Genomic DNA, 144,179 nt, shown 5'->3' with positions numbered 1-144,179 from the left:
TTAATGAAGGATTAATGACTAGTTATGATATGTTGTATCTTTCACATGTGTTTAGACAATTTATTCCTCTCCCAATAGATATTTTGTACCTCTCACATGATGTTTAGATAATGCATGTTTAACTAAATCATCCTCATAGATTGCTTGGACTATGAGCTTAATGAAAGGTTCAATGACTTGAATTGTTATTTTGTTATCTTCACATGATATTTAGACAATATATTCCTCTACCAATAGATGTATTGTGGCCTCACACATATTGATTGAGACAATTTGCACTTGTTGAGTCACCCTTACCAATTGAATGTCTTTTACACACACAACATTGTTGTAACACATTCATTTCCCTCATTAGTCACTTGATTATGGTTTGGAATAGTATTGCTTGGTGGTGATCTCTACACCCCAAGACCTCTATCTCTCTTGTTTACTTCATATTATTTTATTTAGTTGAATTCAATTTAGCTTAATCAACCAACCCAACTTTCTTTTGCAATCATTTGGTACGCTAGAGTTGAAGTTGAAATTCCAACACGTATAATCCCTTGGGACGATCCCTACTCACTCTTGCTACGTTAGTAGTGGTGTTGGTAGTGGTTTTTATAAATTTAAATTTGACATAAAAGGCTTTTCTTGAACCACACATTCACTACATTTAGTTTGGCGTATTGGAACGGCCGTCGTCAAGCATGCTCCTATGTTGTTGCTTTGTGTAAGCATGAACCTATGTTGCTAAAATTGCATGAATGAGGTGATTGATGCTAGAAATGATCTTAGGTAGTTAGGATGCTCCTTGAGTCTCACCTTTGACATAGACATTAGGTGGAATGAACCACAATGATTAAATCATGAAACTTGTAAAACGTAGGTCGATGCATGCTCATTTCCTACGAATAGCTTTATGTTACTCACCCCTACGAAACTGGGGCATATTTCAGGTGCAAGAATCAAAGTTGAGGTCTTCATTATGCTTGGATGGTTTGTGCACTTGGAGACTTCCACTTTTGTGAAGGTTGGCTTGGAATGCCAATTGTATTCTTATATGTCAACATGTGTATATTTGATTCCTTATATGTAATGTGTACATGAGTACACTCTTTACGATGTATTTGACATGTATGAGATGAGGCCGAAGGCTAATGACATGTAAATTGTATCCTATGTAAATTTTGACTTCATGGAATATTATGAAAGTATTGTAAAATATTGAGTTTTTGATTCACCATGTTTGCATTGGGTGTGGGAATTCCATTTTGATTCTTCCATTAGTATTCATTAATCATGTATGAAGTGTGGCCAAGGGCCAAGCGGCATTTTGAAACCATTTCATAGTTTTGAATTCCAAGTTTTCGTTCCAAACTTCATTTTTGGCATTTTGGCCGTTGGGGGGTCATATTTTGCATCGGCCATATTTTTGGGCCATGGACCATTGTAGCACATCTTACTAGGTAAGTTACGTTTGTGTGCATGGTCGTTTCCGGGCAAAGCTTCTTCTTTGGTGAAATGAGCCTCCTACGGACTCACTTTACACTTTTGTTGCATTTTCTGACCTAAGGGTATTTTGGGAATTTTATTTGGGAAATAAATTTTGTTCTTCACATGGTTGAATAGAAAATATGATTTTAGGGGGGGTTTCTTTTTCGTGTTTTTTCATAAAATGCTATCTTGGCATCGGAAATCGCATCCGAAGTTCAGCTCTCAGTTTTTAAATTTAGCAGCTTTTTGTACCCTCTGGACCAGTTTTCTTGGGAGGGCATTTTGAGCATTTCACATTGTGTATTTTTCAATTTTTCTCGTGAGTCACGTAGAAACTCAATTTTGAGGGGTGTTTCTTCTTTGAGTTTTTCCAGAAAATGTCATCTTGGTCCTCAAATTTCCATTTTTCCCGGAAAAACCCCTGCTGCCAGGTTTTTGGGCTGCCCATTCTGCCTCCTTCACATGTATATGGTTACGAGGGGTTTCGTAACCGGTTACATGTGCATGGGCAGTGTTTTTGGGTAGATTTTTGGCTTCCTAATCGGTTAGGAAGGTCTCCTAACCGGTTAGATGTTCTTGGTTGCCATCTTTTTGACCATTTTGCCCCTTCTTTTTCCGTTAACCATATCTTCTTCATCCGGACTCCGAATCAAGTGATTTTTGAGTCTAAGTTCATTGATTTTTCATTGTCTTTCCAATGGTGTGCTCGGTGGCACCCACTTTTAGTCTGAAAATGACGATTCTTCCCCTAGGTGCATTCTTGTCCGTTTTTGAAATGTTGTTTCCGCATTTGATTCCTTTGGGTCCCGTGACCTCGTTGAAGGTCACAATGGTGTCTTAGACTCATGTTGTATCTCTAGAGACCATTGTTTGTCTTTTGCTTCCGCATTTCGGATCCGTTATCGGATCAACTTTCGGTTCATCACTAACGCACCGGGTTGAAAAACTTGGGCCGTCACATCTTTCCTCTAAAGTGAATGTTCTCACTTATTGTAGATCCCTTAGCAAGATGCCTTCTCCTTGGATCTCCATCTTCTTGGTAATTGTTTTGCCTTTAGGAATCAATCATAAGCGTCCATGAATGACCTTGGAAAACTAGGCTTGTGGTAGCCTCCATTAGATGAGAATATAAACCCTAATTTTCTAGAGAGAGAAAATAAATTCATTTTTCCTTCTTCTAAAAATCACACCTAAAATATACATAGACCATGTATATTTATAGGCAACATAAAGGTAAAGAAAAGGAAACAACTAATCTTTCTCAATCTCTAATTCACATGTCTCAAATCTAATATGATTCCAATATCAAGTTGGGTTATGAGTGAGAATCATTTGGGCTTATTATTTTATTGGCTACAATGAATTAATAATTGGCCCGATCCATGGACCCAATTCAATCAATTCATAAATTAATTTCTACTTCACTAAAAGAAATTAATTGAACTCCAATTAAATAATAAATAACCTTTAAGTTAATATTGCACTTTGACCCCTCTATGCATAATTAGTTATCAGATAAATAAAGCCATCAATCCAATTACTTAATTAATATATTTATTTTGATACCATTGATTATTTCTGGCTGGATCATAATAAAACATTTGTTTGACAAAAATAATAATTTAAATAAATAAATATATAATTGAGGAGGCCGGAGATGACATGGGCCATATATGACTTGCAAATGCGACATCCGGTCCGTATAGATGGGTCAGGCCCATAGAGAGACACTGCCATATGGGCCGAACGCGAATAAGCCCATCAAAGATGACCAGAACTCATGGAGGAACGGGCCTAGATCCAGTAGTCCATCAGCATTTGTAAATATCTATAAATAGGAGAAGTAATGGAAATGATGGGGGGGATATTTTTTGAGTTGAAATGCAAGAATTTTAGAGAGAGAAAGGGAGGAGGGATTTCTTGTATCTTCAATTGGCGCCGTCTGTGGGAATCGTGGAAGATTGGTTGATTAATGATTAATATCGCGTGGATTCAGACCAATCCGGGGGATCGAGACTCGATCTTTGGGAGTTGGATCCAGATCTGAGCGATTGTGACCTACTCTGGAGGAATTTTAGTTCCTGTTGCTTTGGCAGAAGTGGCTTCAGATCTACGCAACAATGAGTTGTTCGATTGTGGCAGGATCTGACGGATTTAGAATTCGGACAATTCAGATCTCGTCAATCGTGAGCATAATTCGGAGAATTCGAAACCAGATCTGAAAAATTCCCACTCACGAAGCTCGGATCTACGCACGAACTTGAGATTAATGCCTTTACTCCGTTCAGGAATAATGATAGGTGAAAGCTCTAATCCGATGGAGGTTGTCCAGCAAACGAAGCTTGAGGAGTTGATGAACTTGATCGAGGCTCTCAAAAAAGAGAATGCAGAATTGAAAGCTGGAATGCAACATCAGCAAATGCCTGCGGTTTTGCGTCCACCTCCGGCCGGTGAAGGAGGTGTTCAATCTAATATCGCGCATCAAGGCGAGCAGGACGAGAACAGTCAGTCAGCTCTCCACCGTGGTGAAAGGAGGATGGATGATTTGCCACCAACTGCTCGTCGAGTTGAGGATCATGAAGGATCGACTCACGTTGATCCGCGACATGAGCAGATCAGACAGAACGAAGCCATGACCTTCGATCCGCATCGGGAAAGGTTCAACCGAGAGGAGGTGATAGAGGTTGATCGCCGCCAAGTTGCGTCGCCTTAGCAAAGAGAGCTCATAGAGGAACGGTCGTTCGATCCGTCCTACCGGCCCTCCATGGCTACAATCACTCATCGCGGTTCGGAGAGCAGAACCGTAGCTCACAGAGCTACCACTGGGCGCCAAAGAGAGAATGAAGCACTCTGATCCACGGCTCGAACGGTTGATTCACCATTCACTGACGAGATCCTGAATGCCCCGCATCCAAGGAAGTTTGCTATGCCAGTATTTATTCTGTTTGACGGAACAACCGATCCGATCGATCATGTGTACCATATCCAGTTGAAGATGGCCCTGAATACGGAAAACAACGCTTTAATATGCAAATGTTTCCCTACAAGCCTAGCTGGACCGGAGCTCAGCTGGTTCAAGAACTTGCCTAGGAGCTTCATTGGTAGCTTCCGAGATCTGTGCAATCGGTTCATAAGCCAGTACTATGGGAACAAGCGTCCGCCAAAGGACATCTCAAGCCTATTCACAATGAGACAGCACAAAGATGAACATCTCCAGGCTTTTCTCACCAGGTTTAATCTCACTAAGAGTATGGTGATCGAATGCCACCCTTCTACAGCGGTTCAAGCCTTTAAGTTAGCCATGACACGTGGCACTCCGTTCCATACCAGTTTGGTAGTGAACACGCCGACGACTATGGATGAACTCAATGAAAGAGCCGACGGCTTTGTGCGCCTAGAAGAAGAGGAGGCAGCCAATGCTCGGACAGTGTCGCTCGTGTCGACCGAGGAAAAGTCCAAGGCAAAGATTAGGCAGAAGCAGGCTCAGCCGCAGCGTCAGACCTCCTGGAAGGCAGAAAAGAGGTCCAGGGAGGAAGAGCTGATCACTCCGCTGAAGGTCACTCTGGCGAGGCTATATCAGGAGAACAAAGATAAGTTTCATCCACCACTGCCAATTAGGCAACCCCTCGAACAGAGGGATCAGACTAAACATTGTGCTTTCCATTCCGATTTCGGTCATCAGACTAATGAATGCAGGAATTTGAGAAGGCAAGTGGAGATGTTGATAGCTAGAGGGGAGTTCGCGAGTTATGTTCAAGGCTCGGCGACAGAGCAGAATCGACCGATGGAACAAGTAAAAAGGAGCCACAAGCAAAGCTCCCACAATTCACAACCAGTTCGTATAATCAATGCTATCCACGGTCGACCCGAGCCCAGCGAAGATTCAGATGAGCTGCTCCGAGCGCGCCTACGGCAGGCGCAGATGAAGAAAAGGGTCAGCAGTGTGAATACTCTACACCAGCAGGTCACATCGATACAGATAAAGTTCGACAGGACAGACCTGCAGCGTGTTCAAATCCACCATGAAGACCCGTTGGTAATCAGTTTGACAGTGGCGGACTGCCTGGTGCGCAGAGTTCTGATCGATCCTGGGAGCAGTACGAATGTCATGCCGAGGGACACATTTGATCGGCTCAAGATTAAACCAGAGAGGCTCAAGCCCACTGGAAATCCCCTGTTAGGATTCGATGGCAAGAGGGTGAAGCCCGTCGGAATGGTGGAAGTAGAAGTTCAAGCTGCAGAACGAGTTCTTATGGAAACTTTTGTGGTTGTAGAGATTCACCCCTCGTACAATATCCTGATGGGAAGAGGATGGATTCACAGAGTCCAAGGAGTACCCTCAACTTTGCATCAGGTCATGAGGTGCCTCGGACCCGATGGAAATAAGGTGATAGACATTCGTGGGGATCAGGTTGCAGCCAAAGAGTGTTATTCCGTCACACTAAAGTATGCTGGGAAAGGGAAGGCGCCCGTCCGATCGGCAAGCCCCAGATAGCAATTACAGGAACCTCCGCCCAAGCAGAACAGGGTGGAGGAGTTAGTTGACTTGACCGAAGAGCCCCTTCTGGATGTGCAGATCGATCGGTCCAGGCCAGAACGAACTACCAGAGTAGGAATAAGACTGACCAGGGAAGAGCAGCAAGAGCTAGCTGACTTCTTGTCTCACAATGCCGATGTATTTGCATAGAGTCACCTAGACATGCTCGGAATTAATCCCTCCGTATCCTGTCATTCCTTGAATGTCAATCCCAATTTCAAACCAGTAAAACAGAAGCAATGAAGATTTGCTCCAGAACGCAACCATATCATAGCCGAGGAAGTTGATAGGCTGCTTGATGCGGGATTTATCAGAGAAGTACACTACCCTGATTGGTTGTCCAACGTCATTGTCGTGCAGAAGAAGAATGGGAAATGGCGAGTATGCATTGATTTCACCAATTTGAACAAAGCCTGTCCGAAGGATAGCTTCCCGCTGCCAAAGATTGATCAAATGGTGGACGCTACCACCGGGTATGAACGTTTAACCTTTCTGGATGCTTATTCAGGTTATAATCAGATCCCTATGGACCCGGCAGATGAAGAAAAAACTTCTTTTGTAACTGAGAGAGGGACATACTGCTACAAAGTTATGCCTTTCGGACTAAAGAACACGGGAGCAACTTATCAAAGACTTGTTAGCAAAATTTTCAAGGATCAAATAGGAAAGATTGTGGAAGCCTATATTGATGATATGGTGGTAAAGAGTACGAAGAAGAATGATCATCTGAAACATCTGCAAGATATTTTTGATGTGCTGAGGCGATATGGGATGAGGCTTAATCCAACCAAATGCTCGTTCGGTGTGAGTTCCGGTCAGTTTTTGGGACACGTGGTCAACCGCAGAGGCATCGAAGTTAGCCCCGCTCAAGCAGAGGCTTTGATTAAGAATGCCGAGCCAAAGACGGTCAGAGAGGTGCAAGCCCTCACAGGACGAATAGCTGCATTAAGTCGATTCATTTCAAAATTGTCAGACCGCTGCAAGCCGTTCTTTGACACGATTCAGAATCATGGAAGACAGGTCTGGGGAGATGAGCAACGACAAGCATTGACCCATTTGAAGGAATATATGCAGAATCCACCAGTCCTGTCAGCCCCGGATCCAGAGGAAAAGTTATTTTTGTATCTTGGAGTATCTAGTGTTGCGACAAGTGCCGTTCTGATTCGTTGCAAGGAAGGCGTGCAACACCCGGTATTTTATGTCAGTAAAACAATGACCGAGGCAGAACGAAGATACTCGAAGGCCGAACGGGTGATACTCGCACTTGTAAACGCAAAAAGAAAGTTGAGGCATTATTTCGAATCCCACCCTATAGTTGTTCTAACAACTTTTCCAATCAGAGTGCTTATGCACAAGCCAGAACTCTCGGGCAGAATGACAAAGTGGGCCATAGAGTTAAGTTCATTTGACATAACATACGAGCCGAGAACAGCTGTCAAAGGATAAGCGGTAGCCGATTTCCTGCTAGAGTGTGACTCTGAGGATACGGAAGAAGACCTTAGGTGCGGCTCTTAGAAACTTTATGTGGATGGCTCCTCTAACCAGATGGGGGCTGGAATTGGGGTTAAACTGCAAACCCCAGAGGGTACTTCTTTGAGTCAAGCACTCAGACTTGAGTTTCGAGCCACCAATAACGAAGCAGAATACGAGGCGTTGCTGAATGGGTTAAAGTTGGCCAGAGAGCTACAGGTCAGAAGTTTGACTGTTTATAGTGACTCACAGTTGATTGTTCGGCAGGTAAATGGTGAGTACGCGACCAAAGATGACACGATGGAGGCATATCATTCTGTCGTTCTGCATAAAGCCAAGGACTTTGCAAAGATTGAATTCATACAGTTACCGAGGGAACAGAACGCAGATGCGGACCGGTTAGCATGTAGCGCTTCAAGTTCTGGTGAAACATTGGCGAGGGTGATTCCAATAGGAATATTGACTCAGCCATCTATTTTCGAAGAACCTTTGGACTCTGACCCTTGGCAAGTCAACGTCATACCATATGAACCGAGTTGGATTGACCCCATCATTACTTATATTCGAGATGGCGTTTTGCCTATGCAAAGGGATGAAGCTAGGAAACTCAAAAAGAATGCTGCAAAATACGCCGTCGTGCATAACCAGCTGTACAGAAGATCCTACTCTGGCCCATACTTGAAGTGTGTCACCCCCGCAGGGTCGCAGCAGGTATTGCGAGCTATTCATGAAGGTGTGTTTGGCAATCATTCTGGGGAAGATCGTTAGTGCATAAAGCAATAACACAAGGATATTTCTGGCCAAACATGTCAAGAGATGCAGAAGAGTTCTCTCGAAGGTGCGATAAATGCCAACGATATGGACCATTGATCCACCAACCACCTGAGGAATTGCACGTAATGGCCTTGCCATGGCCTTTCGCGCAATGGGGGATGGATGTGGTCGGTCCTCTGCCAATGGCAAGAGCTCAGAATAAGTATGTGTTACTGGCCACGGATTACTTCACTAAGTGGGTGGAAGCAGAACCATATCCTAGCGTGACTCAGACTCATGTGAGACGATTTATTTGGAACAATATTATCTGCCATTTTGGCGTTCCAAGGTCAATAGTCATGGATAATGGCACGAACCTCGACAGCAAGCAAGTAAGAGAGCTGCTGGAGGAGTATGGAATTAATCAAAAGTTGGCTGTAGTAAGTCATCCTCAGGCCAATGGACAAGCAGAAATTACAAACAGAACAATTTTCGCCTGCATTAAGAAGAAGCTGGAGGACCATAAAGGGAAGTGGTTGGATGAGCTCCCGAACGTCCTATGGGCTTACAGAACCACCCCAAGGCGGCCGACTGGGGAGAGCCCGTTTGCAATGGCATATGGTACCGAGGCGGTTATACCGGTTGAGCACTTGGTCCCAACTATCAGAAGCTTAGCATGGAGTCGAGATCAGAACGACAAGATGTTAAGATTGAACCTCGATATGATAGACGAAAGGAGGGACGCTGCAGCAATAAGGTTAGCATCATACCAGCAAGTATTGGCGAATAGTCACAACAAAAGAGTGAAACACAGAGATTTTGCCCCTGGCGATCTAGTTCTGAAAAGAAAGGTGGGGATAGTCAAAAAAATGATGCCACCCTGGGAAGGCCCATACAGAATTGCAGAAGTCATAGGCAAGGGAGCATATACGTTAGAAACCATGGCGGGAAGGTTGGTCAGCAAGCCCTAGAATGCCATGTCTCTGAAGAGGTACTACCAATAAAAGCTAAGTTTCGGCTTTATTGGGTGCTGTTTGTTGTCAATCAAGTACGTATGAATGTGCAAATTCCTAAAATTTATAAAAATAACTTTCCTCTTCAATGGGTTCCTAAAAATAAAATAAAAATGAAAAGCCAAGTGGCAAGTGGCATTCTAGCCGAGCGCCAGGCACTTAAGCAAGATAAGTGGCAGCTGGCACCATAAGCCGAACGCCAGACACTTGCTAAAAAATGAAAAGCCAAGTGGCAAGTGGCATTCTAGCCGAGCGCCAGGCACTTAAGCAAGATAAGTGGCAGCTGGCACCATAAGCCGAACGCCAGACACTTGCTAAAAAATGAAAAGCCAAGTGGCAAGTGGCATTCTAGCCAAGCGCCAGACACTTAAGCAAGATAAGTGACAGCTGGCACCATAAGCCGAACGCCAGACACTTGCTAAAAAATGAAAAGCCAAGTGGCAAGTGGCATTCTAGCCGAGCGCCAGGCACTTGAGCAAGATAAGTGGTAGCTGGCACCGCAAGCCGAACGCCAAGCACTTGCCATAAACAAGCACACGACAAAGTTAATATAAAAAAAAAAAAGAGAAAAGGTATATATATATTGAAAATGGGTTTGAACAGAGCGCAACACAAAGGAAAAAGAGAAAAAGAGTTCTGTCATCTCATTCATAATAAGCATTGGATTTACAAAAAATGAAATATTCAAGTCACATTGTTACAAAAAAGTATGGAATCAAAGAGTCCGGAGGAGTCCTAGCTAGCTGCCTCAGTACCGACAGCCTCCTGGTTGTGCCGACCCGCCTCCTCGGTCCCATCAGCTATCTCACCCTCACGAGGTGGGGAATCAAGATGAATAACAGAGTCATTCTGCTGGGGGCCAGCGTCAGCAGTGGCTATGGGAGGTACCACAGTTGACGATTGAGGAGCGGTTAGAGGCAGAGCGGTAGGAGGAGCTGTAGTGATCCTAGAGGAAGCAATGTCCTGGCACTCATCAAATATGTGCTCCGCTTCGGTGGGTTCTGGGTCAACATAGACCCCCAAAGGGTCAATCCCTAAATCCTTATCGACCTCATCTGGAGTTGAGCTGGTCTGTCCCTCATCCGGAACTCGGTCAGAGAAACCTTCTCAGAATCCTTGAGCATATCTAAGAGCGCCGACCCTTGAGAACCGAGCATGAAGAGCTAGCATCCCACCGTTCACTCTGCTGATGGTATCAATCAGAGCAGTACGCTCGTCCAGAGCTCTCTTCTCAAAAGCCATCCGAGCAGACTGTTCATCAGCCAGAAGGCGCTGGAGCTCTGCCTTTTCGTCTCTGATTGAATCACGCTCAGTCTGCCAGACACTCTTTTCAAGCTGGAGGGCATCCTTCTCATCCTTAAGAGAGTCATTTTCTTTCTTCAAGACATCTCTTTCTTGTTCGGTTTTTTCAAGCCGAGCCAATACCTCGGTATTCTTGCTGGCGAGAAGGTCGTTTTCCTTATTGGCCACCTCCAGGCTATCAGAGAACTTACGGGCCCTGGCGTTCCCTATTTCCACCTGCTTCTGCATAGCCATCATACCGAACAAAGTCTGCATAGACATACATTAATAATGGTTAAACTGATAGTCTGATCGGACGAAGGTAAGACCAAATAGTATGAGAGGATTCATGAGTTGGAAAATAAAAGTCACCTCCATGGCAGATTGGGGGAAGCGGCTGAACACGTCCTTTTGGGATAGACCTTTAGCCGCCTCAAGGTCTTTCGGAGTCCACATACTCCTGTAATACGCCATGGCAGTCTGGCCATCCTTTAGCATGGTCTCGTTCGGCTTCACGAACGTCCCATCCGTTCGGGTGTACCGAGGAGCCCACGGAGGTAAAGTGGGAAGAGAAGGAGAAGCTAAAGCAGAAGCAGAGGCACCAGCTGCGACAGGCCCGGAGGGGGCAGGAGTTCTGACTGGGCGATGCAAGAGAGCACTCGGCCCAGAGACCCGGGTCCTTCTTATAAGAGGTTCCTCCTCGAGGTCGACTCCGCCGTCAGGATGAGGCCTTTTGCCTCGTTCTTTGTCCCAAACGCCCCCAGCGGCAGCAGGGGCAGTAGTGATTTATGGAGACGCGCTCGGGTTGGTAGCAGGGGTGCTGACAACAGAATCGATAGCCACCGTGCTCGGGATGGTGTTAGAGATGGTGGTTGAGGAAGAGGCTGATGCAGGAGAGGAGGTTGCTCCAGTAGCAGAAGTGGGTGGGGGAGTATTTTTCCTCCTACCAAAGGATAGAATCTGAAGCCTGCTCATGGTATAGCCGAGGGATGAGAGCGCTAGAAGGTTGTCTGAAGTGAGGAGGTCTGAGCAAGAAGGAATATCGTTCAGAACATATTTCTTCAAGTAATTACTCCTATTTCTGCAAACACTGTAGCTCAAGTCATCACAAGGTACGCCTAAGGAGCGAAATAAGAAAGTACAAAAGCGAGGAACGCATGTTTCGTAGGGACAATCGTTTTTATGAGATTTGAATTTCTTATATAAGGAAACAAAACAGACGCCAAAGGCGCTCGGGATTGGGTAATCCTCTACAGCTGGCGAAGACCAGGCCCCACTAATGCCCACAATGTTATCCCTCCAACCCTTTTCAGATTTGATTGTGTCCGTACATATGGACATCTTGTCGATCGGGTAGAGGTGGTAGAAGGGCTCATTAGTTCGGATCTTACTGACCTTATAACACAGAAGAAGATCTATGAGGTCAAGGTCCAGGCTTTTGTCACGAATCAACAGTAGCATAACGGATATGATTCTAAAGAAATTGGGGTTTACCTGCAGGGGGGATATCCCCAGTCTATTGAAGACATAATTAAAGAAGGGATGCAGAGGGAACCTAACGACATTCAGTTGAAGGTTTGAAAATAAAACTTCGCCGGGAAGGAGGCCGGCGCCGGTCATAATATTAACATCCTTAGGGCAAACCCTAACTTGGATGTTGTCAGGAAGTCTAAGTCTCATACGAAGACCATCTAGATCTACAACCATGGTGGAAGTGATTGAAGGATCTAAAAGGGTAAAAAGAAGCCTGCCGAAAGTAAAAAGGAACAAAACTAACCTCTGAGGTAGAAAGCAACAAAGAGCACTGCGAGATCGCTGGAAGAATGACTCTTGAAGGATTTCACCGAAAAACGCTTAGCACTGTTCTAAAGAGAGATAGATTTGACTGATGATGGAGACGATAAAAAGGCATGAAGTGGTAGTCTAGAGCCTTATAAAGGCGAGGGGGACCCGAGGGCCGAAGCGTCAGGAAGGCGAGAAATTCATTGAGCCCCGGAACATTGATTCTGGATCTGACTGTCCGTTCCCCCATGTGGGTTTCTCGAGCCGTCAACGTCATGATGAGACGCATTCAATAATTACCCCCTTATTAAACAAGGGGTAATTATGGGGGCAGTTGAGGAGGCCCGAGATGACATGGGCCAGATATGACTTGTAAACGCGACATCCGGTCCGTACAGATGGGTCAGGCCCATAGAGAGACACTGCCAGATGGGCCGAACGCGAATAAGCCCATCAAAGATGACCAGAACTCATGGAGGAACGGGCCTAGATCCAGCAGTCCATCAACATTTGTAAATGTCTATAAATAGGAGAAGTAATGGAAAGGATGGGGGGGATATTTTTTGAGTTGAAATGCAAGAATTCTAGAGAGAGAAAGGGAGGAGGGATTTCTTGTATCTTCAATAATAAATCATTTTGTCTAAAAACATACGAAGGCCTTCGAATTTACTTTGTGATCAACCATAATCAATACAAAATAAATACAAGTAGCAATGATCCAATTATTGAAAATATAACCCTCTAACTATTAATTATATAACTACCCAAAGTGTCGGTCAAAGGATCCCGAAGAATCCGCCGAACAAATCAAAATAATTATTAATTAATAAAAAAGTCTATAATTTTCTCATACTTAAGAGTCAAATGCCATGACGGTGATAGGGAGCAATTGCATACGACGGCTCTCGCAATATATCTCAACCTAACGCGAATCCAATTCAAGTCTTAATTAATTATGAGTCCATCTATAATTACCGACTATGAACCATTTATGATTACTATTTATATTCATGTATTGATCGCCATCATATACATATATATATAAATATCTCTTGTAATCAAGTGGACACTATCAATTCTATAATAAAAAGAAACATAATACATTGAATTCGCCAATTGTATAAAACATAAATATTTCAGAAACATCAGAAATTTATGTCACTTTAATCCAAATAGGAATTTGCTATGCCAGGGCATATAAATCCCAACACTTATAGCTGTCTGTTTAACTCCATCAAGTGCATCTCAGTGACTTCAGTAAGAGAGAGTACTGCCCAAAATTTTCAGGAACACCCTTATACCTCTCTCTATTTTTAGTTATTATCCCATTTACACTTGCATAGCCACTGTGCACTATTATTATCCCTTTTGTTATCTGATGAGTTTATCCGAGTGCCAAATTTCAGGACCACAGTTCATCCCAAGTTTGGGGGGGCTATGCCACCCACTTTGGATACTTCTGTCCCAGCTATTCTTTGCCTTAATTGTACTGGTATACTCTTTCCTTTTGTTCTCTTTGCACATTGAGGACACTGTGCCATTTAAGTTTGGGGGTAATGGTGCTTTGCAGTGTTTGTTTTTAAATTCAAAATTTTGAGCATGCCTTGTGTATTTGAGATATTTTCTATGATTGGTTTATGATTAGCTATGATTTTGATCTTTTGAGGACTATATTGCTTATAATTTAAAAATTGCTTGACTTGAGAGTCCAATACTCCTTTTATGCCTTGTGGTGCCATTTATAAGTAAATTTTTTGAAAAATTGATATCTTGCTTATACTTGTGGTCCACATCATCTTGATTTTATGATTGTTCTGAAATTCACTTTAGTATTCTACACTAGTATAGGCGCACACTAGCACTCATTTGTGGGGTACATGCTTTGTTGATTATTGAATTGGTTATATCCCAATTGGGCTAGTAATGCATTGAAAGCTTTCATTCTTGATAAAGGTGGATAACAACCCCTTTTCACTAAGTAGCCAGGATTCTAGCCTTATAAAGCACTGAACTTCTCACGCCGAAAGGTGGAGGGCCCAAACTCTAGGTTAATAATTGAATCTAAAATAAATAAATAAGTTACAAAAGTAATAAAAAAAAAAAAAAAAAAAAAGTGAGGACTTCTCCCAAAAGGTGAGAAGTGGGAAATGATTAGATGGAGGTTGTCTTGATTTGTAGCTTAGTTGATTTGAGCTTATAAGTCCATAGGGGTGTTTAAACACCTAATACCCTAAAGCCGTCTAGTTTGGGAGTCATTAACCTAACGCTCGACCTCATGAATCGCTAGAAAGCTTAATAGATCAACACATTACACCATGCTTCCATCTTTGATCATATATAAAAAAATAAAAAAAAAATTTTAAAAATCGAGTGAAAAGAATAAGCGCATCTAGATGAATAAAGCTTTAATAAAGGTCCACTTTTTGTCTTGATAATCGATACTAGATTTGTGTGCTAGTTTGAAGGTAAGGATGTGATCATTTCTTTAGTTGGCTAAGATAGCAACATATTTGATGCCGGTCCATTCAAAAAGGATTCTAGAATTGTTTTGATTTACATGATCATTTTCTGATGTGTGGAGGACCATACTTGCTTGCTTGATGTTGAGATTTTGGGAGATTGGTTAAAAATGTTTGACATATTGCATACTTGAGGTAGTTTTCTCCCAATGCTTGTTTGCAATATTAGTGCCTCTTTTGTGAGAATGAGCTTAATTTTTGTGGGTATCATTTCTAGAAACCCTCACGAGACTTCACTCGTCCACTAGGGGTAACCTAAGGGTTTTAAAAGGCTTGTTGCATACGCTAAGTGCAATCGTGTTCCCTACGAAAGTGGCGTTATCTATTTATTGCTTTCTAGTTCATAGTTGTATAGTTGTTCATTTCATTCCTTTACTTTTTAGTTCATTGCTAGGGACTAGCAATATTTAAGTTTGGGGGTGTGATAAGCGCTAAAAAGTGCGTATTTAAACCCCTTAAGCTTAGATATTCTAGAACCTTTATTTATCTTATTTTACCGTTTTGTATTGATTTTGTGTTATTTCCATTTTCAGGTACTTATCCCCAAAATAAGCTAACTCAGCCAAATAAGAGCATAATTGAAGCAATTTTGGGATGAATCAAAGAAAGGAGCAAAGTAGAGCAAAATGAAGCAAAGGGTGGAATTTCAACAACTTCAATCGATCTCAAGAAAAGTTCGATCTATCCAACTTTCATCGATTTCAGCACTTCAAGATGGATCTAAGCCATGTTTGTCCCTGTTCAAAGATATCAAAAGTTCAATCGATCCAACTTCCTTCTCCGATCGATCGAACATTCTTGTCCTTATCCAAATGATTGATCTTATCCAGTTATACCACTCTACCACCCACTTTTGTCCTTTTCCCAAAAATATCTTCAAAATATCTCAGATTTGTTTTTATCCAAAAAGGTGCCACCATCGTGGATCGATCTAATTTAAATTCGATAGATTTCAGCCATGTTCGATCGATCCAAGTCCAAGGTTCGATCAATCGAATTTCCTCCAGTGCGAAAAAGTTAAATTTCTAGCTTACAAAAAGTTGTCCTTTATATAGGTAGGTCAAATGACACCCAAAATGAGCAGATTTTTTCCACGGCGCTTGCCCTTGAGGGTTGGAGGACATCATCCATGAGTGGCTAGACATCCTCTTGGGGCTAGAGTTAACCTTAAGCATGCTTTTCTACTTCTTGATTTATGTATTTTTGAGGAGATTTGTATTGCGATTCATGTCTTGACACTTTTATATATATAGATTTTGTTTATTCAATGATTTATGTGGTTTAATGCTTCCAATTGATCATTTCATTCTATCCATATGTCTATGTATGCTAGAATAGATGTTCATGTGTTTATCTCTATTTCTTGTGTTATTGATGCGTGTCTATGTGTGTTGATGCTGTAGATCTAGAGATTGTCAAGACATAGTGCTTAATGTCATGTTCTTGTGATTTATTTAATGATTTATACTCATTTCTTGATAGATTGTACATCTCCCTTAGTTTAATTAGCTTAATTTCATGCCATTAGCTTAGTTGTAGTGTAGTTGTTAAATGGGAGGACATCCATGCTTGTTGTTGATGTTCCATACTTATGAAAGCAAGTAACATGTATCTCTAACCTTGTGATGTGTTTGGATTGTGAGCTTAAAGAAATGATTAATGGCTTAACCATATTGTTTAGACAATATATACTTAATTTGTCATCCATGCTTGTTGAAACAACCACACACACACACTTTATTGCAATACATGTTCTTCCCCTCATTAATCATTCATTAAAGGTGCAAAAAAGCTATGCTTAGTGGTGACCTCTAAACCCCAAGGTCTCTCTCTCTCTATTGCATTATTGCTTAGTTTAATTTAATTTGCATCTAGTTTAATTTAACCAACCAACCACTATTTTGATCACTTGACCTACTAACCCAAATTTTGATTCCTCAACCTAGTGCGACCCTCAATCCCTTAGGACGATCCTTACTTGCCCTAGCTATATTTTTAGTGAAAGGTAGTAGTGGCAATTTCTAAATGTAAAACTTGGCCACATTTCATAAACTTCAGGTTTGGTTCGACGACACACCAAATGTAAAAATAGTCATAGGAAGATAGAAATGGTCCCATAAAATCTATTCCCCATACATCAAAGATTTTGACAATTAAAATTGAGTTCAATGGCATCATGTCTCTTTTAGACATGGCCCCAAGCTTTTGGCATCGCTCATAAGGCTTGCAAAAATTATAAGCATCCCTGAATAATAAAGGCCAATAAAATCCACTTTGAAGGACTTTAGATGAAGTCTTTTTAGCAGTGAAGTGTCCTCCATATTCAAGAGTGTGGCAGAATTTCAAAATATTTTGGCCATCATATTCAGGAATGCATCTCCAGATTATTTGATCTGGGCAATACTTGAACAGTTTCGAGTCTTCCCAAAAGAAAATTTTGATTTGAGCAAAGAACCGGTCTTTCTCTTGCTTAAACCATTGGGATGGAATTTTTCCAATTGTAAGATGGTTGATAATGTCAGTAAACCAAGAGGGCGACACATAAGAAATTTGAAATTGTTGCTCATCCAGAAAAGAATCATGAACTGGAGATAAATCAGAAGTGTTCTCAATGAGAAGCCGAGAGAGATGGTCTACTACAACATTGTTAGTGCTTTTCTTGTCGTTAATCTCAAGGTTAAACTCTTAGAGTAAGAGTATCCAAGGAATGAGTCGAGGTTTGGTCTTTTTCTTTGCAAGTAGATGCCTTAACGTGGCATGAATTGTGAAGACAATAACCTTGGATCCAAAAAAATATGAACAAAATTTGTCCAAGGCATAGACAATAGCTAGCAACTCTTTCTCAGTTGTTGTATAATTCAATTGAGCATCTGAGAGGGTCTTGCTACCATAGTAAATGGCATGAGGAGTTTTATCCACACGCTGGCCCAAAACAACACGTAATGCATAATCGGATACATCGCACATGATCTCAAAGAGAAGAGACCAATTAGGTGGTTTCATAATTGGGGTGGAAGAGGGTAGTGAACGGAGCTTCTTAAAAGCTTCCAAACATGCTTCATCAAAGCTAAAAATAGTATCCTTGGTAAGAAGATGGCACAAAGGTCAGGATATCTTGCTAAAGTCTTTGATGAAATGGCGATAAAAGCCAACATGGCCAAGAAAAGATTGAATTTGTCTCACCGAAAAGGGAAGAGAAAGGCTATGAATTAATTCAACTTTTATCTTGTCGACCTCAATCCCTATTTTAGAGATAATGTGTCCCAGGACAATCCCTTCTTGTTCCATGAAGTGACTCTTTTCCCAATTTAAGATCAGCTTTATCTCCTTACATCTTTGAAGCACAAAGGACAGATTATGGAGACAAGAGTCAAAGGAGGATTCAAAGATAGAGAAATCATCCATGAACACTTCAAGAAAATTTTTAACCATATCAGAAAATATGGACATCATGCATCTTTGAAAAGTGGCCAGTGCATTACATAACCCAAAACGCATGCGACAAAAAGCGAAAGTTCTAAAAGGACAAGTGAGGGTGGTTTTCACTTGATCTTGAGGATCTACAGCCACTTGGTTATAGCCAAAATAACCATCAAGAAAACAATAGTAACTTTGGCTGGCTAACCTTTCTAGGATTTGATTAATGAATGGAAGGGCAAAATGATCTTTCCTAGTTACAGAGTTGAGTTTTCAGTAATTTATGCACGCACGCCAACCAGTGGTGTTGCGTTATGGCACAAGTTCTCCTACTAAATTTTCAACAACGGTGAGGCCAAATTTCTTTGGAACAACTTGAGTGGGGCTTTCCTACTTGCTATCTGAGATAGGGTAGATAATCCCCACATCTAATAGCTTGATTACCTCTTTCATGACAACCTCCTTCATGTTAGGATTCAACTGGCGCTGCACCTCTAGGGAAGGTGTCGTGTCTTCCTCCAAAAGAATGCGGTGCATGCAAATGGAGGGGTCAATTCCTTTTAAATCTGCCATCGACCAACCAATAACTTCTTTGTTCTCTTGTAGCACCACTAAAAGGTTATTTTCTTGGTCTTGGAAAGATCCGATGTAATTACGACCAAAAAATTTTTATTTACACTAAGAAATACATACTTGAGATTAGCCAGGAGTGGCTTTAACTCAAGTCGAGTGCTGGAAATTAATGGAACAGGTTCCTTTGGCACTTTCCAAGAAAGAAAGTCTGAGATTGCATTGCATCAAACAAAGAGTTGACTTCACGAATGGACTGATCAAGATCATAATTTTTGAAGTCAAAATGAGCCAAGCAAGTTTCAAGAGGATCTTAACCTAGAATGGATGGGAGGGATTCTTCGACCATTTCATCTATGATGGCAAGAGAGAAGCATTCATATTCCTCCAGTAGCACTAAAGATGTTAAGCTTCACCTTCATGTTTCCAAAAGAAATATCCATCACCCCGGTTCGGCAATTAATATAAGCATTAGCCACGGCTAAGAAGGGCCGACTAAGGATCACGAGAATATTTTTTTTTTTGGATTATGGACCGGTTCAGTATCTAGAACCAAAAAGTCTACTGGGAAGTAGAAGTTGTCCACCTTAATGAATACATCGTCAATGATACCACGAAGTTGTTTATGGATCTATTCGTAAGTTGCAAGACAACCGAAGTGGGTTTGAGTTCTCCTAAGCCAAGTTGCAAGTAAACTGAGTAGGGAATCAGATTTACACTCACTCCTAAGTCAAGGAGGGCCTTCTCTATCTCGTTGTCTTTAATGACACACAAGATTGTTGGGGCACCCGAATCATTAAACTTTGGAGGTGTATTGTGCTGAATGATAACACTTACTTGCTCACTCAACCTCACCTTCTTAGGAATATTGCTCTTAGAAATGCATTTTTAAGTACACAAATCTTTAAGAAATTTAGCATAAGGTGGAATTTTCTTAATGGCATCAAGGAGAGGAATGTTAATCTTTACTTTCTTAAAGACTTCAAACATTTCCTGAATTTTATCTCCCTTGTTCCCAAAGTGTGTGGACTCTTTGAGGCGTTGAGGAACAGGAGCCTTGGGCTCATAAGATGTCTCAACATTTGGGATTGGTGGATTTGGAATTTCTGGACTAACTTTTATATTTTTGGATAAAAAACTTGAATTCTTGGGAGCAAGAGTTTCAGTTTTTCACCAACCTTATTGTCCACAATTCTTCCACTCTGAAGTGTGGTGATTGCTTAGACTTGCTCAAAACTTGATCCACTCGGAGGAGTGATTTCATCAATCATATATTGCCCTTTCGAGTTCACTACAGGTTGAGCTAAAAGTTTTCCCGTGTCCCTCTTGTGAAGCTGATTCACAGAAATAGTCAATTGTCCCAGTTGGGTTTCAATGTTGGCTATTGATTGGGAATGAGTATTAACCAATTGCACAGTTGATTGCATACCACTAAAGGCAGCCATTATCTGCTTATTGGAGTTTACTATCTCACCCAATTAAGATGGTTGAGGAGAAGCAGGATTTTGATTAGAAGAGCTCGCATTATAGGAAGGAGGACAATAGCTTGAAGAAGCTTGAAATGGCCGGTTCATAGGCTAAGAATTAGACTGATTTGATTGCCCATGACCTTGAAATAATTAATTTTGTAGGGCTTGTTGCCTCCATAAGAAATTTGGATGATCTCTCCAACCCGAATTATATGTTAAGGATTATTTCCAGGGCAAGAGAACATGGCATTGGCCTGTTCTAGCATACCTCCAGAAAATTACTCTATTGTGGGGTAATCTTTTGCATTATGAAAAGTATTTGTGCAATATGCATACACAGCACTGGATGAAGAATTTTGAGAAGATGAGAGATATGGTGCCACAAGCTGGAAAACTTATGGGCTATGGCATCCACTTGAGTGGATTCTTCCCTAAGAGTCCGTGGTTGGCACGGATTTAAGGGTTTCCCAACATTAGAAGTAGAAGCTCTACGAGAACTATATTGTATAGAATTTTCACTTATATTCTCAAGTAGAGTCCATGCATCATCTGAATTTTTGGACATGAATATGCCCCCACACGAAGAATCAATTAATTGTATATGTGGTTCTGTTAAACCATCATAGAAGGCTTGCACCAATTACCACTTTGGAATTTGGTGGTGCGGACACTTCCTCAGAAAATCTTAAAGTCTTTCCCATGTCTCATAAAATATTCCCCATTGATTTAGGAAAAACTAAGAATGGATCGACACATTTGGTTGGTCTTACTCACAGGATAGTACTTTTTGAGGAATTCTTGTTGCAATTGGACCCACGAAGTGATGGAATTTGAAACAAGAGAGTTCAACCAATACTTTGCTCTATCTTTAAAAAAGAATGGGAAGAGAAGCATATAAAGTGCATCTTGGGGGAAGTCCCTCATCTTGATGGTGGAGCAGATTTCCAAGAACTCATTAAGATGTTTATAAGGGTCTTCATTATCAAACCCATGATAAGTTGGAAGCATTTGGATTGTGGTAGATTTGATCTCATAATGATGAGCCACAACATTTGGCATGACAATGCATGATGGAAATGTATATATAGAGGGTACAAAGTGATCCCTAAGAGTCATTAAGGCTACATTTTCATTTTTAGCTCTAGGATTTTCAACTCTAGGATTTTTGAGATTAGCATTTTCAAGATTAGCTTGTTCATCAGCCATATTGTCTACTTTAATTTCAAGTTCTCTTATAGTTTTGGGATCCCTAAGGTTCCTTTTTTATTACCTAAGAGTCTTTTCAAGTAATGCAATACCAATTGTTTCCTCAAGATGTGGTAGAGACGATGACCTACGACTTACCATCAACTATTAAACACAATAATCACAACAATCCTTCACCAATATATCCACATACGTTGATCCCTTTCTCCTTAATTCAACAATAATGAAAATAGGTTGAAATGGCCACGACAAGGACCTATGCTCCGAACAAAACACATAATTATAATAGCCTCTGTTACCCAAGAATGGACTCTAGAGGGGGGTGAATAGAGTCCTTGTCTAATAATGGCAGATTTAAAAACTAAGTAGATGAGCAAGATGTAATTTCTATTTTACAATTATGTGCTAAACAAAATCAACACATTAATTGTAATGACCCGGCCTTTTTCCTCCTTTTTCATTTTTGGCGATTTTCTTTTTTCGTCTTTTTCTTATTTTGTCTTTTCCCTATTTCGTCTTTTTCCCGTTTCTTTCATTTTTCCTTGCATAACCTTATTTGTTGTGCTCGGATTTGATTCTGGTTTTGCATGTATTCATGGTATTTGATTTCCATGAGATTAGTATTTTTACTTTTCTTGAAAAGCATGCTAGATTAGTACTTTTCTTGTAAAGGGCATGAATGTGTAATTAACCTAAACTTGAGGGGTTTTAGTGTAATTAAGTAAAGTAATTATTTTTCGTCTTAGGGACCATTTTGCAATTTAATTTGGAAGATATTTTCAAAAAATACTTGTTTGCAATTTTCGGAAAGTGTGACAAGTGTCACACTCTCATTGGTCCACTTGTTGACATTTGTGTGGAAACACTTTGATGCCTTGGATGATGACATGTGGAGGGTGGAGATTCACCCACTTGTTGGCCTAGGATTGGTACACTTGTTGGCATGGATGGTTGACAAATGTAGGTTCAATAATAAGTCTTGGAAGTTTACATAGGATGGTGACAAGTGTTGGCTTGAGATTAAGCCTAGGAATGAACCATAGATTCATGACAAGTGTAGGTTCACCATTTAGTCTTGCATTGTGTGTGTGAGAAAGGTAGTGTAAGAGCACATAGTGAGTGGAGGATTTCTAGCCCTTCCACTCACCATTTTACACTTTATCATTTTCATTTTCACTTATCTTCAAGAACCATAACCTAGCCACCATTGAAGAAAAGTTTGGTTAATAGCTTTCTTCTTCATTTTGGCCTCCTTCCACTCACCTTAGACATAAAACCTTGGAAAACAAAAGCTTCCTCTCACTCCCCTCTTCATTAACCCTAAACTTGTTTTCCATTTTGAGCTTGGTTGCTTGGATCATAGAGATTCAATTCTCTATTGAGGTAGGGGGTGTTATCATTTATCTTCCAAGTGATTTTATTTATTCCTATAGTGATATCTAAGTTATATGTTTGTCTTGTATTAAAATGAGAAATAAATGATTAATTGTGCTTTGTATGTAATTCACTTTAGACTTGATAAATAACATGACCATGGCTTAATTCATAACTTATGTTAATTTGAGGTCATTTAGAGTTGTTTTAAAATCTAGAGGGATTAATGAATTAATTTAATTAATTTTTATTTATATGCTCCCATGACTTAAATCAAGTTTTGAAGTAATTTATATAATAACCATGACATGTACTACAATATATATTAAATTGAGCATGTTTGGATGAGAAGTGAAATCTAGGGAATTTAGTTGTTTTATTTAATTGTTTAAATTATGATTTTAAACTTATATCATACTTGTGAGGCTATGTTCTTGTTGTTGAATGATATTGTTGTAATTAGTGGCAAATTGCATAATGATCATTCAATATTCTTCATGCCATTTTAGTTGAGAACTTAGGGCATATATTGTGTTTCCAAAATTGATTTGTGCATGTTGATGGCTTTACATTGTATATATATGTTATGTTGATACATATATGTAATGTGCACAAAATGTTGATTTTGGAAACTTGGGGATGTCGTTGTTATGACTATGGCTAGGGCATGGTTCTAGTACAGGGGAAAGTCCCTCTACAAGTCTAGTGTGCACATAGGGAGGTTACCCATGGGCTAGTAACCCTTAAGTAACCACATTGTCGGTTTGATCCAGCGTGACGTCCAAGTATCCACTTTGGTTTGATTTTGCATTTAAATTCCAAGTTGTTAACTTTTTAAAATTACATCTCATTGTGTTATGTTGAAAGTTCTATTGTCACTTGATAGCATGAATTAAATGGTATTGGATTATAACTTGGTACAAAGATAAACCCATGCATTCCCTACGAGTAAACTTGTTTACTCACCCCTAAGTTAATGGGTGTTTTGCAGGTAAAGAAGCCTTAGTGTGAGATGCATAGCATTCTTAGACTCACTAGAGTTCTTAAAGTATTTTTGATGACATAGAATATGCATATGTTAGCATATCTTGTCCTACTTTTGCTTACTTTGATAAAACTTGTACTTATTGTCTAAGTTATGTAATGTGCACTTAAGTGCACCTTTTGACACTCTTAGAATGTGGTTGTAATGAGGCCAAGGGCCAAAGACACTTATGTTAAATGTATGCTAACTTTGAACTTCATTGTTGCCTATGGAAGATATGTGGATTAATGCATTGAAGGGTTCTATTTTGCATATGACATGCCATGAGGCCATAGGCCATTGCAACACATCTATTTTATCACATTACATATGCTTGCATGCTCACTTTGACAAACAACACCATCCTTGATGGAACAAAGACTTTAAGTAGCATTTTTAGGGAGTTTTACCCTATTCTGTTCTAGGGGCATTTAGGATATTTCAAAATGTGTTTTTTTTATTTTTCCTTGCGATTCACATAGAAAACTCAATTTTGAGGGGGGTTTCTTCTTTGTGTTTTTCCAGAAAATTCCATCTTGACCCTCAAAAATCTATTTTGTTCCGAAAAATCATTGCTGCCAGGTTTTTGCCGACTTTAGTGCAAATATACTTGTTACTATTCATCGACTTTTTTTCGAAAAGTGTGACGACCGATCCAAAACTTCCGGGGGTCTTGTGGGTATATTTTAAGATTGCATTTTCAATTTAATCAATTTAAAAACCTTCCGAAGCCCCATTTCTTTTCTTTGGGCAGTAGCTTGGAACAATTTTTAACCTCTAGATCTGATTTTCTTGAGGGTATTTTGGACATTTTACAATGCATTATTTTGGTTTCTGTTCGCGTTTCGGGTAGAAAACTTGATTTTAGGGGGGGTTTCTTCTTTGATTTTTTCCAAAAAAGTCCGTTTAGATGCCCGTTTTTACTCTCAGTTGCAGCAGTAATGGGTTGACGGCACTGTAGCTGTCACGGCCTTCATCGGGCCGCCGCGACGTCGATTTTGTTTTTGACCTTTCTCCCTCATCCGGACTCCAAATCAAGTGAGTTTTTTTTTTTAAAATTGATTAATTTTTCATTTTCTATCCAACAGTGTGCTCGGTTGCACCCAAATATTTCTGAATAATTACCAGTTTACCCTTTTAGCTTTATTGCTCGTTTTTCTTTGTTTTGTCGTTTCTCCTTCGTCCGGAATCCGGATAATGAAATTCTTGAGTCCATCATCACTAGTTTTTCATTGTCTTCCTAGTGGTGTGCTCAATAGCACTTGAATCTATTTTTTTGTAAAATGACCATTTTGCCCCTAGGTTCCTTTTTGTCCGTTTTTTAAACGATACTTCCGCATTTGTTTTCCTTTGGGTTCCATGACCTCATTGAGGGTCACATTAGTGTCTTAGAGACGCATTGTATCTCTAAAGACCGTTGTTTCACCTTTCGCTTCCACATTTCGGATCTGTTATCGGGTCATCTTTTGGTCATCACTAACGCACCGGGTTTATAAAACTTGGGCCGTCACATTAATATAGTGCAAGCAGTGGTTGATTTTTAGTTTATACAATTCCAATTTTCAGTAAGTAACTTATAGCAATTGTGCAATAATGAAGATATGAATGCAGTAATTAAATAACACAATTATAAGAGAGATGAGGAAGAGAAATTACAAACATAGACACAATGATTTTAACGAGGTTCGGAAACTCCTACAACTTGGCTCAAGACCCCTCTTGAGACTTCCCAATCCACTATAGCTCCTCCTTACGGGTGGAGAGCAAACCTTGTCTTGAAGCAACACCTTGTTTCTCCTTGCTAAGAGACAACCTCTCTTAGTCTTCCTGTGGGCCAAACCAGCCCTTACAATAGCTTTGCTAAAAGAACTCCTTCTCTTAGGCTTACAATAGATTTGTTGGAAATATAGAAGTGTTACAAATCACACACTCTCTCTCTGATTTACAGATTATAACTCACTCTAGAGAATCAATGAATACAAGTGAAGCTCACTCTCTAAGTATGATGTATATGAGAGAAATAATTACAGAACAACAGCTCTATATCTAAGTGTAAATCTCAGAACAAAAGCTCTAAATGAATGTCTAAAATTGCTCAAGAAATTCACAGCTTCTCTCTCTTTGTTTTGGCTATGCAAGCTTGTGTAAGAGAAGATGATTAATTGTTCAGAACAAGAGCTCTCTTAAATAGTAATACTAGAACAAAAGCTCTCTTGTATTTACAAACATGGCTCCCTCGGCTTTGTCTTTTTGAGGCTCAAGCACACCCTTTGTAGACAACATATATCAGTATATATAGACTCTTCCTTGATCAAGAGCCGTTGTAAAACCTCCTCCTAATTAAGACATGACATAACAACATTTGGCAAAGAAGCTTCTTATGACAGAGATACCTTGTTTAACAGAGGTGCTCTTTTATAGATAGTTGTTGACCTCAAGATAAGAACATTAACACGGCTAGAAGACAGTCAACATGTCAGTATACACATGTAAATCAAACTACAAAATAAAAAAGTGAAGCACGGGTTGAAAGATGAAGGATTTCTATAACAGAACTGTTTGACCAACAAAAGAAGTCGACTTAGTTGAGAACTGAGTCGGCTCAGTTCAAGAACAAGACGGCTCGATTAATAACTGAGTCGGCTGAGTTGTGTATTTTCAAGGTTCTGAAAGTGATAAGCCTCGGCCTGATTGAGTCGGCTGGATTGTTTAAGTGAGTGGGTTCAGTTGTGAACCGAGTCGGCTGGATTGTCAATTGAGTCGGCCAAGTTGAGGTTTTTATTTATGTAACTCTCAGCCAACATGAGTCGACTGAGTTCAGAGAATAAGTCGGCTTAGTTACATTTTACCAGAAAATCAAGACTGTTTATGGTGTGCAACAGGCTTCCACACAGGACTTCTGCACACAGCTTATTTCCATTGAAAATATTTAAGTAAATGTCTTTATATGTCCATTTACTTTAAGTTTACAATGTAAATAAGGAAGTACCCCCCATTTGGATTCAATAAAAAATATAAAAAAAATTGAAATCCAATTAAATCAAAATGTAAAAATTCAGTTTTAGTACAAATTTAGATTTCTAACAGTTTTGGTAAAAATAAATCCTTATGTAGACCAATGTAAACTTGGTCATAAAATCAGTTTTGGCTATTTGAAGTGTAAGAAGTAATTACCGAGAAAAATTATCTTGGAAAAATGTTTTCTTCAAAAATCTATTTTTCATACTTAACCAAAAACACAGTTTTCATGATGCGCATACAAGGGTCTTAAAGTCCGTTACCAATTCATGGTAATAAATGCTTTGTATGCCTTAATCATTGACCAATATGAATCATGTGATTGATGTGTATGGTCTTAGCATTTTTAGCACAAGTGATGAGTTCTTTATAAGCTTATGCAAGCTTGAACTAACTCATTCTTTTAGCAAAGACTTTATGTGTCAATTATATGAATGAAGTGCATAATCTATTGCTAATGGATAAAGGAGCATATGAATAATGTATGATATGTATGGTCCTATAGAGATGAGCTTCAAATGGATTCATAAATACCTTGACAATGAATCCTAAACACTCACCAACCTATCCACCCCTTTCTTCATGCTTTGTCTATGATCGTGTAGGCTTTCAGGTAGACTTACTTCCTTCCTTTCTTTGAGTTGCTTTCTTGCTCATTATAGTCCAAGATATCTTTGGATGGACTTTGCATTTGCTTCCTTGCAACTTCATTTTCCTTTGTTTTCCATAAATGTGATCTTGAGTAATGGAATACTTGGAATGGTCTTTATGATCTTCATTGAGGTTCTTTTTTGAATGTAAATCATCTATAACACTCAATATAAACATTAGTCCTTAAACACCATTAATGGTTTGTTATCATTAAAACACCTAGATTGTCCTTGGATGGCATCCTTATGGTCAACAACCTCGACAAGGGCCAACCAACAAATAAACTAGAAACTTTAAAAACTTACCCAGAATCCTTAAGACTTCAAATTTTATAATCAAATCACCTAGAAATTCTTTAGTTCCTAGTAACACAAAAACACACTAAAAACATAAAACACACCAAAATAAAATAATATATATATATATATATATATATATATATATATATATATATATACAATCAAACACAAAGCAATTTTTAAACTTTGATTACAAAACCGTATGCAATCCCCGACAATGGTGCCAAAAGTTGATGGCAATAATTTGTTACCACTTAAAATTACTTCTTGCAATAGCACACATAGCAATGTAAAAAAGGGTTATTGTAAGGGTTTGTTGAACCACAAGGATTGCTAGTTTATGGCAACCAAAGTTGTAAAATCACTTTTTAGTTTGATAAAAGAGATGATAGTTCAATTGAGTTGTCACTTTAAACTACGAATTGAAATTGCATAAAAACAGTAAATAAAATAGATTTAAATAAATTAAAACTTATAGAGATAAAGGCTAGGGAATTGACTTCAACAAAACCTTATAAACATGCTAACTTGCATTCAACTTGGGGATAAACAACTATGCATATAAAATGATGTATAGAAGTATAAAACAACCACAACATCTTTCAGAAATTCATACATTTCAGAACAAAGCATAAACCATCTTTGGTTGGCATGGTTCATCCACTTAAACTAAGTTGTGGTATGAACCATCTTCCCTAGGCATGGCCTATCAAGGTCCTTTAATTGTATGTTGAAACACATGTGATGAGCGCTGAATATTTGCATATTCGAGCCCCTAAATATACGTATGTTAAGAACTAAAATGATACTTTTATCCATAGTTAGACTGATTTACGTTTAATGTGTGTTTACAAGTACTTTCCCAGAGATATGGTTAAAACCGGGACTTTATGATGATATTGAAGCTTACAGAGTCGTTGTCGGTCATCCAGAGCAAGCCGAGAGCTTAAATGGTGAAATTTAGAAGAATTCAAGAACTAGAGCTCGAGCTCAAGTCTTAAGGATCGAGCCTTGCAAGAAGAAAAGAAAAAAAGTCAACAAAGCATTGAAGTTTGAGCCTTGTACCTTAGAGCTCGAGCCCTAACAGAGGATACTTAAGCCTTACCTAAGGGTGCTCGAGCCTTGGCCCTTAAGCTCGAGCACAAGGCATCGGAAGTTAAAGAGTTTATTTTAATTGAAGAACTAAGCTCCCAAGTCTCGTGCCTAACCTCAAGGATCGAGCACCATCAATTAAGGCTTGAGCCTTGAGTACTTGAAGCTCGAGCCTGGTACCTAGTGCTCGAGCCCATGAAGCTTAGATCGTGCAATGTTAAAGATTTCAATCCCAAAAATATTCTAAGTGTTGAAGAAAAAGACGCTTCAAAAAATAGTTGAAGAAATTGGCTAAGTGTCAAAGTGAAGATCGAGCACCATTCTTTGAAGCTCGAGCATGAATGCAGAGAAGCTCAAGCCTTGTTACCAAAGCTCGAGCCTGAACCTCAAAGCTCAAGCCTGACTTCTTAAAGCTTGAGCTTTCCATGGCAGATTAGATTTCAAATTACAGGATTATTCCTTTTTGAGGCGTATTTCACCCCAGATGGGCCAGAAGACCTAAAAACCTATCAGATCCTTATTTTCTTCTATAAATGAAGGCGTAAGCCTTGATAGAAGAGGTCCAAAATTCCAAGTCCTTTTTACAATGTTATTCAGAAGGCTAATAGTGTGGTGGCTTTTAGGGTTTCCATAACCTTAGAAGGTGAAGATCCTGAGAAGAAAAATGTCGTCCGTGACGATGGAGACGACTACAGTACAGATGATATCCATCCTCGTCATGAGTAACTAATTCCTCTATTAGGGCACTGATGTAACGCAATCTAGTATTATGGTTTGATTGTTATTAACTTTGGGATATTTTAATGTATATTATGTTTTTTTTATTATATGACTATGAGCGATTGAGACAACTCAATCGGATTTAATGTTTTAAATACATTACAAATTGTTATTACCTTATCTTAGATATAACTGTTTGTTTTCTATTCTCAACCTATCTTATTGGACGGTATCTGGCGGAGCCCTGCCGGACATGAGAATAGAGGTCATATAATGGTGCTCCAACGTTTTTATAAAAGAATGTTTTCATAGTCTATGATTAGGAAAGATGGATTATTTGTAAAGTAGTTAGAATAGGTAGGTGGATAGTCCATGCTAACCGCAGATAGGTTATAGTTAACTGAACTTTATAAAACATCTTTCTTTAAAACCCGACTTGAACGAATGTTATTTAGTTCAATTCATTTAAGATATAATTTGTTAAATCCCCAGAGTGAAAACAATTAACCATAATATGATGACTGTAGTGAAGTCAAAGCGCTAAGACCTCTATTTCTCTAATCATTTTAGTTTAATTTCAGTATTAATTTTAGTTTAATTTCATTTGATAATCGTGATAACCAAATCAATCAATTCAATTAGTTACCTGTGGGCAATAGGAATTAATTAAAGGATAAACATAAATTCTTATCTCCCTGTGGGTTTGACACATTCTCCATAGTACTATCCTATAAGGATTCGTCCTATTGCGAGTGGTTGAATTTTAATCGGTACACAAACCAACACAACAAATTTTTGGCACCATTGCTGGGGAGATTTGTTATTAGTTTAGTTTTTAATTAGTTTATTTTGGTTTACCAATCTTCGGACTTTCTGATATCTCATCTAATTTTTTTTTTCTTTTCAGGTACAGGAAATTAGCAGTGAGGATAAAGACGCTTAAGGGATAAAAAATTTCAGTTTATTAAACCTTCTGTGAGTTTTTACTGTTATCTTTTACTTGGAAAATTTTATTTTTGTTACTATTAGGATTAGTGGGATTAATGCATGTTAACTCACCAAACTCAGTCAAAACCTTTAGTGCATGATCCTAAGATAGAGAGAACTCTTAGTTAATTAAGAAAACTTTAAAAACATTTGAATTCTATAGGAAGTTCCTCTGATAACATGGTTGATAATCGTGATGCACTGGGTAATGGCAATGGTAATGGAGGACGGGTTCCATTTATTCCTCTACAACCACAATTGAGGGACCATTTCATTCCTACCGCATACACTTCTCCTTCCTGCTTTGTATTTCCGGATGCTGATGCAACCCATTTTGAGATCAAGCCTGCTATGATCCAAATGCTTCCCACCTTCCAAGGGTTTGCAATAGAGGATCCTTATAAGCACTTGGATGTATTCTTGGAATTGTGTTTCACTACCAAGTTGACCACTCTTACCAATGATTCATTCAAGATGCGAATTTTCCAATTCTCTCTCAAGAACTTGGTTACATTCCCTTCCACCAAATTCCATATCTACCTAGGAGATGTTGCGACAAGAGTTCTTGAAAAAGTACTACACTGTAGGTAAAACCACACAAATGAGAAGAGAAATCATGGCATTTTCCCAAATCCCGGGAGAACAGTTCCATAATGCATGGGAAAGATATAATGATCTTCTAAGAAAATGTCCACACCATGATATTGCTAAATGGCACTTAATACAGATTTTTTATGATAGTCTTTCTAATTCTTATAGGAACATGGTTAATGCATCCAGTAATAGAGCTTTTCTGCGTAAGAGTTCGGCTGACACTTGGGAACTGTTTGAGGCCCTAAGTGAAAATTCATTGTAGCATGCTTCTTCCTCTAGGTCTAGGTCTACACCTAGAATCCATAAGGTTGAAAATCTTTATGAAGTAGAGAAATCTAGAGAGCTGTCCACTCAAATAGAGGTGTTGAATCAAAAGTTTGACAAAGTCTTATCAGCTGTCAGTGCTCTTAGTTCTATTCAGCACTCCTCTTTGCCAAAGGAGATGTGTTCAATCTGTACAAATCCATCACACCTTGCTGATACTTATTCATTCAGGGGACAACTTTCTAAAACTCACTAAGAGCAAGCCAATGCAGCATTCTCCAGTCAAGGGCACAATCCATATTCCAATACCTATAACCCTGATTGGAGATATAATCCCAATCTATCATGGCGGAATCAGAGCCAAGGTAATATTGTTCCCCAATCTCAGGGACAGTACCAAAATTCATCCAATCATTTGCCCCAAAATAATCCTTTCAATCAATCTCCTATATATTTTCTACCACAACTTAGGAATCAAGCTAATCTAGCTCTTCTACCTACTCCTCCTGAGTATTCGTCTATTTTTGAAGAACAAGTACTAAGTACTCTTGCTAAAGTTAAAGCAAACACCAAACTTCTGCATACTCATTCTCAAGCCATAGCCAAGCTAGAGGCTCAAGGTGGGCAAATTAGAAGTACTATATCTCGTAAAGAGGAAGGAAAGCTGCCTAGTCAGTCAGTGGCTAACCCTAAAGGGCAAACTTACATGATTAATGACACTAATCCTTCAAGTAGTCATTATGAGCAAGTTCAGGCCATCACCACTTTGAGTAGTGGAAAAATCATTGATAATTAAGTTGAAAAAGGACAGGAAGAAAAAGAGAGGCTTAGGGTTCCCATTGTTCCAATCATTCCAAATCCACATTCTATAGATGATTCCACAAATCCTAATCCATTAAGTTCCAAAGGAGTTGAAGGTAGAGTCACTTCTTCATCTGCTCCTAACCTTGAGACAGCTTATGAGCCAAAAATGCCTTATCCTAAATGTCTCAAGGACCCCTCCTACTTTGGTAAGCAAGGGGAGAAAATTCAAGACATGATGGAGGTCTTCAAATAAGTTAAAGTTAATATTCCCTTCCTTGAAGCCATCAAACAAATCCCAACCTATGCCAAATTTCTAAAAAACTTATGCACCCAAAAAAGAAAATCAAAAAGCTAAGTCTCTAAAAAAATCTATCTCACTGAACAAGTCAGTGCAATCATTTAGCACAACACTCCTTTTAAGTTTAAAGATCCTGGTGCTCCTACCATTTCGTGCACCATTGGAAATAATGTGATAGACAGATTACTTCTTGATCTTAGAGCGAGTGTTAATCTTCTTCCTTACTCTATGTATGAGCAATTAGGCTTGGGAGAGCTTAAACCTACGTCAATGGTGTTGCAACTTGCTGATCGATTTATGAAGCAACCACGTGGGGTCATTAAAGATGTTCTTATTAAAGTGAATAAGTTCTATTTTCTGATTGACTTTCTTGTCCTGGATACAGAACATTTCCATGATCGCAATCGATGTACTCCTGTGATCCTTGGTTATCCATTTTTAGCTACAGCAAATGCCAACATTAACTATAGAACTGGGGCTATGGATGTTTCTTTTGGGAACATGAAGCTCAAATTAAACATCTTCAATGCCACTCCATATTCCTCTAAGAAAGATGAGTGCTTCTTTCTTGATGTCATTGATGAGGATTCAGTTACCATCTTTTCAACAAAAGATTCTCCTCCTTTGATTTCGAGTCCTCCTTGTCCTTCTTATGAGTCATCTCACAAACTTGAGCCTAAGCCACCACTGGATAAGCTTGAGTATTCTTTCTTGGGTCTTGATAGAACCACATTGGTTTCTCCTATTTTGAATTTCATAATCACTCATACGACTGATTTTGGGATGAGGGAGGTAGTTGAATTGTTAGATGCAGGCTAGGGAGTGGTGTATTGTCAAGCTAACGACGTTAAACTTAGCATGTTGTCGAGCTATCGACGTTAAACTTAGCACTTGTAGATTTGTATTTTAGTTTGATTTGATTTATTTTCTTTTTCTTTAGTTTATTGTGTTTTCTAGGTTTTTAGTTTATTTTATTTTTAAATTAGGTTAGTTTAGGAAAAAAAAAAAAAAAAAAGAAGAAAAAGATTGACTTGTGCATGATATATATCTGTTTTACTCAATATGTTTCATACTCTGATGTGTGTACTGTGGAGTGTGATTGTTTTGTCAGGTGCAAAGGATTAAGTTTGGGGGTGAGGTGACAATTTCATCCTTTGTAATATAATTCATGATCTTGTTAATTCTGCATATTTGGTAATATTTTTCTATCTCTACATCTGTATTCACACATTAAGAACAATGTGCATCTTATGTTTGGGGGTAAGGTAATGCCTTTTTAAATTTTGTTGTTGATATATTGTGCACAAGAGGATGCAATTTAACTGTTTAAGCATAATTTTGAGTCTGTTGATTATTGTGATGTCCATATGCAGTCTGATATTGGTTAAAGATGGCTTGTATGCCAAATTCATGTTAAAAGGGAATTTTTGAAATTTTTTGAAATTTTTTGGTGGTCTGTGGTCCACTTTGTCAGGATAATTATTGTTTGATGATTGAGATTTCTAAAATACTTCACTTTGCACATATTCATACTTACATGAATTCTGTGGGGTATAAACTGGAAGTCTTGTTTTGTTTTGTGATAGACTAAGATGAACAGGTGAATTTGATGATTTTGATAACCAAGGTATAATATATATATATATATATATATATATATATATATATATATATAAAGGAAAGAAAGAATTGGTATGCATGCAATAAATGAAAATATTCTTCACCAATGAAAAAAAAATTTTGAAAAAAAAAAAAAAAAAAAAAGTGAAGAAAAGAAGTAGAAAAGGGTCAAGTTCAGGTCTATACCTAATACCCTAAACCATCTAGTTTAGGAGTCATTGGCTCAATACTTGTTACATAAGGGGTTTACGTTGCCTAAATTACTTGAACAATTAGGTTCGGAGGGGTTCTTTATCACTTAATGCCCTAAAACCGTCTGGTTTGGGAGTCATTGGCTGAAAGTTTGTTACATGGGTGATTTAGAAAGCTTAATAGACCTGAGCATTGCACAGTATCCTTTTTGAAAAATGCATGCCTAAAGAAAATAGAAAAAAATAAATGCTTTGGGAGTTGGAGTTTCAAAAGTTTGCCTGTGTATTAAGGAATAGCAAGGAATAAATGCAAGTATGGACAGTAAGATACACGTTGAATTATAGGATCACTTTTAAAAAGTGTTTTGGAGATTAAGATTATTGAATGAATGATTAAACTGATATATGGGGACTATGACTGCTAAATTGAAATTGGAAGTTGAAAGTTTTTATGATTACATGATTGGCTATACTTGCTGTATTTGACTGATTACTGAACTGTAGGTATAATATGATTTGAAAATAGGCTTAAATGAGCTTGCTATGCAATTAAGGCACTGATTTAAGAAGTTTATGGGTATCTTCACTAAAAACCTTCATGAGACTACAATTCGTCCACTAGGGGTAACCTAGGGGTTCAAAGGCTTGCTGCATAGGCTAAATGTAACCATGATTCCCACAAAAGCGGCTTTTTAGTTCTGTATTGCTAAGGGACTAGCAATATGTAAGTTTACGGGTGTGATGAGTGCTGAATATTTGCATATTCGAGCCCCTAAATATACGTATGTTAAGAACTAAAATGATACTTCTATCTATAGTTAGACTAATTTATATTTAATATGTGTTTACAGGTACTTTCCTAGAGAAATGGTTAAAACTGGGACTTTATGATGATATCGAAGCTTATAGAGTCATTGCCAATCATGCAGAGCAAGCCAAGAGCTTACATGGTGAAGTTTGGAAGAATTCAAGAACTAGAGCTCAAGCCCAAGTCTTAAGGCTCGAGCCTTGCAAGAAAAAAATAAGAAAACTCAACAAGGCATTGAAGCTCGAGCCTTGTACCTTAGAGCTCGAGCCCTAATAGAAGGTGCTCGAGCCTTACCTAAGGGTGCTAGAGCCTTGGCCCTCAAGCTTGAGCACAAGGCGTCGGAAGTTGAAAAGTTGATTTTAATTGAACAACTAAGTTCCCAAGTCTCATGCCTAACCTCAAGGATCGAGCACCATTACTTAAGGCTTAAGCCTTAAGTACCTAAAGCTCGAGCCTGGTACCTAGTGCTCGAGCCCATGAAGCTTGGATCTCGTAATGTTAAAAGATTTCAATCCCAAAAATATTCTAAGTGTTGAAGGAAAAGACGCTTCGGAAAATAGTTGAAGAAAATTGGCTAAGTGTCAAAGTGAAGATCGAGCACTATTCTTTAAAGCTTGAGCATGAATGCAGAAAAGCTCGAGCCTTGTTCCCAAAGCTCTAGCCTGAACCTCAAAGCTCGAGCCTGACTTCTTAAAGCTCGAGCTTTCTATGGCAGGTTAGATTTCAAGTTATAGGATTATTCCTTTTTGAGACGTACTTCACCCCAGATGGGCCAAATGACCTAAAAGCCCACCAGATCCTTATTTTCTTCTATGAAAGAAGGCGTAAGCCTTGATAGAAGAGGTTCGAAATTCCAAGTCCCTTTTACGGTGTTATTCTGAAAGCTGATAGTGTGGTGGCTTTCAGGGTTTCCATAACCTTAGAAGGTGAAGATCTTAAGAAAAGAAGTGTCGTTCGTGACGATGGAGACGACTACAGTACAAATAATATCTGACCTCATCATGAGTAGCTAATTCCTCTCTTAGGGCACTGATGTAACCCAATTGTTATTACCTTATCTTAGATATAACTGTTTATTTTCTATTCTCAACCTATCTTATTGGACGGTATCTGGCGGAGCCCTGCCGGACATGATAATAGAGGTCATATAATGGTGTTTCAACGTTTTTATAAAAGAATGTTTTCATAGTCTATGCTTAGGAAAGATGGATTATTTGGATTATAGTTAACTTAACTTTATAAAACATCTTTCTTTTAAACCTGACTTGAACGAATGTTATTGAGTTTAATTCATTTAAGATATAATTTGTTAAAACCCCAGAGTTGAAACAATTAACCATAATATGATGATTGTGGTGAAGTTAAAGCCCTAAGACCTCTCTTTCTCTGATCATTTTAGTTTAATTTTTTCTCTGATCATTTTAGTTTAATTTTAGTATTAATTTAAATTTAATTTCAATTGATAATCGTGACAACCAAATCAATCAATTCAATCAGTTACCTGTGGACCAATAGGAATTAATTAATGGCTAAACGTAAATTCTCATCTCCCTGTGGATTTGACACCTTCTCTATAGTATTATCCTATAAGGATTCGTCCTATTGCAAGTGGTTTAATTTTAATCGGTACACAAACCGACAACATGAAATTTAATTATCTATCATAAATTATCTTTAGTTGGTATAGACCATCTACCTAACATAAATTAACCTAAAGGTGTAGTATGGTCATCTTCCTTAAGTATAATCTATACAAATTCCCAATTAATATGCCAATATAACCATTTCATAAATTCATTCCCATTGTCACTATAGGAATATCAAGTGCATAATTGTGCCACTATGATTTCTAAGATAAGATGAGCATATCAACATAATTATGTATTCAAATGAAGATCACACACATTAATTCAATGTAAAAACACATCAATTCAATGTAATCAACTTCTAATTTATGAAATCAAATATACATAACATGAATCCCCAAATTAAAAAGATAATTACAATATGTTTACTTAGTCTAGGTTACATCAACTCCCTAGGAAGGGAGTTAGTTCCTCATGGACATGGCAGCAGCTTCAAGGATTGAAGAAAAAGAGGATTAATTCCACTCCAGCCCCATGAATAAAGAATAACACATGAACCCTAAGAAAATCCCCTCTCTCTGCAATATATTTTTTCAATGATAATAATGATAGCTAATACAAGCCTTTTGGCCCCTCAAAATCCCAAAATGGGTTGCCAAATAACCCCAACCCGTAGAAATTCAAATTCCCTAGTAAAAGGGAACAAACTTTGACTAAATCACAGTGGGCACCCGTAGGCTGGCGTCCGAACGCAAGGTGAACTGCATGGCGTCCGGACGTAGGATCTGGCATCTGGACGCCAAGTGATTAAATGCCTTAGCCCAAATGACTATATTGCATTTCGTCAGTTTTGGACCATTGAGTCCTTCTTCATCTAAATGTGTTGCTGAGAGTTTCTATAGGTACATTGGAACCTCTTTTCTTGACTAGCCCTAGATGTTGAAACGCATACTGCATTTGATCTTCAAAAACTCTTAAAGTCTTCTTTTTATTTCTTTTTGGAAAGTACACCTGAAAATAGACAAGAACACAAAAATGAACATAATCTATATACAAAGACCAAATAATGGACTTAACTTATGTAATTAAGGGCGCTTGAATATACAATATTTGGCGTTTATCATCTGTCTGTTGGGGTGGGCTGTCGACGGGGGGTAGGTAAGACGACAACGCCATCCTTAACCCATTGGGCAATTTTATTCTTGACCTCTTTAATTCAAATAAGGAAAGGTGGTGGCTCTTCGCCCGTAGGCTTGGACTGTGGAGTTTTGTCAAATCGCTTTCGAAGGCGGTCGTCAATGGCAGCTCTGGGCGCAGTTCAGCGATTGGACACCTTTGGAGCTTCAAATTTTGGGGCTCCGTACATAGGAATCGTATACTTAGCAGCGATGGGCTTGAGGTCCTTAAGATTTCTAGCTACAATCTTAAGTTCACTGAAGCTCGCGATTTTGAGATTGACTAGATGGAACTTATAGATTTGCCGTATGTACGGGATAATTTATTTAGCAGGTTCCATCTCTACGTGTAAGCATTTAACTAATTGATGATAAATCGTCATCAATACTCCAACAACATTAATTATTTCTCAAAAATGTCGTTATAAAATCAGGGAAGTAATTAAAATCATGAAGCAAAATTAATTTTCAAAAACGTATTAACACCATTCAAAAAGGTCAAGAATTGTACGGGATCGTCGGAGACAAATTGCACTGTACGATAACAATGTTGTGAATGTTTCGGGAGGCAAACTATATTGTACAAGAAGCAGGAATATGTGGTTTGGGAAGTCGTCGGAATGAAAATATGGGTTTGGTAGCTAAAGATGAAGGCAACACAGCTCCACCCCAGAGGTTAATTTATATATATGTTTAGGGTTTTATGAGTTTGTTTTTAAGAATAATTGATTTTTTTTCGTTGAGAAAACAATTTGCTTTTTCTGGATCATATTGAGAAACAATTACAATTTATTTTTAATTATTGTGGATGTGATAAAGCCACATCACCTAGTGTCAAATCCGGGTGGCCCCACAACATTATTACCCCGAGTAGGAAAGACAAAATGACAGTCTAGATTATAAAAGTTGGTCGAGGAGAACTTCAAACTGACTCGACCACGAATCGTCGATCGACGGGCCCAGAACCTCGAACTTACCCGACCAAAAATCGTCGATCGATGGGCCCAGAACCTCAAACCTACCTGACCACGAATCGTTGATCGAAGGGCCTAGAACCTCGATCCGACCCGACCACGAATCGTTGATCGACGAGCCTAGAACCTCAATCTGACCCATCCATGAATCATTGATCAATGGACTACGAGCCTTAATCTAGCCCAGCTATAAATCAAAATAAAGAGTAGATGGAAGGATTTTTCATTATTAGGGGAATGCAGAGGGGACTTTGGAATGGAGGATAGAAAACTAGTCAAGTCTTACAAAGACAAGACCCAATTCAAGGACCAGAGTGAGAGATAATCGGAGTAAGTATCGAAACCGTTACGCCTAGTCCTAGCTGGGTCATTTAAGGATAAGCGTTACACTTGATAAATGGGACCTGAAGGATAGGGATTAAGGCAACGTGACCTTTAAAAGAGCATGGGCCCTACCCTATTTAGAAGGAGGCCCAATAAGTGCCTCATAAATGACCTAAGGCTATAAAAGGAAGGAATGAAAAAGATTAAAGGCAGGCTCTTCAGACCATACACTCTAGGCGGCATCTCTCCTACCATCGCTTCAGTCCTTACTTTGGGCTAGTTTTCTCCCCCTTCCTCAGTTCTTCTGTTTTCCTTACATTATTTTAAATGATATATCCCAGGTCCTTTGACTATTCAACTATATTTGAGGAACAGGTATCTACATTTGGCGACTCCGCTGGGGAATATCCTAGTAAGGAGATGAATCCAGAAGAAACCCATCCACCACCGGCACAGGCAAAGTATCCGCCATCGGAGCCACCAGTGCCAGAGCTACCAGTGCCAGATCTCGCTCCTCAAGGTTGAGGCACAGATCTAGCATAAATGCCATCTTAAAGACAATGCAGAGCATCAACCATCAATTGATGACCCGAATGGAGAAGTTCGAGGAAGCCCTCCACGCTCTTGACAAAAGGTTTCCAACTACATTGACTACAGATCGGACAAAATTGACCCCACCTAATCAGATGGCACTTGAAGCCACTACCCCAGCTGGCACACATCTCCCTTCACAGAATGAGCAGCCGGTCATGACACAATCACCAATGGGTCAAGTCGCCAACAGGAATCTACTCTTGTAACCTACTCCGGAACCTTACAACCCTACACTATAGGCAACTCCTGGAGCCTCTCACACTTTCCCTTCTAAGGGAAAAGAATCTATGTTTTACTCCCCACCCACCTACGCACAAGCCAACCCTAAAACACCACTCACTTTCCCTTCTCATTCTTACTCTGCCCCAAAAAAGGTTTTGACGTGTTCCGAAGTTTTTGACTTCTTCAAAAAGAGTACTCCAGCCTCTAGGGCCTTGGATTTTAGCAGTGAACCACCCTACCCTTAAGCCATCGCACAGACCCCTTACCTACAAGGATATTTGGTCCCTAAATTTCCATAGTTCAATGGCAAAACTGGTGATCGATGGGAGCATGTCATGCGTTTTGTTGAAGCCTTAGGGCATTTTAGCGACAATCATATGGTCTGACTACGGGAATTTTCTAAATCCTTAACAGATCGTGCATACCATTGGTATCTCAACCTCGAGCCTGACTCAATCAGCACTTGGGAGCAACTAAAAGACTACTTCCTCACCAAGTTCTTCCAAGCTGAAGAACGTGTCACCACTCTCTCTTTCACCAAAGAAATCCAAGAAGACAATGAGGATGTCCTCACCTTCATCATCCGCTTCAGGGATCGCGCAGGTGATTGTTTTGAAAGCAGTAATGAGATGGATTTAGTTAATATTTGTATCTAGGGCATGCTAATAAGTGCTTAAATGTTGCACATTTCAGCACCTCAGCGAGGGTATTTTAGTCCTTGCATCTATCTTACTTTCATGTTTTAGTTCTAATATATATTTTTGTCAATTTTAGGGCAATAAAGTTTAAACGGATTTAAATTAGTCCATTATGGCAATTTTTGGAGTCAAGCGAAGACAATCGGAAAAAGCTTAGAAAATGGCAAAAAGAGGCCGCAACCCTTTGCTCATATAGTGTGCTTATTCTTCAAAAGTGATCAATCTCGGGCCTTTGATGATGTTCCCAAAGATGAAGAAGCAAACCAATTAGCCCGAGGCCAAAATGGAGTTAAATAAGGCTTAAAGGAAATTTCCAACTCTGGGGGATCGATCCCCCACTATTCACAGAACTAAAAATACCCTTGGGGGATCGATCCCCAAGGCTGTAGGATCGATCCCCCAGCACCTGACAGCATTACGGGATTTTCTTATTTTGGGCTTATTTTTGTAACTTATGGGCTTTAATAGGGTTTATTACTTAAGGCCCAGTGAGCCATTAGTTTAGGGTTAGTTATTATTTTATTTAGGAGAGTTTTATTGGAATTAATTATTAAGTTTTATTTTCTGTACCGAGATATCGATGTTCTCTCTGGAAAAAGCGAAAGAAGGAGAAAGCTAGGGTTGGAAGAACATTTTACGGAGGCTCTGTCTACAATTGAAGGAAGAAGAAGAAGGAGCCAAAAGATGGGGAATGGGCTTGTTGACACCATGATCATCTCCTCCATGAGCTAGTTCTTTATTTAGGGCTTGGATGAGCCCTAAGTTCATGTAACCTAAACCTTTGTATTTCTTTTCTTGGGGAATTAATATGTTGTAATTAACTGTATGGCCTTGTGATTTCTTTATATATACATGCTTGATTTGAAAAATTAGGGCTTGTATTGATAAATTCTTCCATTAAAATCTCTAGTTGATTGTATGTCTATATATGATTAATTAGGTATTTTAGTCTTCATTAGATGATTGAAAATTAATTCTTCCATTGATTCTATATGAAAATTGCATGTCTATGTGTGATTGATTTAGAATTATACTTTACACTAGATACTTCTTTTAGTTGTGTTTAGTGATGGCCATGGCATGATACTTAGTTGATACAATTGTCAATTAATTTGATGGATAAAGGCTTAATCTTGATGGGTTGTTCTACAAATTAGCTCATTGTCATTAGTTAACTGTAGTAAAGTAGGCAATTTGTGCTTGATTATGTTAATTCATACTTCTAATTACAATTAGCATTATCTTCTTGAATGATGTGTGCTCTTATCAGATACATTTGTGAATGCGTATGGTGGGTTATGACGTAGTTTTGAATGGGTTCTACACTTTAGTTTAATTGTAATTAGGTAGATAATTCATTTTTGATGTTGATAATCTATGCTTACAATTGTGATTTGTGATGATAATGTGACCACATCTATAATTACACTAATGAATTCCCCATTAATTGAAAGTATATGGTTAATTGCATGAGCTTAGTGGTGAATCCTAACCCTAAGACTCTCTTCCTATCTCTTTAATTCTTAGTTTAATTTAATTTAATTTACTTGCAATGTCATTTCCATTTCCATGCTTTCAATTGAACTCTAGTTTAATTATTCACCAAAATCTTTTTCTCTCAAACTCTCTCTCTCTCTCTATTTCTCTCTTTCCCAATCTAATTAACTTTAAAACCAAGTTTAATCCCAACACGTGTTCAATCCCTTGGGACGATCCCTACTCGCTTCATACTACATAGTTTAAGTGTCTAGCGGTTTATAAATGTAAACTATGATGCCCGTTTGATATCATTTCAAAAACCAAAGTGTTGTGGATTATTTTGTGCATACGCTAGGGTCGCATCACATGCCACATTGTTTGGCCACAAAAATTCTGTGCATTCCACGTATAAGGTGAAAGGCAGGATTCGCTAAAGCTTTGTTTGGTTAGGTGAAAACAGATAGAAAAGAAAGGAAAGAGAAAATTTTAAAATTTTTTTAAAGTTTGGATAGATAGAAAGAGAAAACTAATGAAAATTTTGTTTCTATACTTGTCTATTTTCTCTCAAAACTTTTCATGGAAATAATTTTTTCGCATGAAATATTTGCCTTTTTATTTGACATTCCTATTTTACCCAATAGTGAAAAAAAAATTTGACGGGTACGGGCGGCCGTTCGTACATGCCAAAATTGATGTGGTGAATGTGCGGTTCAAGAAAAGCCTTTTTGGTCAAATTTAAATTTATAAAAACCACTACCACCACTACTACTAACGTTGCAAGAGTGAGTAGGGATCGTCCCAAGGGATTATGAGGATCGAGCAATGTCGTGGAATCACAATTAGGGCTAGTAGGTCGAGTGATCAAACAATTGGTTGGTTGGTTGATTAAAGAGCAACTAAATTAAACTAAGTAATAGCAAAAGAGTGCAATTAAGAGTAAGTAAGAAAGAGAGAGAGATCTTGGGGTTTAGAGATCACCACCAAGTAATGCATTTCTATATTATTTACAAGTGATTAATGAGGGCAAATGGTGTGTTGCAATATTGGTGTGTGTGAATTTGGTTGATTCAACAAGCAAGGATGACTAGTTAAGCATGTATTGTCTAAACATCGTGTGAAAGGCACAATATATCTAAGCAATGAAGCATATATTGTCTAAACAACATGTGAAAGGCACAATAAATCAAAACAAGTCATTAATCATTTCATTAAGCTCACAATCCAAATACAACCCAAGGATAGAGACATATGCTAATTGCATTCAAAAGCTTGGATCATTAAACAACAAGCATAGATTATCCTCCCATTTAACACTACACTACAACTACACTACATCTACAGTACTAACATGAAAATAAACTAAGGGAGAGGCACAATCCATCAAGAGATAAGCATGAACCATCAAGAGAATCACAAAAGCATTCTTTTAAGCACAATGTTTTGACAATCTCCAAATCTATAGCATCAATACACATAGACATGTATCAATAACACAAAATCTAGAGACAAGCACATGAATATCTATTCTAGCATACATAGACATATGAATAGAATGAAATGACCAATTGGAAGCATTAAACTACATAAATCATTGAATAAACAAGATTTATATAATCAAAGTGTCAAAACATCAATTACAACACTAATCCCTCAATAATACACAAGATTAAAATATAGAAAGCATGCTTGGGGCTAACTCTAGCCCCAAGAGGATGTCTAGCCACTCATGGTGATGATGCTCCAACCCTCAAGGGCTAATTCCATGGTTGAAATATGCTCCTTGTTGATGAAGAGTCTCCAATGGTGTCTCTAGCCTCCTCCTTCTCTAACATTCCTCTCCAAGAGATGATATGAAAATAATGTTGGCTTTTTTTTTGTAAAAGCAATCTTATCCTTAGATAGGTAGGTCAAAATGACACCCAAAATGAGCTGGGGCCGTGCACACAATATTCCCTAATGATTGGATAAAGGACAACTTTCAATGAGATGGAATTTTAACTTTTTCGTACTGGAGGAAGTTCGATCGATCGAACCTTGAACTTGGATCGATCGAAAGTAAGTGAGATCGATCAAACTTAGGCTGGATCGATCTAACTGGCTGAGCTTTTTGGAAAAAGACAAATCCGAGATGTTTATGAGGGATATTTATGGGAAAGGACAAAAGTGGTTAGTGGGTGGTACAGCTGTGGATAGGATCAATCATTTGTATAAGGACAAAAGTGTTCGATCGATCGAAGGATGGTGTTGGATCGATCGAACTTTTGGAACTTTATGCTTTTGGGTCAAGGCTTGGATCTATTTTGAAGTGCTGAGATTGATCATTGTTCGATCGATCGAACCTTAAACTTGGATCGATCGAACTTTGCTGCTTGCCACCTTTGGCTTCATTTGCTTCTTTCTTTCTCCACTTTGCTCCTTTCTTTGATTAATCCCAGAATTGCTTCAATTAAGCTCTTATTTGGCTGAGTTAGCTTATTTTCGGGATAAGTTCTTGAAAAATGAAATAATACGAAATCAATCTCAAAAGGTAAAGTAAGATAGATAAAGGTACTAGAATGCCTAAGCTTAAGGGGTTTAAATACGCATTTTTCAGTACTCATCACACCCCCAAACTTAAATATTGCTAGTCCCTAGCAATGAACTAGAAAGTAAAGGAATGAAATAAACAACTATACGAGTATGAATCTAGAAAATAATAAATAGATAACGCCACTTTCGTAGGGAACACGATTGCACTTAGCATATGCAACAAGCCTTTTAAACCCCTAGGTTACCCCTAGTGGACGAGTGAAGTCTGGTGAGGGTTTCCAGAAATGGTACCCACAAACATTAAGCTCATTCTTTCAAAAGAGGCACCAATATTGCAAACAAGCATTGGGAGAAAACTACCTCAAGTATGCAATTTTTCAACCCTTTCTAAGCAATCTCCCAAAATTTCAACATCAAGCAAGTAAGTATGGTCTTCCACACATCAAGAAAATGATCATGCAAATCAAAACAACTCTAGAATCCTTTTGAGTGGACCAGCATCAAATGTGTTGCTATCTAAGCCAACTAAAGAATTAATCACATTCTTACCCTCAAACTAGCACACAAATCTAGTACCGATCATCAAGACAAAAAGTTGACCTTTTATTAAAGCTTATTGTTCTAGGTGCACTTATTATTTTCACTCGATTTTTATTTATTTATTTATTTATTTTTATAAAGGATCAAAAATGGAAGCATAGTTTAATGTGTTGATCTATTAAGCTTTCTAGCGATTCATGAGGTCGAGCGTTAGGTCAATGACTCCCAAACCAGACGGCTTTAGGGCATTAGGTATTCAAATACCCCAACAGACTTACAAGCTCAAATTAACTAGGCTACAAATCAAGACAACAACCATCTAATCATTTCCTACTTCTTACCTTTTTGGGAGAACTCCTCACTTTTTTTCTTTTTTTTTTTTAATACAATTATTAACCTAGAGTTTGGGTCCTCCACCTTTCGGCGCGAGAAGTTCAGTGTTTTATGAGGCTAGAATCCCGGCTACTTAGTGAAAAGGGGTTGTTATCCACCTTTATCAAGAATGAAAGCTTTCAATGCACTACTAGCTCAATTGGGATATAACCAATTCAATAATTAACAAAGCATATACCCCACAAATGAATGCTAGTGTGCGTCGGTGCTAGTGTAGAAGATTAGAATGAATCTCAAAAAAATCACAAAATCAAGATGATGTGGACCACAAGTGCAAACAAGATATCAATCTTTCGAAAAATTTACTCCTAAATGGCATTCATAAGGCATACAAGGAGTATTAAACTCTCAAGTCAAGCAATTTTTAAATTTTAACCAATATAGTCCTCAAAAGATCAAAATCATAGCTAGATATGGACCAATCATAGAAATATCCCTCAAATACACAAGTCATGCTAAAAATTTGAATTTAAAACTAACACTGCAGAGCACCATTCCCTCCAAACTTAAATTACACAATGTCCTCAATGTGCAAAGAGAACAAAGGAAAGAGTATACCAGTGCAACTAAGCAAGAATGATCGGGACTGAAGTATCCGAAGTGGGTGGCATGGCCCCGCCAAACTTGGGATGAACTGTGGTCCAGAAAATTGGCACTTGGATAAACTTATCAGATAACAAAATGGGATAATCAGTGCACAGTGGTCATGCAAGTGTTAATGGGATAAACAGATAACGAAATGAGAAAGGTATAAGGGTGGTCCTAGAAATTGGGTAGCACTCTCTCACTGAAGTCATTGTGATGCACCTGATGGAGTCAAACATATAGATATGAGAATACAATCATATGACATCCATAGCAAAAATAGATATATAAAATAGAGAAAGTGTAGGTACAACAAAAATATTAAAGCCGACAGACCGGCTGTAAAAATAATACAGTGATAGTAATAAAGTATCAAAAGGAGAGAGGGATCATAAGATGGAAAGGACTGGGAGCTCAGGAAGATGAGGTAGGACGGGTAAGTCTGGCTCCGCGGATGTCTCTGGATAAATCTCTGAACATGGTCGCGACATCCGTGCGGAAGGCAGCAAACTCAGCTCTGTGGGCTGTGAGGTCAGCTTGGATGGTAACAACAACATCCTCGAGCGTCTGCAGACGTACTCCAAAGCCGGGGGTCATATCTGGAGTCTCAGGTATAGATGAATCAGAAGAAAGCTCCTGAGTCTGCTCCTGCTCATGAATGGGCGACCTGGCTGGAGAGTCCTGCTCTGCATCGTCTGCAGGGCGCTCTAAGTCGATGTCTAAATGCTCGGCAGCTGGATCGACTGGTGCGTCGTCCGCTGTGGGATGTGCTGCTGTTGCCTCTGCCTGTACCTGTGCCTCCTCTAGCTCCAACTCTGCTGCAGCCAGTACCACGTGGTCCTGCAACCTGGTAATAAGGGAGCGGTAGGTTTTGTTCCAGTCCTTCCTGAGGAAGTGACAGGAACCTCTCTCGGGGTGCTCCCGAGGATGGATGGGATAGTGCTGGTCAATAAGAATCTAGGTGATGAGGTGGATGAAAGGAAGAGACTTAGCCCGTCCGGGCATCTCCTTGCTAATGTACTCGTCATACAGCTTCCTCATCACGCTCCAGATGAGCGCGGGAATGGACACCCAGTGCCCGGTGTAGAAAGACTAAAGGGCTGTCAGATAATCGCCCCTCCTCTGAATCTTTTGCCCCGCCATATAAATATTCCGGTAAAGGACGGAATCAGTAAACTATAGGTCGTCTGGAAGGTATGTCCGGGTGATGAAAGTTTCGCCACTGGCATGGTGACCTGTGAGGGAAGCTGCCATGTCGGCATATAAAGGCCTGAATAGCCTCGGATATGTGTCCTGAAGCTCTGGAAGACATCTGTGTGGACAGTGGCAAGAGCGGGCTAAAGTGTCCACTGTAATGGTGATCGGATGGCCATCGATAGAAGTGACCATCTCGGCTGTGGTACGCGGCAATGGTTGGAGGTTCTAGTAGAACAACCAAACCAGCTGTGGGTAGACCGGCTCTGTAACGGGGGCAAGAATAGCGGCTAGGCCCCTCTGAATAATATCCTGGTAGGCGGATCGGGTCAACACCGATCGAGAGAAGAAGGCCGTGTCAAACTCTGACTCATGGTCGAGTGTCATGTGTGCATATCGAGGCGTGGGCCTATCATACCGTAAATGAGCTGGCTGAGTAGGCTGAGCTGTAGAAGTGGATGGTGTGTAGTCATCCTTAGGCTTATGAGATGGTGACTGAGGCGGGGTAACCTATGCTAGCTCCCGCTGTGCAATAGAGGGCTCTGTGGGCTCCTCTGTCCGTGGCCTAGTATGGCGGGTGGGCCCGTGTTGCCTGTTGGCAACGTTCTTCCTCTTTACCATGGCCTGCAAAAAGAAAAACAAAAACTTGCAATGGGAGTTAGTGCCAGAATAAGAAATTTAAAAGCACGAAATAGAATCATATATGTTAAGTAAATTAGACAAAACAACTATGACATGAATCTATGTAAGTGATAGAATATGAAACATGCTAAACAATGTAAGTATGAAATGCATCCAATGTGGAATATCACACGCATTGGGCATAGATATGATAGCATGAACATAGGATATGATGAATAAAGTGTGTGTATGAGATCTGTGAAATTCGATCGATCATAAAAGAAGTGAGATCGATCACAAAAGTTGGATCGATCGAAAGTAAGTGAGATCGATCTCACTACTTCGATCAATCTAAGACATGAGTTCGATCGATCTCTCAAGATCGATCGGAGATACTAGTTCGATGGATCGAACTGTGCGACGATGAAAACCCAAAAGTCATAGATCAGTGACCTTGGAAACATGGGGCCCACACGAATGTGTTCGTGGGCCCTTCAACACAACAATTCAACAATTTCTAACACCCAATCATGGCCCATCCTTCCAAATCGAATCAAAATACAAAAATATATATGCATATATACGAATATATACAAATGTTCTTCAAGCTTTAACCATGGAGGATTTGATCATGAAAATGACATGGATTCGGCATATAAAGCATAGAAACATGATATTGAAGCTTGCAATCAACTATGGTGCTTCGGATCTAACCTCAACCGAAGAGAGAAGTGGATACGAAGAGGGGGTGAGATCCGAAATGCAAGAGAGAGAAAGAGAGTCAAAGCTCACTGTGTTTCGCCGGAAAACACGCCGGAGATGATGAAAATGGTTGAGGCTCACAGCGGCGCAGAGAGGGAGTGAGGGATAGGGTTTGAGAGGGTTGGATCGATCTAAGGTATCGATCTAAAAACCCTCAGTTCTATTTTTAAAAACATTCCCGACAGAGTTCGATTGATCGAACTCAAATGTGATCGATCGAACTTTGATGAACTCTATTCAAAGGTTTTTTTTTTTTTTTTTTTTTTTTGAATAAACACTTAATAATTAAAAATTAATTAAGATATTTTGGGATTTTTGAAAATGTAATAAAATAAAGTGAAACAAAATAAAATAATAAAAAAATAAAAATGAAAATATTTTTGGATTTTTGAAAATTTGAAAAGTCAAAATAAAGTTAAAATAGTGAAATGAAGATTGAGATCGATCGAAACAAGTGTTCGATCGATTAGACAGAGAGCAAAAATATACAGGTTTTTGGTTCAAAAATTTGGCTAAGTGTTGGAACATGAGATCGATTGAATTGGGAAGTTGGATCGATCAAAGAACTTTCAGATCGATCTTGGAATGTTTCGAACGATCAGACAGAGAGCTGAAATATGCAGGTTGATGCAAGCTTAAATTTTTTCTAAGTGTTGACTCATGAGATCGATCGAATTTGGAAGTTGGATCGATCGAAGGTCTCTTGATCGATCTTGGAGTTGGTTCGAACGATGGGACAGAGAGGTGATTTGGATGCAGGTTTCTGCAGGTTAAAAAATTTTCTAAGTGTTGGATGCAGAGAAGAGTTCGATCGATCGAACTCAAGTTTGAGATCGATCGAACTTTACAGAATGCTCAATAATTACATGAAAGCTTATGCAATCCTCACCAAAGTTCCTTGAAATGCATATGAACCAAAAACAAGTATCTAGACTTCGCAAGAAATGAAATGAAAGATAGAAATGGGGAAGGAATAGGGTTTTGACACCCTACGAATGCTTTCGCTAGTCTTTAACGTCTCTAGCAAGACATTGGGCTCTTTTAGCCCGGATCAAAGATCTTATAATGCATCCCCTCCTTGTTGGGGTGATAGATGCTTTGAACTCCATCCAACAAATGGTTCTTTGAAGAACTTGTTGGATTAAGCTCAAAAGAAGTCTTTGGTCCTTTGTCTATGCAATTACGACCTTTGGGCTTCCATGCCCTTTCAAAGCAAGAATTTGAAATAAGACTTTTAAAATGCAAGGTTGAAGATGATCCTTTGGAAGTTTTGGTTTTACACAAAAGCTCATTTCCTTGGCATTGAAGATCATGACATTCATCTACAACATTAACTTCTCCATCATATTTTTCAAATGAATTGGGTGTGGGATTAAAGATATTCAACTTCACTTTCATTTGGCCAAATGAAATCTTCATTATCCCCGTCCTACAATTGATGTTGGCATTAGCGGTTGCCAAGAAAGGACGGCCAAGGATAACGGGAATTTAGCTCTTAGGATTGGGAACCGGTTCCGTGTCTATGACAAGGAAATCAACCGGGAAGAAGAATTTGTCAATCCTTATCAAAACATCCTCAATTATACCCCTAGGCTTCTTAATGGATCGGTTGGCAAGTTGCAAAACTACCGGCGTCGGTTTCAATTCACCTAAGCCCAATTTGACATAAAATGAGTATGGAAGAAGGTTAACACTTGCTCCTAAGTCAAGAAGCGCCCGATTAATGACATGATCACCAATAATGCATGATGTAGTGGGTGAACCGGGGTCCTTAAACTTTGGAAGAGTGTTATGTTGTAAAATTGAACTTACTTGCTCGGTCAAAACCACTTTTCTTGGTGCTTGGCTCTTGTTCTTCCGCTTTTGGGTGCACATGTCTTTCAAGAATTTCGCATAAGCCGAAATTTGCTTGATTACATCCAATAGTGGAAGATTAACTTTCACTTACCTAAACATTTCCATGATTTCATTGGTTTTTGCCTTTTGCTTGTCTTTTGAAATGGATCATTTTAAGGCATCCGGAAATGGAACCTTTGGTTCAAACACTTTTTCAAAATTTTCTTTTGAACTCTCTTCAACACAAGAAATTTTTAAATCATTTTTTAATAAAACCTTTTCAACATCATTTTTCAAAACTTCTTTTTCAAACACATCTTTTAAAACTTTCTCATTTACAAGATCATGTATATGCAATGAAGGAGGAATGGGATATGAAATGGGACAGTTGACAACTTGAAGTTACACCAGTTCACTCTCTTCATTAGACATTCCAACTTAATTGTCCACAATCCTACCACTCCGCAAGGTAGTCACCGCATTAACATGTTCAATGGTGTGGCCTTCTAATGAGGAATGGGTTTCCACAACACATTGTTGCTTAGGTGGGGCATTTATAGGCATCTTTCCCTTCTCTCTTGCATTGAGAGTGCTTGCTATTTGCCCTACTTGGGTTTCTAGCTTCGCAATAGATTGAGAGTGAGAATGAAACAATTGAGTGTTAGCCTCTAAAGTGCCCAAAGCATTCAAAACTTTCTCTTCAAAGGTGGGACTTCTAGTATTTCCTTGGGAATAGGATTGGTTGAGAAAATGAGAATTAGCAAATTGATTCCCTTGTGATTGATAGGGTCTATAACCTTGGGATCCTTGGTTTTGCAGTGGATGTGGAATGTACTTCCCTTGAAAACCGCCTTTGGAAGGGTTTGAGCCCTCTCCTTGGTTTTTCCAAGAGAAATTGAGATGATTCCTCCAACTTGGATTATAATGAGTACCATAAGGATTGTTCCCTTGGTTCACAAAAGCCGCATTGACTTGTTCATTAGGTTCACTTTGCACTTGTCCGTGAGGACAATGAGAAGTAGAATGAAGAACACTAGAACAAGTCATACATGTTTCATTTAATGCACGATGAGAATGGTTAGGGAAGAAAGATACTTGGTTCGCCGAGTTTTGGTTAATCAAAAATTGATCAAACCTTTGAGACAAAGACTTCATTTCGTCGGCTATTTCATTTGAATGTTCGACTTGATGTTAGCCAACACTCTTCCTACCATGTGAATTTTTACTATTCTTGGATGATAGTGTTCTATGCAAAGAATTTTCACTCATGCTTTCATAGAGACGCCACACGTCATCCTCATGCTTATCAATGTATGAGCCACCCATGGAAGCATCAACCATACCTTTATAGTTGTCCGATAAGCTCTCAAAGAAGTATTAAACTAATTGCCATCTAGGCATGTCATGATGTGGACACTTCCTAAGCAATTCACTGAAGCGTTCCCATGCCTCATAAAACGTTTCTCCATCCCCATGTGAAAATTCTCGAATTGAGGTCCTCATGGCATTGGTCTTAGAAACCGGATAGTACTTCTTCAAGAACTCTTGTTGCATTTCTGCCCAAAAAGTGATTGAAAAAGGCCTAAGATTGTTAAACCAATACTTTGCCTTATTTTTTAAGGTGAATGGAAAAAGTTTAAGTCTTAAAACCTCTTCCGGCATGTCCGTATATTTTACGGTGGAACATACTTCAAGAAACTCATCCAAATGCTTGTAAGGTTCTTCACTTGGAAGTCCATGATAGTTAGGAAGCATTTGAATGGTTTGTGGCTTAATTTCATAATGATGTGCTCTAAATGGAGGCAATTTGATGCATGTAGGTGCATTATACTCATTAGGCACATAATGGTCTCTTAAAGCAAGAGGTGGATTAGCTACTTCAGGTGCAACATGAATACCTTGGTTTTGAATTCCTTGATTGTTGATGGGAGGTTGTGGAGCATACATTGGCCTTGGCATTCCATATGGAACTTGGCCTTGTTGTTGTGGTGGTTGGTGAATGAATGGCCTAGGCATGCCTAATAGTACTTGTATGTTCTCATTGTGCACATTGGGATGAAGGATACCTTGTTGGTCTATGTGACCAATGTCCTCAACATAATTATCATTATGGTCATCCATTGAAAGATTGGCTCTATTTGAACTTCCTCTTCCCCTAGAATTTCTAATGATAGATTCAAGATGCAAATCAAGAGGGACAAGAGTTGGTCTCAATGAACGACGCCCATGCATGCACAATACAAAACACAACAAACACAAAGAATGATAAACACTATGCCATTCACAACAATGCAATTAGACTTCTTCCACAAATATTTAATTCATACTCCCATACGTTAACAATAATGATGCAAGACAATTAAAAATAAGCCTTCACGCGGGCCGACGATTTAACTAAGGGATTGAGTAAAGAAAATCTCACAAAGGTCCTTTAGCACTTTAACTCCCAATTTTAAAGCTCGGCTTAGCAATTTTAGAATTTTTAGCTTTTTGCTTTCTTTGCTTGCTTGAATTGAATGCTTGATGGCTCCTTTGCTTGCTTCCTCTCCAACAATGCACCTAATTAAGTAAGAACAACACAATAAGTAACCAAAAAAAAAAAGTAAAAATAAAGTAAAGACATGATCAAAAGAGTACTAATCCTAATAAATTCCATAAATCCGACGTTGCCAAATCTAATCAACAAATCCCCGGCAACGGCGCCAAAATTTGACGGGTGAAGGGGCGGCCGTTCTTACACGCCAAAATTGATGTGGTGAATGTGCGGTTCAAGAAAAGCCTTTTCAGTCAAGTTTAAATTTATAAAAACCACTACCACCACTACTACTAACGTTGCAAGAGTGAGTAGGGATCGTCCCAAGGGATTATGAGGATCGAGCAATGTCGTAGAATCACAATTAGGGCTAGTAGGTCGAGTGATCAAACAATTGGTTGGTTGGTTGATTAAAGTGCAACTAAATTAAACTAAGTAATAGCAAAAGAGTGCAATTAAGAGTAAGTAAGAGAGAGAGAGAGATCTTGGGGTTTAGAGATCACCACCAAGCAATGCATTTCTATATTATTGACAAGTGATTAATGAGGGCAAATGGTGTGTCGTAATATTGGTGTGTGTGAATTTGGTTGATTCAACAAGCAAGGATGACTAGTTAAGCATGTATTGTCTCAACATTATGTGAAAGGCATAATATATCTAAGCAATGAAGCATATATTGTCTAAACAACATGTGAAAGGCACAATAAATCAAAACAAGTCATTAATCATTTCATTAAGCTCACAATCCAAATACAACCCAAGGATAGAGACATATGCTAATTGCATTCAAAAGCTTGGATCATCAAACAACAAGCATAGATTGTCCTCCCATTTAACACTACACTATAACTACACTATATCTACACTACTAGTATGAAAATAAACTAAGGGAGAGGCACAATCCATCAAGAGATAAGCATGAACCATCAAAAGAATCACAAAAGCATTCTTTTAAGTACAATGTTTTGACAATCTCCAAATCTATAGCATCAATACAGATAGACATGCATCAATAACACAAAATCTAGAGACAAGCACATGAACATCTATTCTAGCATACAAAGACATATGGATAGAATGAAATGACCAATTGGAACCATTAAACCACATAAATCATTGAATAAACAAGATTTATATAATCAAAGTATCAAAACATCAATTACAACACTAATCCCTCAATAATACACAAGATTAAGATATAGAAAGCATGTTTGGGGCTAACTCTAGCCCCAAGAGGATGTCTAGCCACTCATGGTGATGATGCTCCAACCCTCAAGGGCTAATTCCATGGTTCAAATCTGCTCCTTGTTGATGAAGAGTCTCCAATGGTGTCTCTAGCCTCCTCCTCCTCTAAGCTTCCTCTCCATGAGATGATATGAAAATAATGTTGGCTTTTTTTTGTAAAAGCAATCCTTATCCTTATATAGGTAGGTCAAAATGACACCCAAAATGAGCTGGGGTCGTGCACACAATATTCCCTAATGATTGGATAAAGGACAACTTTCAATGAGATGGAATTTTAACTTTTTCGCACTGGAGGAAGTTCGATCGATCAAATCTTGAACTTGGATCGATCGAAAGTAAGTGAGATCGATCGAACTTAGGCTGGATCGATCCAACTGGCTGAGCTTTTTGGAAAAAGACAAATCCGAGATGTTTATGGGGGATATTTATAGGAAAAAGACAAAAGTGGTTAGTGGGTGGTACAGCTGTGGATAGGATCAATTATTTGAATAAGGACAAAAGTGTTCGATCGATCGAAGGATGGTGTTGGATCGATCAAACTTTTGGAACTTTATGCTTTTGGGTCAAGGCTTGGATCTATCTTGAAGTGCTGAGATCGATCATTGTTCGATCTATCGAACCTTGAACTTGGATCGATCTAACTTTGCTGCTTGCCACCTTTGGCTTCATTTGCTTCCTTCTTTCTCCACTTTGCTCCTTTCTTTGATTAATTTCAGAATTGTTTCAATTAAGCTCTTATTTGGCTGAGTTAGCTTATTTTCGGGATAAGTGCCTGAAAAAGGAAATAATACGAAATCAATCTAAAATGGTAAAGTAAGATAGATAAAGGTACTAGAATGCCTAAACTTAAGGGGTTTAAATACACACTTTTCAGTGCTCATCAAATTTCTTCCTTTATTTTTGTACTAGATTTCTAAGAGGCAAGTTCTCTGCAAAACAACTTTTTCTTTGTTTTTTATTTTTTTTCACCTTTCTTTGTTTTTCCACAAATTCATGTATAATTGACAACAACAAAATACAATCACTAAAAAAAAATTAGTATTGCCATTAATACATCTCTGTGTTTTTTTTAAGTTTCATTTCTCATACACTAATAATTAGTTCTATTACTGTCTCATAAATTATTATGAAGTCTTATTTTAAATATAAATGATTATATTATTAGATTTAATAATCCATTATTTTACTATTTCTTTGCTAAAAATAGACATCAATGAATAAAAATTCATTTATTTATTAGTATTTAAAATTATAAGGGTAAATTTGATATGTTTAATCGATTTCTTTTCACTTTCATGCTATCCAAAATAACAAATTAATATTTTTTTTTACAGTTTTCTTAAATAAATTTTCATCCTAACCAAATGCATACTAGAAAATATATATATATATTTTTTCCATTCACTTCACTTTTCTTTCATTTTTTATTTCTTTTCTTTTCTTGCTTATTCCCATCTAACCAAACGGAGCCTAAAATTTCAATAGAAATGGAATAATGCCAAACTATATTCTAAATCTGGCCGTAAGAGACTTGCAGATCAGGCGATTGTGGAGAGCTTGGAATGATCACTCTTGCAGGGTTCTTTTTTCCTTTGTGTTAAAGAACTTAAAAAATGTAGAGATGGAATAGAAAATGATGAAATATATTGGTGAGAGTGCTGTTGGAAGAATGAAATGAACTGAAAGTATGAATTTTATTAAATTAGGGAACTGAAATACAAGTGCTAGAAATTAAAGAAAATGAAATACGAATTTTATTAAATTAGGGAACTGAAATACAAGTGCTAGAAATTAAAGAAAATGAAATACGAATTTTATTAAATTAGGGAACTGAAATACAAGTGCGAGAAATTAAGTCGTTTGAAAAGTAAATATTACACTAGGGAAAAATAAAGTGCGTGAATTGAAATGACAAGTAAATGAAAATACGAGTCGTTTGTTTCGCGTGGCTATATCTTTTATTCTACGTTTTCTATTTATAGCCTATGACATGCAGTTCCATCTGCTGTTTAGATGCTTCTAAGCCTATGACATGCAGTTCCATCTGCTGTTGAGATTCTTCTAAGTGAAACGTTTATGTGATGTCTCTTTTAATTTTCTTATAATGTTGACACGTGTAAAAACATGATATCTTATGAATTGCAGCTTTGTTGGAGTGGATTTTAGCCACATTTTGGAACGGTCAAGTGGAATGGACCACTACCTTCTAACTGCAAGTGCTTCCTTCATTAGTTGCCACATGTCCCATTCAATAGGCACTTTTTAACTTGTAGATAATTGCTTGCCTCTTTGCTGACGCTTATCCCTGTACGGCTACTTTTACCAAACAACTTCCTCTTCTGAAGCCACGGTGTTGCTTCATGATTGCAACCCTTATATGCATATCACCCTTGCAACTAGAAGGGTTCACCCTTCTTCATGATTGCAACCCTAATATGCATATCACCCTTTCAATTAGACAGGTTCACCCTTCCAGCTTATATGCATATCACCCTTCCAATTAGAAAGGTTCACCCTTCCAGTAGATATGGCCACGATAACCTTTATAACTAGAATGGCCGATAGTTATGGTGTAAATAATATCACATTTCAAAAACAACAAGTGGTCCATGTGATTCTTGATTTAATGAATGTAACATCAATATAAAGTATATATTGCGTATCCATCAACACGATTAATGTTTCGTCAATACACGAGAAGTCAAGCAAGGGAAAAATCCTAGGTAGAATTGATCAGATGCTCATCTTACATCCACAAGAATAATGAAAAGACTCGATGGAAGTCTTCAGCCGAAGCCTCACACGCTATAATATGCCTTGTAGGACTCAGATCTAGCCATTATCATCATTTATGAGCCCCCACCCCAATGCTCTAAATTGATCTAGATTGAGTTCAACTTTATCTGATGTAGAGCATAGTGTGATGATTTTTTTTATTCCAAATCGTGGAAAAGATCTTGAGCATATATGGATAGAGCACTTTGAAAATTGAACTTCAGAGTTCATAATGAGAACATGTAGGGAAGCTTTTGTTAAGGAAGCTTATGAAAGAATCTTTGTTAACAAGCTTATACAAGAAGCTTCGTAAAGGAAGATTATCGCGTTCATTTCAAAACTTTTTCAAAAAAATAAATATTTAAACAACCAGAAAATAATCATATATCTAAGTAACTACAACTACTATTGGATTATAATTCACACACTAGAAGATGGTTACAACACAGGAAGAGTGAAAAAGAAAAAAAATAAATTGCTGAGATGTTATTGGTAATAATCGGAGTAACACAACTCAAAAAGTCAGTCTTTGACATCACAACACACAGTTCCAGCCGATATTTTATACATAAAAAAAAAAATAATATTAATAAAAAAAAAAAAAAAAAAAAAAAATAGACAAACATATCGAGACCTACCAGTGACCGGACCTTCCAATTTTTCGCTGCGAACGGCACAGCCATAACCACTCTTCATTTACAACTATAGAAGGAAGACCTATTCAGAGTATGATCAGTCACTAGAATCCATACTTCCACTGTGCGAGCTGCTGGCATTGCGACTATGTAACGAGAGGCCCCTCATGTGGCCTGAAACAACAGAATCATTTAACTTGTTCTCTTGGAAGAATTTCTTTCTTTCAACATGTTTTGCAGGTGGGGGTGGAATTGCAACAGCAGGAGGGAGTGTATTGAGCTCTTGTGATGGCTCCAAACTCAGTGGCCGTATATGTGGACGGTTTAGGCTTTCTCCTGGAACAGGAGATCCAGGCAATCCAAAAGGTTTCTCTATTTGACGCTCTTCGTCTTCAGGCCGTGCACAAGCTTTCCCTTTTCTTATCCTGCTGAGTTTTGCAGTGAAATAAAGAAATAATTTAATCCAAGAACTTCAAAGTATGAACTGTCAAACAGTATAAACCATCTCCAGATGAGTGATGCAACACCATCCCCTATACTGAAAGAAAGACTAAAGAAATTACTTGAGCTAACAAAGAATATTGCTTTGATGTGCCCTCCAGGTAATCTCATTCCCAAGGAAGAAAAATATATGGTTCGTTAAGTACACATACCTCCGCAAAAGTTGTTCAGCATCCTCTTCTTCCTCTACTTCAGGGTTAAAATGATTTGAAGTGGAGGTTGACCTACCAAATACAAGTGCATTATGTCTTGAAAGTACTTTGTGGAGCTCCTCATTCAAGTCAATTGCTCGAGAAATCACCTTCTCATCCCTGGGAAATATAAACAAGTATTACAGATGTTAAGGAAATTTTGGGTATTTACAATTTTTTTTAGCAAGGTAATTCTATAAAGAACAATCATATGCAAGGCTTTAAGGAGGCATACTTCCCCTATAAATGTATGCGTGCGTGTGTGTGCGTGTGTGTGTGTGTGTGTGTGTGTGTGTGTATATTACATTAATTATTGTTATATAAGCTTTAAAATCAGGGTATACAAGAAAAGGTATGGAACATGATCCAACAAGAAGAAACAAAGAAAATGAAGGTCATAGAAGAACGGGTCACTCAGGAGTCAGGCCAAACAATAACAGAGAACTCCATAAAAACTACTCCATATCGGTGCAAAGCAGTACATGAATGGAACTAGAGGATGTTATCTTTGCAACAGATAATACCCCAAAGGAACTATACCAGTAAAGAAATGGGCTTGAATGATAGGCTATGAAACCACAACATCTATTTATGCACAATGCTTATGCCGCTATGATCAGATGGTCCAGAATAACTGAATCACTGCGACTGTGGAAGAAGAAAATATTTGACAGCTATACAATGTCATGCAGCGACGTGAATCTTAACAGCCGAGCAATTGCTACGGTCAAGTACCAAATCTAGTGCGATCGCCGATCTTACAGCTATATGATGGCTACCTCACCAACCCCAAAGAATGGTATAAAATCAGACCAAGGATCAACACTCGAGAAAACATCTAACACCTCTCTATTCTATTGGAAGCCTCTGCAAAAATAATTATCTGTTAGCAGATATGATAGCCAAGATTTATGGAATGACTAACCGTATTAGCAGAGATTTATTGGAAGCCTCTGCAAAAATAATTATCTGTTAGCAGATATGATAGTCAAGATTTATGGAATGACTAACCGTACTAGCAAAGATTTTATTATGCTATAGAATATGCCATAGAATATGTCATAGAATATGATGTGATTTGATTTAGATTTCATTTCATTTCATTTATTGTAATATGAACATGTGCTCTTTTTATCTATAAATACTAGAGCTGTGAATGAGTGATTATCTCATTCAAGCCTTTACACAATTCTCTCCTATTTCTTCTTTTTATATTTCTTCTTGGTATCAAAGCCAGGGTGGTCCGACTACAATGAGGGCATTCCGAGTTCAACACCACCCATTCGGGAATGGTCTAAGGTGACATTGTCCATCCGGGAGGTGTTAGGTAAATAAGGTGTTCCGACCTCAATGAGAGTGTTGCGAATTTGGAACCACCTATTCAGAAATGGTCTGAGGAGACATAGTTGTTTCTTTTATGGTCTGAGGTGACATTGTTGATTCTTTCATCTACATTGTTTAAACATATGTATGAAGCGGAAAGGTCTGAGGAGACATTTCTTCCATCTACATGTTTTAAACATGTGTATGAAGGGAAATGGTCCGAAAAGACATTGTTGGTTGTTTATGGTCTGAGGAGACAATGTTAAATGTTTATGATCTGAGGAGACATTTTTGATTTGTTGATCGGCACTTCATCTGAGGGAAAATCATCGTTAGCCAGAGCACAGACATTCTTACAAAGGGTGTCAGCAAGATTGTCCAAGTTGGGCGTTTTAGATATCCACGCAACTACTTGAGTGGGAGTGTTAGCAGATATGATAGCCACGATTTATGGAATGACTTACCGTATTAGCAGATATTTGATTATGCTATAGAATATGCCATAGAATATTCTATAGAATATGATGTGATTTGATTTAGATTTGATTTAATTTCCTTCCTTGTAATATGAGCATGTGTTCTTTTTATCTATAAATACTAGAGCTGTGAATGAGTGATTATCTCATTCAAACCTTTACACAATTCTCTCCTTTTTCTTTTTCTTTTTTTTTTTTTTTTTTTTTTTTTTAAATCTAATCTCTCTCTTTGTTCTATCAAGTAGCGGTCGAGCGGCCAACCACATCATCCTTTTCTCTTTCTCTCACAACATTAATTGTAATTCATCTTATGCTGCTAAAGCATTTCCCATGCTCTTACTGACTTCAGCACCGGAGTGTCTTTTTTGCAGGTTCCTATCCATACCTAAGAGGTGGAGCAGAATCCTAATTTGAGGGTTGTTGGAAAACGATTTTAAAAGCGGAAACAAAAAATCTTTCTCAATTATTTTTGATGAACCATTAAATTGTAGAGAGAAGAATTAATACAACCTTTGGACAATTGGTATATTGTCAACTACGAGAAAAATCTTTAATTCTTCATCAGCCTTGAATTCTTCACCTTCAATTCTCTTCTTTATCTTCACTCCTATGTCTTTCTATGGAATCCACAAGTCACGAAAGAGTGGACTTTAAGTTTACTCTAGAATTACGGTTTTAGGAGAATTAAGGAGATTTGTATGTCTCATGCGTGTTTCCCCAGGTGGCTGCCCCACCCTATGTATAAGGTGGGGTAGGCCTACTCCTTACCTAATCCAAATTCTCCTTTGACTTTGACTTACTCTCCAAGTTAGGATAGGAGTGGGATCTAGATGGGCCTACCATTGTCTTAGCTCCAATGGACCTATTTAAAAATCTTGCCAACTCTTGGCCCATCTAGTAATTCCATTAATTATTTTCAACTCCATTAAATGAAAATAATTGCACTCAAAGACAAAAACCCACTATTACTAAATATTGCAAATTAAACCCTCCATGTTAATTAGTTACTCAGATAAATAAACCCTCCACAATAATTGTCACGTGGCCAAGGATTGTTGGGATTTCATGTTAGAATTGTTTGGAGTTAAGTGGGTTATGTCAAGGTCTTCCAGAGGTTTTGTTGAGGCTTTGGAGAGGATGTATAGTGGGGGCTCAAGTCCTGGACGTTTGGAGGACAACGCCTTTGAGCGTCTGGTGGTGTTTATGGCTTGAAAAGAACAAGAGGTCCTTTAAAGGAAAGGAGACTCCTATTCATGTGCTGAGGTTCTCCATTATTACCACTCTTTTTGTTGGGTTGTGAGGAGAAATTATAAATCTTTAGAGGGAATTGTTGATTTTTTGGACTCTTTGAGAGAGTAGAGGCCCTATTTGGCCTTATGTAGTTCTTGGGGATTCTATCCCCCTTTGATCGTTTTTTTATACAATCTTACTTATAAAAAAAATAAAATATAATAAAAAATAAAAATACCATCAATCCAATATACTAATTAATCCATATTTCGGCCACTGGATTTATAAACCATTTGATCACATAAATTTATTTTCAAAATATTAAATTTAATAAATAAATAAATAAGAAAATTATATATATATATATATTTTGATAAGTAAGAATTTTATAAAAAGCGATCAAAAGGGGAGTGCATCCCAAGAAAATTATATATTAAATAGGGTAAAGTGCAAAAAACCCCCTTGAACTATGCTTGAATTTGCAAATAACCACATTGAACTACACTTTATGCATTATACCCCCTGAACTATCACATTTTGTTACAAAATGTCCCATTGCCTAAACTATATTTCATTAAAAGACCATAATGCCCTTTCTTATTGAATTACACTTAATGTATTCTTCTTATTGAATTTAATTATGAAACAAATTCATACTAATTTAATGACATATTCTCTATTAAATTTGCAAAAAATTACCTTTAATTTTTAAAATCAATTGTTTAAATAAAATTTATAAGTAAAATTTTTCAAACCAATTTAATTAATTTCTTCATTTTTCATGAATATATTACGTGAAAAATAAGGTATTTTTTATTTAAGTAATTTATTAATTTTTTATCAATATATTGTATGAAAAAGAAGGTATTTTTCTACGTAAAAAAGTTTAAACTGGATGTAATAAATTTGATTATAAATAATTAAATTTTAATAATAAGTTAATCTTTTTAGAAAATGGTAGTACAAATCTATTTATTTTTTTCATTTTTATGATAAATTGATATTAATAATAAAATCAAGGTAAATAGTATAATTAATATTTAGAAAAAAGAAACGATAATAAAAATAATTTAATAAGAAAAGACAAATTTATTGAAAAAGGGTAAAATAGTCTTTTGCGATGGGTCTGTAGTAAATAGTAACAAATCAATAGTTCAGGGGGGTTATTTGCAAAAGGGCAATAGTTCAAGAGGGTTTTTTGCATTTTACCCTAATAAATATAACTAGCCAGTTTTATGTAATCAAATAAACCTAACCAACATATAAACACCACATGAATTCCATCTTAAAAAGTATGTTTTAGAGCCCATGACAAATGACTACCCAAAATACAAGGCATATTGAACTTGTAAAAAATCATACCCATAGTAAATTAAAATAACCACCACCATGAACCAAGGTCCATAAATCTCTCAGGATTAAGAGTCAATTTGCTTAAGTAATGATAAGTAAAATTACTCATCATGGCTCAAGTAATTTTCTACTTATCCTAGATCCAGTCCAATGTGTCCAACACACCAACACGTGGTTCTGGGTCTTACACTCAAATGATTGATAGTCACCCTAACATGTAGAAACCAATGTGTTACATTCTTCCTAATAGAAAGCCCAATTCTATTAACGAATGCGAACAAGTCTATAATTATAAACGCCGTTGATTTATATCTCCTATACATGGGCCACTACCCTATGTACATAAATCATTTTCATCTAATTAATGGACATCTTATTCAATACTCTTGAATGAATCAATACAAGCGTTCACCATATATGATGTATGTGTCCTGTAAATAATGAAATAGAAGTGAAGAGAGATTAGACGAGTAGAACACAACTACTACATGGTTCAGCCACTAAAGCCTAAATCCACACCACATAAAGCCCAAAGGGCTACATATATTTTATTATAATCTCACTGTCATACAAAATACAATGGTGGAGGCTCTTTTATATAGGAGAAGAAATTATGAGAATGGAAAAAGATAGAAAATAAGAAATAAGGAGGATTTTTCTCCACTGATTCCTCTAGTAATAGTAAAAAAATTCAGACTTTTGTATCATTAAAAAATTCAGATCTGGTTATGGTACGGAGTACAATTAGGGGGGAGGTAAAACAGTTATGTACAAAATTTAGGATTGAGCATGAGATGTCTAATGTTCAAACCCCTCGACAAAATGGCCATTATACGAGAAAGAATCATCACATCCTTGACTTAGCCAAAGTCATCTGCATTGCGATGAATGTCACCCAGTCGTTTTGACCCGAAAAAAATTTTCGCGTGTTTTTATTTTGTGGGTCTTGGATCCTGTTTATTACTCTCTTATAGACCAACCCAGTATATAAGAGCATTTAAGGTTTGAGGTGAGATAATGAAAGCACACTAAAATTGCAGGGGGGAGAGAGAGAAAACTAGGATTTGGGAGCTGAAACTCGTAATTCCCTGATTTTCACATAGTGAAATCTTTTGTCAGATCTTCACCGTAGACATAGGCTTTGCCAAACCACGTAAACATTTGTGTTCTTTGTGCGTGGCGTGTTTACTTTTCTGTCATGATTTTTGATTTGTTCTTAATTAGAGGCATTCGTCGTAAACAAAACATTGGAACAGAAGCGCATAGGCAGCAAATGAAACTAGGAAAGAAACTCCCAAAGCAATGGAGGGATCGAGAACTCTATATGCCTATCCTTTCTAGTAGGATAATCAGAACCTTGCCCAAAAGCAAGGGTAATGGGTTTCGATCCTCATCCAAGCGCGTAGGAAGAGTAACAAAGTTTGGGATTAGCTTCCCAAACAAGGAAGAAGTAATTTCAACGGTGACAATGACCAAGATACTTATACGTACCCTATAAAGCCTAAAATACAGCAGCAAAACAATTGCTCTCTTTGTAAACCTTCTTTCTCTCACTTGAACAGGGCAACTGCGGGAGAAGACGGTATTTGACAGTTGTACAAGGCCATATGGTGTCAATTCATTTGCAAGACATGTCTTGACATAATAGACATTGTAAATAGTGACAATAATTATGCCTTACAATTAGGGATTATATTAGCTAGCAGTGACTTACCCTAAATAAAGTTGCTGTAATTATGGGATTAGATTAGTTGACTTACCTTTTAGATAGCTGCTGTAATTACTACTCGATTGTAGCCACTTTGTTTGGCAAATCTTGTATTATAAATTGTAATGAAAACCAAAGGGAACGCATCACTTCTTTTTTTTTTTTTTTCTTAGTTGGTACTAACACACACATGCCTCCATGGAGGCTCGAACCCCTGACCTCCGTTTGGGAAGTAAATGCTTGATACCGCTAGGCCACTCCTGTTGGTGGAATGTATCACTTCCACATCCGAAAAATCTGTTGTGGCTCTGATTTATCTTCTTTACTTGGTATCAAAGCAAGGTTAGTCAAAGAATTGTATTTTCATTCTTTGATTACACTTTGGTTTAGAAATCTGTTTTATTTTCTGTTTGATCTGGTTCAACTCTTCATTCTTTGTTGCACTCTGGTTTAGATATTTTGTTCAAATCTCTGTCCAGATCTGTTTGACAACTTTTCATTCTTTGATTACACTCTGGTTCCAATAGTTGTTCAATTTTGTGTCCGAATCTGGTTGACATCATAATCAACCTCCCAGTAAACTCTGTTACCTTTGCTAATTGGTGTCTTTGTTTTATTTTGACTAACAACTCTGTTGAAATCTATTCAAATTCATGTGTCTCTTTGCATCTCTGATCAACTGCTGTTATGGATAAAAGTGACATCATTCCTGTTAGCCTTAGTGGAGGTGTCAACTATGTGGGGTGATCTTTCCATCTTAAGCACTTTGTTCAAGGACAAGGATTGGCTGAATTTTTAGATGGCACAGCGGCTGAACCCATTGATGACAAACCTAGAGTCACATAGATCCAAAACAATTCAAAGGTGGTTACTTGGATCTTGAATTCGTCCTTCAATCACCTTGTCCCTTTAGACCTTTAGTAAAGCCACAGAGATGTGGAAACATCTGAAGAAAGTCTGTCACGAAACTAACAAATCAAGAAAGTACTACATTGACATGGAATTGGCTAAATACAGTCAAGGCGATAAGACTATACAAGAATACTACAACGGCTTCCTTGCACTCTGGCATGAGAAGGATTTTATGATCCTGGATGGTGTTGATGTTGTTGCACATCTACAAGTTCTGAAATTGCAAGAGGAGTCCCATGTTAATTAGTACTTGATGACACTACGCCCAGAATTTGAGTCTGTTCCAGCTGCTTTGATGAATAGAGAAACTGCTTTAGATTTAGATACATGTTTCCAAGAGGTTTTGAGAGAGGAACTTCGCCTTTAGTCGCAGCATGTCGTCATAGATGATTTAAAATCCTTTCATGCATCGGCTTCAAGCGAGACAGCTCTTCTTTCTACAAATAGCAGACGTGTACAATGCTTTGAATGCAAGCAATCTGGCCACATTGCTCGCTATTGGAAAAAAAACTTCTTCTGCAATTACTGCAAGAAATTTAGGCATAAGTGTCAAAGAAGTCAATCAAAGAAAAATGAGGCTTTAGCGCAACATCAAAATCCATCTGCATTCCATGCCCAAGTTGATCCTGCCACTGCAAATGAGTCTTCCTCGCAGGCCATTCTTCTCACACCAGATCATATTCGAGAGATGATTAAGGCTTCTGTTGCATCTGCATTTACCTCTGTTGAAATATCTTCTTTATTATTATTATTATTATTATTTTTATTAGTTGTTTTTAGCCTTTATTAGGTGCTTTATGTAAGATTCCCATAATCATGGGATCCCGTAGATAAGATCCCCATAATCATGGGATCACATAGATTTTGGCATATTTTTTGTCTTACATTGATTTGGTTTCCTTTCCTTGTACCCTATTCTAGTATATAAATATAGATCTTGGCTCTTGGTTTGAGTAAGCCAAAACCCCAAACAATTTCTTTTTGGTACCAGAGCAAAGCAAAAACCTTCACCTCCCCATCTTCCTCCCCAACGCTGCCACCTTCTCTCTCCCTCTCTCCATTTTCCTTAACATCCGGTGCACCTCTATCTCCTCCAAGCCCTTGCGCCGGACCCCTCGGGTAAGACTCCTTTTTTATGATCTAAGGGTCCTTCCGGTGTGTTTTTTTTTCTTTGTGGGCTGCCGGTGTTTGTTCGGCAGCCTTGTTTTTCTCTTTCCTCCATCTTCGACATGTGGACCAGCCTTATTTTGGTGCTATGAGTGATTCTAGTAGACAAAAGGACACTTTATCTTTGGGCCGTGGCCGCACTACCGCATTAGCCAATACTATTGGTGGGTATACTACTCCACAGATTGTTGCCCCTCTGCTTCAACTCCTCCCAGACCATCTTTTCAGGACTTCAAACAGTTACACTCCGAGATTAGTCAGCTTCAAGAGCAGTTCGGAGCCTTATCTACCAGGGCCGGCTCTTCTACTCCCACGACTATTATAGCTACAGGTACTTCTTCTGCTTTTCATGATAAACCGGGAAAACCTACTTGGGTTCTGGATTCCGGAGCCAATGATCACATGACTAGTGAGTTGTCATTATTTTCTACTCCCCTTACCCTTGTTAATCAGGTTGTTAGTCTAGCCGATGGGTCAACCACCATTATTCGTAGCAAAGGAGATGTTCATCTATCTCCTAATATTATTTTGCCATTTATTCTTTATGTTCCTAACCTTGCATTTAATCTTCTATCTGTTAGCAAACTTGCCAAATCACTAAACTATGCAGTGATTTTATTTCCTCGTTACTATGTTTTAAAGGACCTGTGTTCAAAGAGGATTTTTGGTAGGGGATATGAGCAAGATGGCCTCTACTACTTTAGGGATCCTCCACTGACACCTCCACCACTTGCTTCAAGCCTTCAAGCCTCTGTTCTTCAGACTTTAAGCTTATGGCATGCTCACCTTAGGCATGTAAACTTTCAGTATTTATGTCTAGTTTTCCCTTCATTAATAACGGCTTGTAAGGATAATAAGTTTCAATGTGAGATTTGTGAGCTTTCTAAACATACTAAAACCAATTATATTTCTTATATGCATCGTGCATCTAGTACGTTTGATCTCACACATTTTGATGTGTGGGGTCTTTCTCCTGTTACTGCTTTTGCAGGGCATCATTATTATGTCACATTCATTAATGACTATTCCCGTTGCACATGGGTATATTTACTTAAAAAGAAATCTAAAGTTTTTCCCTTGTTCACTCAATTCCTCCAAATGATCAAAACTCAATATATAATTGTTGTTAGTAATATTACGTCTGACAATGGTCGTGAATATGTTTCCAATGAGTTTGGTCTCAACTTAACCAACAGGGTATTCTTCATCAGCTTACTTACCCATATACCCCTGAACAAAATGGTGTTGCAGAGCGTAAAAGTGCCAACTAATGTCAGTTGTTCGATGTCTTTTAAGTGGTATGAATGTGCCAAAGTCATATTGGCACATGTCAGCTCTTACAACTACTTTACTCATTAATCGTACCCCTAGTAGAGTCTTAAATGATAAGGCTCCCTTACAAATGCTTCATCCTGATATTACTCTTTTTTCCATCATGCCTCAGGTGTTTGGATGTACATGTTTTGTTCAGAATCATAGAGCCCTTCTCGTACTAAACTTGATGACAAGACCATTAAATGTATCTTTTTAGGATACTCTTCCATGTCAAAAGGTTACCGGTGTTATGATCTAGTACATAAACACAAATATCACTCTCTTGATGTCACCTTTCATGAGCATACCCCTTTTTATGGTTCTAACACTATCTTGCAGGAAACTTCTACTCTCAATCAAGAGGCTTCTCCTCTTGCTCGTCCTCTTCCTATTTTTAAGGAAGAGTTTTCTCTTGTGGTTTCCTCATCCCTTTGCAGGTCTATTCACGCCGCCCTTTTGCTCCGCCTCCACTGCCTTCATCCTCCTCAGATTCAGATTCAGGTACATCTCCCTCTCCTTTACGTTTCCTGTTCCTGAGTCTCGATATCCCACTCAAGACCGCAAACCCCTTGCTCGATTTGGATTCGCTTGTAGTACTAATCATCTTATTTCGTAGTATATCTCTTTGAATGATATATCGACCAGTGGAAGAACGGTGGACAAAACATGTATGGTCATTCAGGGTCTTACCAAGCCTTTCTAGGAAAACTTGATTCCATTTCCATTCCCTGAAAGTTGTCTGAGGCTCTCCAGAATTTCAATTTGATGTTTGCTATGAAGGTAGAAATGGATGCTTTGTAGCATAATGAAACATGGGAGCTTGTATCTCTTCCTCCTGGTGAGGAGACTGTTGGTTGAAAATGGGTATTTAGTGTTAAATATCTGGTTGATATTTCTATTGATCGATATAAAGCCCATTTGGTGGCAAAAAGGGTTTGCTCAAATTCCTGGTAAAGACTTTAATGATACTTTCGCTCCAGTGGCTAAATTGACCTCAGTTCGTTTGCTTGTCTCCCTAGCTGCCTGTCACAATTGGCCTCTTCATCAGCTTGATGCGAAGAATGCTTCCCTTAACGGTGATCTTCTTGAGACTATTTACATGGATCCTCCACCCGGTTTTCGGGCGCCCCGGGGGGGGGGGTTGGTTATGCTGGAAAGGTCTGTCGATTGCGGAAGTCTTTGTATGGATTAAAACAATCTCCCAGAGCTTGCTTCGACCGCTTCAATGATGTAATTCTATCCATAGAGTTTGTTAGATGCCATTCTGACCATACATGTTTTGTCCACCTTTCCTCCACCGGTCGCTGTATCATTCTGCTGGTCTATGTTGATGATATCATCATTATTGGCAATGACATCCCTGGGATTGCTCAAGTAAGCTTCAATTGGCTAAAGATTTTGATGTGAGAGACGATTTTGAAGTGAAAGACCTTGGGCAACTCAAATATTTCTTGGGAATTGAGGTTTGCTAGATCTAAGCAGGGTATCTCTTTATCACAAAGAAAGTAAGCAGGGTATCTCTTTATCACAAAGAAAGTATGTCTCGGATCTTCTTCGAGAAAGGGTATGCTTGGGTGTAAACCTACTTCCACTTCTATAGATCCTAATCTGAAGATCTCAGCTTAGTCCGGAGATCTCCTTTCTGATCCCTCGCAGTATCAGTGCTTGGTAGGAAGATTGATTTATCTTAACACCACCCGTCCTGATTTGGCTTTTGCGGTTAGTGTTGTGAGCCAATTTATGCATGCTCCTCGTACAGCTCATATAGATGCAGTATATCATATTCTTCGATATCTTAAGTCCTGTCTTGGACTTGGATTATTCTATTCTTCTAGCAAGTAGGTTGGGCTATCCTGCTTCAATGATGCAGACTATGCTGGGTCTAAGACTGACAAACGTTCCACATCTGGCTTTGGTACTTTCTATGGAGACCATCTTATATCTTGGAAAAGTAAGAAACAACCTGTAGTTTCGAGATCTTCAGCACAGGCTGAGTATCGTGCCATGGCTCAGGGTACTTGTGAGATTCTCTAGCTTCGATCTTTCTTGGAGGAGCTAGGGCTAGGTGAAAAACAGTCCTCAAACTTGTTTTGTGATAATAAGTTAGCCATCATGCTTGCTTCAGATTCTGTTCTTCACAAGAGGACTAAACATATAGAGGTGGACATTCATTTTATCAGAGAGAAGGTTCGTTTGGGAATTATCAATCCGTGCTTTGTTCGTTCCTCTAATCAGTTGGCAAATGTATTCACCAAATCTGTTGGTCCATCTTTACTTCATTCCTCGATTACCAAGCTAGGCTTGATTAATATCTTTAACTCCAGCTTGAGAGGGAGTGTTGAAATATCTTTATTATTATTATTCTTATTAGCTGTTTTTAGCCTATTATTAGGTGTTTTATGTAAGATCTCTATAATCATGGGATCACGTAGATAAGATCCACGTAATCATTGGATCCCATAGATAAGATCCCCATAATCATGGAATCACGTAGATTTTGGCATATTTTCTGTCTTTCTTTGATTTGGTTTCCTTTCTTTGTACCCTATTCTTGTATATAAATATAGATCTTGGCTCTCGGTTTGAGTAAGCCAAAACCCAAAACTTCTTCTTTCACCTCCATGGGTATTAATGGTCAATACAACTCAACCTCCTCTTCTACATTATCTTCTCCCTCCTCTTGGGTTATTGACTCAAGAGCGTCTAACCATATGACTTCTGTAGAGCATAGCCTTGATAAATCTAAACCTTATACTAGAACTAAAAATATTCAAATTGCAAATGGCCAAAATATGCCTATTTCTGGTTTTGGTTCTATCACCCTCTCTACTCCCCAAAACCAACTTCTTAACCTTTCTAGTGTTTACTTTGTTCCTAATTTATCTGCTAATTTGTTATATGTGGGACAATTGGTTGATAATGGTTATACAATTTAGTTTACATCTTCTGGTTGTGTGATACAGGACCGGCAAACAGGGAAAGTGATTGGGACGAGGAATAGACGTGGGAGAACATTTTTGTTGGATGTGAGACTTAGAGTATTGCTTGCATCTTCTTTTAGCTCTCAAAATGATTTGTAGACTGTTTGGCATCGTCACCTTGGTCATTTGAATAATGATAAAACTTTATTTTTTATTTAAGCATGGTTATTTGAATTGTCCTTTGAATACCAAGAAGTTTTCCTCCTTGTTACATTCGAAATGTATGTCCTGTTGTTTAAGTAAAAGCCACGTTTCACATTTCCGGTTCATTCCTCCTGACATACTGATCTTTTTGATATTATTCACACAAATGTTTGGGAATAGCACCCAAATTCAGTAGGCTTGGTTATAAATACTATGTCACATTTATTGATGATCACTCACAGTTTACTTGGATTTATTTTCTTCATCATAAATATGAGGTTGTGTCTAAAATTCAAAACATTTAGTAATCTTGTGGAGACTCAATTCAACAGAAAAATCAAGGCCTTCCAAAAGAGTTTTATTCCCTCTTCTCTGATAAAGGGATCCTTCCCCAAGAAAGTTGCACACACACTCCTTAGCAAAATGGGATTGCCGAACGCAAACATCGGCATATTTTGGAGACAACCAGGGCATTACTTTTTGAATCAACAGTCCCTTCCAGTTTTTGGTGTGAGGCAGTGCACACAGCTGTGTATTTGATTAATAGGCTGCCCAATCCTGTGCTTGAGAATATTTCCTCATATGAATCTTTATTTCATTCCCATCCTTCATACACACACTTGCATACATTTGGATGCCTTTGTTTTGTTCGTCTTCCTTCCTTGGAAAGAAACAAATTGTCCCAACAAGTAGCTAAGTGCGTGTTCATTGGCTACAGTGATGAACATAAGGGTTTTTTATGCTATGATTCAGAGGCTCGACGAACACGTATATCCCGCAATGTTGTCTTCCTTAAGCATATTCCTTTTTATTCTCTTCGAAAGGAGTTTCTTATATCAAATGTTTCTTATCTTCCTAGTTTTTCTAACTATACTCCTTTAAATTCTAATAAGAAATTGCAGGTCTATAGTCGAAGGTTGCGGCCTCCTCCTACATCTGCTCCTACTCCCGATCACTCATCTGTGCCACCCCCACCTGCAGGTAACATCACTCCTGAACTCTCCGCACCTCCCCGTCGTTCTTCTCATGTTTCTAAACCTCCAGACTGCTTTGGATTTTCTGTTCTCCTTCCCACTGTAGATTCTATTTCTGTTCCTTCTTCTTATTGACAGGCCAAAGAACTACCATGTTGGCAAGATGCTATGACAGAGGAGTTAATTGCTCTTGAATCAAATCACACTTGGGATTTAGTTCCTTGACCTTCTGGAGTTCAAGTAATTGGAAGTAAATGGATTTACTCTCTTAAGTTGAAATCCGATGGTAGTTTGGAACGATACAAGGCTTGCCTTGTTGCTCAGGGGTATAAGCAAGAATATGGTATTGATTATGAAGAAACATTTGCTCCAGTTGCCAAGATGCCCACTGTTTGAACTCTACTAGCTGTTAGTGCCATTCGTGGATGGCCTCTTTGGCAAATGGATGTTAAAAATGCATTTTTGAATGGGAATCTTCGGGAAACAGTTTTATGAAACCACCACCAGGATATGTCTGTCCTCCCAACCATGTCTGCCACTTGCACAAATCCCTTTGCGGTCTTAAGCAAGCTCTTCGTGCATGGTTTGAAAATTTTCGCAGTGCCATCATCCAAGCTGGCTTTCACCAAAGTCCTAATCCTTGTTTGTTAAGCGCACAACTCGAGGTTCTACATGGTTACTGTTATATGTTGATGATATGATCACTAAAGGAAATGATGAATCAGGAATTACTTCTCCAAAGACCTAGTTAATGTGATCCTTTAAAATGAAGGATTTGGGACCTCTCACATACTTCCTTAGATTGGAAATTTCTCATTCCAAAGCTGGTGTTAGCATTCGACAAACTCTGTATCATTGGCTCATCTACCAGATTCAAAACTCTATGATACACACCATTGGAATTGAATGCTAAGCTACAGAAAGATGATGGACCTCCACTTCCTGATCTTGCTATGTACTGTCGTCTTGTAGGAAGCTTGATCTATCTCACCATGACTCATCCACATATATCTCATGCAGTTCAAATTGTCAGTCAATTTGTCAGTAATCCTCATAAGCCCCATCTAGCTGTAGTTCATCGTATTCTTCGTTATATTCGGGGAACTATGGATCGAGGGCTCCTCTACTCTTCAACCTCTTCCTTGGAACTTCGCTATTTTGCTGATGCTGATTGGGCTGGCTGCCAAGATACACGACGATCTACTACAGGTTGGTGTATGTTTTTAGGGTCATCACTCATCTCTTTCAAGTGCAAAAAACAGCCAACAGTTTCAAAATCATCTGCCGAGGCTGAATACAGGTCTATGTCATCTGCTAGCAGCGAGGTGATACGGCTTCGTAGACTTCTTCTAGAACTTGGAATTCCAATTCTTGGTCCTATTCTCCTCTATGTTGACAACACTAGTGCTATACAGATAGCTCATAATCCCATGTTTCATGAAAGTACCAAGCATATAGAAGTTGACTGTCATTTTATTCGACAACATGCTCTCACAGGTTCTATACAACTTTGTCATGTTTCGTCTGAGAACTAGCTTGCAGATTCATTCACAAAAGCCTTACAATTAGGGATTATATTAGCTAGCATTGACTTACCCTAAATAAAGTTGCCGTAATTATGGGATTAGATTAGTTGACTTACCTTTTAGATAGCTGCTGTAATTACTACTCCTTGATTGTAGCCACTTCGTTTGGCAAATCTTAAATTATAAATTGTAATGAGAGCCAAAGGGGACGTATCACTTCCACATCCGAAAAAATCTGTTGTGGCTCTGTTTTATCTTCTTTACAATCGTTTCAAAATCTTAGCTAAACCGCTATCATCAGTTGATATGGAACAAGCCCCAATTTCATGGCTATAATTGCTACCTCACCAATCCCGAGGACAATAAAATCAGACCAGGACTCAACATTCAAGAAAACAGCTAACACCTCTCTATTCACTTGAAAATTTCCAAAAATCATTATGTTCTCTCTCTTTTTGTTTTATCAAGGAACCCCTATCTGTTCATCATCATCATCTTTTTCTCTTTCTATCACAACATCAATTGTTATTTGTCTTATGCTACCATACACCATTTCCCTTCCTAACTAAAATATCAAACTCAGCACCCTATGTGGCGAAATCTCTCCACAGTAATTATTTCCACCTCAGAGATTACATCAATTTGAAATAGCAATCACTTTTTTTTTTTTGATAAGTAAAGATATATTAGAAAAATGTTCAAAAGGGGAACGCGTCCCTAATACAGAAAAACGAAAAAATAGCAATCACTTAATGCAAAACTATATCCCAATTTCAATTCTCCTTTACTAATATAGCTAATTTTGCTTATTATATACACACATATGGACATACTCTTAAATGTCAAATTATTTGGTATTTCATAATCATACTCCTTAAATGTCTCCCTTTCGAGGAACCTAGCCAATGCTTTCTATGTTGGAGTCTTTTTCTGTCTATTTCATCACTCACAACTGAGAACAAAAGGATCAAAACCTTCTATGCCCTTTTCTTCATATCTTTTTATTTCTATTTCACTTTAGGAAGCCCAACTCAATTGTTCAATTATAAGGGGAGGCAATAGAGCGGCCAAGAGAAAAGAAAAGGCAATTTCCACACATGCAATTATAAACAGGTAAGCAAGCAGTAGACTGGCCCATAATTCATTGATTATTTATGAGTTCTTGTCCTGCTCTCGCCACACTCAGGAACTGGCTTTCAGAAAGACCTGAACTTACTAAAGGAATTTTTGTGTTCTTTTAGGATTTAAATGCACATAACATGACACGTGGAGAAGTAATGACCATTAGGCCAAGTATCTAATATGGCAGAAAATTGATAATAATAAAGAAATAAGAACATACCACATTGCTGAGATGAGAATTTTACGATAGATGATAAGAGTGTCTAGAAGAGATGTGACTAATAAGTTAAGGAGAAATAAGAAGTGGCACATAAGTGATGATAAACAAGATGTGCAGGCATATAAAACGTTAACCAGTAGAAGCAACAACGAAGAAAAGAAAGAAGTGTTAAAGTAGAGAATTTGACAAAGAGGCAAGTCAAATCTAATTGCGACGATGTACAATGAAACCCTAAGAAATTACATATAACAAGAGAAATAGTTTGTGATAAAAAAGTGGAAAGAAGAGAAATTTAACAACTGACTTATTCAATTAACTCAAGGCAGGATGATGATGATGATGATGTAGAAGAATCAAGACAAAAGGACAATTGAAGTTAATAATATTCAGCTAGTGGCGCAAATTTATACATAAGGAAGCCTTACCGAGAAGTCATCACCAGCTGCATTAATTGTTGCTTTTGAAATGAACATTGTTCCACAAGATCAAGTGTGAACTCATCCTTTGCTCCCTAAGAGAGTAATATTACATTTAAAATATTATAATATTTTGCAGACTAAAAATTGAATGACAAAGCAGCATGCTGAATCTTGAATGCAATAATTATTCCAAAAATGGAGACAGGATGTATATGAACTTAGTTACATACAGGCAACAACCTCAAAGACTAAAATCTCTTTGTATGAATGAAATATATAACTAGTGAAAAAAATCTGTCTACAGATAGATTTGTTATTGAGAGAAGAGGAGACTTGTACATTAAGCAAACTGCAGTCTATGATACAAAATTATAAAACCTATGACTCGCATCAAATTAGAAGGTGCTGCTGAGAAGCCTATTTAAAATTAATTCAAGCCAAAAATGCCACTATATCAAACAGAAATATCCCATCATGCCCTGGATACCCAGCCTAAAAATGCACAACCTGAACCATGACCCAACAAATCCAGAGGGCGGGGAAAAAACTGAATCGGCAATCGTTAAGTTGAGTAAGCCTCACTAGTACTAACCAGGGTCCACCAATCACCTGAATAATGATTATTTTTGTTTGCTGTCACAAAAATTCAAAACTTTTTTTCCGATAAGGCATCATTAGAAAGTGTTTAAAAGGGGACTACATCCCACAAAAAGCTACACGACGACATACCCCCTAAACTCTCAATATCAAAATTTTACTCCCTCATGGATTTACAATTTCTCCCAAATACCCAAAAAAAGGTGAACTAAGCAAAGAAATTAAGCACCCCAATAGAAGTCTCCTTGCCGTTGAAGTATTTATTCCACTCCCTCCATAAACACCACCACCACACACAAAGGCGCCACCCTACAAAAGTCACGGGCTTGGGACTGCATTGTACAACCTCTCCAAGCCTCAATCATATCTCTCAAAGACCGAGACATAACCCACTGTACACCAAACATCTCAAAAGCATGACCCAACTGTCCCTGGCCACTGGGCAGTGCAATAGAAGATGATCTACCTACTCCTCATTTCTTTTGCACATGAAACACCAATTCACAATAACCTATATCCTCCTCCTCAGGTTGTCCAGCGCATCAGAATCCTCCCCAAAACTGCCATCCAATAAAAGAAACCCACCATAAGAGGGGCCTTCATGCGCCATACAGCCTTTCATTGGAAGGTGTTCACAGTTATATATATGAGAGAGAGAGAGAAGTTTCAGACTTGTATATATTCATCATACTAAAAACCTAATAAAGTGTACAAGGCTTATATAAAGAGTACAAGTCTTACTTAACTACACAAGGGCCCCTATCAACTTTCTGTAATTACATAATGGCCCAACACTTATATATATATATATATATATATATATAGATAACATTCTAACACTCCCCCTCAAGCTGGAGAATATATATCAAATAATCCCAACTTGGAACAGATAGTTCTTAACCAGTTATGACCCAATGCTTTGGTAAACATATCAACTAATAGATCTTCAGACTTCACAAATGGAGTAGAGATGCTCCCACTTAATTTTTTCTCAAATGAAGTGACAATCAACTTCAATATGCTTGGTCCTCTCTTGAAACACAGGATTTGATGCCATGTGAACTGCTACTTGATTATCACAGAATAATGGAGTAGGAGCCTCAACTATCAACCCAAGTTCTTTTAGAAAATGTTGTATCCATGTCAACTCACTAGTGGTATGGGCTATTGCCCTATATTCAGCTTCAGCACTAGATCGAGCTACCACCGTCTGCTTTTTACTTCGCCATGTAACAAGATTTCCTCCTACAAATGTGCAATAGCCTGTAGTAGATCTCTTATCTGAAAGAGAACCAGCCTAGTCAGCATCTGTAAAACCTTCCACCCAGAGATGACCATTTGATTTATATAGTAAATCTAAACCTGGAGCTTTATATAGTAACCCTAAACCTGGAGCTTTCTTGAGATATCGTATAATCCAAAGAACAGCAATCCATTGTGGCATTCTAGGAACTCCCATGAACTGACTTTCAACACTGACTGCATATGAAATATCAAGCCGAGTGATAGTGAGATAAATTAATTTCCCAACAACGCGACGAAACCTGCCCGGGTCATTAAATAGATCACCCTCATCAGATACCAGTTTTGTATTTGAATCCATAGGAGTATCAACCGGACGACCACCCAACATACCTGTTTCTTCTAATAAATCCAACACATATTTGCGTTGGGATAAACTTATGCCCTTCTTGGATCTAGCAACTTCAATGCCCAAGAAATACCTAAGTTTACCCAAGTCTTTAGTGTGGAATTGATATTGCAGAAACAACTTCAACTTAGCAATGCCTTCAGAATCATCACCTGTGATCACAATATCATCTACATACACCACAAGAAATATGAAGCCAGCTTTAGTGCGCTGGTGAAACACCGAATGGTCGGTCTGACATCTCTTAAGACCAAATTTTAACGCCACCTCAGAGAATTTTCCAAACCAAGCCCGTGGAGATTGTTTTGATGAATAATTCCTTTATCACTAAGATATGTATCAAATGGAGTTGAAGAATATTCCTTAGCATTATCAGAACGTAGAATAAGAATTGGACATCCAAACTGAGTTTTGATTTCTTTGCGAAATTTTTGAAAAATTAAAAATAACTTAGAATGATCTTTCATTAAAAACAACCAAGTCAGGCGAGAATAATCATCCACAAATGTCACAAAATAATGAAATTTATTGATTGAAGAATGTTTTATTGGACCCCATACATCTGAATGAACCAAATGAAAAGGACTAGAGACACGATTATTAACCCTAGACTTGAAAGACACACGATGGTGCTTACTAAGTTGACAAACTTCACATGACAAGAATTTCAAATGACTAAGACTAGGAACTTGACGCTTCAAAACTTGAAGTGACGGGTGACCAAGGCGACAGTGCCACTGGAATGGAAACAGAGAAGACTGAAGAGCCACAGGAGAAGATTAGAAATCAAAATAATATAAGCCACCAGCTTTATGCCCCGTACCAATCGTCTTCTTCGTCTTGAGATCCTGAAACACACAAGAAGTAGGATCAAATGTAACAGAGCACTGGAGAGATTTAGTAAGCTTACTGATAGACATTAAATTAAAAGGAAACTGCGGAACATGTAAAACAGACAAGAGAGACAATGAATCACTAAGTGGAGTTGTCCCCAAACCTGAAACCTAAGTGGATGAACCATTAGCAAGAGTAACACTTTGAGAAGGATGTACAGAATGAAAATAAGATAGAAGAGAAGAACATCCGGTCATATGATCAGATGCTCTAGTGTCTATGATCCAAGGACTGCGAGTGGAAGACAATAGACATGTGTGTGCAGTACCTGACTGGGCAAAAGTAGCCGTGGAAGATGAATTATATGCTTGCTTATAAGACAAAAACTGGGTATACTCATCCTGTGGAACAGGAACTGTATCTGATTCACTACGTTATGTGATCCAGAAGCAACATCATTTGGAGAAGAGGAAACTTGATTGGTATAATTAGATGGTTTCCCATGAAGATCCCAACAAAAGTTCACAGTATGATTAGAAAGACCACAATGGGTACACTTTCTAAATTCCCTGCCACGGCCACGTCCTCCACGTGAATCACGACCACCATGGGTGGAGCGTCCCCCACGACCTCCACGGTAAGTATTATGTTCACCCTTTGAGACCACTAATGCTGAACGCTCACCACTCTGTCCAGTATTCAAATTTGAGGTATCACTTGCAAGTGTAGCACGCTGAAGTCTAGAAAACACCTCAGCAAGAGATGGAAGTGTTGGACTGCTCATAATCTGTGCACGAAAAGGCTCATATGCTGATGATAAACCAGTAAGAAAACGGACAACATTAAAGTCCACACGTTGTTGTTGCATACTGCGAACATCACCTGCAATAGGCTGATACATATTCAGCTCTTCACAGACTCCCATAACTTTAGAATAATACTCTTCTATACTTTGAGTACCTTGTTCAAGATTGAAGTACTGCTTACAGAGCTCATAAACACAAGTGATATTACCTATCCCAGAATACAATTGCTGCAATCTGTCCCATATCTCCTTGACAGTTTCCAAATAAAGTAGAGTTGAACTAAATACTGTTTATCATCATAGAGATGATCTGAGCATCTTCCTTTTCCCATGCATCAAAGGAGGCATCAGCTGCCTTGGGTTTCTCTTTAGTCAAATGAGAACCAAGACCTCTGCCTTGAGGAAAATGGCAACAGATTTAGCCCACAATATGTAATTCTTCCCATTCAGTTTAACTGAAGTCATGGGAGAATGAAGACTGTTCGTGGGTGAAAGTAAATCTGAACTAGATGCCATGTTGAATCCAGCAAAACAGAGAAGAAAAACGCGGGAGAAAAAAAACAGATTCTGTATTTTGGCCGAACCTGGAAAAACGGGTCAGATCTGGAACCGGGTTGGATTTGGTCAACGGACCTGGTCAAACGGGTTGGACTGACCTGGGCTATCCAAGTTTAGCAAACCAGGGTTGAAGTAGCTATAACCATGTAGCCAAACAGAGGTCTTCTTCTTCACACCTTCACGGACGCCGGGGAATAACGCGGCGGCAACGACGGCGACCCAATCACAAATAACGACCGAACCAATAAGAAACGATCGCTGCAACTTCCGGCCAACAGAGATGAACCTCACCTCTACGAATCAAGATTGCAGAGGTCGGTGAGCTCGCTGGCAACCAAAGAGAAGCTGCCGGCGACGACGAACACGGCAGAGACGACGACGAACAACTCCTAGATCTGACGACGCCGCAGATCTGACGACGATGAACAAGCCGCTGCTGATGTCGACAAACAAGGAACCAACGGTAGAGATCACCAACACCGCAACTGCAATTCGAATCTTAGACAAGAAGAACCCAATTACAGATTCTCACACCCATGATCGTACGCTCTGATACCATGTTCACAGTTATATATATGAGAGAGAGAGAGAGAGAGAGAGAGAGAGAGAGAGAGAGAAGTTTCAGACTCGTATATATTCATTATACTAAAAACCTAATAAAGTGTACAAGGCTTATATAAAGAGTACAAGTCTTACTTAACTACATAAGGGCCCCTATTAACTTTCTGTAATTACATAATGGCCCAACACTTATATATATATATATATATATATATATGAGAGAGAGAGAGAGAAGTTTCAAACTTGTATATATTCATTATACTAAAAACCTAATAAAGTGTACAAGGCTTATATAAAGAGTACAAGTCTTACTTAACTACACAAGGGCCCCTATCAACTTTCTGTAATTACATAATGGCCCAACACTTATATATATATAACATTTTAACAGAAGGTAGCCCCCGAAGCATCCACAAGGCTCTCACAGAAGGATCAAACATCGAACCTCCCCTGAGAAAAATGAAACTAGACCCAAGGATTAGAGCCACCCCCGTCCTACAATAAATCCAGAAACTCCAAGACATCCTCCAGCTCCTAGTCCGGAAACTACCTCTCAAAACGCACATAAGTCAATCTCCCGGTATTGAAACAATAATAGTCGGTAACCAAGGCATGTTTGTCCAACACTATCCAGAAGAGGCAGGGAAATGAGCATGCCAAGGAACAATCACAACACCAGATGTCCTCCCAAAAGCCGATGACCTTACCTCCCTGACCCTGAAACTAATATGTTTGGAAAATTCCCCCACCCCTTCCTGATAAATTTCCAAATGCCAACCCCTCCTAGGATCAGCATCACAAAAGGGCACCACTCACCTTTCTCAACCCCAAATCTAGAGGAGATAGCCTCCTCCGGAAACGATGCCTCTGTGTACCATTTCTCCACAGCCACTTCCCCAGAAAAGCTTTGTTGAAAGGCACCAACTTTCTATTGTTGTCGGGGCCTTATTTGTTATTACTTATATAATATTGGGGCTTATGTGTAATTTCTAAAACTTGTTATTATAAATAGAATGTGGTGGAAGGATGAAAGTATTCTTTCATTCTCTCTCTCTTTACCCATCTTTCTCTCTTTTTCTCTCATCCACTTTCTTCTCTTTTTCTTCTTCTTCTTTATCACCTACTCTTGATTTGATTATATCTTAAAGTCAACATGGTATCAAAGCATGGTTTGTAAACCCTAGTGAAAGTTTTTTTTTATCTATTGCAGTCTCGATCGGTGTTTTTTGGTGTTCGCGGGGTTCTGCAACAGCGGCTTTTTCTTCGCTGTCCGCGATTCTGGTATGGTCTACTTTGTTGCTTTCTAAGGTTTGTGTGGTGACTATGTGCTCGCTTTTTATGCATCTCAGAAGATGGTAATCTTTTTAGTTGAAGTTTGTGTGTTAGAGAGGTGGTTCTCTACGCATTTTGTTGCTATTTTTGTTTCTAAGGATTGTATACCCAGAAATTGTTTGATAAAATGTCTGGCTTAGAGGTGACTTCAAAAGAAGATGGGTCTTCTCCTAGTCTGACTCAGGTAGTAGTGATCACCATCCAGGCCTTTGTATTACGACTATTAGGCTGGATGAGACGAACTATATGGAGTGGGCTTAATCTGCTCGTATGCATCTCACTGGTCGTAGGATGATTGACCATATCGAAGGGACTGTCACGTATCCCTCCAAGAGCAATCCTGAATTCCTACACTAGTTATAACGTGGTTGTTGCAGTCAATGCAGCCACAGATCAGCAAAGGGCTGTTTTTGAAAACAGCTAAAGAGCTATGGACAACTGTGGAAGAGGCATATTCCTCAGTTGGTAATTTTGCAAAACTGTATGAACTTCAACAACAGATTTCAAGATTCAAGCAGGAAGACCAAACTCTTGCTACATATTACCACACTCTACGTGGTAAATGAGAAGTCAGATCACTACTAAGACTACATACCTGTGTGTGCAGCTGATGTTAAAGCATTTCATGCTATGGTAGAAAGAAATCAAATCTATGAGTTCTTCGGTTGTCTGCATTCGAGATACGAGCATGCCAGGGTACAAGTGTTAGGCAGATATCCAACCCCTACTTCTGTTAGAGATGTGTTTTCGTATATCAAGGCTGAGGAGAGTAGAATAAAGGTTATGTCTGCACCTGTATACACCAAGCCTGAGCCAGAAGTACCATTGTCTGAGAGGTTGGCTCTTCCCACACAACAATGGAACAAGCCCAATTCTCCAAAAGGAGGGAAACAGAATGACAAAAGCAAGTTGAGGTGTAATCGACGTGGACGTACGCGCCACACTAGGGAAACATGCTAGAATCTACACAGTCGCCTTACTCCAACTCCTGCTAATGCGAATGCTAGGCTAAGGCTTGGTCCATTTAGGGGGTTATTTATGGCACATACTGCAAAGCGTGAGACTGCTTCTATTGGTCATGCCTCCTCAGGGCCACCGAGTTCTTTGTTCGGGGCTGAACTTGATGCTCTCCGACATCTACTAGCACAACATTCCTCCGTTTCCACCTCTAATTTCGCTCAAGTACCTCTCATTCAGCACATCAGGTTTCCACATTATCTGGTGGGCCACCCTAGATCATTGATTCAGGAGTCACTAGTCACATGACCGGTATGACATATGATTTTTCTTCATACACTTAATGTTTTGGTAGGGATAAGGTTCTGATGGCACCTTCACCTCCATTGCAAGGAAGGGCACTGTTTCTACCTGTCCTAATCTTACCTTATCCTCTGTTCTTCATGTCCCAAAGTTTACCAATAACCTCCTTTCTGTCAGTCCTCTTTAACCCTCATGCGAACAGGACTAGCGTCAAGTCTCTCGTCCCCCATCACTCCTTTGAAAACTCCACATTTGTCACGGATAACTTTGAATAGCTCCAAACACCATAAATGAAAAGGGAGCCCGTAAATCAATATCCCCCTCCTCCTTTTTCAAAATCCATGTACAACCAGCCCATTGGGACCAAACATACAACTGCAGTTCAAAATCACCCCCACATCACTGTCCCGTGGCCAAAACCCTCGCTACTTCCACCTGAGATAGACGGAAGGGCAGTAAGGTACTTGATAAGAGAGAAACCGACGTTCCAAGCCTTGCTTGCCCAAAGCTCGATTTGAGTTAGGTTTCGAACTCGTGATCAAACCTACCCACCAGCCAGCTGAGAGTCACATCCCTCCTCCACTTGATCCCTCCCTTCTCCAGAAAAATCCCGGCACCTCTTCTCGTTACCACCATTTCCACCACTCCATTCCTTGGCAATGGAATTCTCGCGATATCTGCATAAGATTTCCAAGAGTTCTAGTGGCCAACATTTTCACATTGATAACTTGTTAACCTTAGCTCCCATTATGACACAATTCTCCAGAAAGTAGATTTACTTGACATTCTAGAGAGAATATAGTTTCACGTAATTTATAATTTTTCTATTCTTAATATCACCTTTAAGTTCATCAACAAGATCATAAAATTAGCATGACAACCCTTCACTTCACGAATTTCTGGGAACAATTTTATTTTTATAAAAAATACATAATTAGAAATGACACTAGAAATACTTGTAAACTGATATTTATTAAATATAAATATATTTCATTTATTTTAACGGTAACACATCAAAGTCGAGTTGATTATTGCAGGAAATTGGAAAAGGCAACACAGGACTACAAAATTACTTCAATTCAGAATCCCAATATGATTAAAGCCAATTTTATTGGAAAATATTAATATGAAAGGGTTACTAAGGCAACCCCCACACCCCAAGAAAAAATAAAAGAAAAAAGAAGATATGGCCCCTCTAATTCCTATAAAGATTTCAATCTAGGCTCTTTTTGGGGTTTCTTTTGGAAGAATACATTCAGAGGGAAATGTCAAATTTTCTGGATTAACAGATGGATTATTATATCACAACTGTCAACTACAGTTTGGGCTCATTTGGCAACCGTTTCCGTTTTGTGTTTTTGTTCTTATCCGAAACAGAAACAACGTTTTTGTTGTGGAGTGTGTTCATTTGTGATTTGAAGCATGTTTGGTAACACAAAATTTGTTGCAAGATTTTTGGAAGCAAAAACATGAAAACATGTTAGGTAAAAAAAAGTGTTGCAAAATTTAGTAACAAAATGGCTAGTAAAAAAGGGCCTCATATGGTGTTTTGGGACACTGTTCACTGCTACAGTGTTTTCCTATTTGAGAATTGGTGTTTCCTACTTGGGCCTCTTTTCGGCAACAAATGCGACACCAGCAGCAATCGTTGTAAGGTCAACGTGACACCACAGAATATTACTCCACCAACATACCTCAGGATGTTGAGCATCAACAGCATCAAGGACTTCTCTTAAAACTTGTAATGCAGTACCAGCCTTCTGAATAACACTGTATGCCAAAATTGATAGAGTCAGCCTTCTGAGTGCATTAGTATTATTTACTGAACATAGCACATATTTAGGTATGATTAAGACATCCAATTTATGCAATATATTTAGAATCAACGATGTATTTTGATACATCAGCCACTGCAATAACATAACAAGTTACATTTCAAAAGAGGGATAGATTACTTGAAATTTTGAAACATCCAAAACTTCGAAAATAGCACAAGTGACTTTCACAACGTAGAATGAAGATTGCAGGTAATGCAAACAAAATAAAGTTCAGATGTGCAGCATCCATTCTTAAAAAGAGGTACTGACTTGATACACAAAATTTTGATATAAATAGGGCAATTGCATAAAACTTGGAGAACTTAATTCATACTTTCCAAGAAAAAGGATTGCACAAAGACTTATGAGACCAGTAACTGTACAATGGATTACAAGCAACATATATATCATGAATGCTACATCTTTTGCTTGAGAAACTAACTGGCCAATGTTAACTGGGTATATTATGGTGACTGACAAAAATTTTGGAAACTAGCTGCCTAAGACATCTTTAAAATATAGATTTGTTGCCTAATAACTCTCCATGAATATAACTGCTACTTACTCAACTTCCACACGTAAAGTATTAGAGTGAAGTAGAGGTGGCTGTAGTCTTTCCAAATTGTTTACAACAGAAATTGTCCAAGTCAACAGCCAGTGTCACACCCAAAATTTTGAAAACCAGAACATCTTGTTCCTTAAAAAAATATGGTGCATGAACTGCAAAATCATATTTTCGTGGTGTAGAAACTAAAGAGAGAGAGAGAGAAAACAATGGAGGCGCAGCCCCTTTTCTTCTTCTTTTTTCAATATCATCTAGCCCTGATACATAAGGGGCATATATATAAGAGTAAGAGTTACAGTAGAAATATAAAAAGAAGAAAAATGAAATAACTATGTAAAGGCTTGAATGAGATAATCACTCATTCACAACTCTAGTATTTATAGATAAAAAAGAGCACATGCTCATATTACAAGAAATGAAATAAAATCAAATCTAAATCAAAGAAAGAAAATCAAATCAAATCTAAATCAAATCACAAAATATTCTATGGCATATTCTATAGCATAATCAGATCTATGCTAATACGGTAAGTCATTCCATAAATCGTGGTTATTATATTTGCTAACACTCCCCCTTAAGTTGGTGTGTGGATATCTGAGACGCCCAACTTGGACAATGCATCTTTAAACACGGTCTTGCTGGCACCCTTCTTCAAAATCTACAAGTTGTAGAGTGCAAATCTGACTAGCGATGATTTTCTCTCAAATGAAGTGCCGATCAACAAATCAAAAATGTCTCCTCAAACCATAAACAACCAATCATGTCTCCTCAAACCATTTTCCTTCATACACATGTTTAAAACATGTGTATGAAAGAATCAACGGCTCCTCAGACCATAAAAAAATAAAATAAATAAAAATGTCTCCTTGGACCATTTCTGAATAGGTGGTGCCTAACGCGCAACTCATTGAGGTCGGACCACCCTGTCTAGCCGACACCTCCCGGATGGGCGATGTCACCCTTGTTCTGATACCAAGTAGAAATATAAAAAGAAGAAAAATGAGAGAATTATGTAAAGGCTTGAATGAGATAATCACTCATTCGCAACTTTAGTATTTATAGATAAAAAAGAGCAAATGCTGATATTACAAGAAAAGAAATAAAATCAAATCTAAATCAAAGAAAGAAAATCAAATCAAATCTAAATCAAATCACAGAATATTCGATCGCATATTCTATAGCATAATCATATCTATGCTAATACGGTAAGTCATTCCATAATTTGTGGTTATCATATTTGCTAATAGTTACCTATTTACACACTAATCTCAGATATTATAGAGAATTACAGAATACCCCCAACTATATATATATAATTACATTCTAACACTCCCCCTCAAGCTAGAGAATATATACCATATAATCCTAGCTTGGTACAAATAATCTTCAATCTGTGATGACCTAGAGCTTTAGTAAACATATCAACTAGTTGGTCTTTAGACTTCACAAATGGAGTAATGATATTCCCAATCAGTATGTTCTCTCGAATGAAGTGACAATCAACTTCAATATGTTTGGTCCTCTCATGGAACACAGGATTGGATGCAATGAATGGCTGCTTGGTTATCATAGAACAATGGAACAAGAAATTTGATTGTCAACCCAAGTTCCTCCAGAAAATGTTGTATCCATGTCAACTCACTAGTGGTATGAGCCATTGCCCTGTACTCAGCTTCAGCACTACACCGAGCTACCACTGTTTGTTTCTTACTTCTCCATGTAACAAGATTCCCTCCTACAAATGTGCAAAAACCTATAGTAAACTTCCTATTTGAGGGAGATCCAGCCCAGTCAGCGTCTTTAAACCTTCAACACTGAGATGACCATTCAATTTGTATAGCAACCCAAATCTTGGAGCTTGCTTAAGGTATCGAATAATTTGTAGGACAGCATTCCAATGTGGCACTCTAGGAGCTTACAACACTAACTGCATATGAAATGTCAGGTCGGGTGATAGTGAGATAAATTAATTTCCCAACTAAACGTCAATATCTACCAGGCTCGTCAAATATATCACCCTCATCAAACAAGAGTTTAGTATTTGGATCCATAAGAGAATCAGCAGGACGACCACCCAACATACCTGTTTCTTCTAATAAGTCCAACTCATATTTTCTTTGAAACAAACTTATACCTTTCTTGGATCTAGCAACTTCAATACCCAAGAAATATCTAAGTTTACCCAAGTCCTTAGTGTGAAACAGATTTCACAGAAACAATTTTAACTTAACAATGCCTTCAAAATCATTGCCTGTAATCACAATATCGTCCACATACACCACAACAAGAATGAAGCCAGCATTGGTGTGCTAGTGAAATACCGAGTGATCTGTCTAGCATCTGTTAAGACCAAATGCTAATGCAGCTTCAGAGAATTTTCCAAACCAAGCCCTTGGAGATTGTTTCAATCCATATAGGGCCTTCCTAGACGACAAACAGTATAGCGATACTCCCCCTGAGCAACAAACCCAGGTGGTTGCTCCATATAAACTTCTTCAGTTAAGTCACCATGTAAGAAGGCATTTTTCACATCTAATTGAAACAACAGCCGGTTACAATTGGCAACAATGGAGATAAGGACTCGGATAGAAGAGATCTTAGCAATAGGAGAAAATGTTTCATCATAATCAATGCAATAGGTCAGAGTGTACCCTTTTGCCACAAGACGAGCCTTTAACCGTTCAATAGACCCATCATGATGGCATTTAACAGTGTAGAACTACTTACAGCCAACCGTTTTGGAGCCCGGAGGTAAGGAAACAAGATCCCATGTCCGATTACGGTGAAGGGCATCCATCTCATCTACCATGGCTTGGCGCCAATCCGAATTAGAGAGAGTAGCTTGCAAAGTCTTGGGAACAAAAGTAGCTGACACTTTAGATAAAAAAACATGAGAAAGAGGATGAAACATTACTGTAAGAGACAAAGTTAGAAATGGGATGTGCAATAACACATGACCATGGAGTCTTACAAAGAGCAATAGGCAAATCATCAGGTATAGGAGGTGGTGTCGGATCTAATGACTCCGAAGAAGATGGAGGGAGCGAAGTAGGCGGTCGGGGGCGCCGAGTATAAACCTGCAATGGGTCAACAGAGCGTGGAGGATCGGGAGTAGGGAATAGAGAGGGAAGAGGTGGCAAAGGAGGCTCAAGAGTAATAGCAAGAGGAGGACTAAAATAAAAATATATATATATGGGGTAGACTCAGAAAAAGTGACATCTGCATTAGTGAAATATCGGTGAAAATGAGAACTGTAGCAACGATAACCCTTCTGAGTGCAAGGATACCCAAGAAAAACACACTTAGTGACACGAGAGTCGAGTTTGTCAAGACCGGGTCCAAGGTTATAGACATAACAAACACACCCAAAGACCCGAGGAGGAAGATTAAACGACGTTGAATCGGGAAATAAGACAGAATAAGGAGATTTCCCTTATAACACCGACGAGGGCATCCGATTAATAAGATGACAGGCCGTAAGAACAGCATCACTCCAAAATCATTTGGGAACATGCGTATGGAATAAAAGGGCACGACACACTTCTAAGAGATGACGATTTTTACGTTCAACAACTCCGTTTTGTTGAGGAGTACAAGTGCAAGATGATTGATGAATGATACTTTAAGATTGAAAATAAGTCGAAAAAGGGTCTGAGAACTATTCTTTGGCATTGTCAGAACGTAAAACTTTAATGGAACACCTAAATTGAGTTTTCATTTCTTTTCGAAATATTTGAAAAATAGAGAATAACTCAGAACGATTTTTCATTAAAAACAACCAAGTCATACAAGAATTATCGTCCACAAATGTCACAAAATAACGAAATCCATTAATAGAAATATGTTTGATTGGTCCCCATACATCAGAATGAACCAATTCAAAAGGACTAGCAACACGATTATGAACTCTAGGTTTGAAGGACACACGACAATGCTTACTAAGTTGACATGCTTCACAAGACAATAACTCAACACGACTAAGACCGGGGACTTAACGCTGAAAAACGGATAATGATGGGTGGCCAAGACGACAGTGCCACTGGAAGGACGACTAGGACGACTGAAGAGCCGTGGGAGATGGGTCAAAATCAAGGTAATACAAGCCACAAACTTCATGTCCCATACCAATCTTCTTCTTCATCGTGAGATCCTGAAAAATACAACATGTGCGATAAAATGTAACGGAGCAATGAAGAGGTTTAGTAATTTTACTAATAGACAGCAAATTGAAAGGAAATTGAGGAACATATAAGACAGAGGAGAAAGACAAAGAAGATGTGAGATGAGTGGTTCCTAAACCCGAAACTTTATTGGATGAGCCATTAGCAAGAGTAAAATTTTGAGATGGAGCAATAGAATGAAAATTAGATAAGAGATGATAGCTACCAGTCATGTGATCAGATGCTCCAGAGTCAAGAATCCAGGGATTCGAACGAGAGGACAAGAGACATGTAGGCGCACTACCGAATTGGGATTGGCAAATGAAACCATGGAAGATGGGGTAGAAGTCCGTTGTTGAGACATAAGCTAAGCATACTCATCGCGGGGAATCGTGACCATGGAAGGCTCAACAGCCAAGTGTGAAACAGTTGGTGTCGCAGAGAAAGAAGAATCCCCTTCAGTAGAGGTCACTTGATGTGCAAAGGTAGAAGGCGGCGGTTTTCCATGAAGAGCCCAACAGTAATTAACGGTGTGATTAGTAAGACCACAGTGACTACAGATTTTGGAGTCTCTACCTCTGCCACGACCACAGCTATGGCAACGACCACGGGTAAAATGACCGCCACCTCCACGAGAAGATTGAAAGTCACTCTGGGAAAAAACCAAAGCAGAACGTTCACTGCTAGGAGGAGCAAGGACATCGCTTGAAGTACCCCCTGAAGCTCCACTGGATAGAGTAGCACGCTGAAGTTTGGAAAACATATCAGGGAGAGAGGGAAGTGTAGAACTACCTAAAATCTGTGCCCCGAACGGGTTCATACTCTGGTGACAATCCTGTGAGAATAGAGACAACATTAAAATCCTCATGTTGTTGTATACTCTTCACATCAGAGGTAATGGGCTGATACAAATTCATTTCTTCAAAAATTCCCATGGCCCGTGAGAAGTATTCCTCAAGACTCAGAGTACCTTGCTGAAGATCAAAGTATTGTCTACACACCTCATAAATTCTGGTGATATTACCAGTACCCGAATATAACTGTTGCAGACGGTTCTAAATCTCCTTGGCAGTGTCCAAATACAATAAGTTGGAGCTAATATAAGGTTCAATACAATTCAACATTAAAGAAATAATCTGAGCATCCATTTGTTCCCATGAAGTGAAATCAGCATCACTATCTTTAGGTTTATCCTTAACTAAATGGGTGCCAAAGCCTTTGGCTTTCAGGAAAATGGCGACTGACTTGGCAATAAGACATAATTCTTGCCATTGAGCTTTACTGAAGTCATGGGAAAATTGAGAGAAGCATAGGAAGAGAGCAAGTCTGCATTGGTGGCCATACCGAACTAGGACCCAGAAGAGAAGAGAAACTGACAAAAAAAAATTACCAAACCTGAAGAAGACAGCCCGAATCTGGATTCGAGTATTCGGGCCGAATCGGGACTCGGGTATACGGGACGAATCTGGGTAACCGGGTCAATCCGGTGTCGTTGGACACTCGGTCAGAATAAGATAAACTAGGTTTGGACAACACAGGCCATTTGCCAAACACCCCACGACGACTTCGTCTTTTTTACCGAGCTCTGCAACTCCCGACCAGAAAAGAAAACCACAGACCAACGAACTAATTCATAAGAAGCGAGCAATTTTGCAACACGACGGGTGACGGCGAAGACTACAAATCGACCGTCGACCACAAATCAGGCATGGACAGCAGCTGTAAAGAAGAGAAGAGAGAGGTCGCGATCCCGACTCGGCTGACGAAGACAAACTGGCGAAATAACTGATGAAATTTCACGGATGGAAGCACTGCAACTCGCCAAGCAAATTCGCAAATGGGAACTCTATAGCCTTTGCAACTCTCCAAGCAATCACACCCACAATAGCAGATCGTCTAATACCATGTAGAAACTAGAGAGAGAGAGAGAGAGAGAGATTTTGTTTTCAATATCATTTAGCCCTAATACATAAGGGGTATATATATAAGAGTAAGAGTTACCTATTTACACACTAACCTCACATATTATAGAGAATTATAGAATACCCCCAACTATTTATATAATTACATTCTAACACGTGGAATTAAACAATCATGTCATAACTCTAATATATCCAATCCATCATTATCTCTGTACTTAGATAACAAAAAATGCATCCATTGCCAAGTATCTTGTTAACGCCAACTACTCAACTTCAATATAGATTTATATACGATCCCCATCACATAATCATTAATTGCAAATAAGAGAATGGTTCAAAACTATATTTAGCATTCTTTAGTCTTCAGTGCCAACTTTCAATAGCAATTAATAACATGAAATTATAGATAAGAGTGAGCTCACAGCTCAACATGTGTCACCCTTATCGTACCTCAACACAAAATTTGTATAAATATAAATATATGATACTATTATAATCACTACAATCACTAAGAACATATATGAACTGCCCATATTATCAAAAATTATTATTCAGTTTCTGTTGTAATCATTATAATCTTCTTGATTAATTATTGTGATGATGTGGCCTTGGCCAAGTCGCGTTGTGACCTGGTTTCAACCCGATGATTGAGCTTTGTGTGTGCCTAAGCCTACCAAAGTTTCTTCATTGCTCCAAAGGAAAAAAATATTTGCCCCTTTTTTGCTTGCGAGTCGTTCACCCTATTTATTACTCTATTGTAGCCCGATATATGAGGGCGTTTAGGGTTTGGAGTGTGTTAACGAGAGCACTGAAAATCGCAGAGAAAGAGAGTGAGAGTGAAAGCTAGGGTTTAGGGCTGAAACTTGTAATCTCCTATTTTTCGCATAATGAAATTTTTTGTTGGATCTCCACCGTGGACGTAGACACAAATTGTGTCGAACCAAGTAAATCTTTGTGTCTTGTGTGGTGCTTGTTTTTTTGTCGTGTTTCGTGATTGGTTCTTGGTTCGTAGTTGTTTGTCACAACAATTATTTATCAAAATGGCTCTCTTTACCAAGAATCAATTTATTATACTTTTAATCATTCAATAATCTATCTTTGTAAAGGTAATCTAACAACCCAATTCTAATTGAAGACTTCATCATCATGACTCCACGCGACTCCAATTCATTAAATACTAAACTTATAATTCATAAGACACTATTATACTCTTAATGCATATAATATATGTGTAGATGATCAATATTAAAAAGCAATTAGCCATCTATTTCAATTACAAATCATGATCCGTAAACATAAATTATAATGCCCACTTTTGAGGTCTATTCTATGCCGTCCTACATGGAGCCTTTAATATTAGTTAAAAATTAACTATTACCATGCAATAAAAATTTACTACTCTCCTTAGAGGTAAACTTAATGTATATATATATAGATATATTTTTTCTGATAAGTAGAGGTAAACTCAATCTTGGAACAAACACAAGTTCCAATACTACCATTAATTAATCCATGACAATCTGTTGATATTAATTCTCTTATGAATAGTAAGGAAGTCTATATAATATCTTCTAATAAGATAACTAAATACTACAGAACATAAACAATATGGTAAATTTTTTTTTTTTCAATCCATTAAAGCTCCACAACAACACTATAGCTAAATTCTTATTCCTATTCTAGCCCTCCAATGCCTATAATCTCAAACCGGGCCTCATTAAATTTGATTAGAGCTTCCAATATATTGCAGAATTTATTATTAGAGACAAAATTCATAATTCAGCGGTTCGAGTCCGCTTATCTTCATTTCATGAACTTAGTCAACACAAAGCTATATGATTTAACCCAAAATTTCTGATTCGGCAATTCAATCTATGAGTATATGTTGAAAAAGAGATATTTGGTCTCAATAAGACCAGATTTTATGGGATATGATAGGTGTGTAAATATAGATAGTCAATGACTAAGAATTAGGAAATTCTGTTAGTCTACAGCCTGTAGTTACAGCCTGTAGTCACAGCCTGTAGTTTCCTTTTTTAACTCCTTGTATTTCCTATTTAACTAAAGCATTGTAAACCATTCTTTGTACGGCAATATACAGATTCTTTTCAATCTTGAAATCGCATATTTGGTATCAGTGCATCTTACCAATTCTTCTGGAAAAAAAAAAAAAAAACCCTAGCCGTCGTTTTTTTCTCTTCCAAACAACCCTAATCACCATGTCTAATGACGTACTTGAGTCCAAGACCAGGATCTCTGAGTCCCAAGTCCAAAACTCTGAGACACACTCGGTCCAGATTACCACAATTAGGCTGAACGGTGAAAACTTCCTTCGCTGGTCCCAATCCGTGCGGATGTACATCCGAGGCAGAGGCAAAATCGGCTACTTGACGGGAGAAAAGAAGGAACCGAAACCTGAAGATCCATCCTACTCTACCTGGGATGCAGAGAATTCGATGGTGATGACCTGGTTGGTGAATTCTATGGAGGAGGACATCAGTTCTAATTATATATGTTACCACATAGCAAAAGAACTTTGGGACAATGTCAACCAGATGTATTCAGACCTGGGTAATCAATCTCAAGTCTATGAACTAACGCTGAAACTCGGAGAGATCCGTAAAGGAGATAACAATGTTACAAATTATTTCAACTCTCTGAAACATTTGTAGCAGGACCTTGATTTGTTCAACGATTATGAGTGGAAATCGTCTGAAGATTGCAACTATTACAAAAAGAAGGTGGAAGACAACCGCATCATCAAGTTTCTCATTGAACTCAATGTCGAGTTTGATGAAGTGAGAGGCAAAATAATTGGACGACAGCCCCTGCCTTTAATCGGTGAAGTCTTCTCTGAGGTTCGAAGAGAGGAAAGTCGCAGGCTGGTCATGCTTGGAAAAAAGTTATCAAATGGTGCTGTTGAGACCTCTGCCCTGGTCGCATCTGAAGCGAATATTGGCAGGAAACATGATGAAAAGCCCCGCCTTTGGTGTGACCACTGCAACAAACCTCGCCATACCCGTGAAACCTATTGGAAAATTCATAGTAAACCAGCGAATTAGAAGAGTAAGCAGGAAGGCAGATTCAACCGAGCCCCATCAGCTCATGAAGCCGAGGCACTTCCCTCCAGCAAAGAAGGGGTGGATCATCTTCTAAAATTGCTGAAATTCAATTCCTCATCTGGTAGTCCTAATACTTCTCTTGCTCAAACAGGTAACAACCCGAAGGCCTTATCTTCGTTCAAATTCCATTGTTACCCCATGGATCATTGATTCAGGGGCTTCTGACCATATGACAAGTTTTTCTCATTTATTTCAAACTTATTCACCCTGTTCTGGCTCTGAAAAAATCAGAATAGCCGATGGTTCTTATTCTCCGATTGCAGGCAAAGGTTTGCTCAAACTTTCAAAAATTATTGATCTGATCTTAAGTCTGACCTTCAAGTCCCTAAGCTTGCTTGTTACCTTTTATCAGTTAGTAAATTGTCCAAAGACTCTAATTGTTGTGTCATCTTTTTTGAATCCTATTGTGAATTTCAGGGCCAGAGCTTGGGGAAGACGATTGGCAGTGCTAAGATGATGGATGGTCTCTACTATTTTGAAAATGATATTTCAAGTAATAAAAAGGCTCAAGGTCTGAGTAGTTTTCGTTCTATCCCTGTTAGAGAACAAATAATGTTATGGCACTTTAGAGTAGGGCATCTAGTTTCCCTTATCTTAAAAAATTATTTCCTACATTGTTTAAAGGATTGGATTGTTCATCTTTTTATTGTGAGAATTGTTTTTTTTATCAAAAAGTCATCGTACTGCGTATTCTCCCAAACCTTACCAAACATCAAAACCATTTTATTTAATCCATAGTGATGTTTGGGGCCCTTCTAGGATAACAACTCTTTCTGGAAAAAAAATGGTTTGTGACTTTTATTGATTATCATACACGTTTGTGTTGGGTGTATTTAATGAATGAAAAATCTGAGGTTGAAAAATTATTCCAAAGATTTTTATATGATGATTGAAAATCAATTTTAAACAAAAATTGGCATTCTTCATACTGATAACGGTACCGAATACTTTAATGAAGTTTTAGGAAGTTTTTTAACAGAAAAAGGAATTTTTCACCAATCCACTTGTGTTGACACGCCCCAACAAAACGGAATTGTTGAAAGAAAGAATAAACATTTACTTGAAGTTTCTCGTGCCATCATGTTTTCAATGAATGTTCCTAAGTATTTGTGGGGTGAAGCCGTTTTAACAGCAACATATTTGATTAACAGGATGCCTACTCGTGTTCTTGACTATTTTACACCCCTTGAAAGCCTTAAAAAATGTTTTCCTGAAACTCGGATTTATTCCAACCTGCCTTTGAAAGTATTTGGGTGCACTATCTTTGTCCATTTACCAAGTAGACTTCGATCTAAATTGGATCCTCGGGCTGAAAAATGTGTATTTGTTGGGTATGCCCAGAATAAAAAGGGGTACAAATGCTTCAATCCGAAAACAAAAAAAAAAATTTATCAGTATGGATGTCTTTTTTCTAGAAAATCATTTTTATTTTCAGAAAACTTTTCTTAGGGGGAGAAAGAGAGTGAAGAAAACTTTTGGGAGATTTCTACTAATATTTCCTTACTTAAAACTATTGTCTCACACTCTATTAGGAACACTGATCTTTTGAAACAGGGAAATGATGTTCTAGAATCAGGAAACCCGGGGCCTCCTAGTCTTCATCTGCCGAGCCTTACTGTATCTCCAACTGGGGGAGAAATCCTACCAACGGTTCCAAAAAAAGGGAATCCTAAGCTTCTGGTCTATAACAGGAAAAAGAATCATCAAAAGAGTAGAGAGCCTACTATTGTACCTGAGGAAGGCCAATCAGAGGTCCCGAGCAATGACTCCCTGAACACTCAAGGTACTCTAAATCCTAACTTGTCTGCAGTTGTCCCTACTATTTCTGATCGTACAGACTCACCTAGCCAAGTTCTTGTAGACCTTGATATCCCTATAGCTGTAAGAAAAGGAACCCGAACCTGTACCAGCATCCCATTGCCAAATACTTGTCTTATGATAAACTTTCTAAACATAGGGCCTTTACTTCAAATATTTCTCACTTGTTTGTTCCAAGAAACATTCAGGAAGCACTAGATGATCCGAATTGGAAATCAGCAGTTTTAGAGGAGATGAATGCTCTTAAAAGGAGTGGAACGCGGGAGATAATTGACTTGCCCAAAGGAAAGAAAACTGTTGGGTGTAAATGGGTTTTCACTATTAAGTGTAAAGCTGATGGTAGTGTGGAAAGGTACAAGGCAAGACTTGTGGCGAAAGGTTTTACACAAACGTACGACATTGATTACCAAGAGACGTTTGCTCCTGTAGCAAAAATAAATTCTATCCGAGTCTTATTGTCGTTCGCAGTCAATTCTAACTGGCCATTACATCAGTTGGACATAAAAAATGCTTTTTTAAATGGAGACTTGGAAGAAGAAGTGTTTATGAGCTTGCCACCTGGGTTCGAAGGAAAACACAGTCACAGCAAAGTCTGTAAACTCAAAAAATCCCTATACGTTTTGAAACAGTCTCCAAGAGCGTCGTTTGAACGCTTTGGAAAGGCTGTGAAGAGTCATGGGTATCATCAGAGTCAGGCAGACCATACCATGTTCTACAAACACGGTGAGGAAGGGAAAATTGCCGTTTTAATTGTGTATGTGGATGATATAATTTTGACAGGTGATGACATTAAAGAGTTGACCAGACTGAAGAAGAAACTTGCTAAAGATTTTGAAGTCAAAGATCTGGGAGCATTAAAATACTTCCTTGGAATGGAATTTGCCAGGTCAAGAGAAGGAATTTTCGTGAATCAACGAAAATATGTACTCGATTTGCTTAATAAGACAGGACTACTCAGGTGTAAAGCTGCTGACACTCCAATTGAAGTCAACCTGAAGTTAGAAGCTACCGAACCCGAGAATATGGTTGATCGTGAAAGATATCAGAGATTGGTGGAAAGACTAATTTACTTATCTCACACACGCCCAGATATAGCATTTGCAGTCAGTATGGTGAGTCAGTTCATGCACTCTCTTGGACAGGAACACTTTTAAGCAGCGTACAGGATTCTGAGGTACTTAAAGGGCTCACCAGGTAAAGACTTATGTTCAAGAAACAAGGTCATTTGCAAGTAGAGGTGTACACAGATGCTGATTCGGCAGGCAGTACAATTCATAGACGATCTACCTCAGGATATTGCACCTTCGTTGGAGGAAACTTAGTCACGTGGCGAAGCAAGAAACAAAATGTAGTAGCAAGGAGTAGTACAGAAGCCGAGTTCAGAGCACTCGCCCATGGGATTTGCGAAGCTATGTGGTTAAAAAGACTCCTTGAAGATTTGAAGGTTACTGTTTCTCCTCCAATGAGAGTTTACTGTGACAACAAGGCTACCATTTCAACTGTTCATAATCCAGTCCTCCACGACAGAACCAAACATGTGGAAGTTGACAAACACTTTTCAGGGAAAAGCTTGACTGTGGTATAATTTGCATTCCTTATGTCTCTACTACTGAACAAGCTGCAGAAACCCTTACCAAAGGACTACACAAGAGACAGTTTGAAGTTTTAAGAAGCAAGCTAGCTATGGAAGACATCTACAAGCCTGCTTGAGGGGGAGCGTTGAAAAAGAGATATTTGGTTTCAATAAGACCAGATTTTAGGGGATATGATAGGCGTGTAAATATAGATAGTCAATGACTAAGAATTAGGAAATTCTGTTGGTGTACAGCCTGTAGTTACAGCCTATAGTCACAACATGTAGTTTCCTTTTTTAGTTCCTTGTATTTCCTATTTAACTAAAATTTTGTAAACCATTCTTTGTACGGCAATATACAGATTCTTTTCAATCTTGAAATCGCCTATTGTATCAACAATGAAGCTTCTAAATACCACTCACCACTCAAATCATATTTCCACTTAGGAATTATTGAATTAATCATATTTAACTTGTGGTAACCCTTTCAGTCATCTCAACTTCTTGTCAAGATTTCACTTCCGATATATCTATTGTTATTAAGCATCAAACAACACCAAGAATCACATTTATGTACTTAAAAGTAATAGAAATCAATAAATTCCATCCATAAATAAGCATTATATCCTCAAGAAACCATTAAACTTCCTACTTATTCTCGATTCGTACTTAATTTCACTTCCAATTCATTTACTGTATTAAGCATCAAACAACACCAAGAATCACATTTATGTACTAAAGATTAAATGACATCAACAAATTCCCTCCATAAATAAGCCCTAATTCATCAAGAAACCACTAAACTTCCTACCTAATTCTGTGCGCATGCTTAATCCTGAGTGACAACTTTATCAAAATTTGCGTTAAACTATAATTTCACAACAACATCAAAATGTCCACTCTAATCTGAATGCATAAAAAACTTGTTCCATACCCAAATACGGTGCATAAACAAAAACATCACATTTGCATGCACTAATTAAACAATTATAGCATTAATTAATTCAACCCATCAATATCTCTATAGTTAGATATTAAAAATAAATAAATAAATAAAAATCCGTTGCTAGCAATTACTAATCTGAAATTATAAATAAATGAGTGAACTCACAGCTCAACAAGTACCATCGCACAAGTGTTGCCCTTGCGCAATTGTATAAATATAAATATTGTTAGCAGATATGATAGCCACGATTTATGGAATGACTTACCATATTAGCAGAGATTTGATTATGCTATAGAATATGCTTTAGAATATGTTGTAATTTGATTTAGATTTAATTTAGTTTCCTTTCTTGTAATATAAGCATGTGCACTCTTTTAATATATAAATACAAGAGCTGTGAATGAGTGATTTATCTCATTCAAGCCTTTACACAATTCTCTCCTTGTTTTTCTATATTGTATTTCTACTTGATATCAAAGCCAGGGTGGTCCGACTGCAATGAGGGCATTACGAGTTCGACACCACCCATTCAGGAATGGTCTAAGGTGACATCGCCCATCTGGGAGGTGTCGGTAGGCAGGGTGGTCCGACCTCAATGAGGGCTTTCCGAGTTTGGCACCACCTATTCATAAATGGTATGAGGAGACATAGTTGTTTCTTTTTACAGTATGAGGAAGGCATTGCGAGTTCGGCACCACTCATTCGGGAATGGTCTAAGGTGACATCGCCCATCCGGGAGGTGTTGGGTAAGCAGGGTGGTCCGACCTCAATGAGGGCGTTCCGAGTTTGGCACCATCTATTCATAAATGGTCTGAGGAGACATAGTTGTTTCTTTTTACAGTATGAGGAGACGACGTTGATTTTTTCATCTACATTGTTTAAGCATATGTATGAAGGGGAATGGTCTGAGGAGATATTGTTATTGTTTATGGTCTGAGGAGACATTATTAATTGTTAATTGTTTATGGTCTAAGGAGACATTTTATTTTATTTTATTTGTTGATCGGCACTTCTTCTGAGAGAAAATCATCGCTACTCAGATTTGCACTCCATTTGTCACAAGCTCTCAGCAGCTTGCAAGTATCCTTACAAAGGGCGTCAACAAGATTGTGTTTGAGAATGTGCATTGTCCAAGTTGGGCGTTTCAGATATCCACGCACCAATTTGAGAGGGAGTGTTAGCAAATATGATAGCTGCGATTTATGGAATGACTTACCATATTAGCAGAGATTTGATTATGCTATAGAATATGCCATGGAATATGCTGTGATTTGATTTAGATTTGATTTAATTTCCTTTCTTGTAATATGAGCATGTACACTCTTTTCATCTATAAATACTAGAGCTGTGAATGAGTGATTTATCTTTTTCAAGCCTTTACACAATTCTCTCCTTTTTCTTCTTCTTATATTTCTACTAATATAATACAACTATAATCACTACTATCAATAGGAACACGCATGGACTAACCATATTATCAAAAATCATTATTCAAATGGATTAATCATATTATCAAAAATCATTATTCAAATCCTAACTTCAAGCACATGGTTATTGAATTGCAATTGCATTACCCAGGTTAAAAAAATATGCAATTGCATTTTATAAGATGTTGTCTTCCATGTATGATATTGAGTTATTAAAACTAAAATTTGTTAAATTAACTAATCACTTCTGTATAGTGCAACTCACAGTTTGAGTACATGGACTTCTCAGCAACATCACTTGGAGGGTACACGAAGGATACCCTCTTTCTTAATTGTGTAAATCCTTTTTATTAACTATTTTTCATTATTCTTAATACAATGTTTTTATGCATTGTTTCTATTCAACATATCTTAGATTTAATAACTCAATATCATATATGGTATCCGATTAATTAATTATTATGCAGAATCGTACTTAACCATCCTCAATGTCAGTGTAGGATCGAACACATCCACAACCATCCTAAAATCTCATTAGACTGCACTCAACCGTCCCTAACTGGTGTGGGATCATACGCAACCATCCCAAAAAAATACAAATGGGGACCATTCTCAACCATTTATAAAATTTCTGTGGGGGATCATACACAACAATCCCGAAATCTCATAAATAGGACCGGACTCAACGATCCATAAATCTCATGTACGGAATCATATGCAACCATCCCAAAATATAATCCTATAAATAGCCTTATACCCAACCGTCCCAAAAATCTCACATGCATTATATATATCTATAAACATTTTTATTGCCGTATACAAATCTATAAACCCAATTCTCAACCATATTTTCTAATAATTTACATATGTGGAGTTTTCATAATCCAAATACAGGCTCAGACACATATAAGTTTACATTTACTATATATATGTGGAATATACCTGGGTTCTCAATCAATTAGGAAAAATAGTAGAATGTCCTTGCAAACCTGTTACATATCTCACAATCTAAATTTTAAAATTTTATCCCTTTATTATTCTTTTTTTATTTTGTGCAGAATATAGGAAAAACAGATTTTTTTTTTTTTTTTTTTGTTAGACTAGCTGAACCTTGGACTCAAATTTGCTACATGGTTACATATTTAATATTTTAATCCATTTTTTTTTATATACCATTATAGCCATTCTAGCATAGGTCACCTGAGAGTCGATGACCGTACAAAAATCCCCTTAGCATTGAAATCCCAAGTTAAAATTATCCCCTTACCTTTTTTCTTTTTCTTTTTTTTTTTTTTTTTTTTTCCCTCTTTTCATCTTTAGGTTGGAAGGCGGGCAACATAGAATGACGAACGTGGGGATTAAAGATTAACTAAGAATGATATTGAAGATTTAATAGAGAAATCAGTGGAGGAAAATCTTTCAATAATTAATGTTGTTTCCTATTATTGAAGATTTGGTGTTCCACCATTGTATTGTCTATGAATTGAGAAAGTATTATAAAAGTGATGTAAAGGGCTCTTTGTGTTGTGGATGTAGGCCCTAATGGCTGAACCATGTAATATTTGTGTGTTCTACTTGTTTTATTTATATCTTCGCTTCTGTTTTATGCTTTACAACATGATATCAGAGCCTAATTTCTCTTCCTAGGTTCAAACCCCTATTTTGGGGTATTCTCTTAGCATCTAAAATGTTGCTAAGGGTTTCTTGGTGCTATTTGTGACTTGTTTGGGCTGCTGGTTTGTTCGGCAGTAATGTTCCTTGCCTTGCCGTGTCTCCGACAGTTTTTATTGACTTGTTTGAACTGCCGATGTGTTCGGTATCATTGTCTTCGTCTTTGCCGTGTCTCCGACAGTTTTTATCGACTTGTTTGGACTGCCGGTGTGTTCGGTAGCATTGTCCTCACCTTTGCTATGTCTCCGATAGTTTTATCGACTTGTTTGGGCTGCCGGTGTGTTCAATAGCATTGTCCTTGCCTTCGCCGTGTCTCCGGCATTTTTTGTTGACTTGTTTGGGCTTTCGATGCGTTCGGTAGTATTGTTCTTCGTCTTCTCTCTTCTCTCTTCATCATTCACACTTATTGTTACTCGTTATCTTAATGGCAAGTTGGGCATATATGCTCCAACTTGAGGAGGAGTATTGAAGATTTAATGTAGGAATCAGTGGATGAAAATCTTTCAGTAATTGGTGTTGTTTCCTATTATTGAAGATTTGGTATTCCACCATTGTATTGTATATGAATTGAGAGAGTATTATAAAAGTGATGTAGCCCTTTGGCCCTTTGGGCTCTTTGTGCTGTGGATGTAGACCCTAGTGGCTGAACCACGTAATATCAGTGTTCTACTTTTTTTATTTATCTCTTCGCTTCTGTTTTATGCTTTACAACAATATTGAAATCTAAAAAACTAACAACGGAAAAGAAGTGGAAGGGACAGTTGGAGATTCTACTATAACACCAAGTGTTCTGGTATTGAAATCTAGAAAACTAACAACGGAAAAGAAGTGGGAGGGACTGTTGGAGATTCTACTGTAACACCAATTGGAAAGAACACTGAAATATGCCAATTTAGCATTTTCTTCTGCCAATACATTATCTTTTAATCAAATTAAGCTGTTGTATACTTGAAAAAGCCCTTAGCCAGCAATCTAAGCCAATTGATTAGGAGCACAAGGTAGGTAAGCAAATAAAACCTGAAATGAATAGCTCCTGGACAACTAGCTATGCGCTGCTTTGTCCTAAATTGAATTACTTTTCTGTGCAATGAAACAACCTTAGGAGGTAGGGGACACGGCATAAACCTTCCAGTAGCAATAAAACAAAAGGGAAAATAGAAGCCTAAGCAGCTCAGAAGTAACTACAAAGATGGATGTGTAAAAGAGAATTCATTTGGCCAACCCCCGGTTCATATGGGATTAAGGTAAAGGATGAAGACGATGATGTGTTTACCTAGATTCAGCAACTACTTTAGACTCTGCTTGTGGCGGAACCCTTTCATGTCCAGAAGAAGCAATTTCCCCACTAGGCGGCTGATTCTTGTTCGAATTTGAAGTAGAATGATTGAATGGAATCACATGAGGTCTCTGAGGAAACTGTACCCCTGCACTCTGAAAATTCAAATATCAAGTTAATAGAGCATCCTAGGTGAAAGGAACATTAGATAAAAATTCTGAAATACCAGAAAGTCACTGATTCCAATATCATCAGAATGATGTATGATGATGCAATGCAGCAATAGGAATGATTCTAGAAGATAATGCAAAAATCATACTAGATACATTGTTGGATATGGACCTAAGATCCATTTCAGGGAGACCTAATGTAGAGTGATTAGTCTCTCAAAATTCTTTCCTCCCCTGTCCAGAATAGGTTGGCTTCACAACGCCCTTACTGTTAATTTTTTAAGCCATCCTATGCCTCCAATCTTCTCCACTACATTTCCTGGAAATTCCATTTCAATGATTAGGAAGTTTGGGAGCTTGCCTCTCTCCTCCTCCAAATTGAGATTTATCTGTCAGACGTTTTATGATAATAGATAATAGTGTTTAGAATCTAAAGGCTCCTTTGAGAAAGCAAGGCCCCATCAGAAGTTGAGGCTCTGATTTGGCCACTTGCTAACAACAGGGATGATAGGAATGATTTGCTCTTATAAAGCATTAAGGTAGAACATTTGTTTCATGTGCAAAATGATTAGCTAGACAAACATCCACCTATTTATACATAGCCCTGTCTCTTAGGGTCTCTGGAAAATACACAGCCTTGTCAGAGATTTCTTCGGTTGTTCCAACATATATTATATCCGAACTTCAGACTTCTTTTCAGGATTTGACTCTATAGAGACTGCCAAAACTCCTTGGAATAGTGTTTTGGCCACCAATATTTGGGTTACTTGTAACAAAAAATACGCCAGGATTTTTTAAGGGATGCTTTCCAATAAATAGTAACTTCTTTTTCTTATTTTCTTCATGGTTTTCTACCTCCATGGATGCCTTGAGTGTCATTTTGAGAGTCTAGATTCCTAGAAGGCTGTTTACCATTTCATCCTCGGAGCGACACAATGTAAAGGGAGGACAGATTTGTTGGCCGTCTACTTGACCTTTTTTTTCGATTCATCAACTAATGCCCAATTTGGCAAGGATCGTGCTTCCTAGTTGGAGAGTGAAAGGACCAGTGTCCTTTTTCATTTTTCTCACATTTATATGTATATGTATATGTATATGTATATGTATATGTATATGCATATATGTATATTATTTTATTTCTTTTTCGTCTTCGGGTCGTGTGGGCCCAAGGCTTGGTCAAGTGCTGGGGAATAGTTCCCAACACTTGATTCATTCCATCAGGCATATTTTATCTACATGACATCGTGGGATTTATTTTGCACTTGTATGCGATTATATTATTTTTGTTGAGAGAGAGAGAGTATATGAAAACGTATATGTTATTAAGTAAGTAATACAATAATACAATAGTGTTTATATAGGAGAAGCTACGGGAGTAGGTGAGTGAAGAACAAGAAAACCCTATACATGGTAATTCTATATATGAAAATGCGGGGTAGGTGACAACTCATACAATACTAACTGTACAAATGTGACAACTCATACAATACTGTACAACAATTTTCATTTGGGGCATTTGTGCGATTATCTTTGGAGATATTTTCATTTGGGGGCATTTGTGCAATTATCTTTTTAGATATTTTTATGGAGGGACTTTTGTGCAATTTGTGAAAGTTGGTGACAACTAGAGGGCTAGATTGATGACAAGTGTATGTGTGTGAGAGGTGGTGTATAACTATGTGTTTTGTGATGTTTTGCAAATATCATATCATATCTTTTCATTTTTTTCTTTTATTTTCCCCTAATAGTCATCTCCTTCCTCTCACCGTGGCCACCATTGTTGCCCAAGCTTTGAGCTTCCTTTTCCTTGCCTTCCACTCATGTTCTTGACTAGCCATAAAAGGGAGAAAGGTCGAGGACACTAAAGGCTTCAAAACCCTTGTCCCTATTTTCAATTCCGGACATTTGTGAGTTTGGGGTGAGTTCGGGTTTGGATTCTTTACTCACCGTACGAAGATTTTACGACGTGGACACCAAGGGCTTCAAAACCCTTGGTTTTGTTTTTTATTCCGAGCATTTTGAGTTTTTTAAAATTGGATGCAGAAATAAGAAATGCAAATAGGAAAAGGGAAGAAAGAAAGATAGAGAACACAAACATATACATGGTTCGGCACTGAAACCTACATCCATGGACAAAGAGCCACTAAGGACTACATTTTTGTTATTCAGATCTATATATTGCTTGAGTACAAGGAGCCTATATATAGGCATAGTAAAGATAAGAATATATAGAAGGTGTACAATACTCAAAGGAAACACCATGATTAGTGGAGGAATTTTTTTTTTTTTTTTTTTTTGATAAATAAAATTTTATTAAAAAGCGCTCAAAAGGGGAGCGGATCCCAGAAAAATACAAAAGACCACAAAGGCCTCAAGCCTTCAAGGAGGCCAAAAAGTCAACAATCTCCTCCAACGAACTATGATCTCTCCCTGAAACCCAACAAAAAAGAGTGGACAGAATTGAGAATTTAAGCACCGAAACTAACATCGCCTTTCCTTCAAAATATCTCCTATTCCTTTCAAGACAAATACACCACCACACACAAAGTGGAGAAGCCCTTTACTCCACCATTATATATAAATATTTATAATTGGAAGGAAATTAACCAAATCATCATGATTGGTGGAGGATTTTGCTCCACAATTATATAGAAATATTTCAATACTCCCCCTCAAGTTGGAGCATGAATATCATGAATGCCTAACTTGGTAAAGAAACGCCTTGAGAGATGATGAAAAGATGTCCGGAACAAAGCCGGGAAAGATCAGAACTACGCCGGGAAATGGTCGGAACTATGCCGAGAAAAAGCTGGAACAACGCCGGGTAAAGTTAGAACAATGCCGGGAAATGGCCGAAACTAAGCCGGAACTACGTCGGGAAAAAGCCTAAACAACGCCGGGAAAAACCGAAACAACGCCGGGAAATGACCGGAACAATGCCGGGAAAAGCTGGAACTACGCCGAGAAAGGAATGTAAAGACATAGAGAATATGCTCCATGATAATAATTCCAATACTCCCCCTGAAATTCTAAATGGGATTAAAAGAACAACTTGGCTCTGATACCATATTAAAATTGGATGCGGAAATAAGAAATGCAAATAGGAAAAGGGAAGAGAGAAAGATAGAGAACACAGGCATATACATGGTTCGGCACGAAGGCCTACATCCATGGACAAAGGGCCACTAAGGGCTATATTTTTACTACTCAGATCTGTATATTACTTGAGTACAATGATCTTATATATAGGCATGATAAAAATAAGAATATTTGGAAGGTGTACAATAGTCAAAGGAGGCATATGGAAGGAAATTGACCGAATCACCATGATTGGTGGAGGATTTTGTTCCACAATTATATAGAAATATTTATATATTTCAATAGGGGCCGAGTTCGGATTTGGATTTGGAGGCGGCCATAGGAGACTTTGTCATTCCCGTCACCTTTCGAAGTAGTGGCTTAATTAGAACATTTTCATTTTGGAGGTTTTGGGATTTTCATCCCAAATGAGGTAGGGATGTGTCGCGTATGTAAGACTACGCTCTCTTTGTGTTTTGTGAGTTAGAATGGGTTATACATGCATGTGTGTGTGTGTGTGTGTGTGTGTATTTGGAAATTCATGCTTAGGGTTAGAAATGTGTATTTATGGAAGCACAATGATATTGTTGGTATTTGCATGCCTATTATGTTCATTGGATTCAATATTGCGATATTGATTGATAGCCATGTTGTCTATTTGATTTCATGAGGTTTCATGTGCTATATGATTCTAATTCATGAGTTATACTTGGTATATGGTTATGTGGATGGCATGTGATCTTAATTTTAGAGGTGTACTTATGTGGATATCAATGTTGTGTAAGATTTAATGAAATGCTTCCATGAGTTAAATATGTTGGTATGCATGCTATATTTGATTTGGGACTATGGGGATGACATGATATAATTGTGATATTTCGGGGATGTGATATTGGGTTGCCTAGTATACTAGTTGTGATAAAAATGCTTATACGAGAATTGGGATTCGTTTTGATTATAACATGCCTAAATTGTTATCGTTGCATTTATAATTATGCCATGATAGCATTGGACTTTAGGGCATGATTTGTATGTGAAGCTTGAGCTTGTGTGCACTTATGAAATGCAATTTGGATATATATTGATATATACTTACCTTGTTGATTTTGGGGGATAACCAGTGGATTATGCAGTTTTATTCCGTTACTTTGAGAATGCGAGGGCTTGGCGCTCACAGGCGAGACATGAGTCTCCCCAATTTATAGTGGCCACTTGGGTGGTTCCCAGCAGGTTAATAGCCTGAAAACAACCACAGTTGGTTACTGGCGGTCTTATTCCGGAAGAACCATCTTTCCCGTTCATACAATGTGTGTATTCGGGGGTGCATATGTATCGATATATCCCACTTTTTGTTGATTTCAAATCTATTTATAAGTTGGCATCCATGTGCAGTTTCAACTTGGTTTATTGTCATTATTTCACATTCCGGTTTTTATTGCAAGTTGGCATCCATGTGTAGTTGCAACTTGATTACTGTTTTATTTCATTGGCCAGATATTCGACTACTAGAAATGGAATGGATGATGCATATGTATATTGATGCTTACATTATGAGTTTATCATACCTAGTTGCAAATGGTATCTCAGGATGATACCTTTAGGAACTTCCCGGAAATTAGACGTTAGGGAGCATGTCCCTTGCATTGTTAAAACGGGCTATACTTGTGAAGCCAAAGAAATGTAGTACATGTATGTACCTAGCATTATTCCTCCTGAGCATTGTAGCTCACCCCCTCGTTCATTCCCTTTTAAGGTTGAAGCAAGGATTTGAGGACGACACTTCCTCTTTTGTTATCTTTTTGAAATGTATCTTGATGTATATGTAAATTGTTGCCATTACTTTGGATTTTGTAACTTGAGTTCATGTGTATATTTAAGTAGTGTAATCTCATTGGCAACATTTGGTTCATTTTGTAAGAATGGGGTAATTGAGGCCATAAGGCCAATTTTGTTTCAATGTATGGAATTCATTCTTATGTACACTCAATGTATGATTTCACACACCTCTTGGCTCACATTTGTCCTTGTCATGTGACATTTAATTTGGACAATTTTAGCATGTTCATGCTTTAATTTATGTTTATATGAGGTTTGGGGAAAGTTTTTGGAGTTAGGTTGAGCATTAGGATGATTTCTCTAACTCATCCGTATCTTCTTGCAACCAAACCGAAAATTTCGGGACATTCCGGGGTCATTTAGGTGCATTTGGACACCTCCACATGTGATCGGACCCTTGGAATTATTTTTTTGACCCTTAACTTTCATCATGGGCAGCAAGTTCAGTTTTGGGCGACCGGTCCGGTTGCCTTACTATTCGCGGCACCGTCAAGCTGTCTTCAATCGGCCATAACTTGCTAATTTTTTATCCGAATTAGGTCATTCTCGAGTCTAAACTGACCATCTCGAAACGAACTTTCCAATGGTGCCAGTCCCATCTCAAAATTCCAATCATGGACTGAGTTATGATCATTTTATTGAAGACTGGTCATGTTTTCCGTATGTTAAAAATACCGATTTGTAACGAAACCACTCCGATATAGGCTAGAACCTCATAGAATGTTCCTATATGTTTAGCATGGCATATATTGACCTTGTTGGAAATCATATCTATAGGTTGACTCAATGATTGTGGCAGATTTATTGGGTCTTCATTATAGGCTTATGTTTAGGCTTTTGTTTAGGGATTTTATTTTTAATCACGATTTGATTTTTATTCTCTTTCCATATTTCTAATTTCCCACTGGTATATAATGATAGTTAGGCTCTCAAATTGAGTATGCCAATTTTACCAAATCACTATTTGGTATCAAAGCCTCAAACCTGCGCCTCTCCTCTCTCCCTCTTTCAGCGCCTTTTTTTCCCTCTCTCTCTCTTTATCTCGTCACAACCCCTTCCCTATTTCCATTCTTTTAATCTCAGACTCTCTCTCTTCTTCAGGCCGCTGTTGCGACAGTCCTAGGGGGAGCCAATCTCCTCTAGGTTCGACCCTGTAGAGGTATTCCCTTAGTGTTTTTCATACACTAAGGGTCAGAAGACGTGTTTGAAATTTTTGGGGGCTGTCAGGATGTTCGGCAGCGTTTTCAGATCGGACCGCAATGTTTCCTGCTTCTTGGTTTGATCAAAATCAGGTTTTTTCCTCCTTTATTTGAAATTATTGGTGATCTGTTGAATTGTTCTATTTAATATTATGGCTGATTCAAGTGATAATAAAGAAACTCTCTCTTCGGTGCAACACACACTAGCTCAACGAGTTACTAGTGTGCTGTTGAATGGCAATAATTTTGCATCATGGTCTCATTCCCTCCGCCTTTATGTTGGTGGAAAAGGCAAATCAGGGTGGCTTTTGAGTACTGAAAAGATGCCGGATATTAAAGATCCTAAATATGCCTAGTGGAATATGGACAATTGAACCATTTTTGGATGGATGTTTAATTCTATGGAGGAACGAATTTATTATATATTCATGTTTTATGACTCTGTTCATGACTTGTGAACTGCTTTGAATCAAATGTATGCTCATTCTAGGAATGATGCTCATATTTTTTAGTTATACCTAAATTTGCGTGTAACTAATTACTTTAGGTATTTGAAATCTCGTTGGGAGGAATTGGCTATGAGTTTCTGAGTGAATTTCCTCCCAAGACAACCTCTCTTCTTGTCAAGCGTCTTCACCGCCAGCATACCTATCAATTTTTTATGGGATTACGCTCAGAATTTGAACCACTTAAGTCTCAAATCTTGAATGCATCACCAATGCCAACCCTATAGGAAGCCTTTGCTACTTTTGATGGTGAAGAACGCAAGTACCGTTTAATTCAGCCCTCAGTTGTTCCTCCACCAGTGTCTAAGCTTGCTGGGGATAATATGACTTTTGCAGCCAACTCTAGATCATGTACGACTGGAGGTTAAATTATGTCACCATTGTGGAGGGGTTGGACATGTTAAGGCTCGCTGCTTCAAACTTCATCCTAAATTAAAGTAGAAATTTGCTACGAACCGTTCATTAGGAATTGGTTCTTCTCGTACTGCTACTATTGCAGAGACTCCTGCTACTATTGGTGGACATACTGTATTTCCTGGACTAAGACACTGCAGTCCAAAATTGGGCAAATCCATAACCAGCTTGGCTCCCTTGCTTCCAGAGTTGGTGCTCCTCCGGCTGCTCCCATTGCCACTATTGCTACAGGTACTCCTACTGCATTTCATGTTAAGGCCAAACACCCTTCTTGGGTTCTGGATTATGGGGCCAATGATCACATTACTGGTGAGTTATTAGTTTTTTGTTCCAATATCATACCTGTTACCCAATCTGTGTCTTGCGGATGGCTCTACATCTTACATTCACTGTAAGGATGATGTTTGTCTATCTCCTGATATTACTATTTCATCTGTCATTCATACACCTAAATTTGCCTTTAAACTTTTATCTGTTAGCCAGCTTGCAAAAAACCTCCAATGTGCAGTTATATTCTTACCAGATCATTGTCTTTTGCATGACCTTCTTTCGAAAAGGATTTTTGGCAGGGGTTATGAGCGTGATGGGCTTTACTACTTTGGAGAACCACCAGGAACGAGTCTTCAAGCTTCTGCCCTACTTGCTTCTAGTGCTTATGATGTTTCTTTTCGCACTTTTAGTCTATAGCATGCCCGTTTGGGGCATGTAAACTTCAATATCTATGTTTATTGTTTCCTTCGTTAAATAAAGCATGTAAGGACCATAAGTTTCAATGTGAAGTTTGTGAGCTTTCTAAACATTACTAGCTATATTTCTCATATGAGTCGTGCTCCTAGTATCTTTGATCTTATCCACTCTGATGTTTGGGCCCATCCCCATCTGGGCATCGATATTATGTGATATTTATTAATGATTATTCTCGTTGTAGTTGGGTTTATTTATTGAAAAATATTGTACAAAATTGTATGAGTTGTCACACGAGTACAGTTAGTATTGTATGAGTTCTCACCTATCCCTCATTACCATATATAGAATTACCATGTATATGGTTTACTTGTTCTCCACTCACCTACTTCCGTAGCTTCTCCTATATAAACACCATTGTATTATTGTATTACTCACTCAATAAGATATACGTTTTCATATATTCTCTCTCTCTCTCTTCCAACATGGTATCAGAGTGGAAATCGATCCCTCTTTAAATTTTTTTTTTAGTCTTATTCAGACTCCGATCTTGATTCCATCTCGGCTTTCTCTCAGCAATCTCTTCTCGACGATCCCTCCTCGGTGATCTCAGTTCTCGTCTCGGCAATCTCTCTCGGATCCCTCCTCGGTTTTCTCTCAGCAATCTCTTCTCGGCGATCTCTCCTCGGTGATCACAGTTCTCGTCTCAGTAATTTCTCTAGGATCCCTCCTCGGCTCTCTCCACAATAATTTCTCTCGGGTTCATCTCGGCTAGATCTTAATTCTCTTATCTCGGCTCCCTCTTGCTACTATATCTCATTTGTTCGGCAGCTATTGTGATGTATACTAAGGAATCCCATCTACTTAGGTTAATCACCAGCACCAAACTAAAAGGCTCAAACTACCTTCAATGGTCTCGAGCCGTAGAGGTGTTCTTACGGGCTCGAGGAAAACTGTCATATCTTAAATCAACCAAACCCACCAATGATGAAAAGATTATTAAGGCTTGGGAAAAAGAAGATGCTCAGATTATGACTTGGTTATGGAACAGTTTTGAGCCTGAGATCTTCAACAAGGTGTCATTCCTAGAATCTGCCAAAGATATCTGGGAAAATCTCAGGGACATGTATTCTTCAAAGAAGAATATTTCTCGTATTTATCAGTTGTACCAGGATACTTTTAATCTCCAGCACAGAGATTGTTCTGTTGAAGATTATTACTCAGAATTGAAGGGCATGTGGGAAAAATTGAGTGTCTACCAACCACTGACTACAGACATAGAACAACAAAAACGGCACAGGGAGGAGTTTGGGTGGCAAAATTTTTATCTGGACTTAAACCCAAACTAGCTCTGATTAGCTCATAGATTTTGTCTGGCAAGGAGATACCCACAGCAAGTGAGACTTTTGCTCAAGTTCCAAGAGCATCTATTCATGCCTAGTGATGCCCCTGTGATTGAGAAGGACAACCACTCTGCTCTTGTTCTTCTTACTGAGCGACATGATACTTTCCGTGGAGGACGAGGGGGCAGAGGTCCTTCCAACCCAGGTCATGGTACTAGTGGCAGCAGAGGGGGTCGCAGCAGCAAGAAGTGTACTCATTGTGGCCGAAACAATCACTATGTTAAGACTTCTACTGAGCTCTTCATGGCAAGCCAACTTGGGTTAAACAAGCTTCGGTTTCGGAGGAGACTACTCCCACTCCTGTGAATGAACAAGTCGTTCTCTCCAAAGCCAAATATGATTCTTTTGTAAAGTGTGAGCGTGAAAATCAGGCCTCCTCCACCGCTACTATCGTTACTTCAGGTAATATGTGTCAGCATGCTACTTCAGGTAATATGTGTCAGCATGCTACTTCAGGTAATACGTGTCTGCATGCTTCCTCTTCTACACCTTGGATCAGTGATTCAGGGGCATCCGATCACATGACAGGTAACCCATCTCTTCTTTCTGATATTTCTCATGTTATCTCACCATCGGTTGTTATTATAGTGAATGGTGCCAAATCACCTGTTCATGGAATTGGTATCCCTCAATTTTCATTCAATTTATTGTCAGTTCGCAAAATTAATCAGATTTAAATTGCTCAATTACTTTTTCTCCTTCCCGTTGTGTCTTTCAGGATCTCAAGATGAAGAAGAAGATTGGTGAGGGGTTTGAGAAGGATGGTCTTTACTACTTCCAGCCAACTACTGCTCCGATAGCTCTACATTCCACATCCTCTTCAGCTTACCAGTGGCATTGCCGCCTTGGACATCCCTCTTCAAATAGTCTTCGAGCCTTGGTCCCTTCTTTAGTTTATTTTGCTAAGTTTAATTGTACTACTTGCGAACTTAGTAAACATCGTCAGGCTACTTTTAAGTCTCGTTTTGATAATAAAAGTTTAAAACCTTTTGAGTCTAACATTCGGATGTTTGGAGACCAGCTCGTACTATTGGTTTATTTGGTGCTCGTTATTTTGTGTCATTCATTGATAATTATTCACGTTTAACTTGGGTTTATATTCTTAAATATAGATCTCAAGTATTCTCTGTTTTTCAATCCTTCTATGCTGAAATTTAAAATCAGTTTGATGCAAAATTATTTGTTCTTAAAACTAACAATGCCCTTGAATATAAACTTAATATTTTTCATAAGTTTCTTGAGTCAATAGGCATTATCCATCAAACATTTTGTGTTGATACCCCTCAACAAAATGGAGTTATTGAACGGAAAAATGGCCCACTCCTTGTGATGACCGCGTCATCTTTGTCCTTTTTTTCGACATTCAAATTTTTTTTTTTTTTAAATTTCGGGTTACCTTAGGGTTTTGTCGAACCCGAGGTAGGGTTCGGTGTCCGGAATCGATTTCCGGCACCACGCGCATTGCATTATTTTATTTTCAACTGTCAATGCATAATTTAATTTCATAGAAAAGCATGCTCGTTTAATTTTAAATTTTGGGGGTATGAATGCATAGTTTCTTCGGAAACATTTTCATTTTTCGGGGTGCTTTGTGTAATTAAGTTTTTGAGATATTTTGTCTTAGGGACCTTTTTGCAATTATTCTTTGAAATATTTTGAAGGACTATTTTGCAATTTTGAGAAAGTGTGTGTCACACTTCCATTGGACCAATTGTTGACTTTAGATTGGAACACTTGTTTAGCCTAGGATGATGACAAGTGTAAGGCTTAGATTTAGCCTTGTGAGGAGGCCTAGGATGGTGACGAGTGGAGGGTGGATGTGTGTGTGTGTGAGAGAGAGGTAGTGTTAGTATAGTATATGTGACTAACAATGCTTTAGGTTAAATGGAATTTCTAGTATTTTCAAGTTGTCTTCTTCACCTTAAGCCACCATTGTTAACTTGATACCTAGACTTGAGAGCTCACTTTCAAGCCTCTTCCCTTTGGCTTTTGGTCTTGCACCTTGAAGACAAAATCTTCCTCACATCCTTGTCTACCACAACTTTGCTTGGTTTCACATTTTGCTTCCATTTCTTTGAGGTTTCTAGAGATACAATTCTCTAGTGAGGCAGGGGTTGTTGTATGTTTATATTCTTTGAGTTTATTGTGTTCTTTGTAGTTGATATACATTGTATGCATGTCATATAAAGTTCTAGGGTTGTATATAGATGAATCTTGTATATATCTAACCTAGGGTTTCATATTGTGCAAGACTTCATATGATTTATCTCGTGTAGTTGTTGTTTCATTTAGTAGAGAAATAAATTCTAGTATTGTTTTCTTGTTGTAACTATAATATTCTAGAATTATTCTTATCATTGAATATGTTGTGAAGTTATACTATGTTGCTGTCTAAATTAGACATTTAAACTTACTATGTTAGGATGAATAGGTTTCCTATGTTGACAACCTTGTGGTAGTATAGTTGTACTCATATTGAGAACTTGATATTGCAACTGCAATTGTAGCTTGAGGACTTAGGGCATGGCTTGTGTGCATTTCGAATTTGAGTGTGCATGGAAGGTGGTTAAATGCATTGTATAACTATGTAATTGTTGTGACACTATTGTTGATTTTGAAAATACTTGGGGCAATGAAACATTGACATGGATAGGGTAAGGCCCTAGTGCGGGAGGTACAAGTTCTCCCCAATAGAGTGCGCACTTAGGTGGTTCCTTGTGGGTTAGAAGCCCGAAACTACTACTTGTCTTGCGTTGTAATGTTCATAACCAGATGCCGCTTCCAAGTTTTCCACATTGTTTGATTTCACATTTCATTTTACAAGTTGATATTACTTTTGAGGTTATAACTTGTTGCATGTCATAGGATGTTCCAATATAGTTAAGCATATTACCTATTGTGGATTGCTTTCAAATTGTTTCAAACATAACTTAGGATGATCCATTAGCTTCCCCCTTGAAACTAGATGTTAGGAGGCATAATCCACGTGTTTGGTTTATATTTCACTTGCAAAAACCATTGAAACTTTAGGGTATACGCATACGTTTACTGAGTAAATGGGTTATGCCTCGGTCTTCGAGGAATTTGATTGATACTTGGAGAAGCTGCAGCGTGTGCAAGATTCCTCCCCTTCAAAAGATCTTCTATTCCGCTTCTTCCAAATGCACCACCAAACGCAAAGGGGAGTCGCCGTCCAAAAGTCACGGGCATGGGGGAAGCTGCAGCGTGTGCAAGATTCCTCCCCTTCAAAAGATCTTCTATTCCGCTTCTTCCAAATCCACCACCAAACGCAAAGGGGAGTCGTCGTCCAAAAGTCACGGGCGTGTTTGCGTTTAGTGGTGCATTTGAAAGAAGCGGAATTGAAGATCTTTCGAAAGGGAGGAATCTTGCATTGGGGCATTGAATCTCTTATTTTTCGTTCTCTTTTTAGCTGGGTGTTGGGGAGAAATTGTATATCTATATAGGAAATTGTTGATTTTTTGGGTTCCTTGGATCCAAAGGACCTTTTGTTTTGTTCTGGTTTGTGTATAGTCTTCGGATGCGTTCCCCTTTTGAAGGCTTTCTAATATATTCTTACTTATCAAAAACAAATATGTTCATCCAATCCTACTTGGGGTGCATTAGCAATATGTTGCAAACATCTCTCCCGGTATATTAATAGTCATAATATGTCTCCTATTGTGATAACAGTTGCATCTATTTCTCGAGTCATTTAACAACTAGTATGTACTCAATCTCTATGTTTTTCCCAATAGAATGAAGTTTTATGCCATTTATTTCTTTTTATTTTGCTTTCGTATATCTAATTAATTCTAGTTAACAAGCCATAAACAATTCTCCTTCTAATTATAGTGCCTACCAAACAATTATCATTCTATCTAATTGCAAATTTAAGCCTATTTCTTTGGATTAACTTCTTTACCCACATTGATCTAATATAGTTTGAAAACCTTGGATATATCTCAAAGCATCAAGACAACAAACAAACTTTATTTGCACCTATAATGATTGAATAGAAGATAGTTGAGTATATACAAATCCTATTGGTATATGCTTACCACCAAATCATAATATGCAGTATAATATTCAGGGAACTTCCCAGAAGCTCCACCAAGGGATGTCTGGGTGGCATCTAGAAGAAGAAATATCTTCTCTCGCACAGGCATCTCTGTCTGTAAAAGAAGATATGAGTAAAATTAACCTTTGCATAACTGAAACCAGCCAAGAGTCAATAACACAATGAAAAAATGATCACCTTTTTCTTCACTATCTTCACGAGTATAGGGAGAAGCCCTGCATCAATCACCTGCCGATGAATATGCTCTCCAATATTATTCATCAACATCTCTAACAACTGCAAAATAAACAGTTACTTAACAGAAGGAATATACCCAAGTTGAAGGGTTGCTACATGAGCACACATTGAGCAGAGACAAACTCCATTGCAAATACAATAATACTCGGAAAGTATTGGAAGACTAAAAATTTTCATAAAATCATGCAGAAATATTTGAAAAGCAAAGAATACACTCACCGTAACTGCAAATAATTGAGTATTCGAGTTCTTACTCCCCATGCGCTTTTTAATAGCTTTGATGACATCTCTAGCTTGCCTGTATAATTAAAACACAGAAACCAGGTAAGTAAATAGAAGAAATATAATTTAGAAGAAAGAAAAGAGAATTATGTAAAAGGTTTGAATGAGATGTAAAAACACTCATTCACAACTCTCCTAAAGAGCACATGTTAATATTACAATAAAGGAAACTGAATAAAATCATTGCATATTCTATGCCTAGATATATGCGTAAATAAAGTCAAATCCATGATTTGTGGCTATCATGTCTCAGATAATATGGTAAGTCACATCCTATGATTTGCGCCTATCATATCTCGACTAACACTCCCCCTCAAATTGGTGGGTGAATGTCTGAGATGCCCAACTTGGACAATTCATCCTTAAACACGGTCTGCTAACATGTGCAAATCTGATTAGCAATGTTTTTCTGTCAAATGAAGTGCTGATCAACAAATCAAAGTGTCTCCTCAGACCAGAAACAACCAACAATGTCTTCTCAGACCATTTCCCTTCATACACATGTTAAAAATATGTAGATAGAAGAATCAACAATGCCTTCTCAGACCATTCCCCTTCATACATATGTTTAAACAATCTAAATGAAAGAATAAAAAATATCTCCTCAGGCAATAAAAAAGCAACGTTGTCTCCTCAGACAATTTCCGAATGGGTAGTTTCGAACTTACAATGCCCTCATTGAGGTCGGACAACCCTGCCTACTCAACACCTCCCAGATGAGGGATTTCTCCTTACACCATTCTCGAATGGGTGGTGTCGAACTAGCAATGCTCTCATTACAATCAGACAACCCTAGCTCTGATACCAAGAAGAAATATAATATAGAAGAAAGAAAAGAGAAATATGTAGAAGGTTTGAATGAGATGTAAAAACACTCATTCACAACACTCATATTTATATATTAAAAAGAGTACATGTTAATATTATAATAAAGGAAACTGAATAAAATCATTGCATATTTTATACCTAGACATATCATATCTCAGATGATATGGTAAGTCACATCCCATGATTTGCGCCTGTCATATCTCGGCTAACATAAATGACAAAGCTAACATAAATGACAAAGCTAACAACTGAAATTGCCTTTCAGCCTATGGAAAAGGGTTTACAAATATTACTGAACTATTTGAGCTTCCATATAAATAAATGTGAGAAATTTAGTTTTGTGTTGGCAAATTGCAGTGTCAAAACATGTGTTGATCTGAGTTGTAATTTATTTTTTATTTAGATCTTGATCATTGGAGCTGAACAATCAAGTGCATCGATACCGTCAAATTGCATGAGGACATCACTTAGAACGGGGACGAGTGTGAGAACCCATTTACACCAAGTTGGGTTGGAAAAGGATTCTGAAAATAAGCTCTCTTTTTTTTTTGGATAAGTAAAAAATCATTAAAAGCGTTCAAAAGGAATACAGTAGAAATACAATATAGAAGGAAAATGAGAGAATTATGTAAAGGCTTGAATGAGATGATCACTCATTCACAACTCTAGTATTTATAGATAATAAAGAGCACATGCTCATATTACAAGAAAGGAAATAAAATCAAATCTAAATCAGATCACAGAATATTCTATGGCATATTCTATAGCATAATCAGATCTATACTAATACGGTAAGTCATTCCATAAATCATCGCTATCATATTTGCTAACACTCCCCCTCAAGTTGGCGCGTGCTATCTGACATCCCCAACTTGGACAAAGCATCTTCAAACACGGTCCTGCTAGCACCCTTCTTCAGAATCTACAAGTTGCAGAGTGCAAATCTGACTAACAATGATTTTCTCTCAAATGAAGTGCCGATCAACAAATCAAAAATGCCTCCTCAGACCATAAATAACCAATCATGTCTCCTTAGACCGTAAACAGCCAGCAATGTCTCCTCAGACCATTTTCCTTCATACACATGTTTAAAACATGTAGATGGAAGAATCAACAATGTCTCCTCAGACCATTCCCCTTCATACATATGTTTAAACAATGTAGATGAAAGAATAAACAATGTCTCCTCAGACAATAAAAAAAAACAACTATGTCTCCTCAGACCATTTCTGAATAGGTGGTGTCAAACTCACAACACCCTCATTGAAGTCGGATCACCCTGCCTACCCGACACCTCCCGAATGGGCGATCTCACCTTAGACCATTCCCGAATGGGTGGTGCCGAACTTGCAATGCCCTCATTGCAGTCGGACCACCCTGGCTCTGATACTAAGTAGAAATACAATATAGAAGGAAAATGAGAGAATTGTGTAAAGGCTTGAATAAAATAATCACTCATTCACAACTCTAGTATTTATAGATAAAAAAGAGCACATGCTCATATTACAAGAAAGGAAATAAAATCAAATCTAAATCAAAGAAAGGAAATAAAATCAAATCTAAATCAGATCACAGAATATTCTATGTCATATTCTATAGCATAATCAGATCTATACTAATACGGTAAGTCATTCCATAAAATCGTGGCTATCATATTTGCTAACAAATAGGACTATTAAAGATTTAGTGGAGAAAATTCTTTCAGTAATTGATGTTGTTTCTATTATTGAAGATTTGGTGTTACTAGAGGAATCAGTAGAGAAAAATCCTCCTTACTAGTATTGTATATGAATTGAGAGAGTGTTATAAAAATGATGTAGCCCTTTGGGCTCTTTGAGCGTGGATATAGGCCCTAGTGGCTGAGCCACATAATATATGTGTGTTCTACTTGTTTAATTTCTCTTCTCTTCCGTTTTATACTTTACAACATGGTATCAGAGCCTAATTTCTCTTCCTAGGTTCGGACCCCTATTTTGGGGTATTCCCTTAGCGTTTGAAATGTTGCTAAAGGTTTCTCAGTGCTATTTGTGACTTGTTTAGGCTGCCGGTTTGTTCGACAGTAATGTTTTTCGCCTTTGTCATGTCTCCAACAATTTTTATCGATTTGTTTCGGCCACCGGTGTAGCATTGTCCTCGCCTTTGCCGTGTCTCCGGCAGTTTTTTGTTGACTTGTTTAGACTGTCGGTGTGTTCAGTAGCATTGTCTTCGTCTTTGTCGTGACTCGTGTCTCCGGCAGTTTTTATCGACTTGTTTGGGCTACCCATGTGTTCGATAGTCATGTCTCCGACAGTTTTTTGTTGACTTATTTGGGGTGTCGGTGTGTTCGGTAGCATTGTTCTTCGTCTTCTCTCTTCTCTCTTCATCATTCACGGTTGTTGTTACCCGTCATATCAATGGCAAGTTGGGCATTCATACTCCAACTTGAGGAGGAATCAGTGGAGGAAAATTTTCCAGTAATTGATGTTGTTTCTATTATTGAAGATTTGGTGTTACTAGAGGAATCAGTGGAGAAAAATCCTCCTTATTTCCAATTTTCTAATTCTTTCCATTCTCATAATTTCTTCTCCTATATAGAGGACCCTCCACCATCGTAGTATATATGAATTGAGAGACTGTTGTAAAAGCCTTTGGGCTATTTGTGCTGGCTGAACCACGTAATATATGTGTGTTCTACTTGTTTAATTTCTCTTCACTTCCGTTTTATACTTTACAACAAGGACCTTTAAACCCTCAATAAATCCAAAAACTCTACAAGCTCATCCAAGGATTTACAATTTCTCCCTGGAACCAACAAAAAGGATGCTAAGAATGGAAAACTTCAACAACCAATATTGTTTTCCTTTCCTTCAAAGGATCTCCTATTTCTTTCAAGACACCAAATGCACACCAGAGTAGCCCTCCAAGAATCTCGAACTTGAGCCCCCACAATACAACCTCACCACGCCTCAATCATGGCTCTGGTATACCGTGGCATAACCCAATGAATCCCAAACAAACCCAAAAACAAAAGCCAACAATCTCGGGCCACTGGGCAATGTAAAAGAACATGATCAACCGTTTCCTCGTCATTTTTGCACATAAACCACCAGTTCACATCAATCTGTCTTCTTCTCTAGAGATTGTCCTGGTTCAAAATCTTTTCCAAAATAGATGTCCATGCAAAAAACACTACTTTGAGAGGAGCCCTTGTACGCCAAATCACCCTCCATAGGAAGGGCGGTCCAGGAGCATCCACAAGACAACAATAAAACGACAAAACATCGAAACATCCATGTGTCACGTCCTGAAAATTCTAATAAAATCATCGATTTATACAAATCCAAATACATCAAAATACACCCAAGATCATTAGAAAATGTCCTCTTTTATACAAAATCAATTTCCTCAAATATACACAAAAATTCTCCAAATAAATAAAATAAATCCTGCAATGCCGACTCTTCCGCCTAAGCCCGAAACTAACAATCCCCGTTCATCTTCGGTATCTGAAACTGGAGGGTGGTGAGACAAATAGTCCCAGTAGGAAAAACCATAACAAAAATTTCATGGAGGTTTAATAAAACAGCTTCACAAAATATACATATTCATGTGCGTATATAAACAAAATACTTATGCATTTAAATAAAACATTTAATAAAAACCATTTGAAGCAAAACCACTCCAAGTCATTCAGGGTATAGAGAACCCTACGCTGAAAAAGATTTTCCTCATTGAATCATCAAAGCCTCAAGCTCCCGGCCGCCTCTACAACTCTCAGACCTCTCACTGTACACCTCCTCAATCTCGGCCCTTTCTGTCGTTCTCTCTCTCTGTGAGCTCTCGACTCACTGTCTCTCATCTCAACTTTCCTTTATTTTTCTTTATTTGTATCATCTTTCAAAGTCACAAAACTATACCAAGTATATAAAGGCAAATTGAACCGACACTAACCCACCTTCTACTCACCAAACAAATATCAAAAATCCCAAGTGGACCCCGCCACCACCACATTTCCATCTTTATCATTATCTTTTCACATCATTACATACAAAATCACACTCCATTAGACCAAACCCACGTGACCAATTGCATCAACAAAAAAGTGTTGTGCCAAAAAGTCCAAGTGGGACCCGCACCATATCACCATTACCAATCTTTTTCTTCTCCCATCAACTCCGCTGGCAGCATGCTTATTGCACCAATATATTTAATATATATAAATCAAACCCATTTCTCATCCCAGTGGGACCCGCAAGAAGCCATTTCATTTCTATTTCTCTCTAATTTCGTCCAGAAGCTTCTCCTTATCTCAATCCACAAATGCTATATAAATATAATAAAACTTTATTTCCAAAAACAATCACTAACTAACAAAATATCAATAACCCAAAATCTCCAATTGGATAAGTCTCCAATTTAAAACTAAATAATCAATTTTTGACAACTAAAAATCAACTCTTATAAATATAATTTAAATTCTTAAAAATCCGGGTTGTCACACCATGTGCATATGGAACCCAAATGCACAAATCAGAATCCTCCTCCGCTATCTCCGGACGGTACAATAGCTCCAAAAAGCCTAATGCATCCTGCATCTCCCAATCCTAAAACAGTCTCATGAAACGTACATCCCACAACTTTCTTCCACTATCAAGGCAATAGCAGTCAACCACCATGGCAAGCCTATCAGTAGCAATTCGATAAAGTCTAGGGAAAGTGACAGCAAGGGACCCACCAAATGTCATCCCAAAAACGTAAACCCCTTCCATTAATAACGCGAAACCTAATGTGCTTAGAGAAATCATCCCAACCCTTCCGAATGTGTTTCCAAACTCCAACCCCCAATGGAATTCTCACCTCGGGGGAGTGCCATCCTCCACGCGCCTCCCCATGCCTACTCACAATCACCCTCCTTCATAGTCTGTGCCTCTCTACCCCAAATCTCTAAAGCCATTTTCCTAATAAGACCTTATTAAAAGGCACCAATCTCCTGATTGCCAATCCTCCTTTCCAAACTGGAGTGCAAACCCTCTCCCAATTCACCAAATGATATTTGAACTCCCCTTCACCACCCTACAAGAAATTTCTCAGCAGCCTCTCAATCCTATCCGCCATTGATGAGGGAATCTAGAATAAAGAAAGGCAGTACATAGGAAGATTCGACAAAGTGCTCTTCAAGAGAGTGATCCTCCCCCCTTTGGAAAGGTACTACTTCTTCCAACCAGCCAGCCGTTTCTCAATCTCTCCACCACTGGATCCCAACTCCCCCCAAGAGGCAGACCCAAATAAGAAATAGGTAAAGAAGTAGTGCTGTATACTAAGACAAGAGCCAAAGAAGAAATATCGAGAACCTCCCTAACCGACACTAGAACACTTTTTCCAACATTAATCTTCAAGCTAGAGAAGATTTGAAACCAAATCAAAACACAACTCAAGTATCACATCTAAGATTGATCTGCATCACAAAAAACCAGCGTATCACCTGCAAACATGGAGATCTCCAACTGACTCGCAGCATCCCTGCCCACCCTGAAGCCTCCCAAGAAACCCAAGTCAACTGCCCTTGTTATCATTCTACTGAAGGCCTCCATCATGATAAGGAAAAGGAAAGGAGACAACGGATCACTTGTCTTAGCCCTCTCGAACTGCCAAAGCAGTATGTCGGAGCTCCATTCACAGGGACGGAAAATCAAACACTAGAAATGCAAAACTCAATCCATTTCCTCCATTTCTCTCCAAACCCCATCCTATCCAAAAGGTAGATGAGGAAACTCATGGTTGTAAGCCTTCTTAATATCCAATTTACATAGAACACCAGGCACCCCACAAGTGAGTATGGAATCCACACACTCGCCAGTTATAAGGACAAAATCAAGAATCCGACGGCCTCCTACAAAAGCATTTTGAGAATCCGAAATGATATTGTCCAACACCTCTCTCAATCTCTAAGGCAAAACCTTAGCAATCAACTAATAAATGCTCCCACCCAAGCTGATAGGTTTAAAATCCTTGACATCTGACGCTCCCCCTTCCCTTCTTTGGAATGAGAGCAATAAATGTCGCATTCAGACTCTTTTCAAAATCCCCCCCCCCCCCCAACCACCCAAAAAAAAAAAAAAAAAATCTCATAGAGAACCCATCCGGACCTAGGCTTTATCCCGTTGCAACTCTTCAAGGCTCTCAAATTTTCCTCTTCAGAGAACGGCCTCCCCCCACCCCCCCGAGCAAAGGAGGCCAATTCTCTGTCTCCGTGAACAATCGTTGCTAAAAAGAGGAAACTCCCCTACAAATGTCCTCCTCCTTGGAAAGAAGCACCCCGTCCACCGTAATTCTCCCAATACGGTTAACCCTTCTATGAGAATTCGCAAGCCGATAAAAGAAATTTGTATTTCTGTCCCTACCTTAAGCCACAATGCCCTGGATTTTCGCCTCCACAAAATTTCCTCCAATAAAGCAAGATCAGCAATTTCTGCCCGACACTAAACCCTTCTGACTCAAAGCCTCATCAATGACACCCTCCCCTTCCTTTTAGTCAATATCAACAATCTCAGCGAAAGTAAGATTTAAAAGATCAAAATGAGTTTTTCCAACCGGTTCAAAATTTGTCCAACCGGTTGGTTTGGTCTCCGTATCTTAGTATACTGGGAATCTGAGCTTTCCCAACTAGTTGGGAAACTGTCCAACCAGTTCGTAATGCCTCGATGTCATCAGGATTGTATGTTTTTGAATAGGATTCCAACTCCTTTTTTAACCAAAACACTAGAGCCGTCCAATGAGATTTTAAAATACTTTTTCCTATTTTTATTTGCACTCTCTCGTCTATTGAAACTCCTTTCACTTTTATTTGAACTCTCTTGTCTATTTAAACTCCTTTTTTACTCGGCTCTTCACAAGATAGAGAGACATGGAATAATCCATCATTGTTAGAGCTTTGAGTGAGTTTTTGAGAGAAAAATTATCCTCAATTTTTTTTATTGTTTCTATATTTATTTGAGAGTGCACAACTTATACACAAGAGTGTTATTAGGGTTATGTCCTTCAACTGATCGAAAATGCAGAGCTTTTCTATGGATCATCTAGTTCAATGAGAGCAGCTGATTTATCCTTGCATCTTCTCCATTGTGAGCGGAAGGAAGATGAACCAATCACTATGAAGGGGACAGATTGTTCGCGGAGCGATCATGTTCTTCCAGCAATCAATCTGCAAGATCATAGGTGTAAGACTAAAATCTGCAGCAACTAGACATGGAGTCGCAGAAGTCGGACCAAGTGTTCAGCTGCTAGTCCAAGTAGTGGGTGTGAGACTGATACAAAATGGTGCACTTTTCTTCGATATAGTGGTTGTTTCGCACGAGACGTCTAGTCTCCATGGTTTTTCCTCTCTGAGGTTTTCCGTGTTAAAAATTCCTGGTGTCATCTCTCACTTTTATATATTTTATTGCATTATATTTATTGCCTGGTGTGATTCATTTAGTTTTAATTTGCTTAAAATCAAAATAATCTAAAAATCAATCAAAAGAGCGAGTCAAACCAATTCCCCCTCCTCTAGATCTTTCGTCTGAGATCAAACTTTCCACACCGCTTCTGCATAACGCAACTCACAATAAATATATAGAATAAATCACAAGAAGGCAAGAAGAACTCAAACTTTCTAAGCTCTCAACGCTGTGGTCAGCCCCACATTACCAATAACAGCCGATGAAAAACAAATATGAACCTCTGCCATCACACTTCTTCCTTCTAATCAAAAGGCGAGGAAAAACTTCCCTTCCAAGTCCCACAGGCTGATTTAGCTCACCCACCGCTGAAGGTGAGGTGCAGGTTAGAGCCCCCTTCATGATATTGAAGAGACACCCCCTCGAGAGCAAGATGCAGGCCGAGATGGAGCTGGGAGCCAACGCAAAGATGCAACCCATAGATTTGGTACCACCAGAAATTGGAACACATTGATTCCACTTGCTCCCGTCCTTTGATTCAGGGCCCTAATATTTATGCGACCTCAAATTTTATGAAAGAAACTTCTACTTCAAGTGACAAGTACTTCTTTTGTTCATAAATTTGAAACATCACTCTATCCCATAACTGTTGTTCCTTTTGTGGATTCCAAATTTTTAAGTGGGCATGCAATTATTGTTGACTTTAAGAGAAAATCAAATCAAGAGTAAAGTATAAAAAGAAGAAAAAAAGAAGAAAGAGGAGGAGAGAGAGAGAGATTGAGAAAGAGAGAAAGAATGAAAGAATTCTTTCTTTCTTCCACCACATTCTATTTATACTAACTAGTTTCAGAAATTACACATAAGCAGCAACCAACATTATACAAGTAATAACAAATAAGCCCCTGACAACACTCCCCCCTCAAGCTGGTGCAAAGATATCTATCATGCCCAGCTTGACTAACATCTCTTGCAAGCAAGTCTTGCTCACACCCTTAGTCAAAATATCAGCAACTTGATCATGTGTGTTGCCATATGGGGTACAAATCAGCCCAAGACAAAGCTTTTCCTTGATAAAGTGTCGACCGACTTCAGTGTGCTTTGTCCTGTCATGTTGAACTGGATTGGCTGCAGTGATGGGCTGGTACATGTTCATTTCCTCACAAATACCCATGGCTTTTGAAAAATACTCTTCCAATGATTGGTTACCCTGCTCAAGACTGAAAAATTGTCTGCACACATCGTAAATGCGAGTAATATTACCAGTGCCAGAGTGCAATTGCATTAGACGGTCCCATATATCCTTGGCAGTATTCAGGTAAAGTAGATTTGAGCTAATCTGGGGTTCAATACTTGTGAACATTAGAGACATAATTTGTGCATCCTTCTGTTCCCAGGTGCTGAAATCAGAATCACTTTCCTTGGGCTTATCCTTAATCGGATGACTACCAAGTCCTTTGGACTTGAGAAAATTTTCAACAGACTTGGCCCATAAAGTATAATATTTACCATTTAGTTTCACAGAGGTCATGGGAGGGTTAAATGAAGTCGTGGATAAGAAAGGGTCTGAACTTGATGCCATGGCGATGAACTGATAATGATAGACCAACCAAGGTCTAAAAGTAGGAGGAAGGCGAACCAAAGCAGTTTTACTGACCTTAATCACAGAGAGAAGATAAAGAAACTGATTGAAGAAGATGTAGCACTAGACAAAAAGTCGAATTGAATCCGGTTTTAATCTTACAGCTCGGGTCGGTTTGCCATCTGCATAACAAACCCACCACGCACTGAAAGCCCTAGATACAAACACTTCAGAGTCCGTCGGCCACAACAATTTCTACCACCAACAACCAACACTCTCACTGTCCGACGACCATCAGACAAACACCAAACAATGACAACCTGAAAAGAACTCTCACCCGTGATGATCAAACAACGCAAACCAGAAATCAAATAACGCATCCAGAAACCAAACAATGACCACACTACGATCACCAGAAACTAGTTTCGACAACCTCCACATCGTGAATCGATCGATAATGAAGAAAGAACAAATTGATTGGCAATGAATCTCACGATGAGACCAGCGATGATTACAGGTGATGAAATGATTGGAGAACTGGAGAAGTATGACACCAAAAGGGAAAAAAAATAAAAAATAAAAAATAAACACCTACCCAGGGTCAAGCATACCATGTAGAATTTAGGGTTAATAGATTAGGAGATTAAATGAAAGAAAGAACTAGTAGAAAAAGATAGGAGAAAACTGGGAACTGGTTTGAGAGCATATCTCATCTCTCTCAGCCCAATATCTTACATATATACATAAGAATAAAGAGTACATCGAAAAGACTAAGATAGCCATGTGGGGTAATCTAATTACATATGTGTCCCATTATTACTTTAACAGTGTTCAAGACTACATCTCTCTTAATCTCATAAGTCTCAACCCAAAACCTATGTATCTATTGATAGAGTTCCAAACCAAATTCCTTGTTGGACATAATACAACTCTAAAATACAACTCTAAAATAGAAACATAATTAGAATAGGAATTTGAGACACAATTTCCAACAATATAATTGCCCCATTCAGGTGAAAGAAATATATGCCAAAGTGTCTTCTGTTATTCATGACAATTTATGGATTTGGCCTAATGTTAATACTGCTGAGATTGCATTTCTAAAGGATTGCATGCCTAATGAGCCTCCTGCTTCCAGCAGCAGCGACAAGCTCATTTGGTGTCCTACTAATGGTGTTTTTTCCACCTAGTCTGCCTGGGAAAAGATCAAACCTAAGAAGGTCAAGGTTCCTTGCTGTAAATTTGTGTGATTTATGAATGGTATTCCAAAACACCCTTTCATCATGTGGTTAGCTCTGCACAATCATCTAATGACTCAGAAAAGGATACTTGCTATGGGTATTATCATAAATCTAAAATGTGTGTTCTGCAGAGAGGTCATTGAAGATAGAGATCATTTACTTTTCAAATGTCTTTCACTAGTAGGCTCTGGTCTGCCATTTCTGGGAAGGGTACTATGCAATGGCCTTCTTTTGAGTGGTAAAATCTAGTCAATTGGACTGTGCTATGGCTTTTAAGAACCATTTTTCCATGGCTGATATCAACAAACTTATGTTTGCAGCAGGGCCGGCTGAACTTATAGGCCATTCAGGCAATGGCCCAAGGCTCCCACTAAAAAAATTCTCCATCTTTTTTATGGTAATTTTCTTAATGCTTAATATATACTTTCTCCAATATTTTGTTTTAATGGGTCCTTTATAAAAATACAAAGTTAAACGCTTTAAATGATGTAACAAATGTACAGTTTCTATTTTTATTGTTACGCTTCTGCCATTTTTTTTTCCCTTTTTCAATTATTTTGAAATTCTTTTCAGTTGCTAACATTAACTAGATATTATCTGATTCAAATAACTTGAAGAACCTAAATTCTTTAAGTTTCTTTGTTTTGCAACAATAAAGTCAGGATTTAGTAGTACAAGTTGTAATAAAATCCTGAGGAAGAAAACTAAATTACAATATTTCGGCTAAAAACTGAGGAAAAAGAAAAGGATATAGTGGCAATAAAAAAAAATCTCATGGGCGGCAGCCAAAATTGAAGCATACTAGAAGACTCCACCGTCTAGTAGTCAAACAAAAGGGTGTGTATCACTAGGGATCCCAAAGTAAGGTCATCTCTCTCAAAAATCTTATTCTTCCCTCTACCTTTTACCGAAAATATTTCAAGTGATTTTGTCATACTTGTCAGTCCCAATATGAATTTTATGTTACTAATATGATGGCTGACAAGATGAACAAAACATACATAAAGAATTACAATATATCTAATCATGTCATTCTTCAAAGCATTATTTAAACATCTCGCCTTAGGTCTCACATAGTATTGAGCCTTCCCTGGTTTGCAGCCACTACCACTTCATTTGGGAAGAGAAAAAAAGAAGAATACTTGCTAATGATTTTAAAGACATTTTGTCCTTGGAAACTGCTATTTGTGATTCTGTGAGATTCAGAGCCTTTTCCTCTACCAAGGTTGAGGCCTTTATGTCTAATAGGTGGGTGGTTAGAGTGTGGGACTTGCCTCTGAGAGTTTCTTTATCACAACTGATATGATCCTGTTTTAATTCATTATTTGTCTCAAGACATCCAGAACCTCTACCAAATGATCAAAGCTAATGTATTAGATTTCCTGGAAAGATATTCATGCATCCTAGTATTTATCTCAGTCCAGATATGAAACAGAGCAGTGGAGAACGAACTCCTACAGAATTTACTTCTCTGAGCAGTTCAGTTATCATAAACAGGTTTAGGGTCCTATTGCTGCTATTTTTTCTGGTGGGTTTGGCGGCTTCCATGAGATGTATTAAAGGTATGCCCCTTTGAATTTTTGGAATTTGGCTTTCACCTTTGGTTATTGAATTTATCATCTTACCTATCAAAAAATAAATAAATAAATAAAATAATACATTGTATTTTTGGGGAACCAATTATTTCCTCAAATGTTTGGGGCAATATGGGTAAAAGTTTCATTGTAACTAGGGAAAAAAAGAAAAAAAAAGTTTCATTGTCATTTCCCCCCACTGCCCCATCCTCCAGCACACACACACACACACTCTCTCTCTCTCTCTTTCCCTCTCTGATTGACAACCAAAAAGTATTATGCATGACAAAGAAGAATATAGTGTAAGAAGAATGAACGTGTGTGTGTGTGTGCGCGCGCGCGCGTGCGTGTGAGAGAGAGAGTGATGCAGTCAGTTGTGTCTTAAAAAGGTGTCTAGTCAGAATTAATGCAGTCAATAGTGTCTAGTCAAAGAGTTAATTATGGCATGGGAAATCTGAAGATGTCATGGGAATAGTAGAAGTTATTAATGCTTTGCGGGAAGCGTAAAAATAAGGCTAGAGAAGTGAAGTGTCATTAATAGGTTTATTATAAGGACAGCCCCTCTAATCTGCTCTCACCAAGTCTTAAATAAGTATAATTTTGAGATATCCGTTTATAAAGTATTCCGCAGGCTTTTCCCAGATTTCCTTTAGAAATCTAGACTCCAACGGTGATTGGAGTAACCCGATTCTTTTTTAGTGCTGTAAGAAGACTTCTGTTTTCCTTTTTCTGTTTGCTTCAAAGAGAGACAGAGGGAGAGAAGAAAAAGGCATGCCAACACAACAAACAGGAAAAATCAAACTTCTGAAGCATTATTCAAGAATATAACAATTACCAACCATGAACCACCCAGATCAAACAAACAAAACTAGATACACAATTCAGTCATATTAGAAGCATTTGAAAGCAATTACATAGACATACCTTTGATCAAGCGAGACTAATTCACATATTTCAATGTTTTTCATCCAATCCATTTCAGTTAGTTTCTCACTTGTCGCGGAATTGACAAGTTCAGATGCCATTTTTTTCATACTTCTGAATGTGAGAAACAAAAAAGTAAGGACATTTTTTACGACTTCATCAAACAAATTTAACAGAAGTGTAACCTATAATGTTCTTGTTCAAAAGATGTAAATCATGTTTCCAAAGATATCAACGGAAAAATTAATTGCAACCTGAAGCTCAATTGTGCATAAACAACTCAAAAACTTGAAGCCTCACATACACAAATCATGCAATAGAAACACTATTTATGAAGCATCATCATAGTTAGTCAACAAACATATTTAATGAGCCTAGAAAGTTTCACTCCTCACAACGTCAGAGTGCTGAGTTCAAGGAGACTGTTTTTCAGATTGCATGCCCACAATGATACAAATATTAGAATACCGTCAGTATAAGTTGTAGAATTCAAAATTTTTGTGATTCATTATCTGATATGCCCCCTCCTAACCAACAATAAATATAAATTCATCCTAGGACTAACCAAAACAAGCTTGGGTAAATATCATATCATGTGAAACAAAATATGAAATATAAATGTTAAGATAAAGCATCAAAGTTAAAAGTCTTGCTTAGGTTGTTTGGATTAGAGTATTTTATCATATGATTTAATAACCTGTGAAATTCAAGACCAAGAGAAAAGATCACATTGACATGATCTTCAAGCTCCTAAATTATACACTTCAGAAAGACAAGTGATCAAGAGAACGTAATTCATTTAGTTCATTTTGATGGCTTAGAAGTTCTATAAGTAATCCTTCAAAGTTGGCAAAATTTGGTTTGGAATTAACTCAGATGTAATTTGGAACTGAATTTTAAATAAGTTTGGAACTAATTTGGGATAAATTAGGATGTTGGATTGAATTTGAGTCGATTTGGAAAAAAATCGAAAGCTTTAAATTTGATTTTGGAACTTGGAATTTTAATTTTAATTAAAACAAAGTATATGGTAATCAGAAAGCAGCAGTTGACAGGGACCTTCTTCTGTCAATGATCAAAACATTGCTTACAAACATTTTCATGCTTTTAGGGTTACGACAAGAATATAAAGTTAAGGACTGATCCTCAGCTATTGTGTACTGACTCTTAAGTGGCCAGAATGTCAACGATCAATTCTCATACTGTCCAGACCAATCCTTGGTGTCTAGAAGTGGAAAATACAAATTTCCAAATCTAAATTAGTTTCTAATCTTCCAAAAACTATCCAAAATATTCCTAATTGATGCCAAATCATTCTAAGGCTATTAAAACAACTAGCACTCTTCAAAACATTAAGAGAATAAAAAATATATGAGAATAAAAGTTGAAGCATAAAAGAATTTACAGAGAGTTCTTTGAGAGTTTCAGAAGAACAACATAGGTTTTCAGAAGCGCCACTCATCTTGTATGATTGTTCTTTATCGCAATTTTTTTTTTTTTTTTTGGATAAGTAAGATTGTATTAGAAAGCGTTCAAAAGGGAAATGCATACCGGAAGCTAATTGTTCTTTATGGCACTTTATAGAAGATTTGAAGATCATCAATAGCAATCACCATCTATCGCATCTTCCCATCTCTATTTGAAGATGCTACTCATTGAGCATGGTGTGTCACTGCATAGAAAAGGTTGTAGTAAAACACGGAGACTCATTTTTGCCTACCAGTCGTAGAGGAGCAAGAGTTGGTTGATGATTAATGTAAAGAAAGATGGATTGGCTTGGAGACAGGTTAATTGATCAGACAGCAAGTGTATTTGTTACAACAAGGGCCAGTAATTAGACCAAGTTAAATCAATTTGGGTGATTCTTGCATAAGATTATGTAACTTGAATTCTTCTCAAAGTGGTTGGTTGGCATCTACAATAGGTCTAGTGGTTTTTCCCTATTGGAATTTCCCACCAAGAATCTATTATCTTCTTTATTTCTTTATAGCTTGCTTGATTCCACGATTCACCTGATTGTATGCTTGGTTTGATTTATCATGCATAAATTCTTCTTCTTCTTTCTTTCTTTTCTTATCTTTGTGTGTGTGTGTTAGGTAAGTACACACACGTAAATTGCCCACTACAGGACTTTAACTCCTCGCCTTCCATTTGAGGAAGTAGAGGTTATACCATTGGGCTAATGGCCCATTAGTTTATCATACAAAACTTGATTCTTGATAAGTCATCATGTAGGGATTCCCATGCCACTTCCATTCCTTTCAATTGAGATGCCATATCATTCGTCTCATGTTAGGCCGAACTACAACATGTTATTGACCTCTTCCATATGAAATATAAAACAAGATATTGCATATATTTTACAATAGTCTATCACCATTGGAGAAAAACCCTGTGTTCTTTATTTCAATCATCTCACTTGTTGAATGCCCGATGCTCCACTGGGTTGATCATCACTAGTTATGTTTTAATTGTCTCACAATATTCAACCCTACACAGTGCTAATTCTGAATTAAATGTTTCATAATGTACCAAACATCTATTATGCACTATGTCACCATTAATATGAAGTACAAGTTGGCTCTTACATAATCTTCATCAAATTAAGAATATGCATTTCACACATCAAATTGAAGACCATGGCTCTCATACCAATTGCGATCATACAAGTCATTTGCTAATTTGCCCATTAAGATTCAATTTGATGCACAAAAAATAAATAAATAAATAAAAATAAAAAATAAAAAAATTAAAATTCCATTATTGATGCAAAGAAAATCAATCTTACCTTGGTTCATGATACCAAAAGAACTTGTAACCTTAATGTTTGAAATCTGGTTCAATTTCACTGGTTTTCCAGTGTGAAGTTTCTCATTCAGCAAAAACACCTAAATTGGCTATAACTCAGTCTAAAGAAGTCTGAATGAGTGTGGTATTTTCTGTTAGAAAGTAGACTCAAACCTTTCCAACCTATATGGATTAGCATCTAGTTCTGTTTCTACTGAGTTCAGCTGGACCTCAAATTTGACCCAAAAACTAATTCTGCATAAGTAAGATCCTGAAACCACTTCTCTCTCTATAGCTGATGGGTGCTAGGTGTGGTGTTCCCTTATTCAAGAGCGTATGGTTTTGAGTAGTCTTCTCATCAAAGACCTTAGTTTTCTGCCGTGAAGAAGACCACCACAAGTTACACCTTTTCATATTTTTCCATATAGCTCTTCATAAATTGAGCAAAACTCCAACAACATAACAGAGTGTTATTCACATTGAGTAGTGGAAGAGTTTAACGTGGGTAAAAGTGTGCTTGTCCCTATGGGGGGAGGTTCAAGAGGTGACTTCACTTGCTGCAGTTCTAGGATGTGGGACGAGTCCTTTCCTATTGTTTATCTGGATTTGCCTTTGGGTGCTTCGTCCAGGAGGGTGGATGTTTGGGATCCAGTGATGCAACGGTTCGAGAATAGATTGGCTGGATGGAAGAAGCAATATCTTTCGAAGGGCGGGAAGGTCACTCTTGTGAAGAGCACCTTGTATAGTTTCCCAACATACTTCCTATCCCTCTTTCAGATCCTGTGCACTATTGCTGAAAGACTCGAGAATCTCCAACAGAATTTTCTCTGGGCTAGTCGGGGTGAGGAGTTCAAGTATCATCTTGTCAGGTGGGAGCATGTTTGCAGGCCTCTTTAGATGGGCGGTCTTGGTATTAGGAGGCTGATCCCCTTTAATAGGGCTTCTTGGGAAGTGGTTATGGAGATTTGGTAGTGAGAGATATCGTTTATGGAGGACAAAGGGGGATGGTATTCCAGGTTGGTTAGATCTGTTGCTGGCGTGGGAGTGTGGAAAATCATTCAAAAGGGTTGGGACGAGCTCTCTAAGCATGTTAGGTTCAAAGTTTGTGAGGGCATGGATATCCGATTCTGGGAGGATTCTTGGTGTGGTGATCGCCCGTTGTCTCGTTTGTTTCCAAGACTTTTTTGGATTGCTGCGGAGAGACATGCTATAGTAGTGGACTGTTATTGGCTTGATTTTTTTATATAAGTAAAATGTATAAAAAAACGCTCAAAAGGGGAGTGTATCCCGACGGGACAGTTATCGGCTTGATAAAGGAAGGCTTACGTGGGATGTGTGTTTTCGGCGTTCCTTTCAGGATTGGGAACTTGATGACGTCTTTGGCCTGTTGGATCTTGTGTATAGCCAGGAAATGGATGACGTTCCTTTCAGTTTGGAACCCTCTCCTCAGGAGAGGTTTGATGTACGTTCTTTGTTCCTTTGCCCCACCCTTTTTCATGGTTCAAATTTCCCATGGAAGACGGTTTGGCGTTCAAAGGCCCCTCACAGGTGGCCTTTTTTGTTTGAACTGCAGCTTGGGGCAAGATTCTGACTATGGTCAATTTGAGAAAGAGAAGACAGATCTCAGTCAACTGGTGTTGTATGTGTAAAAATGATGGAGAGTCTGTGGATCACCTTCTTTTCTATTGCCCTGTGGCTTATGATTGCTGGAGTCAATTTTTTGGTCTTTTTGGCATTCATTGGGTTATGCCTCAGTCTTCAAGGGAGTTGATTGACGTTTGGAGGGGCCAGAGGATGAGGACTCACGCTCTTGACAAAGGGTGACCCCTTTGTGTTTGGTGGAGCATTTGGAAAAAGCGAAATAAAAGATCTTTTGATGGAGAGGAAACCTCCATTGGGGCGATGAAATTTTCTATTATTAGTTCTCTTTTTAGTTAAGTGATGAAGAGAAATTGTATAGCTTTAGATGAAATCATGGACTTTTTGGGTTCTTTGGGTCGATAGGACTTTTCTTTTAGTTTTGTTCCTTGTATATCTCTTGGGATGTGTTCCCCTTTTGAACGTTTTCTAATACAATTTTATTTATCAAAAAAAAAAAGTAGTGGAAGAGTTTAATTCGCATTTGTAGCAACCCTTGTCGCTGTCACACTTCTTGGTCTTCCAAACAATTGGTGCACTTAAACTTCATAATTAGATCGCCTTCCAATTAATTCCACAAAACCATCTTCACGGAAGAATCTAGTACAGAGTTAATGACAATCATGTAAATGTCACACTAAGGAGTAAATTACTAACAGTTTTTGTTCCCTAAAGAATTGAAAAACCTAAAATCAAATGAACCTGATAATTGAATTAGGCTTACTTGTACACTATCTTTTCCCAATTTGTTCTTTTTCTTTTTGTCATTTCCCCCGACATTTTGCAGCAAATTAGTGAAGTGTCATAACATTTTCAACTCCACTTGATTGTCATCGTTCAAAAGTTGAATTTAAAATAAATAAATTAAAAATTAAAAAATGGCGTTTGTTTTCCCAATTGTTATCTTCTTACCTAAATTTTTCTAGCAACAAAACAGGGCACTATAATAGTTTTCTGAGAAATTCAACCTATTAATTACCCAACTAGAAGCTGAAATATCCCACAGCTTAAAAAGTGAGTTACTTTCAGACTACAAACGAACAAGCAAGATAGATAGATACATACATATATATAGAGCGAGCAAAAATGTATATGATCTGAAGGGAAATCAAAATTGAAGATCAAATCTGTGAAATACATAAAGCCCATATGAATTTCAATAATAATAAATAAATAAATAAACAACAGAAAAATGAGTACTAATCTGAAGAGCCACTTACCAGTAAAGCCCGAGAGGAACAAGAACCACTTCAATGAAAGAGAGAGCTTCACCAATTGGATGTATACGTATATAACTCTGCATCAAAAAGAGAATCTAAAGAGATAGATTAATGGAATTTTTCTTTTTTTATGAGTACTAATCTGAAGAGCCACTTACCAGTAAAGCCCGAGAGGAACAAGAACCACTTCAATGAAAGAGAGAGGCTTCACCAATTGGATTGGATGTATACGTATATAACTCTGTATCAAAAAGAGAATCTAAAAAGATAGATTAATGGAATTTTTCTTTTTTTTCTTTTTTTTTTTCTTTTTTTTTTTAACCCTTTTTGCTTTTCCTTTTGCTTCCTCTGAGCTTTGAAGTATATAATATAATATAATATCAATATTTTAATATTTAATATATAATATATAATATATATAGATGATTATAGTGTCTCTCTTTCCTACATGCGTGTGCGACAGGTTGTCTACTGAATATAAGAACTGGTGTGTTTTCATTCATCAGGTTGTTCACTTAACAGTTCAGAAATTGATGGTTTTGGACAACGGCCATAGAACAATCTAGAGAGCGACAGACACACACCACCACAAACACGCACCATACTGAGTAATGAGTAAATTACCTGCGGGTGATCTTCAAGGGTTCACTTTGGGCTCAATGTAGGACACGTGGAATAAAGGCCACCGGAGAGACGTCTTTCCCACTCTCTCTCTTGCTTTAATACTTGAGATGAGAAATCACATTCGGTAAAGATGTTAATAAAATCACATTGTTTCCACCTGACTCATCTTTTTGCAGGAGCTTTGAATCTCAAGTCATAACCCAACGTTGTGACTTGCGCAGGTCCAGCTCGAGCCTTCGGTGACCGCCAAGGACCGTAACAATGAAAAGCCTTCAAAATTTTAAAAAAATTTAATATATATATTAAGTTATATTATAATTATTTTTTAATATGTTTAAATTCTAAAAAATATAAAAAAATTTATATTAGACTATTTATATTATAACATAACTTTTTTTTTTTTTCCTCTTGTCACTCATTTCATTTTATATTAGGCCTCAAATATTTCTATCTTAAAATAACTTCTTCTTTTTTTCTTTTCTCACTCTCCTCATTCATTTTGATTTTATATTAGACCTCAAATATTTATATCCTAAAATAACTTTTATTTTTTCTCTTTTATCTCTCCTCTCTCGTTCAACTCTAATTGATACATAAATTTACATCCTTACATAACTTTTTTTTCCTTCCTTTTTCTACTCTCATTCACATTTTACAATAAATCCTAATCAATATAGAAATTTAATATTAAGTACCAAAAAAATATTTTTGATTAAGTTAAACAATAAAATATTAAATATCTGTTGTTTGGAAAAATAGCCAAAACTTTCCATATATATATATATATATATTACGTTTTATCTTCTTCTTTTCAACAAGCCTTTTCCTCCCACTCTCATTACAAGTTTACCATTGTTATAATTTTTATTCTATTGAAAAATTTGTACAAGGATTGAATTTGGGTTTTTTAAATCAGGTTCAATGGTTTTTTTTCTTTAATTATTTTTTAATTTTATTAATTTTTGTTATTATAAATTTGTGTGCATATATATTTGTATATTTTGTTTTTAAGTTGTGACTAATTTTATTTATATTGTTGAAAAATCACTTTTTATTTTTTGGCCTAAAGTCCCAAATTAGGTTGAGCGGCCCTGGACTTGCAATGTATTTGGAGCTCTTTGGGGTCAAATATCATTTAATACAATTAAATTAAAAATACAATACATCGTAATAAAATTAAATTAATAATACAAAATTAGTAAATTGATGGTCAAAGAGTTTTCTTTGTTGTACCCTAATGTAATGCTGTTGTGTGTTTTTTACAATTTCAAAGTAATTGTGTTTTATCAATATTTATGTTCTCAATCTAAATTATATTGAAGAGAAGTTGAAGATGACTATTATATGATGGGCAAAAATTATGGACTATCATTTATTAAAATTACTGATTTGTGTTTGTCTTAGTGACTTTGGATTTGATCTCTCAATCAAGGTTTCAAAATCGATAGAAAAAAGCGAAAGATTAAAAAAAAAAAAAAAAAAAAAAAAAAAAAAAAAAAAAAAAACGTTTATATAAATAATATTTTGATACCAACCAAAAAACAAAATTTGACTAATAAGTGTTGTGGATCTCTTGTGGGGATTTATTGACTCCCAAATTGGGCAGTACCCCCCGCTTGACATGTGTGTCAATAGGCATAAGCCACGAGAAAGTTTGTACAATGCGAATTTTAGAAATTGAAGCAAATAAGGTCTTGTTTGGCAACTGTTTCAAATTTTCTTTTTTTTTTTACGCTTCAAATAGTGTTGCGTAACGAAACAAAATATGAAATGTTTGATACGATTTAAATAGTATTGAAATATTTCCAAAAACAAAGCCAAAACAAGAAGTACCAAATTGGTATATCTAGTTGCTTCCGTATTATAGCAAAAAAACTAAAGCGATAGATAGTAAAAATTAAAATTAAAATAACCTTTTTAATTAGCCATTTTATTTTTCAAACTTGTAATACTTTTTTTATTAAACACGTCTTCAAGTTTTTGCTTCTAATAATCTTTCCAGCAAATATAATATTACCAAATATGTTTCTGATTACTCAGGGTTGGCCCTAGGGCAAGGCGACTAAAGCAGTCATTTAGGGCCTCCAATTTGGAAAGGCCTCAAATTTAGGATTATAGTGCAATTATAGTAGTATATGTCTAACATTTAAGTCATAATTTTCATAATTAAAAAACAATACATACTTATCATGTAAATTTATAGCAATAAAAAACTTTTAAAAAAAATTTATGGCAATTTTTAGAGTATGGGTTGGGTTTGTCCCAGACCCACAACCTGTGGAGCATCCACATTATTTGAATTCTAACTTTAGAATTCAAAATATAACAAGGGTGATAAGATAACAGAATCTTATCACATCCATGGGTTGTTATTATCATGAAAATTAAAATGAATTACATCGATTATATAATTCTGATATATAGGATCAGATGAAAAGGGGTTTTTTTGGAAGTTTCTTTGTTTTACTTTCTCTCATCACCCTCTGTATCTGGTAGCCATCAACCATAGGATTTGGATTGTGGAAAAGATATAGAGGACTCTGGTAGCCGCTCTATCGACGAGTAATACGATTAACAACTCTGTGACGGCCCTAGTTTTTTAAGCCAATGCATCCTGTGAAGACCCGAAGTTTAACCAGATAATGGATCCGAATGCGGAAATGAAAACAGAATCAAGGTCTCTAGGGATGTACATTGTCCCTAAGACATCTAAGTGACCTTCCATGAGGCTACAGAATTCAACGAGAATGAACGTGGAAGCAAAAAGTTGAAAATAGACCAAGTATGGCCCCAAGGGCAAAATGGACTTTTCACACATAATCAAAGTCTCTTGAGATGTACGTCATCCTTAAGACATAAACGTGACTTCTCATGAAGTCAAGGGACTCAAAGAGACAAATTGCAGAAGCGACGTTTTAAAAACGGACGAGTTTAGCTCTAGGGGCAAAATGCTAATTTCCATAAAGATATAGGTGCTACTGAGCACACCATTGGATAAACGACAAAAAATTAATGAACTTAGACTCAAGAATTACATGATTCGGAGTCCGGACGAAGAAATGAAGTCAAAAACAAAAGTTGGAGTCAAGGCGGTCAAAGGGGCACCAAGGCAGCCTTCCACACGCGCGCGCTGTGCGCGTGGCACACAACTGACTGCAGAAAGCCACTAGCACTGAATTTATAGAACAATGTGCAATTTTGGACCCTTAAATGATTTTTTTTTTTGAAAAATACAAAGAAGAAACCCCTCTTAAAATCATGTTTTCTAGCTAACTATATCAAAAGAAAATTTTAATTTTGATGTAAAATTCCCAAAATGCCCCCTTATGCTCAGTTTTGACAAAAAACGTAAAAATAGAATTGCTTCAAGTGTTCAAATAGTCAATTGTGAAGTTGTGTGTTAAAACGATTGTGCACGCAAACGTAATAAGTGTTTTAAAACGTACGGGAATGGTCCGTGACCCCCAAATATGCCCGATAAAAAATACGATCTATCAAACCTCAAATTTGCCTAAAATAACATTTAAAGGAAAAACTTGAAACCAAAATACATGGATGCATTCAAAAGACCGTTTAGCCCTTGGCCACACTTCATGCATATTAAATGAGTCCTAATGAGTGTGCTCGTGCACACTTTACACCATCTGAATTGAAAATGACAACTTAAAACTTTATATTTTCCTATTTTTCAATAATTATACAAGAAACCAAAAATACTTAAAAGAAACAACTTAAAAGTAAATGGCTCTTAGCCTTATTACATACATTTTAAATAAGCCTCAAATAGTGTATCTAAGTACACTTTATAAGTTTCAATGTAAATGCGACATATTGAACCTAACTAAGTATTACAACTTTAAATATAAAACTTAAACATGTTAACACTTGCATGTGAGCAAAATACATTAAAAGTACTTCAAATTAACTAAACAACCTAGGGATATTGTACATCCCGAAACCACGTCTCCTTCCCTGAAACAAATTGCATTCAGTGGGGTGAGTAACTTACATTACTCGTAAGGGATGAGCATACATAAACCTAAGTTTTGCAAGTTAATATAAATTGATTCATGTGATTCATGCCACATAACGTCTATGTCTAAAACTAAAGGAGCATCATAAGTTACCTTAAAGCATTTCTAGCATAAATCACAATATTCATGCAATTCAAAAAAATTGGAGCATACAACACAGTGCAACAAGATATAGATTATCAAAGTTATAAACATGAAATCTAAAATGCGAAAACAACTAAATGATACAGTTAACATAATTGGAACTTCCAATATAACGCAATAAGATATAGATTATCAAAGTTATCAACTTAGAATCTAAAATGCGAAAACAACTAAAGTGATTCATGCCGCCTAATGTCTATGTTCCAAGGTGAACTAATAGATCATCTCAACTACACCAGTTATTGAAATGATAAATCCAAGGCATACAAGTATACAAACGCAGGTATACTAAGCCGTAAAGAGAATTTAAGCATCAAATCACAAGCTACAAATAATCCATGATTAACAATTTGGAATTGAATGCAAAATCAAATAGTGGAAAGACTTGGACATCACGTCGGATCAGACCGAACGACATAGCTGATTTGGGTTACTAACCCGCAGAGAACTACCCAAGTGCGCACATGTGGGAAGAGCTAATCTTTCGCCCTAGAGCCATACTCTAGTCATATTCAAAACAGACGACATCCTAAGTTTCCAAAATTTACAAATTGTGCAACAACGTATATATATCAACATGTATATACAAGGTAATAAACTATTTATCATGCACAAACCAATTTTGGAAACACACAATACATGTTCTAAGTTCACAACTACAATGGCATGTAAAATGTCGAATCTTCAAAGTGCGATTCGTTACACGTACAAGGCATATAAATGTCAAATCTTCAGTGTGCAATTCGTTACACGCAACAACAATATTATTCAATATTGAAAACATAATCTCATGAATATAATACAAGTTCGAATTTATAATTTAAACATGCTAATAACTTCAAATACATGGTTAAATCATTAATACAATAAAAATGGAATTTTATTAAATAAAATAATCAATTTCCTTAAATTTCAAATCTCATCCAAAAAATCCCTAATTAATATACGTCAAAGATCATAATATGGTCATTACATATATCAAGTCAAATACTTATTTAAATGGATAGAACACTTAAATAAAAATTAATTAAACTAATTAATTAATTTCCCTAGATTTCAAATCAACTTTAAATGTTTATATATCAAAGACTATATATCATGGTCAATGCATATATCAACTCAAAAACATAATTGCATCATTGGAACAATTAAACATATTTTAATTAAGATAAAATAATTAAATCTCTAAAATTTAAAACAACTCCAAATAATTCCAAATTAATATATGCTAAGTAACAAGTCAAGGGCATTACATATATTAAGTTTAAAAAACATAATTAAATCAATGGAACCATTAAATAGATTTTAATTAATTCATTTAATTAAAATCTCTAGATTTCAAAACTAATCCGAAATATAAATTGTTAAATCCCCAGAGTTGAACAGTTAACCACAGTATGAAGGTTGTGGTGAAGTCAAAGTCCTAAGACTTTCTCTCGCTAATCTCTTTAGTTTAAAATCAGTTTAATTTTATTTCATGCTCATAACAACCAATCAATCAATTCAACCAGTTACCTATAAACCAAGAAATAAATTTGATTACTTAAAAACAAAGCAAAGAACACTCATCTACCTCTGAGATCGACACCCTCTATATAGTACTATCCTACAAAAATTCGTACTATTGCAAGTAGTAATAAATTGAACATATTAGCCTTGACATGTTCTTTGACATATATTTAATTGAGAATTGAACTCAATAACATTCGTTCAATTCGGTTTTAAAGAAAGATGTTTTATAAATTTCAGTTAACTATAACCTATCTGCAGTTAGCATGGACTATCCACCTATCTACTTTAACTAATTTTGCAAACAATCCATCTTTCCTAACCATAGACTATAGAAACATTCATTTATAAAAAATATTGGAACACCATTACATGATCTCAATTCTTATGTCCGGCAAGGCTCCACCAGATACCGTCCAATAATAATGGGGTGAGATTAGTTTAAGAACAGTTATATCTAAGACAAGGTAATAACTTTTCAGAAACTATTTAAAACTTTAAAATCCAATTGAGTTGTCTCAATTGCTTATAATCATGTAATCAGGAATATAATATATTAACAATATCCTAGAGTTAAAACAATCAAACCATAGTACTTAGGTTGGGTTACATCAGTGCCCTAAGAGAGGAATTAGTTACTCATAATGATGCAGAATATAATCTTTGTTGTTGCCGTCTTCATCGTCACGAATGGCATTTCTTTTCTCAGGATCTTCACTTTCTAAGGTTCTGGAAACCTTAAAAGCCACCACCGCAATATTAGCCTTCTGAATAAAACGAGAAAGAGGAACGTCTTCTATCAAGGCCCGTGCCTTCTTTTATAGAAGAAATAAGGGTTTTGGTGGGCTTTTAGGTCTTTTGGCCCATCTGGAATAAAATAAGACTTGGAAAAGAATAATCCTCGTAACTTATAAATCCATTCTGTCCTGGAAGGCTCGACCTATTGGGCTTAGGCTCGAGCTTTAGGAACAAAGCTCGAGCTTTCTTGAAATATGGCTCGAGCTTCAAGGATTGGTGTTCGATCATCACTTTTGTACTTCGTCAAATTTCTTCAACTATTTTCCAAGGCGTCTTTTCCATCAATACTTAGAATATTTTGAGGTTTTCTTCTTTTAACATTCCTCGATCCTAGATTCATAGGGCTCGAGCTTTAGGTGCAAAACTCGAGTTTTTGGGGCTCAGGGCTCGAGTTTTGAATGATAGTGCTCATTACTGGAGGTCTGGCACGAGGCCCTTGGAGCTTGGCTTTCTTTAAGATTGTAATGACCCAGTCATTTTCCTCCCTTTCCTTTTTCGGTGATTTTCTTTTTTCGTCTTTTTCCTATTTTATATTTTCCCTATTTTGTTTTTTTCCCGTTTATCATTTTTCCTTATATAACCTT

The 144,179-nt window shown here is 37.8% G+C and overlaps 1 protein-coding gene and 1 non-coding gene across 9 annotated transcripts; both read right to left on the bottom strand.

The window, feature by feature from the left end:
- Positions 1-31,257: 31,257 nt before the first annotated feature.
- Positions 31,258-31,363, bottom strand: LOC132305900 (small nucleolar RNA R71). The gene has a single exon (XR_009481738.1). It is a non-coding gene; the product is annotated as a small nucleolar RNA R71 (small nucleolar RNA).
- Positions 31,364-57,757: 26,394 nt separating this feature from the next.
- LOC132303152 (TOM1-like protein 5) lies at positions 57,758-137,050 on the bottom strand. 8 transcript variants are annotated; one of them, XM_059800288.1, is made up of 12 exons: positions 136,645-137,043; positions 136,487-136,563; positions 136,332-136,393; positions 130,842-130,955; positions 117,218-117,296; positions 116,939-117,037; positions 116,742-116,855; positions 103,391-103,548; positions 84,791-84,866; positions 75,505-75,590; positions 58,591-58,749; positions 57,758-58,365 (listed from the first exon to the last, which is right to left on the bottom strand). In XM_059800288.1, exons 4-12 carry the CDS (start codon positions 130,949-130,951, stop codon positions 58,035-58,037), a joined length of 1,212 nt encoding a protein of 403 aa, XP_059656271.1. In that variant the 5' UTR covers positions 130,952-130,955; positions 136,332-136,393; positions 136,487-136,563; positions 136,645-137,043; the 3' UTR covers positions 57,758-58,034. The 8 variants fall into 8 exon arrangements, with proteins under 8 accessions (XP_059656271.1, XP_059656272.1, XP_059656269.1 ...); XM_059800289.1 differs by lacking the exon at positions 136,332-136,393 and adding an exon at positions 132,393-132,513; XM_059800286.1 differs by lacking the exon at positions 136,332-136,393 and having other exon boundaries at positions 136,645-137,041.
- Positions 137,051-144,179: the final 7,129 nt, after the last annotated feature.

Source organism: Cornus florida, unplaced genomic scaffold (assembly GCF_030987335.1).
Source record: "Cornus florida cultivar Cherokee Brave unplaced genomic scaffold, ASM3098733v1 CherokeeBrave_3.0.0_Hap2_Chr04, whole genome shotgun sequence".
NCBI lineage: Eukaryota > Viridiplantae > Streptophyta > Magnoliopsida > Cornales > Cornaceae > Cornus > Cornus florida.
This window is presented reverse-complemented; position numbering and strand designations above follow the sequence as displayed.

Coding starts and splice junctions, on each gene's coding strand:
- LOC132303152 (XM_059800288.1), bottom strand. CDS start 130,951: ATGAAAAAAATGGCATCTGAACTTGTCAATTCCGCGACAAGTGAGAAA. Junction 116,856..116,938: donor TGAAGATAGTGAAGAAAAAG/GTGATCATTTTT, acceptor CTTCTTTTACAG/ACAGAGATGCCTGTGCGAGA. Junction 58,366..58,590: donor GCTGAACAACTTTTGCGGAG/GTATGTGTACTT, acceptor TGCAAAACTCAG/CAGGATAAGAAAAGGGAAAG.